Source organism: Leguminivora glycinivorella, chromosome 16 (assembly GCF_023078275.1).
Source record: "Leguminivora glycinivorella isolate SPB_JAAS2020 chromosome 16, LegGlyc_1.1, whole genome shotgun sequence".
NCBI lineage: Eukaryota > Metazoa > Arthropoda > Insecta > Lepidoptera > Tortricidae > Leguminivora > Leguminivora glycinivorella.
In genome coordinates, this window is record NC_062986.1 from 10,498,208 (window position 1) to 10,642,386 (window position 144,179).

Sequence of the window (144,179 nt, forward strand, 5' to 3'; positions counted from 1 at the left end):
TACTATGAACGCGTCTGTGCGTTGAAGGCACGGTGAAAGTAACGAAAACGCGTATATACATTGGTAGCAGTGAATGCGTTAAAACGGACAGAGGTACTCACTAAACCTTATTAGAGTTCCGTGCTAAAAAGGTAGAAGAAGAACCTCTGTCACAAATGCAATTATCTTTGTCACAAATAGTTTGTCATATACTGTAAATAGTGCTACTGCACCAAGTTATCCACTAGAAATAAGTTGAAATAAGTAAGAGGGCTTAATGCTTATTCGTGCATTGGTTTGACATTCCAGAAAATGTACTTTCCTGTGACCGCTTTCGTTTAGTAAATGGGTACGAGTATATTCAGCAAGCCCCAAAATTACATGGCCCATGGACACAATGTGAAACAACTCATTCATAAAGAGGCAGCGTTATATTGTAGTGTCTGTATGTGCATGGGCAAATCTTAAAAAGAAGCATTTACGTGATGGTAGATTAAATACCTAACCAATGTGAATCGTTACAGCAAAGATTCGGTACAATTACTTTACCGGTTTGGGCACGGCAACTTGCCACAATACTAACCGCCAAATTGTAACTATAACTTCGTTAATTATTTAAAAAAACTGTTTAATTGTCCAACTGCAGTAATAAAGCAACACTTCGCTTAATCCAATGTGCAGTCGGCATGTTAGAAGGCAAGAAAAATGGTAACACAAAATTTGACGAATGCCCAGTAGTCGCTAACACGCCTTTTCTTTCTAATGTTTTATAAAGAGGACATTTGTATCTCGTGCCTTCAATAAATTCTGATTTTATTGTGGGATATAGCCAAATTGCGGGCATGTTGTCATTCAATATTTTTGGGAACTGTTCAGCTATTGCAAATTCCTTTCTGTCCCATCGGCCACCATCCATAAAAAGACCTTCTACGTACACTCCGTACTCAGCAGCTTCGTTTTCGTAATCTACGCGACGAACTTCAAAATCAAAAGTAAGTAAATCTATGGGGATTTTTCTAGACCTAGCATAGTTTTGGACCGATCCAGTAAGAAAAGCTTGAGTAAAAAAAAACCCTGAGAGCCAAAACGTAGTCGGTTTGCCTTGTTCGTACCACTTTTGTAACATATTCAGTCTTTCAATAAAATCTGTAACATAACTAGGTAAGGGCTTTAGGCTAGGATAAGAGACTTTGCTCCAGTTACCAGGTATTTTACCCAGTAGCATCGCGTTGGCTTGAAGATCTAAAGCAGGAGACATTACAATTAGACCTTTAACAGCTTTTTGTAAATCTAGCAAAGAACTCCTTATTTCAGCAAGTAGTTTATTGAACCTTTGCATTTCTTGTACTAGTACTGTATTCATAGACTCATTATAATCTACGGGATATTTTTTTTGAGCTATTTCAACATCAAACGTTGAAGGAAGTTTGGACAAGATTTCCCCTGCCATGTGCACTAGTACTACTTCTGTATTTCCACCTTCGCCTCCACTATCTGTTCCCTCTACGAGTACTAACGCTCCAGTCAGAGCCATCGATATAGCGTAATCACGAGTTATTCCTGCATTCATATGCAGACCATAAACTTCTGGAGGCGGATTTACAGGAACAGACTCTATGTGCTTTAGATAGTCTTGGTATTCGCATCTGCGAGGTAAGCCGTACTGCGGTCCGATATCACAGAACGTATGGTTAGGGTCGTTTACAACTCCTGGATTGACGTAGTTGTCCAATATTGTAGTAATAAGTCGTCTATCCCAATCATCGGTGACACGACCCCCATAGTTGCATTCACCTGTCAAATATTTTATGGCTACATACTGAATTTCCTCATACTGGTTTAAGAACAATTGCAACTGCAGAACAGATATTTGAAAGTCGGAATCGTTAAAACCGTATTGAATATTCCAACCTAGCGGGCCAAATTTTTTTCGTTCTTGCACCACTGCATGGAAGAAACTTATACCATACAACAGTTTGCTGAAAGGTTTATCCTTTCCCGGACAGCCTTCATAAAATTCTGGTTCTTTTAATGGTTCCGAATTATAAGACCGGTTTAAATTATGCTGAAGCCCGGTTGGGGGTTCGTTGGTCATCTTTACACCCACTTGTAAAACAGATTGAGGAAATCTATCCGAAGGATAGCTTGTCAACCACAGCCTAAAACTAAGATCAGTGTTAGTTAAATCGAAGCCTTCTATAATTTTTTCGAGCACTGGTAGCCAAGACACAGCTAAATGGCAATTCTGTAAACAAACCCAACCTGATTCTAATTGAGCTCTTTCTATCATTGCTTTAGCTATCGGCCCCTGTCCTTGCCCTAAAGATATCGAGCTGAACCTATTCGAGTAACCCATTTTTTCACAATATTTTATAAGTGCACCCATGGGATCTGAGCCCGGTGAAAGGATGAATATTAACGGGGCTAGACAGTTGGAGTCTGCAAAAGATTTTCCAATATCGAAGGGCGGCGGTGTAATATAATTACGACCCAATTGCTTTTCGACAAATTCAGAAACTGCAATTGTTAATTTATCAGGTCTTAAAACTCTTACAACTAGGAGCTTTTGAAAAGGACTTAATTTATCCCATTTGCCAGGCAAAGGCTTATTATGTGGGTTTAAATCGTCATAAATTTCTTTCCATGTATCTAGCTTAGTTACAAAATCTTTTTTTACTCCACTGAAAGCTGGCAAGTCATCAAGTCTACATATTTCATCCCAAGCTTTATCTGGTATCCAGTCCTTCGGTTTTACTAAAGGATTCTCGACAGCAATTCCTCCAGTTATCAAAAAAATCAATTCATCGTACTGCATTTCCTCTGCAGCCAGCATCATCTTAGAGCACATAATAAAAGAAAACATAAGTTTATCTTTATCGAACAATGACCTACATACGTTGCTATATAAATTGTACGTAAACGTGTCTTTCAGAAATTTTAATCTCTTATCCAAATCTTTCGATTTATTGGCGTTCTCAATCGATATAATGTAAAGACTTATAAACCACGTCAATGAATATTGATACATGGGATCTACATTCGGCAGCTCTGTGACGCAATAGTATAATATTGCTGAATGTGAAGCTATTGGTCTATATCCAAGTCGAAACTTCTCTATAACCAATTCAGTTTCCAAGCTAGCCTCTTGTTTTTTCATAATATCAATAGCCAGTATTTTAGATGAATCTAAAACTTCTATAGCAGATTCATCCTCTAAAATATCGCCTTTAGATTCTTGTAAGGTGCGCAAAATATCATCTTCTACACCTTTAAGGGCGGCTTTATTAGCTGCGCCTTGAACAATGAGCTTTTCACGTTTTTCTTGCAAGTCAGGTCGCTCTTTAGCTACTACGATTCCAAGTAGCTGATCTTCTAAGCCGTCCTTAGTTAGAGCAAAATTAATTAAGGTTACTTTATTGAAGACTTCAGGAAGATAATGAGGGTTTCGTAATTTTGTAGTCATGTACAGTCTAAAATTGGGATGATATTCAATGACATTTTCACCAAGTGCAATGTATTCTTTACCTCCTTGCATATAGGTATTTTTCAATAACACTGGATCTAATGGCGCCTCTACGTCTTCTAATATACAATCGATTAAAGCAGGTTTACCATACTCTAGACAAGTTTCAATGACTTTCATATAATTACCATCAGTAAACTTAAGAACTTGAAGATCATTAGATTTTTCCATTGTTTTGATCCATTTATTTGCTTGTCCTTGTGGGTCTACCAGTAATGACCACCTCATAGAATTATCTTGTATAATGCCGTTGTCAATAGAGAAAGCATCTCTAGGTAATCCAGCAATGCACCAATTCTGTATTTTGATATCCGAACCTAAAACGTCTTTAAGTACGTATGTTTCAGAATGTGGCATATCAAGTTTGATTACTAATTGGCGCCACTGCTCCGTAATAGCAGTTCTCACGGGTAACGTGTAAGGGGCTAAATAAGCAATTATTCCACATGAAACTAACATGTCTCCAGCTAAATTATCATATAACAATTGCAAATTCTCAGCAGCAGCGGTCCAGCGTACTTTCTCTCCTCCTAAACCACCAATTAATTTTTCTGCTCTCCATAATTTATCTATACATAGTTGTACTTCATCTTCTAGAGCTTTCTTTTGAATATTTGCTTCTGCTAATGACTCATTCAATTCTGCTAGTTTAGCTTCTAAACGAGCAACCATTGCCTTTTTTTCTTCCAATAAGGCCATAGTTTCTGCAAACTCTCTTTCCGCGGCGTTTAACTTCGCCTTCTTTGGAGCTACTACTTTGGCAACTGCATCGTACATATCCATAGCGATGATCCATTTACATAATCCTTCAGCGGCAGCAGATGCTTTGGCAATTATATGGGGCTTAAAATCTTTATTGGGCAAATATTCTTTCCTAATTTTTTTCATTGTTTCGACAGGGATATTATCCTTATCATAATTTTTCAAAGATTCTAAGAAACTCATGTCGCCTAATATTCTTTTACTAGGCCCCCAATAGTCAAATATTTTTTTTCCAGGATTGTCTGGATCTGGAATTTTATCTGGAGGTATACCTTTCATAACACAAACTGCAGCCATGACCATCTTCACCGTAGCAGGTGGATTTTTCATTGATTTAACAATAGTTATATCTGCTGGTTTTAACGTGTTCAAAGCTGCCACAGCATCTTCTAAGATAGGTAACGCGAGAGCTAAATCCGCTTCACAATCTTTTTTCAACTCTGTTGCAGCTGCTGCTTGTACGTTGGCAACTTTTTGGTCCTCTCTAACCTGTGCTGCTGCTTTGTCGGCAATCTCTGTTTCTTTTTCTATATTCTGCATCATTTTTACAGATTTCTCAGCCATAACAATGAGTTTGGGTTTCAGCTCATTTAAATCATGCTGCATAATCGCCACAGCTTCAGCTGCTTGACCTAGTTTGTCTAACCCATTCATATACCTAAGTTTTGCTGCTCTTAGCTCCCTCTGCTTTTTGTTAGTTAACGATGTGAATGACTTAATCAGATCTAAATAAGAAGCAGACGTTATGTATGTTTTTCTGCGAAATTGGCTATAGAAATCCGCAGATACTTTGCGAGCGTCCACGTGAAATTGTTTACATGCTACGACAGCAGCCGATTTTACTTTATCAGGTACGTTAACTTTCACCATATAATGATGAGCGACCATTGTTAACGCATCTTCTGGCCAGCTGTCGTACCAATCTATGGTACAACAATTAACCAATGCTGGATAAAGCCTCAATCTTATTCGGAAGGCACCACCGATCGGACTGAAGCACAATACGCAATGTAATTTTGCCTTACATCTTGCAATGAAGAAAGCCAAAATTTGAAGGGGACCTATATCCAAATTTCTGTTACCGCCTTGTGCTGCCAATCGAACCAACTCAAGAATTTCTTGTTTCTCGTCTAAGCCATATAAATTAGGAACTTCCCCTGAATTTAGTAAGCTGTCTAAGTTTTGAATAAAAACTTCTTCTTTTATTTGACTTTCAGTAAACAAAAACGTAGTATCTTTATTAAGACCACCTGATTCTCGAAGAACTAATTTCACATCATCCTGCCAATCTTTAACGCTATACGCTTTAGTAATTTCAGGTTGAAAAACATTTTGACCTAATACTGTACATGCCAGTCGTGTCAGTGACTGACGACCCGAACCACCTACACCGACGAGTAAAGCATTCCCTGAAGGCATAGACAGCAGACGGCATATTTTTGACAAATGTTCTAATGCATAATCAAACAATACAATGTTCATTTTTGCTTTGTGCATAGTATTATATTCAATCAACATGGCTATAGCAATGTTTAGAAACACTTCCTTAGAAGGCAACTCGTCGTAACGCCTTTCGCCTTCACTACTGTCCAAATCCAAGTAACAACCGAACATCATAGCCTTGATGGTCTCCTGCGTCACGTCACCTTTCTCATTGGCATACGTATCCAATGCAGATTCAAACGTATCCTTCATGAAGTCGCGGGTACATTTTCTTAAAAGCTCATAAAACCAAGTTCGGTCATCTTCGTCTACAAGTCTATCATAAAAAACACGCATGATTTCATGTACCCAAACCCGAATAAAAGTTTTTTTGCTTTCAGCCGATTCTTTTCTTAACAATGTACAACCCTGAATGACTCTTGAAAAGTCCCTTAAATTGAATATATAATGTGACTTAGCAGGCGTTGGTCGTAACCCCTGACCAGCCTGCTCGTATATTTCCATTGTAGCTGCAATTATGTTTACTATTGTTGGTTGAGTATCTTGACCAAAACCGTTTCTCTTCCAACCAAGTTGTAAAAGAGTCGTAAATATTTTCGTCATGCTTTCCTTGGAAAACTCATTTATTGAATAAATATTGAAATGACGCAACATCCTTGGATAAATCAACTGCCGGCTGCCACCGACGGGGCCGATGGCTCCATAAAAGAATGTGTCTAGTAGATACAATTTATCAGTAGTCTTTAAATCATACCAATGTTTTTGGTCAAAATACAGTCTTAGTAATTCAATAGCTGGTTGTGCACCATACTGCTCTTTAGCGGGCATGTTCATATCATCTATAAAAATAATGGCTAGCTTTCCCTTTGGAGGACCGTAAATATTTTTTCTTCGTTTGTTTAATTTAGAGATCACTAATTCTTGGGTTTGGTTTGCAGAGGTAGTGGTTGTAAATGTTATAAAACCTGGTGTGTATTTTTCCATGTCTATTCTAGTCATTAAAAAATTTTGAACATAAAAGCTTTTCCCAGTACCGGTGGGTCCGATCAACATTATAGGTCGGTTAAATTTTGTATGTAGTTTTAATAAATACATAAATTTCTCTGTCTCTAATGTCGGTATTACAGTTTGTAAAAGATTTATTTCTTCTTTAAATACAACTGCTTTGACAAAATCGGGCCATGGCTTCCAACAGCCTTTGCTCTTATACATGTAATAATGGTCAATGATCATACCCTCAGAAGGAATAGAGACATCTAAACGTTCTATATTCTGTGGTATTCCTTTTTCCCCCCTAAAATACTCTTTAACGAGATCGTCAAATCTTTCACGGGAATCCGTATTTAATATTCCACCCACACCCCACACCAAGGCAGTCATCATCGAGGCTAGAAACCAACAACGTGTATATTTTGAATCTTCTTCTCCTTCCATAGCGTTATCCATAAGCATTTCAATGAGACGCAAAGTGCTTATTACCAAATTAACCTCTCCAGCGGTTACTAACTGAGTACAACTTCTTCGAACGTAATACACAAGTGGATCCAGCAGCCATTCACACATATCGTAAACGTATTGTTCGTTTTCATCAGTCCAGATGGGACTTAATGTTTTTAACCAAGATGTATAAAATGGAGCAAATCCCAGCGAAGAAGATTCCATGTAGATCATACCGCATCTAGATACTGTAGCCGGAGAAGCCTGTGAAAGATCCATAACTTCAAATATCATTGACATTACATTTGACATGGCCATTACTTCGCCAGAAGTTAAACACAGTTTTTTATTATCATCTAAAACAGTATTCATATTTTCAATCCATACAGCGTCCACGGGACCATCAAACACAATCCATTTCCTTTCTGGAGTGTCTTCAGAAGCAAAGTTTCTGAACATTGTGGCTACAATACCATCTGTCCATTCGTATGAAACGGGGTCAAAGGCGCCGTACAGTTGTCCCATTGTTACAGCTTTAGGATTAAGGACTTTGTAGGTGGATGCACAGCCACCCGGTTTATTTCTTTCTTCCATTAATGTCAGTGACTCCGACAAAATTTTTAACGTCATAGATTTGCCAGAAAAAGGATCTCCAACTAACATGAACCCATGTCTGACTATCATCATTTCATAAGTCTGAATTATTTTTAACAAAAAGCAATCCTCTGGTTGTAGATTATTAAGTTCGCATGTATGGTGACACGCATCTAAGAAATCGTCATAATCTGGTTTTGGTAGTGTTATACCTGGGAAGAGATCCGAAATAATGCCTTCAAACAAAGGTACGTCAAACGATAAAAATTTAGGTAAATTTACATCTGTTATTGATCTCAGGAGTAATATACTTTCATTTTCATGTGGAAAACTTCTTTTTAAATTGCCGGCAGCAGATAATACGGTTTTAACAGCCCTCATTCCGTAATCGTAATGATTTTGAGAAGACAGTTGTTCAGAACAAAGTTTGTATGTGGTAACTATTTTTACCGATAAATTTCGAGCGTCTAGAAATCCAAACGAGTACAGAGATATTTCTCCAATCATTGCATAATCCGGAACCATCATAGCTACTGTACGAAATAATACTTTAAGGTTATCTGGTAGTTCTGATCTTCCTGCATAGCCAGGATTCATTGTAATGCACACATAACAAGCTGGATTTAAAGTCAGTATAGTACCTTCAAAGTCAAATGTCTCTACCTTTCCCCTAACTGCTCGAACAATACATAAAATTTGCTGAGCTATTACAGATAAAACTTCTACTTCTATTCGATTAAATTCATCAAAGCACACCCATGCACCACAGGACGCTAACCCTTTAAAGAATTTTCCCATAGCTTTATAATCTAAGCCGTCAGAACAATTGAACACTACACATTGAACAGCCAGAGCTTTGGCCAAATCTTTTGTAGTTTCTGTTTTTCCGGTACCTGCGGGTCCTTCGGGAGCTCCGTTTAAGTGTAAGTAGTATGCACCAATAAGGGTACGATAGCACCTGTCGGTCAAAGGAGTTATCACTAACCTATCGGAGTTCCCTAAATATTCATAAGCATAATTTACAGTAGCATTAATTATTTTAACATATACCCTTTCCTCTTCCCAGTAATAACGCAGTTGTGCCAGCCACTGAAAATCGGTGACCTCTGTAACATTTTTACCGACAAGTTCAAATATGACATCTTTTGCGTGCACATCTATTACAATAAGTGCTTTTACAGTAATACTGCTTAGCTTTGTCAAGTCAGTGCGTCTAATTACAGCGACAGTTTCATTCAGTTGCTTACTCAAATGTTTATAAAAAGCCTCAAGTTCTTGTAGTTTGTGCGTAGCTAATGCTTCATGAACATCGACTGCCCAATAGATTTGAGATACTGCGAGCACCACCATTCCCTCCCATGACAATATCCATTCGACGCGCCCTAAAGTTGGATATTCATAATAGGACAACTCTGTTTCCATTTTAACAGCTTTAAGCATCTGTTCTTCTACTTGCACAAGCCACTTTTCCACAGAACCTCGAGCCGCTTCTACACTTATGATTTCAAGAAACTCTACTTGTTCCCCTTCCATTGATATCATAGCTGATATATTAAATACTGGATCAAAAACCAATCTATTAATACCTTCAAAACATTTTTTCAAATGAGGCTGTACCTTGAGTGGATTTTTGGTTTCAGATAATATTTCCAACATTTCATCATTAGATAAAAAGAAAAATCGCGGAAAATAAAGTCGTTTCTTTTCCAAATAATTGTTAACGCCGTCATTAATCTTTTCTAACATCGCGGACGCGATTTTGAATGATTCCAAGACGCCCATTCCTCCTGCAATTTCTAAAGCATGAGGATCCTTTGCGACACTCCCCATGTATCTTCGATATATGTTATTCACTTCAACGAACATAACACCTTCTTCAGGCATTTGAGCTACAATATCTTTTGAAGAAAATATGGGTAACAAGTATAGCCATTGACTTTGAACCTTTCCCCATTCATCAACTGTTGCATTAACTCTTACAATTTTTTCATACCACGCGCGAACTTGGGTTTCAAATGGTTTTACAAATGCAGAACCTCTCATGCCTATAGTTTTAAGTATATGATCGTCTAAAACACTTTGAACGTCATCAAGCCCAGATAATATAAAAATACCAGTATCTTTATAAGGGCTAGTTTTAAAACATATATCAGTCCATTCAGCTATCATCTTGTTTAGATTCGTTATCAGCGCCAGCTCTTTTGTTGCCGCTACACTAATGATATCATATTGGTCAATTTCACTCCAAAGATTAAAATTGATTATTTTTCGTAAAGTGGTGCCAGCGGTAGGGGTTAGATCGAATCCTGCTATAGATGACATTTCATCCCAATGTCTTTGCACTAAAGCTCGATTACACATTATATGTGCCATTTGTACATTCGGACGCCAATCTTTGAGTTCAGCAACCGCCTGAGCGCACAGTTTCATAGGAGCCGGAACATTGTTCACATCTGTATCATCAGGTGCTCCTTGAAATCGCCTTTCATTGCCCTCGGCGATCTGTTGTTTAATTTTTGTACGGTATACCTTAGAAAGCTTCAAAAATTCTTTGTAGTAAAAGTCATGATCTTGTTCAATTTGTTCATGTTCTAAATATTCAAATACTCCATCCATCCAAGTATAATAACTACGTTTCCACTTATGAGCAAGATGAACAAGATTGTAGAATGGTAATATGTAGTCTTTTAGCTCTTCTAAGTCAGTAAAATTTGTAATTGGGTATTTAAATGTTTTTTCTTCGTGATTTATCCATTCAACTATTTTATCACAGTCAGCCATACGATAGGCAAATTTACGTAAATACTCAAGATATTCCAGAGTGTGATCGATATCATCCATATTGTCAAGTTGCTCTAAGTAAGGAAGCATTTCCGCTACTTCTTTATTTACGTGCGCTACTTGACGGCGTAAATTATCTTCCATTTCTCCTTTAAATTCTTCGTATGCTGCAGCGTTTCTGTCGAATATGGGTTTAATGTCTTTTATCCAATTAACTGTTCGTGTATTTGAGGCTACATGTTCAGGCGAGAGAGAAGTCATTTCCAGAAGATTGGAAATAATATTTATTTGTCTTGATATCCTATCTTTCAACTGTTCAACTAATACAGTTTTAGCATGTAAAATATAAACACCTTGTTCTATTAATTCAGCCGCTGACTTAGGTTCAGTAAGAGCTTTAACTTTAATGATTTCAAATTCATTACAAATGCTTTCATTTTCAGCCATATGTGTTTTCACTATTCCAGCTATGATATCATTAATGAATTCTAACGCCTTCCTTTTCAATCCTGCTACCATTCTTAGTTGACATACCACGGAAGGATTAAAGTACGCATTTTCTAACACTGCAGTGATATCTGAATCTATAGCCTGAAAGTACAAAATCTTATTGCGTGACTCTTCGAAGGTTGTTGCATGTTCAATAAATGTCAAGAGTGCTGTTTTCGCTGGAGCTCCATACAGCATGTCATATTGTAAACGAAGTTCATCTAAATACTTAACAAGTGGATCAAATACGACATATAATTGTTTTTGCAGTCTGTCGTGACCATCATAGCGCAACCAATGATTATATTGAACCGGTAAAGCATCGAAATCGTAAGGTAAACGAAGATACTGTTCGATTGGCATTAATCGCTGAGATATATTTGATATCGCGTCCACTATATCATGAAAAGTTTGATATACAGTTTCTAGAGTCTCGTCATAAATAAATTCACCGTCAAAATCTAGCGCCAAGTTTAAAATGGGCACGGAATCTGGATCCTTTAATGCGTTAATAATTGCGTCTATAGATCTGCGCATTAGTTCTTGTATTTGCATTGAAATCATTTTTGTAGCACAACGTACAAATTGTGGAATCCGCTTAGGCCGCATACCTCGTAAACATCTCGGATTTTTTAACCAATTTACAAGTATTGAGTACCAAGTGCTCGAGACCAAATAATCTGCCCGCTTGATTTCTTCCATAATTTTTGCTCGAAACTCGTTCAAATCCAATGGTCCCATAGCTCTATATTTTTTCAAACATATTATGTAAGGCGGAAACGTCTTCTCTGATGACTCAACAACAAGTCTTATAAAAGGATGTAAAATTAGAGAGCCAGCTTGAAGTTTTGTGCGAAACTTGAGCATTTTCTCGTAATTAGGGGTGACCCCTGCAAATTTAAACAATGGTTCTTCATACCTTTTGCGCGAGACCCCGGGCACATCACGAATAACAGTTTTCACAGCGTTGTCGTGAAGGTATCGATTCCACTCGGACTTGCTTTCATTTATTAAATCTTCAGTGAAGGAGGGGAATGGATTACGTAGTTTGGCCGGTACGAGGCTGATAATCTTTTTTTCCCATGACATGAGCATGGGAGGTGGTTCTATTTTATCAGCGCACTCCTTGAGCGAGGCGATGTATCGCTCTTGCACCAGCTCGAGTCGGTCGCGTTCGCGGCGTGGCAGAGGGCCGCGAGCGATTTTAACCTTCCTCTCCGACGCTTTCTCTTCTAAGACTTGTCGGAATAATTTTTGTTTCTCCTATTAAAAACAAAAAAAAAATCAATGTTCGAAGTATCATTATGATACCTCCTTTTCATGATGTCATCGTTACAGGCAGATCAATGGCCATTTTAAGCCTGTTGAGAACCCTATTCAATTAAATCAAAGTGTGAAAAGTATATTTCTTCAATAACCACGCTAGGAAAAGTACGTTTTCACGTACATCAGTCATCGCAGCATCACCTATTCGGAAAGGGTACTGTTCTTTCCCATGGGCATTATTGGCAAGGGCACTTTTCTGCTCAAGCATTATGTTGCCAGTATAAAATTTAAACGCAACGAATAGAGTTTTGCACATAATATAATCTATAAAAAATTGTGTCCCACCACCCACCCACATTTGAATCCCTCACTATGCTCAGTATACAATTTTAGAATCCCTCACTACGCTCAGGATTCAATTATAGAATCCCTAGTTTCATTCAGGATGAAATTTACGCATTCGCTGTAAATATGTAATGTGCTCCCTTGAAACACAATCTACCTACTATTTATTGTTACCACCTATTTCAATTTGGCTAAAGAATCTCATTTATAAGTAAGCATACAGCTTGATGGCAAAAAAGAGTAAAAAATGGAACCTTTTTAGGGTTCCGTACCAAAAAGGTACAAACGGAACCCTTATGGTGTTCTGTCCGTCTGTCGGTTTATCACATTATTAAATATCTCGAGGCTACTTATGCTATCGCTTTCAAAGAGAAGAAGAATAGTTAAAATCGGTTCACGCAATAAATAATTATCCATAAAAATCATCTTCCATACCAGCCAAAGAGGATCGAGTATTATATATGTATAGAGTTACAGACTTACTGTCAAAGTAAAATGTGTAATCACAGTGCATAGACTGCCCTCTCTTGACACAGACTTGAAACTTTTGAACCTCAGTTTTGACAATTTGGCCCATATTCTTAGCCTGATATGTGTTAAAATGTCAAATATTAATATTAGCGCCATCGCCATCTACCCGAGAGTTCCCCAAAGTTGTAACGCCATCTAGGCCACCGTACCTTTTTCTGTATGGTATTGAGGTACGTTTTTTTCTTAGACTTTATCTGTCTATACGGAGTTATATATGTCTTTGATACCAGCTCGCGCACATTAGTTTACTTATGCCGATAGATGTCTCTGTACGTTGAACGCTCATTTCTTACATCTCGTTTAATTTCTCTAATATAATGAGGTCGATTTAGGAGCGTCCTTATGACATGTCGTAAACTATTAAAGTCGAATAGTCTTCATTTTCTTTGGACGTTGTCTAACAATAAAATTAAATACTTATTAATATATTACTTGTTATATGGGAAAAATCTTGAACGATTTAGTCAAGTCTGTAGAGTTACATGAATAACATTTGATAATTCAACTATTGAACGTTTGTACGGAACCTTCGGTGGGCGAGTGGGACTCGCACTTGGCCGGTTTTTTAATCATAGCAACACAACACTGTTCTACAGAAGTCAAAATAGTTGCCACATGCAAAGCGGTTTACATAGACTGTGGCGCCCCTATTATTTTCTACTCTTTTTTGCCACCGAGAGAATCATGCATAAAGGCAATTCAAAACATAATAAAATTCTAGTATGTACTACATATTTACAGCTTGCCAAAAAAAGTAGAAATGTAACTAAATGTTGTATGATAGCAACACAACGCTGTTCTCATACAAAAGTTACTCAATAGTAGTCACAATGCAAAACGGTTTACATAGACGGTGACACCCCTATTATTTTCTACTATTTTCTTTTTTGCAAGGCTGTATATGATTTCGCAATGCTCCCTATTCCTGAAAAGTTTTCATTTCGGGCTTATGAAGATACCTAACGAACCTAATTTTGTAATTTACCTACCAAGTTATGTACCTATACAGAGTGCCCGGTAATTAATGGACAACCTTTTAACCACCAAGAGTTTTCGGTTTTCGAGATTTTCACACTTTTTAAAAGTTTAATACTACCTAAAATTTTAAAAAGTGTGAAAATCTCGAAAACCAGGCGACTTTTACTAAACCTTAATGTCGATTTTCTGGACCAGTATAAGGTGCCCTCTTGGTGGTTAAAAGGTTGTCCATTAATTACCGGGCACCGGGTATATGTATTTGCAATAAAAATTCCCGACTTCCTGTTAATGCTTTTAGGGTCCCCCCACATCTAGCGTCTCGCGAGCGTCGCGTCGGGCCAACTGTATGAAAAAAGACGCCGCGTCGACGCGGCGTCAGGCTTTGCCCATACAGTTGGCCCGACGCGACGCTCGCGAGACGCTAGATGTGGGGGGACCGTTAGGGAAAGAGTTTTTTAAAAAAGCATATTTATTTTAGCGAAATCTGTACCTACGATAACATATTCCAAAAATTAAAAATATTATAATAATAATTAAAAATATAAGTAGGTATCTATCGAAAAATTGTTCTAAGTCCCTTTAGTACAGCCCAAACCTTCTAATATGGTACCCATCACAAACCTTGAAAACTTTATCAAAATTGTATTAGACTGTTTTACTAAGTGTATAAATACCTTGATCCGGTTGTAGGGTGGCAGCGGAGTAAACGGCAAGTTGTCCATAAGGTGGACATCTGGCACGGGCCGCATCTTCGGGATTCGACATCCGTTCTTCGTTTCTAACAGTTTTCTCAGTTCGTACTCCTCCATATTGACGTGCCGTTTCAAATTTGTTTTCCCAAAAGGTTACGTAAATATTCCATAATACCTAACAAAACAATATTAACTATTCCTTTATATAAATGTGTTTTCCAAGTATTTTCTAAGAAATGGTGTCAAAGTATATTTTGATAGAAGAATGTCACAATTGTTTTGTAAATATTTAAGTTGCATAGCAACAGGTTTTAGAGTTCTAAACAGGTAGATAAGTAGAAAAGAAGGACTTTATGCCATGGGCTCGTCTTCTTAGGGCCACTTGCACCAACGAAAATGGAGGGTTATCTCGAGGGATAACCCACCATTTTATATGGAATTTGACAGTTGACAGCCCACTAACCCAGAGTTAAGTGGTTGGTGCAAGTGGGCTTTATAATATTAATTTTAAACGAGCAATTCTTCTATATATTAATATATCTATCTCTAGTATCTCTCTCGGGATCTCAGAAACGGCGCTAACAATTTTGCTGAAATTTGTTACTATGGGGGTTTTGAGGGTTGTAAAATCAACTTAGGTGTAGGTAGCTTATTAGGTCTTAGGGTCGCCCCACATCTAGCGTCTCACGAGCGTAGCATCGGGCCAACTGTATGGCAAAGCCTGACGCCGCGTCGGCGCGACGTCGACGCAACGTCGACGCGGCGTCTTTTTCTATACAGCTGACCCAACGCTACGCTCGCGAGACGCTAGATGTGGGGGGACCCTTATCCCTGAGGAGAGCATTTCAAGTTCGTAGGTATCCGTATAGGTGTTTCCCGGTTATTGGTAGGTATACTTATTTTATACTTAATCTGTGCAGAAAGAGAAAAGTTACAGAATTAAATAGAGAATATAGAGACCCATACATTTTCAAGCAAACTCTACAATCTACATGGTACTCTTCACAGGCACCTACGTTTCAATTCCAAAGAACTCAAATACGTAGTTATATTGAATATTATTTTTCCCCTCACTAGCTCGGAAACACGTGTTTTGACCTTTAATACCAGCGGGTAAAAACGCATTTTATCCACTAGTGGGTAAAGTAATTTGACCTTGAATAAAGTCAAATTAACTGCTTTAAAATTGATAAAAGTAGGTGAATCTAGTAATAAAGATGATTTACCACCCGTGGAACTACTGGAAGCAGTGATGAACGCATTTTTTGCGTTGTAGTTTCCTCGCTACAGTGAGGGGAAAAGTTTTGTGTTACACTCGGGTGCAAGTGTATTTTACTTCTCGTGTGTTAAAAAACTCGCAAGTTCAGGATTCTATTCTCGAACCACTCGCTTCGCTCGTGGTTCAACTATAGAATCCTATCACTTGCTCGTTTTTCAATTCCACACTCGGCGTTAAAATACAACTTTGCCCCCTTGTATAACAAATAACTATTATTCTAACTACGGGGTTCAAAATAAAACATACGAAAACACTTACTATGTGAATTATATTCCCAAACAATAAACAGATGCACATTTTTACACAGTTCTATTTTTAATTAGGTGTAGGTACATTTCGGTTTCCTTATAAAAATTATTTAATTCTTATTTTTCTATTTACAGCCATGACTGGAATATTTTAATCTTAATGGTAAAGAAAGGAGTCAGTAACTGAAATTACCTTTCTTAAGGTTTTCGACAACACTCCTCGCTAACGAATTATAACTTAATGTTTTGGAACATAAATATATATATATATATATATATATATATATATATATATTTTTTTTAAATGAATTCGATCGATAAAGAAGACATTGGACTGTTACTGATTCAGTCTTAATTCGATGTTTTGTATATTATTTTATTATGTATGTCGAAATACATGGCACTAACATGAGAATCTAAGTACAAAATACCTTTTTTTAGGTAGGAACGATATAAGTAAATCGTTTACATTGTAAAAATGAAATGTACTTACAAAAATATCTATTTTTATAGCTTTATATAAAAGCAAATCACTCAGTATTTGTACATCATAGCAAAATTGTAATACCTACAACGAACATCGTCACGTCGTGTAATTATTAGATCGATCATGTAATTAGATGCTATAGACCTGCACAATCCGTAGATTTTCAAATTAACGACTAATATATAGCCCCTTAGTCAATAGTTCGGTATAGTACATTACTAAAAAACCTTGGAAATATAGGAACTTGTCCGCGAATTTGATATTAATGAACTATATGGAACATAGGTATAAGACCTAAAGACCTGGATATTAAAATTTCGTGCCAAAAACAGTGTTAAAGATTGTGTTGCTGTTGCCTCCTACAGTACTGTATTAATGAGCACTATATTAGTCATTGAATTCGACCTGAAAACGCCTCTCAATACTAAGAACATCATGACCCAACTGACTCAAATAGAGGCAGGTTTTCAAAGCCTATGTTTTGTTATACTTATGGTAGCTTCATTCTAGTTCCATACACATTCAATATTATTATTTCATTACCATAGAAGGACGTTTACAAACCCTATAGTATAATTTACAATGTGACCACACTGACCACTCCTAAATTAAAAATGCTATTTAGGGAAAAAAATACACGTCATGTCGCTTGGAATAATGAATGAGCAGGAATTTAAATTCACACAAAATAATATCATATTATTGCTATCCATCAGTTACTTATTACTTTAATCAATATTGTGATTGAGAGACGTATAGTTTTTATAATTTAGCATTTACTTTCATTTAGGTACAGTCACGGACTTTAATTGTGGATCCATTTCTAGCTCATTTTATACTGGATACGACACAGCTTAACTATGAAATAACAAAGTTATAATGGCCTCTAAATGGCTCAACAATTAAAGTCCGTGAGTATACTAGCAGAGTTCCTGCTACTGCAACTATATAAAATACGTAGGTGAGTAATACTTACTTTAGCGACATCAAAATCAAATCTGGTTTTACAAATAACATAATAATTAACATATTGCTATTTATACAATAATGAGCTGTGTAGTTTTACTACATTACATCACAATACAAAACGTTAACAATAGAGGGAACAGCAAGATTGTATTGTATTTTGAGTTTCAAGCTGAGAATAACAGATAACTAAAGCATATAAACCGGGCTATAATGCATCAACCTTCAGCAAACAAGGCCCAGCAACCTAGAAATGGTTTCGATATTTTTATATTTTTATTAAAGCGTTATTCATAATCGCTTTATAAATCCTGTGTGAAAAGGCTAAAACACATTTTAACTTATAAGCACCTTTTTTTAACCGACTTCAAAAAAAGGAGGAGGTTCTCAATTCGACTGAATGTTTTTTTTTTTCATTTTTTTGTATGTATGTTACTCGATATCTCCGAGAATTGTGAACCGATTTTCAAAATTTTTTTTGTGATTGAATGGGTATAACCCCGAGATGGTCCCATTGGCACCAAGTCGGGGTCTGATGATGGGATCTTGGAGAAATCGAGGGAACTCTTCAAATGTTATAGGCACATGTAATGTTTTTAGTGAATTTTTCAAAGGTACACCAGTATTTACGCCTAATGGTAATAATTTTATGTGGCTGAGCTGATGATGGAAGGTCAACTCCTCAATGGTTAGGAGTTAAAGGATAATTCTTTCACTACTGTACATATATTCGGACTGCTACATATAATATCAATAGGAACCACTAAAAATCAACAAATAAATAAACTTTTTAACAAAAAATAAAACCGCCTTCAAAAATAAGCGCGTTACAAAACACGGAGAAACTAAAAAGCAAAAAATAATAAACCTTTGAATTCAGATTTCTTATCGTATTGCAATAATCTAAACATCCAAATTATAAACAAATCAATTACTATATTTTTGGAGTCGGGGCCAGCCTGGGTATGGTTGGGTGGGGCCAAACAGGCAATAGCAAGGCGACGAACAGGTCTGGCACCGACTACAAAAATATAATAATTGATTTGTTTATAATTTAATTTGGATGGGAAGCGACCAATTTATATGATGATGTAGTCGTCCGCGCGGACCCGTCCATGCCACTCTAAACCGCTCCCTGAAGTTAACACATAAATCCAGTGCGGATCGCTCCGCGCGCTGTAGGTACGAGTATAACGACGTTAGTGCGTTTTCACATTATCCGATCCGATATCGGATGTATTGGACCGCTATTCCATACATTACTGGCGATCTTGGATTTTTTCCATTAAAATCCTTCCGACATCCGATATTCGGATCGGATAATGTGAAAACGGCCTTACGTGTGCACCCTGGCAGGCATTAAGTATGGTCGAGCGATGAACGATGTTGATGTTTTATCATTTATCGCGCGACCATACTTGCCTCCCTGATACGTAGCGGCGTGTGCATCAGTGGGTTCGGGCCAAGCCACGGACATACCACATAATATTATATCGTCACTACTTTTAGAAAAACTTGTATCTTATTATTATTATTATTATTTGTCTGTCTTTTCCATATCTCGGGACATATTATTATTATTATTTCGTTTTAGACAGGCAGCTGATGCTGGTACGTCTAAATCATAGTTCACTTTGCACGATTTCACTACTTAGATAGTTTGTCTAGTCTATTTTTAAATTGATTAACACTGGTAGAGTTCACAACTTCAGAGGGTAATTTGTTCCAAGCTTGCACTATTCTGTTTGTAATGAAGTTTTTACCGATATTTGTTTTGTGCTTTGTTGTTACAAATACAAGCGTAAATTTTTCCATTTTTTCCTTTAATATAAAAATGTTTAGAATCGTTAGCAGACGTTTCTGCTTAATAAAAATTAATTTAGTATGGGTTAGCACATTGTTACTGGTGAATTCTCAATATAACTTGAGACTCCAGTGCCGTTACAAGATGTAATAGTCTGTCGGTAGATGGCGCTAGACGTCACCCCAAGACGTGTGTACAAAAGGAAAGGCATGGAAAGATTTGCGAAGTCCGGCGTGGCTTCCGTAGCTCAATTGGTAAGAGCATTGCACGGATTGCAAAAATGGTGCGGATTCAAGTCCCGCCAGAAGCGTAAATTTTTCCATTTTGACGTGATAACGTCTAATAACTCGTTACTACGGGCAGCATGCACGAAAAAGATGACGTCATTGTCCCGTTTCGCAATATAGTTTTTGCGCCATCTATTGGCGCGCGTTGGAACTAAGCGGCTGATCGATGCGCTCGGTATGGTTATAGCGTGTGGCCTGAGTAAAGCACCACAGCTGGGACAGATGGCGCGCCCGTGTGTTGTTCTCGTTAAGCTGAGTTTAGACCAGCAAGTTATTGCTGCAAGTTTTGAGACGCAACTATAGGTAAGAGTGAGTGGCAAATATCTGCATCTCTTTCTAGCATATACTTCTGTCTCAAAACTTGCAGCAGCGCCGCAGAGATGGGCAAATCGTAATCGATTCCGGATTACACGATTACTTGATTTTACTTTGTAATCCACTACTGGGTGTCAGATTACTTGTAATGTAATCAAGTGAAGCTAGGAACACACTACGCGGACGTCCGTCGTGAATCGACCGCGGACGGGAATCTGGACAATGACATTACACATAACCGTGCAAACTATCGGTCGACGGACGCGGACGTGGCCTTGAGCGCACGGACGTCCGATCGAAATCTGGCTCTCTGGATGTTTTGTTCCGTGCACACTGGTAGGTCGCGGTCGCGGTCGTTTTACGACGGACGTCCGCGTAGTATGTTCCTAGCTTGAAACGGTAAATTACCATTACATATAAAGGAATCACTAATCATCTATACAATAATTACTATTACCAATAATTCGGAATCATAGTCGATTCAAAATAACTGAAATTATTGACTTGATTACTTTCAGTTTACAAATATGTAGTACCTCAGATTGCTGACTGTCACTTTGACACAAAAGTCATCATGGGTGTCGTAAAATAGGTTTTAGGGGTGCTGATTCCAAAATTAATGACCAATTTGGAATCTGACATTGCTGACTGTCACTTTGACACAAAAGTCGTCATGGGTGTCGTAAAATAGGTTTTAGGGGTGCTGATTCCAAAATGAATGACCAATGTGGAATCTGACATTGCTGACTGTCACTTTGACACAAAAGTCGTCATGGGTGTCGTAAAATAGGTTTTAGGGAGTGCTGATTCCAAAATTAATGAACAATGTGGAATCTGACATTGCTGACTGTCACTTTGACACAAAAGTCGTCATGGGTGTCGTAAAATAGGTTTTAGGGGGTGCTGATTCCAAAATTAATGAACAATGTGGAATCTGACATTGCTGACTGTCACTTTGACACAAAAGTCGTCATGGGTGTCGTAAAATAGGTTTTAGGGGGTGCTGATTCCAAAATTAATGACCAATTTGGAATCTGACATTGCTGACTGTCACTTTGACACAAAAGTCGTCATGGGTATCGTAAAATAGGTTTTAGGGGGTGCTGATTCCAAAATGAATGACCAATGTGGAATCTGACATTGCTGACTGTCACTTTGACACAAAAGTCGTCATGGGTGTCGTAAAATAGGTTTTAGGGAGTGCTGATTCCAAAATTAATGAACAATGTGGAATCTGACATTGCTGACTGTCACTTTGACACAAAAGTCGTCATGGGTGTCGTAAAATAGGTTTTAGGGGTGCTGATTCCAAAATTAATGAACAATGTAGAATCTGACATTGCTGACTGTCACTTTGACACAAAAGTCGTCATGTGTGTCGTAAAATAGGTTTTAGGGGGTGCTGATTCCAAAATTAATAACCAATTTGGAATCTGACATTGCTGACTGTCACTTTGACACAAAAGTCGTCACGGGTGTCGTAAAATGGGTTTCAGAGGGTGCTGATTCCAAAATTAATGAACAATGTGGAATCTGACATTGCTGACTGTCACTTTGACACAAAAGTCATCATGGGTTTGTTATATAAACTTTTTCTTCTCCATTAATATTTACTGAGATATTAGGGTTCTAAGATTAGTAAATGGCACTAGCACTTTAATAAAATTAACGCGTGTCTCGCAAACGGTCTAGGATACAAAATGACGACTTTTATATAGGTATAAGTTAGGTTCGTTAGGTATCTTCAAACGGCCGAAGGCTCCTATTCTGTGCAGTTTCTGTAATAAGCGGGGCTCCGTCGATATCGCTTTCTGTCTCTGGCGCCTTAGTAATGCTACGGGAAAATTTTGCAACTTTGCACCACTCTAACTCCTAAATTAGTAGGTTTTAAAAAAACTTTAATTTATAAAAGATGCTTATTTTAATGCATTCTTTCTAATAAGAACAAAACACTATGCTAGAAAGAGTGCAGAGGAAGTTCTGTAGGCACATTTACAAACGACTGTACGGATATTACCCATATATGTATCCATCTCTATTCGTAACAGGAATGGTTGGTCTTCAAACTCTAGAAACCAGACGGAAACTGCTGCATATTATGCATTACCGCCAACTGTTTCACCATAGAGTAGATGACGCATCCGTGCTTGAGAGAATGGGGCTGCAAGTGCCAAGAGCGAATGTGGTGGTTGGCATGCCGGGCGCGGTGCCGGCGCGGCGGCGGCGGCGCCTGTTCGCGGCGGCCGGCGCACCGCTCGAGCCCGAGCTGCTCTTAACCGCATCATGTTGGAGACAGACGATATTGACATATTTGCTGATAGTGTTGGTGTGTTTTACAGAAAACTCTTAAGGTTCATAGACTCTACACTCCTTAGGTGATTAATGTAATAACCATAGTTTAACTTTTAAGTGTGTTTGCTTTTATTTATGTCAATTTAACATGTACATAATTATATTACCACATAAGTGCTTTGGTGAAATACTGTTAACTTTTGTGTATTTTTAATAAATAAATAAATAAATAAATAAAACGTGAAAAAAGTCCCAGAATCGGGCCCCTTTTGCTATACTCTGACCGCCCCTGTCTATACTACTGTAATGTTTGACGTTATCACGTTAAACTACCGTCCGTAAACCGACTTTACAGACAAACAATTTTTTTTTTTCCTTTAATATAAAGATGTTTAGATTATTGCAATACGATAAGAAATCTGAATTCAAAGGTTTATTATTTTTTGCTTTTTAGTTTCTCCGTGTTTTGTAACGCGCTTATTTTCGAAGGCGGTTTTATTTTTTGTTAAAAAGTTTATTTTTTATGAGTAAGGAGGTAAGTGTGTAGAGGCCGTAACTCTCTAAATCTGCACTGGAAGCATGGTCGCTCGATAGACGATAAAATATCAGGCCGTCCCTATCGCACTTACAAATAGTGCATGCATGCATCTAGGTTGTCGAATATAATTATCTTTTATTTTCAAAATGAACTCTATTTCTATGCTGTTAGGGTTGTTGTGATTTTGTGTCACAGGGATAGGGATATCTGATCCCACAAGTCATATTAGCGGCCACTTCACAGCATATTCGAATTTTATAAATACCTACTTAGAATATAGCACATTTAAGTGAGTGTGAATATACATTGTACATGATTACATAACTATTATATCCCTTGATACATGATTATATTTTACACCACATTATATTTAGTCTATTAAATCTATATCAGTATCAAAACTATTTTATATTCTACGATATTAAAGAGATCTCCTTATAGAGATGATAAACATTACTTGAGACTCTCTTTGCAGTAAATTGTGTACAGTCGACTACAAAGAGATGTATCCACTTTTTCACTTTATTGCATTGTAATAAGGTGTATATGTGGATACATCTCTTTGTAGTCGACTGTACCTACTTATGACAGTTATGTTATGTTATGACACTAAGGCCGTTTTCACATTATCCGATCCGATATCGGGTGTCGGACCGACATCCTACACCCGATAAACGCTTCCGATAATGTCGGATATCGGTCCGATAAAACGCATTGTTCCAAATCAATGAAGTATGATTTTGTATCAAAAAATATTAAAAAAAAAAATTATATTTAATAATTATAAGCACTATATTTCAAATATTTTATTGTAAAATTAAAATAACGAGCATAAAAATACTCAAGTGTGTGCAGGTAAAATAAATAATTTTACATTTAACTATATCTACTAAAACATGAAAAAATTAGTATCCGCAATTCGGACCGATGAATTACAATCTTTTTTTTTTCAACAGAAATTCATCATTAACAGCTGTTTAATAGACGCCATTTTTGTCACGCACACTACTACAAACGTATAACTACATTATATACGCACACATACAAATATTATCGGCCGACAGCTGACGGGGGGTCCGGCATGCCAAAAATGTCGGAAGCGTCCTGCCGATATCGGCAGTTCGATGGTGCCTCGGACAAAAACTGTTGTAGGAAAGTGCCATCTGCATTAAATCCGCAATTTTTGCGTTTTATATCGTTTTTTAGTAATAATGATCTATCAAATACATAAATAAAGACCTGGAAGCGCATACATCTTACATTTTACATCCTTCCTACACCCGATATCGGATCGGATAATGTGAAAACGGCCTAACTCCATAACCGCATATACTTTTAAGTTTCCCATTGAGCAAATTTTCAACTTAAATTTTTGTCTTTCGTATAACCCTTTAATGCCTTTCGAGTTTCGTGTATTCTATTCTTTCCCTTTCTTAATCTTTGGAAGTAGCTGCCAAAGTTTAGGACCACTGAAGCAGAAAGTTACATTATTTTGATACTGACAAAGACAAGTCCTAAAGTTGTCCCACGCTCAACGAGAAAATTCCATGGGAAGCTACCTATTAACTACCTCTATAGTAAAATATAATCCAATTCCATCCATAGTCTGATTCTATTTAGGTTTACTCGTACACTAATTTTAGTGACAAGTATGCTTAGACGTTATTTTCAATAAGTAACCTGTACAGTATAAGGGGGCGGGTAATCCTGATTGGCGGATAATTCCATTTCAACAACTTAGGGCCAGTTGCATCAACCACATTTGACAGGCACATCATCGTCACGCAGCAGACGTCTATGGAACTTCCCATACAATAAAATTTAACGAACGCTTTAACGGTGACAGACGGTTTGATGCAACCGGCCCTTAATCTGGTTTTTACTAAAGGATATTATACATTTTCTTCTGTAAAAACTGGAGTGACATATGTGGCCAGTAGAAAACATGGAAAATGCATCGATTAAGGGTCGGTTGCACCAAACCGTCAGTCATCGTTAAAGCGTTCGTTAAATTTTATTTGGTAGGGATGTTCCATAGAAGTGGTTGATGCAACTGGCCCTAAGTAGTTGAAATTATCTCCAGTCGCGGGATTGCCCCTTGTAGAAATTTAAACGTAATGAGAATGGGACGCACTTAAAAACTACTGCCCTTATTCATAAACGCCGATCAACCTATTTTAATTAAATAATTTGTCCTTGAAATAACAACATTATGGAAATTACACATAGTTCGAATTTCAAGAACCAGTTTGCTCATTTTATCGGGTTTCACCAATAAACCCTCGATTTATTTTTTTTACAAGGGGGCAAAGTTGTTTAACCGCACGTGTCAATATTGATACCCGAGCAAGCGAAAGATTCCAATATTGAACCGCGAGCGTAGCGAGTGGTTCAAAATGTGGAATCTTGAGCGTTGCGAGGGTTTCAAGGCACGAAGGTTAAACAAACTTTGCCACCGAGATAAACACAAAAGTTTTCACCACACCAACACAAACAAAATACTAACTGTAAAACGTCAAACTAAAACAAATCAATTAATCTATTCAATACTTGTGATTCAAAATCAGCATTAATATAGATATTAGATAAATTCTACCAGCCAGCTTAAGACATCAAGTTAAAATGCAATTTTGATGCTATCCGTTTTCGAATAGCAAAGGAAGCCTTTACCAGTTGGTGTGGTGAAAATTATATTTTTATTTGAAATTGAATGAGAAATATTCAGTGATTAGTAGACCTAGGTATGATAAGTTTTATGAATAAGGGGTGAGAGATTGCGTTATGCCCGCAGCACTCGGGGCTTGGGGTAGGGTCATACGCTGGCGCCCAGCAGCCGCTCGTCGGCCGAGTGCTCTTCTTCCTCAGAAGCTGACTTTTCCTTCTTGATCGACTGGTATCTCACCTGGAGAGTTTCATCCGTTCGTAAGTGCTAAAGGAAACCCTTGCTCAGTATATAGAATTTTGCCTGATGATGATGATGTGTCAACTTTACACTCACTTTATTTTTATAGTGAAATACGTAAAAGGAGCGTGCGCGTAGTAGCAGAAAAGGTTTTACAAATATGGAACTAATCGAATTATTGCTCCATTCCATATAAATGAAATGATAAGAAAAACGTAATATGAAACCATGCAAAATATAAAAGCAATAATTTAACAAAACAGACGTAAAACGAATAACGAAATATGCAATAGGGTATTGACGGTGCGTAATTTTGGAATAACTCAGTGTTAGGTATTAGGTATATCGCATAAAATACCTACTACGAGTACCAAAGGTACACGAACCACGACCGTCAGGCGTTCAAACCAAATTTTAATAAAAATAACAAGTTTTTCCGTTTAATAAATTCAAATGAAGCATAGGTACTTACCTACTATGAAATACCATTCAACATAATAACAATTTTTAGCACGTATCGTTATACCATTTATACCTACATATGTATTATTCTACTTTATAGGTATTTAAATTAACAACTAAACAATTAAAATAAACATTAGCATTCGTGTACAAGTTTATACACTATCTCATGTCGTGATCGTGACACTATTGGAGAACTGTTGTTATCTTTACTCCAATCGGAACGTATAAAAGAATCACAAAATTCGTATACACCTTCAAATAAACTATTCTGTCCGTTTTCACATTATCCGATCCGATATCGGATCTCGGAAGGATTTTAATAGAATAAATCCAAGATGGCGCCTGTAATGTATGGGATATTGGGCCGACATCCGATATCGGATCGGATAATGTGAAAACGCATTAAGAATCTTATTACCTACTCCTTCTGTTTTATCTTGATATTCAAGTTATATAAGAAATTAGGACGTGATCTTTTAAGCTAGGAACATACTACGCGGACGTCCGCCGTCGCGCGACCGCGGACGCGGAATATACACTTATAACCGTGCAAACTATCGGTCGTCGGTCGTGGACGTGGCCTTGAGCGCACGGACGTCCGATCGAAATCTGGCTCGCTGGATGTTTTGGTCAGCCGAGGCCACGTCCCGAAGACCGTGCACACTGATCGATCGCGGTCGCGCGACCGCGGATGTCCGCGTAGTATGTTCCTAATAGCTTTATACGTCAGCCATCAGTACCCAACAACGTATTGTCTGGGACATTGTTTATTGTCTCGTGACGGTTAATATATGGTGCTGTTATTCATTTGAACAGTGTGCTGTGTACTGAGTGTGAAACGTACACATGCCACTCCATTATCAGTTTAAGCCCTCACCACACCAATGCGAATTGTCGATACGACACATCCCGCAGCCGGATACTCATTTAAACTACTCAAATCCAATTAAGCATCCATACTAATATTATAAATGGGAAAGTGTGTGTGTCTGTTTGTTTGTCCGTCTTACACGGCAAAACGGAGCGACGAATCAACGTGATTTTTTAGGCGAAAATACTTGAAGGGATGGAAAGTGACATAGGCTACTTTGTCTCTTTCTAACGCGAGCGAAGCCGCGGGCAAAAGCTAGTAATAAAAAACCAAATGTACAAGTATATAGAAGAATCGGCAACATAATATAGTGTATTAATAAATTAGGCGACAAATTGTCCCGTTGGAACTGGCTTTTACCTGTGCACAACCAACGCAGGTCATAATACTCATAATATTTATCGACAAAGTAACTCTCTATCCCTTATCACTCTTCAGTATCAGCGTGACAGAGAGACAATAGCGTTTCTTTCGCTACTACGGAGACTTTGTCCCATATACACGTTAGACAATTTGAACCTCAATAAGTAGAACATGAATAACATAATAACTACTTGAACTTAATGACCAGTAAATAACCAGTAGCTAATTTTTGACAGAAGGGCCTTCGAGAGTTAGTCCGTTTTCACATTATCCGATCCGATATCGGATGTCGGAAGGATTTCAATAGAATAAATCCAAGATGGCGCCTGTAATGTATGGGATATTGGGCCGACATCCGATATCGGATCGGATAATGTGAAAACGCACTTAGGCGCAACGGGTGGTGCCCACATCACGCTTAGGTACACCGTACATTATGTTACGGTGTGGTGAAGCCTTAAATTATTACATGAACGGAGCTAAAAATAGGATGTCTTACCTTCGATTTTAATTTCGAACTAACTCCTCTCGGATGATACATTAGGAAGTTGTCTGTCACCCAGAAAATTAAAATCTGAAACAGAGAAAATATGCTATTAAACTATGTCTATTCAAAAGAGACAGGAATAATGTTAAGTAGGTACAGTCGAGTTCATAAATATGTGTACATTTCTTCACCTTAACTCATTACAATTAGGTAAAAACCGGCCAAGAGCGTGTCGGGCCACGCTCAGTGTAGGGTTCCGTAGTTTTCCGTATTTTTCTCAAAAACTACTGAACCTATCAAGTTCCAAACAATTTTCCTAGAAAGTCTTTATATAGTTCTACTTTTGTGATTTTTTTCATATGTTTTAAACATATGGTTCAAAAGTTAGAGGGGGGGGACGCACTTTTTTTTCCTTTAGGAGCGATTATTTCCAAAAATATTAATACTATCAAAAAACGATTTCAGTAAACCCTTATTCATTTTTAAATACCTATCCAACAATATATCACACGTTGGGGTTGGAATGAAAAAAAATATCAGCCCCCACTTTACATGTAGGGGGGGGGTACCCTAATAAAACATTTTCCATTTTTTATTTTTGCACTTTGTTGGCGTGATTGATATACATATTGGTAGCAAATTTCAGCTTTCTAGTGCTTACGGTTACTGAGATTATCCGCGGACGGACGGACGGACAGACAGACGGCGAAACTATAAGGGTTCCTAGTTGACTACGGAACCCTAAAAAATGTACACATATTTATGAACTCGCCTGTACCTACTGGTCTATACTTTTTAGTAGAAGAAGACTATTGTCATAACATAACATGAAAAATTACAACATATAGGTACTTATTTCACGTCGACTTTATCTGTGTACTTGACAAATATTTGTACAAGTGAATAAATACGTCTCATACGACTATACAACGAAAACGAAATGAGTAATCAACTTAGCTTTTTATTAGGTATCTAAAATAATCAATATATTTTATGAACTTAATAATAACGCGCAAGTATATGAATAACTGTTTTTAAATGCGTAACAAAACAATAACCCTTGACTACGACCTTGCGATATATGTTATCATAGCCATTACACGGACTTAGAGCACTAGAAGAAAACACAATGCCGTCTTATAGTAAAATTATAAGTATCGTTTACTAATGCACAAACCTGCAATAGGATTACATAGTTATGTCGCGCCTACATAGATTTTGTACCTATTACCTATCGCTATGTTATCGTCAAGTAAGTAGGCAATCGTGACGTATTCTGCTCGGCAGTGCGACGAACTCGGACTTTGAATACGGCGGTAATAAATACCTCGTTTTTTTTTTTTTTTTTATACTACGTCGGTGGCAAACAAGCATACGGCCCGCCTGATGTAAAGCGGTCACCGTAACCTATGGACGTTAAACTTGTACTAACAAATAAAGGTATAATGAGTATGACGATACCGTCGATAGTCAGCTTCTTTTTGGGGCCAGACTGGCGGCTGCGACGAGTGGTGAGACTGGCGTGCGCAGACGTAAATGATGCGTTGGTAATAATTATATGCCTCACTTAACCAGGGTCCAGTGGCAACAGCAGTAACGTGGTAATTGTAGTGTGTAGACAGACCTGATTTACATCAGCAAATACTTACATTAACAAAGAAAGGTATGATGAGCATAACTACGGCCAGCTCCAACTTGGGATCGGAGACAGGCGACAGCGGCAAGGTCGCCAGGGCGCGCGCCACACGCGGCAGCCGCAGTATTAACGCTAGCGCCGATTTGGCGAATGTCGCCAGCGCCGCGTACAGCACGCATTGGCAGAGCCAAGCTGAACACATTGGGGGTTTGCCTGAGGGAAAGAAACACAAAAAAAAATAGATTTACACAAACACAAAATATTTTTAGAGGATATCAGCACTACTACATAATATATGCAATTAAATATTCAAAATGCTGTTAAAAATTATCCTGGGGCAAAGGTTAAACATCTCCAGTTATGCTAGAAAAAGATTAGTTAGCTTTGCAAAGTGCAAACTCAAAGATAGGACATCTTGTCATTAAATTAGACTTAAATACACATCAGTATGTACATATTGTGAAGAGGTTAAATATTTATGCAACTTACCATATTCCCCAAAGTTGATGAGTGGGATGTCATAATGTCTAGCGCAGTACTGAGCAAGCCGTATACCCGCCCATATGATGAGTAGCCCTAGTGTAGAGTCCACCATGAAGTTAACTATATACCTGTTTAAAAAGATACGTGTTACAGGAAATTCTCTGGTTACAGTCGTGACTACACGCTTTTATTTAACTTGTCAAATGTTTTAACATGGTTTATAATATGTATACTTCATTATAACTGATATACAATGCAATAAAAATAAATCTAACATGGAGATCCATGTTAGATTTATTTTTATTTGAGTAGATACTCATTGCAAGAACACAACCACATGAGTATGAGTATAAATTTAATGTAAATAGATAATGGAATTAGAGTCTGTCACAAAATTAATTAGGCTGTATCTATTTTTTTATTTCATGATGTGTTGCTGTTTTATGGACTATACCTACTTAATATTTTATTTTTGCATTGCAATAAAAAAGAATGGCTACAAAAAACTATCAAATTCATGAGTTTACTTACCAAGTACAAGTGTTTCCTTCAAAGTGTGGAGAGATCCAAATATTAGCTGCATGTATGATGAGAGCACCCAGACCTTGTTTTGAGGTGTCATAGAACCAAATAAGCCATGGTCTCCTGGCATAGCGAGGCTCGCAAAATCTTTTACCTAAAACAAATAAAGTACAAGTTTATATATGGATTTATTGAGTAATACATATTTCTTAGGTTTTTAATTCTATAATATTCTCTTTATTTATTTTAAGACTTAGGCTAGGCTATTTTATAATATGATTATAAAAGTAATTCTATAATATCGGGTCGAGTGGAGAAAGCGAGGGGCGGCCTTTGCCCAGCAGTGGGACACAAAAGAGGCAGGCAAGAACACTTTCCCATTTATAATATTAGTGTGCATTTATCAACTGAATGTATAGTATGTACACATGTTACACTATTTGTAAATAAGTAAATAAATAAATATTACAGGACATTCTTACACAGATTGTCCGAGCCCCATGTTAAGCTCAAGCAGGCTTGTGTTGTGGGTAGCCAGACAGTGATATATACAAATACTTATATACATAGAAAACATCCATGACTCAGGAACAACTATCTGTACTCATCATACAAACTTACCGGGATTCAAACCCGCGACCGCGGCGTAGCAGGCAGGGTCACTATGCGCTAAGCCAGACCGGTCATCAAGTAGAAAACAGAGGCAGTAAGCATAAGTCTCAAAACAAGATTTGAATTGGTAAATAACATTGTTACTGGATGCCTGTTGTTTAACATATCTATTCCGGTTAGATATAATTCTAGGCTCTTAATTATTAAAATTAACATGTACTTATTCAAATGTCTCCTTATTATCAGTATTATGCTTTTTATTATCATAATCATCATAAGAATCAGTATTCTGTAAACCGTTGGCATCTTTGGCATCTTCACAAATTGCATTAATGTCATCTCATTGCAATACGCAATAAGATTCGTAAACCTTGACCTGTTGACTCTTCGAGAAAGTAGGAGGTATCCTTACCGATCAAGCATGTAAACGCCAAAACCGCAAGCAGAAACTGCATAAACCAGCCATAAGTATCTGTAAGTGCATCTTTTGAGCAGTGGAACTCACTAAAATATGTACTATTATTCATTGCACTATTTTTATAATCCAATAAACACGTTCACTTGACTAATAATATTATGAACATGTTTAGGAAAAACTTAACCACATTTTATAACTTTTATATCAACTTAATTTGTTGGTTTGAAAATGCCGAATAGTTGTAAAGTTGAATATCAAAATTAATATAAAATATACACAATAAACATTATTCCGACTTTTTTCGTATTGGACAGGAAAACGATGGGTTGACGTTGACGTATATACGGAGATGACAACAGATGACAGTGACAGTTGGGAAATGACGGTTTAAACGTCATTTAATTGATTGATGAAGTATGTTCAAGACACCTTTATTTATGCTTTTATTGTTCATTTGCCGTACTTGCGTCATTAAGGCCCCGCGCACACGGAGGCAACAGTTGCTCAGCGACTTTCGTATTTGTATGAAAAGTTGCGTCGCCTCGTGTGCGCACCTTCATACTAGCCCATAGACCGAGCGACGGAGACAAAACAGTTTCGTCTCCCGTCTGAGGGGACCCTAAAATAGCCAACACATTGCCGGACCGTTCCAAAAGAAAAATAACTCTTCTCATACGTAGTATCTTCTTAGGCCCCGCACACACGGAGGCAACAGTTGCTCGGCAACTTTCGTAAGGTAATGGCGCCTATTAACGTGGTACTTAAGGAAGATTTCAAAAGATACCAAAAATTAAGGGTATCAAAGCTCATTAACGACCACAAATATTTTTTTTATGGAAGAGTATTTATTGAACTATTAGTTTTGAAGAGTTTTAGGATCATTTTAGTTTATTATATGTCATAAAATGATTATTGAAGCCAACATACCTAAATTTTCTATTACCGTGGTAATGAACAGGCTGCAGTTCTATTAACGCGAATTGAGATTTCATTACCGAGGGTATGAATGACAGTGTTTTTCTGCCATCGGTAAATAGAAACCCATCTCAAAATTCGGAGCTTAATACCGACGGTTGAATATACAAATTATGACAAATACATATACCTATACTATCCTCCTTTATGAATACCCACAGAAGACTCAGTTTCACCTAAGAAATCTGTACTTACGGTACACTAAATGTCATATTTTGATGCAAGACTAATATGTCGCTCGGTAATAGATACTTCTATAGGAACCCATTACCGACCCAAACAAATATTGCATGGATCGGTAATAAATTCTTATATATTCTATTACCGAGGGTTATCTGATCGTACCATCGGTAATAGGCATAAATTGGAGTATTATAAAATCTAATTCCGACCCATAAAAACAAAGTCATACAGATGTATTTTCATTACAAATCAAAATAAAATATTGCAACCTTATATTAAAACCAAGTTTACATAACTGGTAAGTAAGCATCAGACTTTATGTCAATGTTTAAAAAAAATGACAAATTAACGGCTTTCATAGAAACTACGAAATAAGTTGAAGTGAAGTTTTTGCTAAAATTTAAGGTTTTGTTGAATAATTTTCATACCGCGTAAATAGTTCTTTGATAGCGTGAATAGATCAAGATTGAAACAACTGTAAGACATTATATAACTGATCACATATACTTAAAATAAAGCAAAAAGAACTAATATCACTACTTTAACTATTACTGTGGTATACCACAGTAATAGAATCTACTCACGAAATGGCGCCTTTCACCGCTGTCTTTTAATTTCCACTTTAAACACATTTCCAGGCTAAACAATACGTAAAAAGTACTCAGAAGTCATGTAGAAAACTATAAACAATAATTTGAAATGCATAACTTTCACCTGTTTGCCATAATTATTACGTAAACTACTATATGAGATTGGAGTTCACTTAGGTTTAGCGTCACACGTCAGTATGACACAACCTCTTCTCGCGGCCCCGTGGCAAAAACTGTCAAATAGCGAGCGTCTTCTTTCATTCACACTCTCTATCGCCTATATGTGCGTTAGTCAACTAAACAGGCTTCCTATGTGTGAGTAACTTTTTTTAAGAAATTGGTCGGTTTGCCTATAAAATGCGTATTTGCAAATGCGGCGGTAATGGACGTCGATTTCGATACCCGCGTTGATAGCCGCCGTTACCTTATTTGTATGAAAAGTTGCGTCGCCTCGTGTGCGCACTTTCATACTAAGCCATGGTCGCGACAAAAAAGTCGCCGGCAACAGCTGCCCGTGTGCGCGGGCCCTTAGTAGTTTGTGATCAGTAGACACTTTTATGCCGCAGCTGCCACATATAAATTACAGCATTATTCCTTTTAATTTTTAGGTGTGGTAACAATGACTAAAACTACCAACTATGGAGATTAGAAGTAAGGAGCGAAAGCTTTAAGTATCAGAAGTGCACATATAAAATAAAACACAGGTGGCGCTGCATTCGCTGGTACACAAGGGTTTGACAATCTCTTAGCCTTCTCGGTAGTGACCCCGCCTACGGAGCAAGAGGTCCCGGGTTCAAATCCTGATGAGAGCTTTTTTATTTTTTTTCTACTAATATTTTTTCCGAATTATTTTATTTTTTTAATATCCAAAAATATTTTGTTTTTTACAACTTTTCGAAATTTCATTCGCAAGACTTACAATTTACAATATTAAAATGGGGCAAACAATGTAAAAGGGCTTAAGTTGACATATTTGTATAAATAAAACAATAACTAAACACAATTAAAATATACAAAAGAAAATTAAAATAAAAAAAAATCAAAAACAAAAAAGTTCCCTCTGTCAGGATCGAACCTGAGAACATCTGCATACGAAGCCAGAGCACTACCACTGGACTACGTCTTGACTTGCTCAGTTCGACAAAATCAGGCTAGAAATTAAAATTTTGAAAAAACCCCCGACCGCGACCTAGTGGACCGATTTTCATGAAACATGGCTAAGAACACTCCCGACTAACTCAGCTTTCAGACAAAAAAAAACTAAATCAAAATCGGTTCATCCGTTCGAGAGCTACGATGCCACAGACAGACACACACACAGACAGACAGACAAACAGACAGACAGACAGACAGACAGACAAAAAGAAGAAGAAGTGTCAAGAAGTGTCAACGTCAATTTTTTTCTCCCCTGAAAATATTTTATTTATTTTGTGATTAATTATATTTCTTATACTCCTTTTACTGTAAATCAATGTCGCCTAACAATAAAAACATGTTACCCTGTGGAAAATGCGGTTGCAAAATTTTGCCTCGCAGATTTTTAATGTGCTATACATGTAACGAAAAATATTGTATGGAATGCTTGGAAGAAATGAGTGTAAGTTATAAACGTTTTGCGCTTATGACCATTGAACACAAAAATAATTGGAAGTGCCGTTACTGTATCGATAAATCTACGAAGGCCACGTCTAACCGAGGTATAACCCACTCTAACTCGCCGACTCTCGAAAACCAACCACCCGTAGAGTCACACCACAACGAACCCAAAGAACAAGAGAAGAGTATCACTCACCAAATGAACATATCCGATGTATCGCTTTTAAACCTCCAAAATGAGTCTTTCGAAATGAATAATGGACCAATATCTGATGGAACCAGCCCACCGGGCAATGTAGGCAAAACAGCTTCGCCTGCGATGAGTGGTGCCGATCTTACCAGCCTAATCGGTGAGTTTCAGCTGTTCAGATCTGAATTTACAGCCATGCGCCTAGAGCTTTCTAATTTCAACGCCCATTTAAAAAACTCTCTATAGTCGTCAATACGCTCAATGATCGGATCGGCAGCCTGGAACAAAGAGTTGAACTTTTGGAGGAACGCTCTCACCGGCCGGCCAGTGAATCGATCGAAATTAAAGATTTGACAGAGACAGTTGAACGCCTGAAGCTTGAACTCAATGATAGAGACCAGGAATTGCTCTCTACCGATGTTGAAATAAGTGGTATCACTGAGTTAAACAACGAGAACCCCATTCACATTGCAGTTTTGGTGTCTAAAAAACTTGGCATAGAGATCGAGTCGCAAGACATCGTGAGCGCTGAGCGGTTAGGACTACGTCGCGTGGCAGGTGAAGGCGCTGGAGGCGGCGACAGTCGACCGCGTGCATTGGCTGTTCGACTGACACGACGTGCTTTGCGGGACCAACTACTGCGCGCGGCGCGCCGCACACGTGGTGCAGATACCACAGGCTTTGATCTGCCCGGTCCACCCAGGAAGTTCTATGTTAACGAACGGCTTACACGCGCCAATCGACAGCTGTTTTATAAAGCGCGTCAAGAAGGTACACGCTCTAATTGGCGGTATATTTGGACCCGTGACGGTAGAATCTACGCCAGGCGCCTACCCAATACCCAAGCTCAAAGGATCCGCAATGATGAAGATATCACAAAGGTTTTTGGCGTTCCTCCTGTTTGTACCGGCCTAACATTAATGTACAATACAACAACTTAGATATATATACTGACATCAAAAACTGTACTACGGCCACTCCATGTTACTTGCGCCTACTAATACTACATTCTTACTGGTATACACTTACTCAACTCTATACAATTACTATACAAATATGTATATATTACGTCGTATTTTTAAATTCAGCTATCCTCTCTCTCAGAGCCTGCTCCGGTATCGTCCAGTTTATATATTAAACCAAACACCGCAGTTTTACATACTATTTATACATGGCTAAGAAAATAAATTTAAAATTAGGTTTTCTCAATGCAGGCTCTCTAGGGACTAATCATAACGAATTTATAGTTGCAGTGCAAGAACGTAATGTAGACTTAATGGCTATAAATGAATCCTGGCTACGGGAGGGAGAGGAGGGGCGGGCGCCCGTCGTGCCAAACTACACCCTGCGCCACGTCCCGCGCCCGCGCTATATATATATATGCGCGCGGCGGCGGCGTCGGCTTCTACATCAAACGCGGCATCACTGCGCGGCGCTGTGCTCATCCCTCCGACTCCGCCACCGAGCAAATGTGGCTCAAATTATCTATTAAAGGTGTAGTCTTACTTATAGGAACGGCTTACCGACCACCATGGTTTAATATTGATATTTTTTTAGACTCACTAACTGATACTATCTCCTCGTTTTCCAATTACGATTACATTATACTAATGGGTGATTTTAATATAAATTTATTAAATAACGACGGAAATCGCATTAAACTCACCCAGTTTTTAACTTATTTCAACTTAACACAACATGTAAAGGAGCCTACTCACTTTACAAGCCATAGCAGTACACTGATAGATTTGATTAGTAGCAACATTACCGTTTTAAATACTCAAGTAGATTATATACCTACCCTTAGTCACCACGCATTTTTATCTTGTGAAGTAAATATTAAGAAAAGTAAACTTATACCACAAATAATAACGTTAAGACCTCTAAACGATATTGACTCACTAATATTTAATCAAACACTTGAACGTCTCCCATGGGGTTGCATTACTTCGCTACCAACTGTAAATGAAATGGTACATTCTTTTAATAGCATGATTATATCACTATTTGACTTACACGCTCCTCAAAAACAGATTATTATCAGAGATAAAAGCTATCCCTGGATAACATACACAATTAGGGAAATGATGCGGTTGCGAGATCAGGCTCATAAGAGGTTTAAAGCATCTGGACTAAATGAACATAAAAAATATTACTCTGATTTAAAAAGCTGCATCAATAAAGCTATTTTTAATGAAACACGAGCATATTTCAATCAACATATAAATCGTAATGCTAGTAATTCTCGATCTTTATGGAATAATCTGAAACGTACCGTGAAAATAACTGAAAAACTTCAAAACTGCGATATTCCTTTGCATTTACAAAACCCAGACCTTATTAACTCACATTTTCTCGATATTCCAGGTAACCCTGTAGCTTCGCAGTCATATCAGACCTACTTTGAATCCAATCGCTATCACACCTCTTCTTTTAAATTGGAAACAGTAGATGAGAGCTTTGTACTAAAAACAATTAAATCACTGAAATCCTCTGCTCTGGGCGATGACGGTATTTCATTAGATATGCTGCTTTTAACTCTTCCTCATTCACTGGGTACAATCACTGCAATAATAAATAAATCCATAATAACATCAGTCTTCCCTGATGCCTGGAGAGTAGCGTTAGTAACACCCCTTCCTAAAAAAAGTACCGTCAGTACTTTAAAAGATCTCAGACCTATAAGCATTCTTCCTTGCATCTCTAAAATAATCGAACGGCTTGTATATGCGCAGCTATCCGATTTTCTTGAAAAACATCAAATCCTCCCTATTTTGCAATCTGGGTTTCGTAAATCGCGTAGTACGGCAACAGCACTTCTTGACGTAGTAGACAATATATTATCTGCAGAAGATATGGGCAGAGGAACCATAATGTCACTTCTCGATTTCTCCCGTGCCTTTGATGCAATTAATACAAAGTTATTGTTATCTAAAATGAAATATTATGGCTTTGAACCAGACACAATTCAATGGTTTTCAAGTTACCTTAATGACCGAATGCAAATTGTTAAACTTCAAGATAGTAGTGGTACAGTTTTGAAGTCTAAACCATCTATTTTATCTAGAGGAGTGCCGCAAGGATCGATCCTAGGCCCGCTATTATTCATTTTATACACAGCAGATGTTTGTAACGTAATAAAACATAGTAACTTCCACATATATGCTGATGATATACAAATATACGTCCCGTGTGATCTAAATAATATTTCTCAAGCAGTTGCGAAAATCAATGAAGATCTGAACAATATAGCAAATTGGTCATCTTCTAATTCCTTAGTGCTAAACCCCAGCAAATCCAAAGTTATGTTGTTTGGTTCTAAAAACCAAATTAAAGTAATAGATAACCATAAACCAATAATCTCTATCTCGGGTGAAGAAATAGATCGTGTCTCTGAATCGCGCAACTTAGGTCTCATAATGGATGAGTCTCTTCGTTTTGAAAGTCACATAGCAGATATTGCCAGAAACTCGTTTTATAGACTAAAAGTCCTGTATAGAATTCGTGATTTTCTTAGCGTTGATCTTCGTATCAAACTTTGTGATACTCTTATACTTTCAAGATTTGATTACGCGGATGTAGTATATGGTCCACGGTTATTAGCAAGAACAGATCGCATTATACAAAGAGTCCAAAATGCATGTGCACGTTACTGTTTTAAAGTTCCCCCACGAGCGCATATCACCCCTTATTTAAATTCATCAGGTATTCTCAAAATGGCATACAGACGAGAACTGCACCTATCTTCCTTGTTGTTCAACGTATTAAAGTCTTCTAAACCTGAGTACCTTTTTGAAAAACTCATTTGGCGCTCAAACACTTTAAAAAATTTTGGTCTCAGATCAATTAGCAACAAATTAGCAGCTTCACATCACTCCACGACCGCTTTTCGAGGTAGTTTTAAATATCAGGCATCTAAGTGCTGGAATAATATTCCTCCTCCATTACAGACTTTGAACCATCTTAATACTTTTAAAATTAGACTAAAAAGACACCTTTTTCAAATTCAAATTAACCTACCTCTTGGCATTAGAGTAATACCTTCCTATCTCTGATAATAGCCCAGCCAAAGTATATAGCATAATTAAATAAATAAATAAAATAAATAAATAAATATTGGGGACACCCTACACAAATCAACTTAGCCCCAAACTAAGCAAAGCTTGTACTATGGGTGCTAAGCGACGATATACATACTTAAATAGATAAATACATACATAGATAAATACATACATACATAGAAAACACCCATGACTCAGGAACAAATATCTGTGCTCATCACACAAATAAATGCCCTTACCGGGATTCGAACCCAGGACCGCGGCTTAGCAGGCAGGGTCACTATCGACTGAGCCAGACCGGCCGTCTTAATATTAATATTGTACGCATACAACAGTTGCCTTTTGTTTATAAACGTTGAATATGTATAATGTATACTTGTATACACATATAGGCTACTTGCTTCTTAGTGAAATCGGCTTCTTTGTAAGAACTGTCAAGGCGAATTTGAACAACTTGCTAATATGGAGTTTGTATGATGTCGAATTGGGTGACGTCACGGTCAACTCACTTTATATATTTCTACGTGACTTATTAAATAGAAATTGGATTTAAAAATAACTTCTGTCCATGTTTTTCTTATAATTATCTGATGCTTTATTTTGTGCATGGTATAAAATATTTTGTTTTGACTACAGTTCCCTATTATAGCGCTTTTATACGCGCAATCATACGCAATAGGTTCACACGCGCGCCCACACAAACACACACGCACACACACACGCACACACACACACACACACACACACACACACACACACACACACACACACACACACACACACACACACACACACACACACACACACACACACACACAAAACTAGTTTAGGTTAATTAGTTTAGGTTTAGTGAAGTACTTAGGGTCCGACTGAAAACCAGCGTTGCAGTAAAAAAATACTGCAACATTATGCTGAGTCGCCCCCCTTTTTAATATCCATGTTTGACCTAATTATTTTAATTTTAACATTGTGACATTGTGAAATTTGTGATATTAAATAAAACCATTCTATGTCTATGTCTATGTCTACATACACACAGACAGACACGTCAAACTTATAACACCCCTTCGTTTTTGCGTCGGGGGTTAAAAAGAACGTCTAATGTCATGTCACGTCGGTGATCATTGAGCGAGACATGCGCTCCAAGCGGAGAGTTTTGTAACTGTAATTGAAGGGCCTCAGCTGGTCATTTTTGCTACTTTTCTACTTCGACAGATTTTCCTCCTTACCTCTATTCTCCCTGCTACCAACCACCAACACCAAACATCTGCCATTGCCGCCATTTTTACTTTTTTTGTGGATAGAAATTTCATTTTCATAATTAATTAATGGTGGGTGTTTTGAGATTATAATAAGTTCAATCGTTGCTTTTTAGTGCTCAACGTATAACGACACTGCATTGGTAAGTAAACTAGTAAATATTCCCTTATATTACGCGCACGGGTTCTACGCGTTTGTGAATCAAACATGTATTGATCGATTATTTTCCAACCGGTATCTTTTTAATTTTTAAGCAAGCATACCTTGTTCCTTTGTCTTAGTTTACCTGGAGTATGTGTGTCTCATTAATATACATAAATTACATAATAAGCAGGTTTTAAGAGTTCCGAGAATTGCTTGTATTATTTTATAATCATCAAAACTATACCTATTAAAAAACAACCGCTTTTGTCAATCAATTCTAGACTAACATTATTATTTTGGGCATTTAATTAAAAGATTACTTAAATTATTTAGTAACTGTGTAATTTTCGTTTGTGGATCAGTACAGGTCTGATTCATGTAAGTGTTCATCAGAGTATGAAAAATGCTTCTGCTGTCTATTTCTCTTTCATACTCAAACTTATATTTGTACTAGCTCCATTCCGCGACTTTAATTGCATGGAATGATTTGTGACCTGAGATTAATTTATGTTAATGGTTTACTCAATAGGTAACAAACCCGCAAGAGCTATGCTACATTCAGAAAATCCATAACCTTAACCATGCCTCGCTGCTGGTGACAATCTAGATTAGGTGTTTTATAATTTGTTTGAGTGATTTGATGAAAGTTGGGTAACTTTGTGTTTCAGACATTTTAACAGTTTATTTTTAAACACAATTATTGTATATATTCTATTGTAAGTGTCAGTCCCTATATAGCTACTACAGGAAATTTAAAAACTCGCAGTACTCGGGCCAAAACTGTTAATGGTGTAACATACTCTAAACTTAATTATGGTGCTCCCACACTGGACTGTTATAAATGTTATATAATATGCTGTGACAGGGACAGTGTACCATTGAACCATTGCGCTGTCCCTGTCACGCCATGATATAACATTTATAATAGCCAGTGTGGGAGGGCCATTAGTCCAAAAGGTCTGGGACCCCATGGTCCTAAGATATGGCAAAGACAAACAAATAATAATAAAGTGTAGAATATTTATCCAATATGACCACAACTGTGTTCACATACATTATTTACATTACCTTTGTTCATATACTGTACCATTTATATGTATATAAATTCCATTTATCTTTTTACATTTCTTCTCAGAGATCAAAACTAATTAAACTAGGATAAGTCCTATGCTGGGACCCAAAAATATATCCTTATATTCTATAGTAAGTTTCATCTAAATTAGTTTAGCAGTTGAAGTGTAAACTGTGTGAATGATGATATTTATTATATAATGAATGATGATATTTATTATATAATAGTCCTTCCACACTGGCTCTTATATAACGTTACATAACAGTCAGTGTGGGAGCACCATAAAGTATGGATGACAAACAATAAGAAATAATAAAAACTAAATTAAATTGAAAGGCTTCCTACATAGGGCATGCAGAACCGGAGCGGTTCCGAGAATTTCATTTCCCGGTTCGACTCCTGGTTCCAGTCCCGGTTCTTAGTATTTTTAAAGTTCCATACCAAAAAGTGACCCTTATAGTGAAAAAAGGAACTCTTATGGCGCGACTCTGTCCGTCTGTCTGTGTGTTTTGAGAGAATAAGAACATTGGATTGGACATAATTAACAAATTCTTTCCCTAAACAATTCATTACTGTGGTTTGTTTACGTTATTATAAGGAAGTACAACAGTGCCATGGTTACAAGAAATGTTGCAAACTGCACTACTTGCAATAAATATCGTGATTATGTTGTCAGATTCAACTTTACTAATTATTTACATACATACATACATACAATCACGCCTGTGTCCCATGAAGGGGTAAGCAGAGCACATGAAACTACTCAGGTTTCAGTGCCACTCTTGGCAAATAAGGGGTTGAAAGAAAACGAAACTGTGACATTGCAGTGACAGGTTGCCAGCCTCTCGCCTACGTCACAATATAACCCATATCCCACAGTCGCCTTCTACGACACCCACGGGAAGAAAGGGGGTGGTGAAATTCTTAACCCGTCACCACACGGGCTAACTAATTATTTACAAATACTAAAAATGCCATCGCACACATACAAATTCAGATGCAATTTAAAAAATTAATAAATCATGTTTTTGGAAAAGAACCGGGAGCACCGGTTCCTAAATTTTAGTCCCGGTTCTTTCGCCACCATAAAATTACCGGGATTTCCTGGGAAATACCGGGAGCATTCCTACAATAAGTCAGTTTATCATAGTCTAAATATACCAACAGTATTCTGACGAATTGTGTATATGTCGCAGGGAAATGGCCAAAACAGAGATTTCATCAAATCGCCAAGGGATCTGATCAAATCACGCAGGATGTCAAAAAATGGCGAATCCATTTTATCATTTCTCTAGAAAATTTCAGTCATTTGACTAAATCCCTGACTCTATTTAGTGAAATCACAAAATCGACCAATAGACACGCCACGTTTTGTCATTTCACTAGATTTGTTTAGGGATTTGATAAAATCCCTGAACCACGTCAGTAAGTTGACAAAACGAGCTTATAAAGTCAACTAGTTTTATCATTTCGCTAAACAAGTTCAGTGAAAAGACAAAATGTTTTAATATATATGAAAATAATTTAAAATGAAACCTTTTTAGCTTTGTTTCTTCACTTATTCAATTTTTTTATTTATTTATAGAAAACCAAAAACTCTTAAAAACGGATTCAATTTTACCATTGCACTAATCTAGTTAAGGATTCAATCAAATCAAGTGACAAGATCAATATTTATATATTTATTTATTTAGAGCCTAATGTGTCCCACTGCTGGGCAAAGGCCTCCCCCCTCTTTTTCCACTCATCCCTGTTTGGAGCAACATCTGGCCAATCTTTCAAAAAGGAGTCCAAGTTATCCCGCCATCGCCGACGTGGTCTGCCGGTTCCCCGGTTTGACTCGTGGGGCTCCCATTCCGTGGTTATCTTGGCCCACAAGTCGTCCGGCATTCGGCAGACGTGGCCAGCCCAGTCCCATTTTAGCTTAGCCGCTTTTTGAGCTACGTCTATTATTTGAGTCTTAGAGCGCAGCGTGGTGTTTCGGACCCGGTCCCTTAACTTTACACCTAATATGCTGCGCTCCATAGCTCTTCATAGCTTCATAGCTTCAAGATCAAGATTCTAATAAATCTAATTGGATATATTAGATTCTTGGCTTTGTCATTTCACGAAACCAGTTCAGACATTTGATCAAATCACCAGTTGAGACTTTATCATTTCCCTAAATTTGTTTAGGGAAATGTTAAAACTAGTTGACTTTTTGAGTTCGTTTCGTCAACTCACTGTCGCGGTTCAGGGATTTTTTCAAATCCCTAAACAAATCTAGTGAATTGACAAAACGTGGCGTGCCTATTGGCCGATTTTGTGATCTCACTAAACAGAGTCAGGGATTTAGTCAAATAACTGAAATTTTCTAGAGATGTGATGAAATGGATTCGCCATTTTGACATCCTGCGTGATTTGATCAAATCTCTGTTTTGGCCATTTCCCTGCGACATATACACCGGCTATGTTTTGATATTATAAACAGAGATCGGACATTTGGGCGTCATCGTCATTTGGTTGACGATTTCGGAATTATCAACCTAATGTTGTGAGAAATGACGTCAAGAGTCCCAGTGGTTAATATTAATGTCACATCATATTTGTCAACATGTCAATTGTGTACCTAAAATATGACTTGCAACAAAGAAATACCCAAGAAATTATGATTATATTATGTCTGATGATGTTGCAATTTTCTTGATCCTACTTTCTTCTGTTGCAATAAATAAGTATAAGTTAAGAAGGGTTTCTTGCCGGTTTCTTTTTAGTTAAGGCAAACATCGCGTTTTGTGAGGAAGCCAGTCAAATACCAGTCACGTTGCAAAAACCAGTGCCTATGGCAATTCTTGGGATTCATTGTCAAATGGACTTCAGGTTCCATTGAGTTCAGATCCCCATAAGTCCCAAAACACAAATCCGGGATAATGCAAGTCGGCTTTATACCTATTTAGTGTCCCACTACCTCATAAAGGCCTCTCCTTGAATCCTACACTCGACTGACTCGACTCTGTTTATATTTTATAGATAGATAGATCAATGATTTATTGTCACAACATGGTCGTCACAATCTGTATCTTAAAGTTATTACCGATTTGGGTAGAATGCGATCACTTCGTCTCCCTGACATGCACCATCTTTGGTGTTCTGTGGGTCTACAAAGTAGCCAATCAATAACTAATTTGCACAAAACTTTTTGGGCACTATAAACGTCGTCCATCCCAGTTCTACTTTATTGACACCTTTTTAATCCCCGACGCAAAATCGCCGGGGTGTTATAAGTTTGACGTGTCTGTCTGTCTGTGGCATCGTAGCTCCCGAACGGATGAACCGATTTAGATTTAGTTTTTTTTTGTTTGAAAGCTGAATTAGTCGGGAGTGTTCATAGCCATGTTTCATGAAATCAGTCAGATGTCAGTCTGTCTGTGCCCGATTATTGCAGTTCGTTCGTCCTGCAAAAATTGCGTGTAACAATTCGGTTACCATACAATTGAGCCTTATTCTCACTCTTCCATGAAGGGAAGGTATTTCTTTACATAAGTATGCTAATAATAGTAATTATGCTATACAGGTGCCCGGTAATTAATGGACAACCTTTTAACCACTAAGAGGGCACCTTATACTGGTCCAGAAAATCGACTTTAAGGTTTAGTAAAAATCGCCTGGTTTTCGAGATTTTCACTTTTTAAAATTTTAATGGATATTAATGGACAACCTTTTAACCACCAAGAGGGCACCTTAATATATACTGGTCCAGAAAATCGAGTTTAAGGTTAAGTGAAAGTCGCCTGGTTTTTGAGATTTTCACATTTTTTTAAATTTTAGGTACTATTAAAATTATAAAAACCGGCCAAGAGCGTGTCGGGCCACGCTCAGTGTAGGGTTCCGTAGTTTTCCGTATTTTTCTCAAAAACTACTAAACCTATCAAGTTCAAAACAATTTTCCTAGAAAGTCTTTATAAAGTTCTATTTTTGTGATTTTTTTCATATTTTTTAAACATATGGTTCAAAAGTTAGAGGGGGGGGGACGCACTTTTTTTTCCTTTAGGAGCGATTATTTCCGAAAATATTAATATTATCAGAAAACGATCTTAGTAAACCCTTATTTATTTTTAAATACCTATCCAACAATATATCACACGTTGGGGTTGGAATGAAAAAAAAAATCCGCCCCCACTTTACATGTAGGGGGGGTACCCTAATAAAACATTTTTTCCATTTTTTATTTTTGCACTTTGTTGGCGTGATTGATATACATATTGGTACCAAATTTCAGCTTTCTAGTGCTAACGGTTACTGAGATTATCCGCGGACGGACGTACAGACAGACATGGCGAAACTATAAGGGTTCCTAGTTGACTACGGAACCCTAAAAAGTGTGAAAATCTCGAAAACCAGCCGACTTTCACTAAACCTTAAAGTCGATTTTCTGGACCAGTATAAGGTGCCCTCTTGGTGGTTAAAAGGTTGTCCATTAATTACCGGGCACCCGGTATATCAGACACTTTAATATCCTACCTTTTTAATTAGGTATCGGGGTATTATGTTTAAATGAGAACCGGTATTTGTTTTTATAAATCTAGCTTAGGCCAGATAAGCCGAATAAAAACCTAGTGTAGCGGTAAGAGCGTGCGACTTACGATCCGGAGGTCGCGGGTTCGAACTCCTGCTCGTACCAATGAGTTTTTCGAAACTTATGTGCGAAATGTCATTTGATATTTGCCAGTCGCTTTTCGGTGAAGGAAAACATCGCGAGGAAACCGGACTAATTCCAATAAGGCCTAGTTAAGTAGTTACCCTTCGAGTTGGAAGGTCAGATCAGATGGCAGTCGCTTTCGTAAAAACTGGTGCCTAAGCCAAATCTTGGGATTGGGCTCCCATGAGCCGTGGCTAATGCTGGGATAACGCAAGGAGGATGATGATGAAGCCGAATAAATGGATAAGCCAAGGTCAGCCAATGTGTACCTAAATAAGGAAGTATATTACTCAACCCTTTCCTCTATAAAAATCGCCTGCATAACATTTTTCGTATTGAGCTCTTAATTAATGACTCTTTCCCTCGCCTTTAATGTAGCCGGGAGCCGGGTTTAGATCGGCAATCCATCACGAAGGCAAACAGCTATGAAATCTCCGCTGATCTATCATCCGGAATAAAACAGTATGATTCTGAACTTCAGAAGCCAGATAGATTTTACGATTAAATAAATCTGCAGTCATATTGCATTAGAAGACAAAACGAAACGATACTTAAGTCGAAAATTATAACAAAACATATTATATAAATTTTATCAACTCGAATAATATTTTCCATCCATCAGTAATACAATTTCGAGAAATTAGGTTGACCCAGTACGAACTGTTGAAAGGTCCTAAAGATATATAAGGGACCATCGTCTACAAATCGATCGGAATATATGGGTTCGGAGTATCTTTTCTTAGAATTTATTTTATTTTAATCCATACTAATATTATAAATGGGAAAGTGTGTGTGTCTGCTTGTTTGTCCGTCTTTCACGGCAAAACGGAGCGACGAATTGACGTGATTTTTTAGGTGGAAATAGTTAAAGGGATGGAGAGTGACATAGGCTACTTTTGTCTCTTTCTAACCCTAAACTTCCCTAAAACACGGGGTGAAAGTTTGTATGGAGCATTCCGCAATTTTAGAATTTAACGCGAGCGAAGCCACGGGCAAAAGCTAGTTCCTTTATAATCCACCTCTTTTCTGTCGGCACTGCACAGACTAAATGTATTATATAATCCAATGTACGCTAATCAGTTAGCAATTTAGTATTCAATAACTCATCAGCCTATGGGGACATTAAATAGAGGCATGTTATTTATTCTTTCGCGTGCGTGCGTTAGACTTATGGCCGCTTTTACGGTGTCGCCATTTAATTTGAGCGTACATGCGATATACTACATGGTCATTACATGTCGGCTATTGGAGAAAACAGGGAATGTAATTGTTGCCTCATCCCTCAGTGCCACCACACTGGTAAGGCGGGGCGGGGCCGATAGCCACCGGAATCGAAAGTAGAACGTAATAATTATCGGTGGTGGGTTGCAGGGGGCTGGCCGGTGGTGGCCGTTCCCGCGGCTCGACCGTCAACAAACCGTCGCGCGGCAACTGCTCATGACATATGCATGAGAGCGGCACGGACGATGCTACCGCTTAAATATACAAGGACCGACGGGGAAATTACCAGAGAGGCAAATACATACAAGATGTCTCCCGCCCTGCTTCGCTGTTGTAGCGTGCCGCACGCCCGCGGGCTCTCCAATTACACTCACGAAACGTCCGAAGCCTTTCTACTATTCTCGACTATTTTTACCGCCTAACCACCGCGGTCTCTTCATAAGTCATGAAGACAACCCCATTATAAAGTTAAATGCATCATTGTAAATTCCTTTTGCCTTCATGTGCTATCACGCAAATCTTTAACGCTGAATATCGATTTCAGATAAATAAAGACAACATTTCTTTTGACAAAAGACATTAATTGTTTAATAATCATACACCGTTGTCTATTTGATTTTTACATATTTGATAAGATATACGTCAGAAACCAGGCAGTTACCTCGTCAGGGAAATGGTAGACAATGTTTGTCTATTTCTTCGTTAAGTCCAGCATCCATTTTGCTAGGATTCCTAAAGTGCTTCACTCACCAAGAAATGGTGTTAAAAGCATCAAAATCGGCTATTTTGGTTCTGAAACCTGTAGTGTAAATACGTAATATGAAATAATGGTTTATGCGACTGTGCATAATGAAGGGCGAACCTAAGGCGAGTTTCATAATAGCATCACACGAGTGTCGTAATGCCTAATTATCAAAGAGGATGCAGTATTATAGAGAGTTACCGTCGAAGTAAAATGTGTAATCACAGTGCATAGACTGCCATCTCTTGACACAGGCTTAAAACTTTTGAACCTCAGTTTTGACAATTTGGTCCATATTCTTAGCTCGATATGTGTTAAAATATCAAATATTAATATGAACGCCATCTAGCTGAGCGTACCCCAAAGGTGTAATACCATCTAGGTCACCGTGCCTTTTTCAGTATGGTTACTGAGGTACGTTTTTTTCTTAGACTTTATCTGTCTATACGGAGTTATATATGTCTTTGGCAAAGACTCAATTATGTATAGTTGCATACACTACTTTATCTTCCTAAATATCATAAGGGCTCTATGATGGGTTCAGGAACGATAGGAAAATGACAATGGCGGCGTTTCCAATATTTGACAAACGAACAGTTCCTATTCTTGTGTCACTCGAGATCAAAATGTCGTGCGATTTATAGTAAAAACATACTAAATTGGGGTTTCGTATCGATATCTGTTTTAATGTCTATAGATACTAGAATAGCACACTCACTTGAATTTGACAGCTGTTCCAAATTTAAACTCATAACCCACTGTTTTCAGTAGGTAATGTTCGTTTATTTCTGCTGATTGGTAATGCTGGTCATTGCCTATGGTTTTTAATCAATTTCAAAATATACCAAGTTGTGCTCCTTCAGAAGTTCAGATACAATACTAAGAATCTTTTGGTAAACTTTCGATGATGCAGGGCGATGAGCTGATGAGCCAATGATAAATGCATTTAAAAAAAATAATAATTGTTTTTTTATTTTAATAAAAAGTATTTTATATATAAACAGTATGTCAAATAAAGAAAATTTACGTTTTAAAAATTATAATCAAGATATCGACCATGGCGGTTGCGGAACTCTTCCAGCCTTGCTTGTTGCAGTTGCAACCCCGCCTCGATTTTCATGCAAAACTGCCAGGAGTTTTGAAAGTTAGTTATAAGTCTAATGAAAACTGTCAGGGTCACGTTACTTGTATTGTATGGCAGGTGGGCTCGTCTTGCTGAAACCATGTGTTGATGTGATTCGTGATGTTTCGGTGCCAGGAAATCCATGAACACAGATGTAACGGTCTGAATTAAATAACGGTCACCGTTTGGTTTCTTCGATCTTCAAAGAAATACGGCCCGATGTGTCCCCATTTCGCAATGTCAGCTCGCTGTTCTCCAGTGTAAGACACCGTTTTGAATAAAAAAAATCTTTTTTTTCTTCTTTTAAATGACAACATTCTTATAATACACTTAGCGTCAAAAAAATCGCACCTCTCAATCGGTTTCGTTCAAGCAGTTATAACTTATAACCCTTATTATAATATATAAAGAAAAGTATGACTATGTGGCCTTATTTGAAAGGTAATCTAACGCTCTATTGGGAAATGTCATAAGGGATCATCCACATATTACGTCACACCAAATTTCAGGTTTTTGGACCCCTCCCCGTCCTATGTCACGCTTTTTTGTATCCCTTTAACAGGGATTGTCACATTAGTATACCCTCCCCCCCTACACTGTGACGTAATATATGGATGACGCCTAAAATACATGACATTTTTCCCAAAAAATGAAAATTTTCAGTAAAAAGGAATCAACGTGCATTCAGGTTAAAATTTTAAAAGAAATCAAACAATAAAATCAACAAATATCGAAAAAAATTACTTAAAACTAAACTTAAAACCTAGTGTTTCCTCCCTCTGGCTGGCCCTTCGTGTAGCTTCCAGATCCGTTATTGAAGAATGTTGTCCCACTCCTCAATAACTGCGGCTTCCAGCTCGTCGAGGGTGGCTGGAGCAGACCAAACAAGCCGTTTTAACTCATCCCAGAGATGCTCGATGGGGTTCAGGTCGGGGCTCGTTGCTGGCCACTCCATTACGGTGCATTCCGACCTCATGCAGGGATTCCCGCACTGTCAAGGCCGTATGGCAACGGGCGTTGACGTGCATACATTGGAAGTCAGGTCCAACAAACTCAGCGTATACGGGACCACATGTTCTTCCAAGATTGGAGATCTTGTATAATGTAACCACAGCCAGTGCAGGAAATGCAGACGAGATTCGTTTTGACGTCGATGGAAATACCGCCCCAGAACACATGCACGAGCCGCTCCCGTAACAGACTGTTTCTTCGGTGCAGACTGGTGTAAACTGCTCTCCTTGACTCCTGTGCACCCTCTTGCGTCTGTCGCTTGCGTAAATGAACCCCCTCGTCTCATCGGGGAACAGAACTTCCTCCATTGCTGCAACGTCCAATCCTCGTGCACTCGGGAAAATTGCCTTCTGGCAATTCGATGCTCTGGCTTCAATTGGGGGCCCCTGTCAGCTCTTCGGGGTAACATTTTCTTCTCCAGCAATCTTTTTCTGATCGTGGAGACACTCACTGCAGTTCTTCAAGCTGTCCTAAGCAGTATCTGCAGCTCAGCAGCAGTTAGAAAGCGGTTCCGCAAAGAGGCCGATACGATGTACCGGTGGTCTCTAGCGGTGGTGCAGCGTCTTCTCCCGGATCCAGGCCTCCTGATGTAGCCACTGATCTCCAGGAACCGCAGCAAGACTCGTTGCACCCGGAAACGGCTTATGCTTGCGTTCAGCTACCACTTGAGCTGTTTTTTCTGGTGTTGTAACCGTATTCTGAAGGCTTTTTAGGGTTCCGTAGCCAAAATGGCAAAAACGGAACCCTTATAGTTTCGTCATGTCCGTCTGTCCGTCTGTCCGTCTGTCCGTCTGTCACAGCCGATTTACTCGGAAACTATAAGTACTACAGTGATGAAATTTGATGGGAATATGTGTTGTATGAACCGCTACAAAATTATGACACTAAATAGTAAAAAAAAGAATTGGGGGTGGGGCCCCCCATACATGTAACTGAGGGATGAAAATTTTTTTTTTCGATGTACATACCCGTGTGGGGTATCAATGGAAAGGTCTTTTAAAATGATATAAAGTTTTCTAAAAAACATTTTTCTTAAAGTGAACGGTTTTTGAGATATCAGCTCTCAAAGTCGTAAAAAGTATGTCCCCCCCCCTCTATTTTTATAACTACGGGGTATAAAATTCTAAAAAAAATAGAGGTGATGCATGCTAATTAACTCTTTCAACGATTTTTGGTTTGATCAAAGTATCTCTTATAGTTTTTGAGATAGGTTGATTTAACTGTAATTTTGGCAGGTGTATAAATTGACATAATAAGTTTATTATATTTGCTGCTACGGAACCCTTTGTGCGCGAGCCCGACTCGCACTTGGCCGGTTTTTTCTTTCTGCATGTGTTCAGTAGTGTCTTCGGTGAACTTTGGAGTGCAAATGATCCATATGACACCTTTACACCTCCTTTTAAACCCGTCTAGGGTAGCACACCTAGAGACCCATTAAAATCGCATCAATATCCTTTTTTTTTACCACCGTAGATTGGCGATTATTGATTAAGAAAGTGGTACACCTTTTTTCTTAAAGGGCTTTAATTGTACTTTAAAATGATACCAATATTGATAGGTTAACAGTCAATAAGATTAGAGCTGTATTGGCTTGAAACGAATTTTGCGCGAGGTGCGGTTTTTTTGACGCTGAGTGTATATGTTATGTAATGTCATGTAATTTTAACATAGGAGTTTGAGACAAAAGTGAATTTTTCACTGGCCCACCCTGCGTGCGTAGCCGAATGCACAAACGGTCACGAAACGAAACGCTCGTAGATATCTATCTTGCGTATTGGCGCGACAGAGCCAGACTACCTTTCGCGGCGTTTAGTTTTCGTTTCGCGTCGTAGAAATGCCATTCGGCTACGGGGCCTGTACTGTACCTAATAATATTATCTAAAGGAGTTTTTATACTAGGCCCCCTGGTAAACTCAAAAACCAATGAACGGATTTTATGTGGTTTGCATCTATCAATAGAGTGAATCTCAAGTAGGGTTTAGTTGTAGGTATTTTGTAGAATCCGGGGCGCGTCTCTAATTATATTATTATAGTGAAGATGTAGGGGTATAAAAAGTGTTTGAAAGACTCTTGCAATATGAACAGATTTAGACCAACTTAGATAAATCGCCCTGAAATGACAGACTACGTATGGGTGGCTACCACCCTCCTACCGTCGCGGCCCGCACCCGCACGCCGCAAAGAAGTTATGATCGATAGGAGCATCAAATATTAACGCACTCCGCCTGCCCACGAGGAAACGGAATGGATAACCGTTGTCTGAAAGGCCACAAGGGGCGAACTCCAGTCAACTTCCCCTCTTTGCCTAATTGCATAACCACTTTCTTCAAATACAAAAGTACTCACAAGTTCAAATTTCAGAGTTAAATTGATCAATTATTTAGTAACATTTTCTTACCTTTCTTGATTAATGGGATACTTACCCAAATTATAAGTATGTTCATTAGGTAAATTATCTCGCGGCCCGGTAACGACGAGATTCAATCAAATCATATATTATTATTAGTACAAGCCTATACTGTGTCCCACTGCTGAGTAGTGGGTAAAGGCCTCCTTAGATTTCCAATCGTGTCGGTTATCAGCGATCTCCGGGCAGTCGCTGAGACACACGTCCAGGTCATCCCATCGCCTGGGCCTACCAGCTGCTCGCCCATCCTGCGGCACCCTTATCGTAATCAAATCATAATATGTCTTGTTAACATACCTAAGTATTTCATCCACTTAGCAGTTATATCCTGTATCATAATAGGGCACCCTTACCGTAATCAAATCATGTCTTGTTAACATACCTAAGTATTTCATCTACTTAGCAGTTATATCCTGCATCATAATAGTCATTTTACTTGCATAACTGTATTCAGAATTTAACAGTCTACAATCATCAATTAATTATGTTTCCAATTAGGTAATTAAAATAAACTTTTAACTCTTATCTCGAAAGAAAATGAAGTACCTAAATAAACCGATGCCCCTTATATCAGCAAGATTAGCATAGTGTTAGACATAAGCGTAGCTAAGATTAGTCGTTTAGCGTCTGTAAGTAAGGTTGTAATGCTCTCACGGCTCGTTGGCTCGCGGGGCGGACGAGTGTGTGCTCTGGCGCGTGAAATGCCTACCTACTTGTGATTGCGTTGTTTAAATCAAGTGGCGATCACGTGTCCAGATGACTCTTGATAATCTCTTGCGTATATCATTAATTCATTATCGTATTATTCACTACTCGATCGGATTGTACAAGTGTACACCCATTATTTATCTAGCTCTAGCAATGCTCGGGCCAACCAGTGTAACTGTCACTACATTATGACCTGACCTGTGTGATACCAATGCCTATATGAAAGTGGCGGCTGGTCAATAGTGGGTACAAGATGAAACGAGATCACATTCGAGAGAAATAATATTTTGATGTTAATCATTGGGACTTGAGGAGAGTTCCTCATTTAATTTATTAACGTTGACAGTAGCAAGTATATAAATTATATGATGGTGATGATAAATTGTATAATTATTATTTTATTTAGGTATTTTAGGTGAATAAATTAGGTACTAAAATAAAATATTGTCATAAAATATGATTCAGTTTCTACCTGGAATTCAGTCTCATGTCAGCAGACCATTAAACAAATAAATTTATTTCGGTTTGGCAAAAGCTCCTATCAATAAAAGATTAGACCCTTACCGACCTTTGGGAAGACCTCGTTTAGAGTCCTCAAATTTATCGTGTTAGAATCGTTTAGAGAAATATACGAGACAGGCGTGTTCGTCGACGTCGTACCTCGTACCGTACCTGCCTCTCGGGCTCCATTACGCAGGATAACCGCATATTTATCCCATGAATTATACCTCGGGCTCTGAAAGATGACGTGAATGTGCCAGCCGTGAGGCATGAGCTCCTCGTTTATTTTAATATGAAATATCAGAGCAAATATTATTGTACAAACGAAATTTGGCTCTAGATATCGTTTGCTTTGAGACTCCAACGCCATCCACCCACAATGAAAAATAAATATTTGGAAGTGGTACTGCCACTGCGTGCGACATATGACATATGTCACATTTTGTCGAAATTATCGAAATTAATACCACTTATTTTCATAGCGACAGGTAGTCAATAAACAATCGACTATCTTGGTTTTGTAAACATAGTTCGTAAAGCCTAAAGGAGATTTTAGTAGATAGTTACTCAAGCGCGTAAGATTAATGTACTCGTATGAGTGATATCTTGCTGCTCCTTGGAGGTCTAACTTAACCACCGTCTCCACACCGTCAACACACACGTTGGTTAATGATAATGGTATCGTATTATGCCTACACATGTACCCTAGTACATGGTGATAGTCAGCGTTAAAAAATCTTATTCCTTTAAACATCGTAGTCATTAATTGACGTGACATTGGAGACACCTGTGCTTTTTCACTGGAAAGGAGCCACCAAGTCTGGTGGCGTTCTTGGCCCTGCGATTACCTATGAGGGTGGTGCACGCTGTCCGTATTCCCACCTGAATATTTCAGCGATTCCGTGAAGTAAATAACTGACTTCATTTTCAGCCTCGCGGCTTCTACAATTACACATTTAAAATAATGTTAAAGTGGACCTTCGGGAGCCGACACGACAGCTTGAAGACACCTGTGTTTTCTCATAACTTCACGCTGCAGTATTGCACCTGATAAGTCACATCACACGGTACAATGTTTCAATGTTCTTTTCTGAATATTTAGAATGAAAATAGGCACGTTTCTCTACTAGTATCATACGTACATACACACACTCCCTCCTGTATCCAAGAAGGGGGTGGGCAGAGCACACGAAACTACTCGGGAGTTTCAGTGCCACTCTTGGCAAGTAAGGGGTTAAAAGAAAACAAAATTGTGACATTGCAATGACAAGTCGCCACAGCCTCTCGCGTCTCACCTACGCCACAATTTCATAGTGCTCCCTCATAAATGTTAAGAGTTATGTTATGGGTACACCATATCTACAGTCGACTTCTACGACACTCACGGGAAGTATTAAGGGGGTGCTGAAATTCTTTACCGTCAGCAAACGGGGGATGAATAGTATCATATTTTGACTAATTGTAATTGCAGCGGTAAATTATTTTACAATTAGAAAAATAAATTCGTATCGATTTAGATATATGCACATATTCGTAACTAATTCTCCTGCTTTGTCATTCGATCATATTGCAAGGAAAGGCGGTAGGGTAGCAACTTGGAAAGCTTTGTAGTCACAAATAATCTCTCAGTTTTTAGGGTTCCTTACCAAAAAGGTACAAAAGGAACCCTTATGGTGCCGCTCAGTCCGTCTCACAGTGTTTTTTTTTTTTGGCCCAAAAATCGGACATCCTTTTAATCAACCAGGGGATAGCTTGTTCTACCACAAATGCATGACTAAAACTCCCGCGTGGATATCATACATAGTTTTTGTTTAAAGTGATTTCGAAAATTTTATCCCGTGAAACGCTGAAAACAATTAAATATATAACTTCGAAGGCTTAAGACGATACGGTAGGGGTCAATTCTCCATACAAACGCTCTCGACTATTTCCTCCCTGGTTTATGAAGATAGAGCAATGATTTTTTCAACACAGATTGTTATTATTTTTAATCTGTGTCGGACCGTTTTGATTATTTTGATATTCTGCTTTTTAAAGACTCTAGAGCCAATCAAAAATTTCCAAAAACGGCCTCTTTTATTGTGGCGCAAAAAAAGGTTTGATACAATACAATACAATATTGAGTATTCATTATATTCTTGTGGACATCTTTTATTGGCTTACTGTATTGTATTCTAAAATTTTAAGCATTTGTTTTTCTTGTATTGCTGTTGATGCCCCAAATAAAATAAAAAAAAAATACTCAATATTGGTAACAATTAACCAAAAAAACTAAACGGCCCGACATAGATTATTTCATTGTTATTCAGGTTCTCAAATTTCGTTCCGATTGATTAAGTTTTGAAGGAGGAAGTCGAGAGCGGAACCTCGATTTTAAAGATTTTTTTTTAAATATCTTTTGACTGATTTGTTCTTAATGGACCATTTTGTTTTCGATAAATCTAGTTAATAACACTTGTATATTTAACTAAAATTCCCAAGTTGAAAGGGGGGCTCCTTTCCATTTTAGCATTTTCGCTACCGTATCCTCTTAAGCTGAGCCTTTACAAGCGCTACTTGGATGCTCTACGAGTGATGAGTAAATGTCCATCTAGTGATTTTGGTTATTATTTTTTTCCGGCTCTGTCTTTTGATTGGGGAATTGCCAATCAGCACGGATCAATAGGTTGCTTGTATACGCTTATATTAAAAAAGAAACGAAGTTCCTGTACCGTGGCCACAGGGAGAAAAATGACATTGAAGAAATCCCGGAATTCGGGGATTTCTTAGACTACTTTTTACAAAAAGTATTCAAAAAGGTTTCTTTCATTGCTAACAATACATTTGTACTCGTTTTGAGAATGGATACTCTTCGCTACCATCATCGTCATTATCGTCTTCGTCGTCTGTTTGTGCAGGATCGAATGGCTTAAGTAAATTTATTACTTCGGTGGTAAAAGGTATCCTCTTCCTATTATTTGACGCAATTGAAGTCCAGGTAGGGAAACTACGGGGTTGGACGACTCCAGTGCCCTATGGAACAAATCCATTATTGTGTGGCTATCTTTCCGGCTGTGGGTGCTCTCGGTCATACCTGTAGAATTTATTTCTGTTTCTGAGAGCATCCCTATAGGGAGAGTTGAAATGTAAATGATATAATGGGGTCGACGTCCTCACGACGTCGTAAACTATTGAAGTCGAATTGACTTGTTTTCTTTGGCCGATGTGTAATAATAAAATTGTATATTAAGTACATTACTTGTTATGTGGAAAAATGAGTTTTGAAGGATTTAGTTAGGTAGTAGTCTGTAGAGTTATATGAATGACATTTTTTTGATGATTCAAGTATTGAAAGTTTGTACGGAACCCTCGGTGGGCGAGTCCGACTCGCACTTTGCCGGTATTTTTTATCTTTCAATCTTAATCGAAACTCCATTTCCAAACGGGATAAAAAAATATAAGCAATATAAAAAGTAGGTATGCATTATTGTTGGTATCTAGTTGCCTAGGAAACAATTGTCTTCAATGTTCGCCGCTCGGCCGGACTATCTATTAAATATTGACATTTGAATAGCTACAATATTAACCTACATTAATATTATGAAACATACTCGTAGGTGTCTATATACAGTACTGGACAAAATTCTTCATACACCGACATAAAAAAATAAACTTTCTATCATAATTTCTCTACCCTTAAACTTAACATCACAGTTGTGTTGAAAACTTTTGGCTAATTTCATGGCGTACAACATACAGACAACAATATATCAATAATTGTACAATTATTGTTTTACATGGGTATAAATATAAATATTAGTACTTTTGGCTCTGGACAAATTTGATCATACAGTAATTAAAATACGAATGAAATGCAATGTATCAGTGTGTATGGCTTTCATCTGCTTTAGATATGGCTGCTTGTCTCGGAGGAACATTTTCAGGTACAAACTGAAGGTATTTATCTAACCCAAGCTTTTTCCTGTGTGCCTACTAAAGTAGGCAAAGTGGGTATAATTCAGAATAACATTTGATATTTTTTTGTTTTTCCAAAAACTTCCTTAAATTTTGGCTAGGATTGATAACATGAGACTATGTCAGCCATTGAAGCTACTTAATCCTATGAATCACAACGAACGCATGAAATAGACATACTAGTATTTTCTTTCAGTCATCTTTTCATATATATTCAGACGGGCGATGGCTGAAAGATAATACCAGTATGTATATCTCATGCGTTTGTTATGATTAATAGGAATGAATAGCTTGAATGGCTAACATAGTCTCATGTAATCAATCCAAGCCAAAATTTAAGGAAGTTTTTGGAAAAATAAAGAAAATATCAAATGTCATTCTGAATTATACCCACTTTGCCTACTTCAGTAGACACACAGGAAAAAGCTTGGGTTAGATAAATACTTTCAGTTTCTAACATAAAATGTTCCTCCGAGACAATCAGCGATATCTAAAGCAGATGACAGACATACACACTACTACATTGCATTTCATTCGTATTTTAATTACTGTATGATCAAATTTGTCCAGAGCCAAAAGTACTGATATTTATATTTATACTCATGTAAAAAAATAATTGTACGATCATTGATATGTTATTGTCTGTATGTTGTACGCCATGAAATTAGTTAAAAGTTTTCCAATACAACTGTGATGTTAAGTTTAAGGGTAAAGAAATTATGATAGAAAGATTATTTTATATGTCGGTGTATGAGAAGAATTTTGTCCAGTACTGTAGGGTAGGACGCACCAGTATCGTAATGTGTGGTTATGTGTTTAATTATTTATTTAAAATCTCTTGATTTTTACATCAATTTGAAATGAGACTTAAGTTTTAAGTCTGGCCTCTGACGTATCGACGACGGCGTTATTTCTCTGAGACGGGAAAAGAGATTTCTCAGCGACCGTACGCGTGATTCGTAGTTAAGTCCCGTTTCGGTTTAAATTTTAAGTGTGTTATGTAATGATTTTGCATATTTAGAAATTCTCGAACTTACGCTTCATGCTTTTTTAAATCCAATTAATACATATGTTAAAACTGATAAATTTCAAGAAAATAATGTAGAGTCATAAACGGGCCACTCATGGACTTGTTCTTATTATTCTGTAGGTAATTAGGTATTATTTAGTAGATATTAGGAAGGGTTGATATAACCACTGCTTGGTCTTATATATAGCAATAAAAAACAACAATCATTTAGCCGCTTTGTGGGCAATTTGTTAAGTGAACTCAGAGGCGAGCATTAACGCCGCCATTGACAGCTAACGACTCGGTCGCATGCAACTTATATTGGACTGGTCTAATATTTGTTCGTAACGTCAAATATTTTGTGACGTAGATATTTTCTAGAGTAGGTAAACTCATCTATTTACCGTGGGAAGATAATGATAGGGAAATCTAAATTGTTCCTAAAAAAAGTTCTGTAGGTTAGGTAACAGCAAGAAATAAAAACATCCATTGGTCAAAGTTATTCAAATCCGCTAGAGGACAAGAGCACTCGAAAGGTCTTTAACTCTTACTAAGAAGCTTCTTAGACTCAAAACCTTCAAAAACTGGCTCATTTCTGAGTTCTTCTGTATTTTTATATCTATAGTGTTAAAATTATTTCTGCGGTATCCGCCACGTGTTGGATTCATGATTGGATTAAAAACTCTTTAAAGTAAGTAGGTGTCACCGTCAAGTCTGAAAGTTTTATTATACAGCTAGATTTGCAGTTGGAATCACACCGCAAGTTTAGATGATCAAATAGAACGAAAGCACAATAAATAGGTAAACCGAAGGATAAAGAGGTCCAAAGCCAAACAATCATCCCTCGAAACCTCATCAATATTGTGGTGTCACAGGCTGTGCTAAGCTCGTCGTGTAGTTATCTTGGAAATGGAACATTGAGGGTGTCTTGCGGAGTGAGTCGTTAAGTCGTCGTTTCCGGGGCACAATGAGAGGCGGGGGTTATCGACGAGGCTGCTGGTGCGCATGTGCCCCGCCGGCGCCCCGGAGTCTCGCCGGTGCCTACTAACGCCCGCGCGGCCTCTGGTCGTCGCCAGTTCCCTCGCGCGAGCCTGCCCGTTAGGACGCCCTATTCAGGTGCATATTGCCCCACGCGACACCCAATTACGACATGCGCTTTTCAACAATGTACGGCTATTATTCTGCTATATTTGTTACATCTACAGACAAAAACCTTACAAATTATCGGCCGTCTATAAGCCGTTTCTATGTTTTCTGATGATAATTAGAATCTCTTAATTTTGACAACCACTATGTCAGTGGCACATTTGACCTGAAACCGACACACGTTTCACTGAAATTGCTTAGGGCATAAAATTAATTGATGCACTGTTCGTTGTTCTAGGTCTGATCAGCCAACCATTGCGATCATCTTATTAAAATATAGGTAAGTTTTTAAGTACCCGTGTTGATCAATTATTTAACTTTCTTTGTTTATTTTTTTCGTACATATTTCTACTTTGACTTGAGTTTTTGGGGATCCTAGTCATTAAGAAGATAGAATTCGGAACTCTTACATAAATCGCTTCCAGAGAAACATCTTAAATTTTCCAGAAGTTACTCGTAACTTGTACTTGTATTTATAGTACCCACTGCACAAGTTCATGATTTGGAGCGCTCACTACTATACTATTGTGTCACATTTTTAGTGAGTGTTCTACTTCTATAATGCCATCATTCGAGTATAGCTCTTTGGTGCACTTACCCAATGATTTTGGTAAACTTACGGTGCAACTCACTTATTTCTCATTTCTGACCTAATAACTGGCTTTAACTAAGTCTACTCAAGTCTATTGTCACCTGACTTAATTTCACATATGTCATATTTAACTTCAGAGCGGAAATTATTATTGTTAAGCCTCCACGCCCCTCGCGCTTTCAGCTCTGATAGTACAAAGCTTCCTCTCAAAAATGATCTCAAGTATCTCAACCAATTACAACCAGTATTTAAAATAACAATAAGCTGACTCTGAACAGTTGAAACTAATGACACCTACTTCCAGGTAAAACTATTGCAGACCTGCATATAAAACTTTTATCACCTTACACTCACACACCTCACACACCCTCTTAGGCTCTTACGCACGCAAATTACAATTTAATTTAGATGACATTATTTTGGCGTGATCAATTTAATCAATCAAATACATTTCAATTGCTCGACATCGGCAACTAAACCATCTTTGCTATGGACTTTATTAATTACACATAGAGAATACAGAAACGGGGAAAACAGGCTAACGTTGGGTTCAATTAAGCTTGTCGACTTGCCGAAAGGGGGTAGCTGAAATGCTAATTTCATTTCCGTTCGCCAGACTTTGGCATACCGATAACTCCTTTTGTAATTGTAGAACTTGTATATTCTCAACAAATGAACTATTTTGAAAAGTCATAGTTTTCTTTTCTGTCATGGCAACTAAATTCTTTGTCCTCTATACGTTCCACCTACTGCAGAGCAAGAGGCAGGGGCGAATTGTGGCGTAGCAAAAAATGTTTGCGACAGCTGGTAGAGAGACATTTTGATCAAGGCTGATCGAGTTTTTTTACACGTTTTTTGGAGGTTCGTCTTTGTGCAGGAACACCTGCCGGCGGCACGGCCGCTGCGCAGGCTCGGCGATCTCCAACACGCTTTTAATCGTCTCTACCTGATTCCTATATAGGGTTGCTATTAGGTATGTCGAGTGGATCACATAAATGCAGAATGCAGATGCTTTATTAGCTTATAATTTTAGATACCTACAAGTATCTATCCCTCAATTTTTTTCTTGTCGAAAACACGTTTTAGTTTTAAAACAATATAAAATACAAATACATAGACGACATATTATATAAATTTTATCTATCTACCATACCAATATTAGAAATTCTATTCTAATTTAGAATACATATTGCCGAAAATCTACCAATATAATAGAAATCGTGACGGCAGAGGGGTTTTAGTGGGTAAACCATGGGTTGCTATAGGTCTCATTAGCCTAGGGAGTCCCACATAACCATCCCAGGCCCGTCCCCGCGTCTGGGTGGTATGCGTAATGCATTTCCCCTCTGAAAAAATGTTTTCGAATATACAGCGTTTTGTATTTGGTTATATCATGCTCGATCTTGAATAGAATACTGTAGTAGGGATACTACAAAAAAAAAACATCTCATGGCGAATAAAACGTAACTAGCTCTGTCGCACTAATAGGCCAGCCAGAACGATAGAAAGATATTTACGATATAGAGCGTGGAGGATTGTCACTTAGCAGCTCCACCTTGATACACAACGAGAGTTGACACTGTTGAAGAAAATTTGATAGTTGCACTCGTTGCTGTAGTAGAGTACTCGACCTTTCAAGTTTTCAACTCATCAGATGAACCTAATAGACCTCAAGTCTACCCAAGTGACTGACAGTGATAGCTGAAACTTTCAGATTTTGTAGTAACCCTTTGGTGCGGTCGCGAATTGCGAGCGGCACCTGCGAAGGGTCAGTGACCCCCGGCACCTGCTGCCGGCAGACGCCCTATTACCATACGTTGGCACTGAAATTGCTTGTTTTTACGAGGACTTACAATTTTGACGCCATGTGTTATGTTCGGTGCAAGAGAACGTGCTTGTTTTGCTAATTGATATATTTCCGTAAAACTGACTGCAGCACAAACTACGTTTTCACCGAAAATTCAGTGCCCAAAAGTTATCAATCAGCGCTTTCTGATTTTTTGAATTTATTTAGTTTAGTGGAATAATTACATTCATTCGTTTCTTCTCATCTCGTTCGTTTTTCGTCACGTTCCTAAATTTGTCTGATTCTGCTTTCGTCAGCCATTCTTGCTGCTAAAATACGAGTATGTGACCCGCTCTCGTGGTTTTAACGTACTTAAGAAATAACGAAAATCTAATAAATTTTTGTATAGGTGTGCCTCGAATTGCATTAAATTGAAAAACGTGTTTGAAAAATAAAAAATAAAATATGCCGTCACCTGCACAGGAGAATAGTGAGGGATTGCGGCATACTGCAGTCGTGTTGGCAGCTCAACACGCTAGCTGGAAACTGCTAGCTACGTACTTTAATGATATCGGTAAATGCGGCTTTTTATCGATTTCACAAATGTCCTGCTGTCTGTGGGTTGATTTTGATCGTTGGATGTTGTGCTGCCCATTGATTTGGTCTCTACTTTATAAAACCCCCCAAATTCGTATCTTAAAATCATCTCAATACTGTGCAACATATACTTTAATGTACAAAAGAAATTTGCTAATTATAAAGCAAAAGTTGCCACGTTGTGCGGTTGTTAGACGATGTCTAATTACACTTTCCTGTAGCTCTTATTATTGTTAACCGGTAAATTAATATCTTCGGCTTTCAAACAACACATAATGTAGGTTAGTAATCAATCCGTAATTAATGTAGCGGGATCGATAGCAGCCGGGCGCCGCCGGGCCGCCGGCGCGTCCTGCATCCTGTCATTCCTGTCCCTTGTTTCTAGCTCTCGTCAACCGGTTGCAAGGACTAGCCCTATCCACGATAATAATTAAAGGTTTATGTTACTTTGTAGCCATTTTTGTAGTAGACAAAGTATTAAAAAAAGTCTTATATGTGAATGAGTAGGACATTTTGTAATAAGATCAGTGTCGGGAAGACCGTCTACTGAATATAACTTTTGTATTTATATATCTACCGCTTCTTATACCTCCGAAGGTATACTAGTTTTTCATCCTTAATCCATTGGTCTCCAATACTCGTATATATCCCTAGGACGAGCACTAGTTAACAATAAACTTGATTCGTATTTCGAACTCGAACGTAGAGTTCAACACCTTTAGTACTGTTTCGTAACTAAAAATTGGTAACCAGCTTCGAAACGGGAAAAAAATCCCAATTCGTAACTAGCTTCGAATTGGGACTTTCTCATTACCGATTTGTAACCAAGTTTGGTAACCGGCTTCGAAACGGGAAAAATAATCCCGTGTTGTAACTGGTTACAAAATGAGACTAAATCATTACCGATTCGTAGCCATGGTTGGTAACCAGCTTCCAAACGGGAAAAAATATAGCGTATTGTAACTGTAATTTTTAAGGGTTTCGTTGCAAACTAGGTTGACTAGGAACCCTTAAAAGTTTCGCTCTGTCCGTATGTACACCGTCCTAGCTTCCATTTGGTAGAAACTCCGATCAGTAACTCGGGCCCGATACGTAACCAGCTACAAACAGGGAATTTTGTATTCCCGTTCTGTAGCTAGTTACAAAACTTAGTTACCAAACGGTACCACGCTGGCCCAATACGTAACCGGCTACAAACCGGGAATCTTGATTCTCATTTTGTAGCCAGTTACAAAACTTAGTTACCAAACGGTACTACTCTGGCCCAATACGTAACTGGTTACAAAATGGGAATCAAGATTCCCGGTACTATACAAGGTTAGGTAGATTGTTTTTGTTGTTTGTCTAAAATAATGAGAAATAAGAGATTTGTATCACATAAGTTTACTTTAATTCACCAAAGTATTATAACAGCTTTGTCTCTGTCTCTTTCTCTGTCCCTGGTCCCAGCTCGCTAATAGGGGTCGGGCCTCCTTATGGCTCGGCGCGGCGCCAAGACGCTCTGTCCCGAGTTGTCGTGGTTGGTGAAGTTGCTTGAGGTCTCTGGACATTGGACCACCACGTGGCGGGCGGTCTTTCTCTTCCTTTGGGTGGATTGGGGATATCGAGCACCTTGCGGACAGTGTGGGTGTCTTCTCGTCGCATGACGTGGCCAAACCATCGCAATCTGCCCTCCTTCAGCTTGTCGGTAATAGAAGCGGTCTTAAATGTGCCCCGTATGTAGTCGTTCTGGACCTATATAACAGCTTTGTTAAATATAATATTTGTTAGCCCATGGGACCATGCGGATTACTCCAGACTACTTTAATTGCCGAGTTTTATCCAATCAAACTTTATTTCAAATAAAGTATGCCGGTCTTGCCCGCACTGACCAATGTCAGTAGTGCCAATAGGCACGTAATAAAGCAAACCGCAAAAAACTAACGAAATATCCGACTACGTCAACCACGACCATCAGGCCGGTCGGCATAGCGAAATTAAATAATTAATTATATAGTTTTCCATAATAAACTTGTTCCGTCTGTACCCTAAGGTTAGCTTGATGTGTTAAAATGTCAAATATTAAATATTAGCGCCATCTAGCCGAACGTTCCCCAAAGGTGTAACGCCATCTAGGTCACCGTACCTTTATCTCTATGGCTTTGAGGTACGTTTTTTTCTTAGACTTTATCCGTCAATACGGAGTTACATTTGTCCATGGGAAATGGGAAAGTGTGTGTGTCTGTTTTTTTGTCCGTCTTTCACGGCAAAACGGATCGACGAATTGACATGATTTTTTAATTAGAGATAGTCGAAGGGATGGAGAGTAACATAGGCTACTTATTATCTCTTTCTAAGTGACCGGCCACACCAGAGCGTCGCGTGTCTCGGGGCGCGCAACGGGCGTCCGCGCCACGCCGCTTCAGTGTAATTCAAAAAACGCCTCCTCAGTACATTTTGTATAGGAAAGACGTAAGACGCGCCCCAGGTGGCGTGGCGGCGGCGGGGCGCGCGCCGCGCCGCTTGGCGGCGCGCCTTACGTCCTTCCTATACAAAATGTACTGAGGAGACGCTTTTTGAATTACACTCAGGTGGCGTGGCGCGGACGCCCTTTGCGCGCCCCGAGACACGCGACGCATAAGTGGGAACGCTGCCTAACTCCCTAATTCCCTAACATGGGGGGTGGAAGTTTGTATATGGAGAGCATTCCGCAATTTTCGAGTTTAGTATTAATAATAGAGATAAGTTTGTTTTGAGTTTAGACTTTTAGGTTGTTTTGGACTTGGGTATTTCGGTGTTAGGCTATTTTGAATTTATGTTTATATAAGAATATGTGTTTTTGACTTTATGTTGTACTATGCAATAAATTTGAGTTTAGGTTCAAGTGAACCGGAAACCATCGAAAAGTAAACAAAATGTTCACTGTAAATTTAGGTGAAAACCATGTTCCTTGGGCTACATAGCGCTACCTCTTGTTATAATAAGGTACTTGTACGCGAATACGCTGAACAGCTCGCGACAGGCCCTCGACTCGAGTACTACCAGTCCAGTGCTGATATAGAAGCCACCGCACGCTGTTAATGGCTCTATTTCTATCCCCGTAAACGAATTCCACGTGGTACGCCATAGCCATTTCAATATTTACGATAATTGTGCACTTACGCTTCGTTCTTGTTTCTGATCTGGGATACATGCTAAGTATCTTACATTCTTTCAATTTAATTGCATTCAATTTAAATTTTATTCGAATAATATAGCAGAAATGGTTGTTGAATGCACTCGTAGCTTTCTGTTTTGGGTGTATCTACTCGTCATATCAATGTTAGTTGTGTTTTTTCATTTACTGTGTAATTATTTTCTAAATAATTTGTAATAATCTTCTTTTTTAGGGTTCCGTACCTCAAAAAGGAAAAACGGAACCCTTATAGGATCACTCGTGTGTCTGTCTGTCCGTTGTCACAGCCAATTTTTTCCGAAAGTAACAAACAGATTAACTTGAAATTTGGCACACATGTAAACCTGTGACCCAAAGATGGACATGTAATTTAAATTAAGAAAATTCAATTATAGGGGCCACTTTTGGGGGGTAAAAGTGAAAATTAAAAATCAAAGTTTCTAGAACTATATTGTGTTACATATCAAATGAAAGAGCTTTTTATAAGTATTTCAAAAATATATTTTTAATAATTTTTAGTTAGTAATTTAAGAAAATAGGTAAAAAATGACCCCCCCCCCCCTTCTCCGAAACTACTAAGCGTAAAATTTTCAAAAAAATACACGAGATAGTTTTCAATCTATAGATTACAGGAAAACCTATTAGAAATCTACAGTAAAGCGTAAGTCGGACTTAAAAGAAAAAACTCAAATTACAAATTTCGCTCACTGCCGCTGCAAGGAGTTACCAAATCTATAATAAACTCATTTCTGTTTCGTTTTGTTCAAAATATCGATTATTCGCAAAAATGACTTAAGTTCCTACTAAAAAGGAGGCGCTAAAGCCCTTCTTGTAGTGTACGGAACCCTTGCAACGCGAGTACCTTTCGCACTTGGGCGGTTTTTTGTGTAATTATTTTCTAAATAATTTGTAATAATCTTCTTAGTAAGTTTAAAGCCCAATGGATTTATTGTACTGTGTAATCATTCTGTGCTGCAGTTTTTCTTAGAACAATAATAGTGCAAGATAAAATGCTCTCTGCCGATGCCGTTCGTTTTTTGTAAAAAAAAAAGTAAAGCGCTTATATGGTTTAATTTGTTTGTCCAGATACGATCGCGATGAAGAGAGACGCGTACGGCGACGACGGGCCTGCCATGAAGCGGCACCGCCAGCCCGACGACGAAGTTACCTTCCTTATACCTAGCAAGGTAAGAATACTCATAATCATCACAGACTAAGAAAGGGATAACCGGCGCCGCCGGTAGAGAGGACTTCAGCAGAGGAACCTTCTGACTATGTTACCTATCCATTTCGAATACCCTAGCTAGGTCAAATTTAAAGCAAACAATCAACCAAGTTTTCAATTTCGTCACGTCCCTCTGTCCGTCAATTTACCTTTATGCCACAGCCTTCTCTTTTTTTATAAAAAATAAGGTGCTTACCTTCTGTATACATTTTTCGTATCGTTTGAAGTACGGAACCCGCCATTAAGCCTGGCACTACATGCACTTGACCTGACCCTTGGCTTGAATTTACGACCTACTAATGAAGGTAGTATGGTAACGAAAAAAGTGCCAATAATATGTACAACACGACCTTATATTAGGTATACCTATACAATAAGATCGTGAATGGATTACACATTCGTATCGAAGTTGAATATCTTGACTGTGACTTGAAATTAAATAATGTACAACACTGTACATAAGTTAAATAGAACAGATACAAATCCTTAGTACAGTATTTGAATCTACCTACTTGTCCATGCTGATGCAGTTGTAAGTTTGTAACAATGTGAAACTCGCAGCCAGAGACAGACGGTATAACTCCATTAAAATGCAATAATTCCACATGCTAAATAGTTCGATGTAGTTTCGACAGAGATGAGCTAACAGCTTATATGAATGAGCTTAGCTTTGCCGTGCACCTATTTAGCTAATAAAGTTTTGTGCATTATTACTATTATAGTAACCAATTAATTAATTAACTAGTTAATTGCTCAATCAATATTGATAAATACTTGAGCTCACAGCCTCTCCTTTACGACTCCTATTTACTGTTAGTGTTCCTAGTAATACATTTTATTAGAATAAGAAAGACAGTTAAACAATTTATTACAAATTTTCGAATTTAAGGGCATAAGTCATAACATCACTCGATAGTTTCTCACTTGGAGCTAAAAATATCATTACAATTTAAGGATTCTTGGCATTCGGGTGTTACGGAGATATAATATTAGTGGCTATTACTGGCTAATGGATTTACATTAAGTATTTTTTAATGAATTTGACTATTAGATATATTTGGTACCCGATAGCGTATACATACATAGTTTCTATTTTATTATATCACACCGTAAGATAAAAAAGAAGCTCCTATAAATTAAAAAAAAAAACAAAACTTTATTTCTAGCCGGGATTCGAAACCCAGGCCAGGTGTCAACCTGTTACGTGTCTGCGAATATTAGCCCGACCCTGTTACGACGGAGCTACGCGCCACCGATGCGCGAACGACGAAATTAGCGACCATATTTTGAGTTTACTAACGCGAAAGAAAAACGCATGAAAACTCGAAAATTCGCGTTTTCCGGGACCTAAGGCTAAGCTAGATCGATTTTTCACCCCCGAAAACCCCCACTTAACAAATTTCACCGAAATCGTTAGAGCGGTTTTCGAGATCGTCGGTATATATAAGTAAATATACAAGAATTGCTCGTTTGCGGTAGGTATAAGATAATTGGGCAGTGATTGTTTACCCTGTAATTAAATTACAATGTTATGACAGGTAGCTGGATCTATCATCGGCAAAGGAGGCACAAACATATCAAGATTGAGAAGCCAGGTCAGTATTTAGCATTAATCCAAGGAATCACAAAGTGTAATAATAGTGTCAGAAATTACTACGTAAATATCGCCTAAATTAGTGTGCACTTGTAACTTCTACATAAGTATAGAGATTTAATAGTTTCTATATTTTAATCAACCATCATTTATTTATTTTATGATTAGTCTAATTTATTTTGACTGTGCAAACAGGTAGTAGATAATACGGTATGAACAATTATTGTAATTTTATTTTCATCAATTTCCGTACACTATAGGTTATACATTGTAAGTAAGATGTATTAATACACCACTAACCTTTTTTTACTACAGGTCGGTTAACAGTTAACACAAACCTTACGACAGTAAAACATATGACTATTGAGTTAAGAATAATCTAGTGGAAACACACAACAAGAAAACAGACCCATGTCTCCTGATCTATTCGGTGATGTTCGCATTTTGACCTCTCTAAATTCGCCTCGAATGCTAACATCACCCGTCTCGAGTAGAGCGTAACACCTGAGATTAATAAAACAAGCGCGAGCCGGTGGTCCTCACGGCCACCGGACACCGCGCCAGCGGCTCGTCCGTAGGCTGTTGACAGAATAACCCCCCGGCAGCCAGTTGCAGGTTTTAGCGCCCCCGTCACGCCTCCTTGGCGTGTTGGCGGCGCACCGGCCGGCTCTCGGCGCCCGACGCGACCTCGCTGGCCCTGCCAGTGGGCGCGCGGCGGGCGCCCCGAGACGGCCGGTGCGCCGCTACAGCGAGTCTTGGTTGCCGGTCCCGCCCCGCCGGACGCCGCTGCCCCGCACCCGCCGCCCCGCCACGCAGTACAAAGCCTCTATAACAGTCCCAGATTGCCCCGGCCCCGAACGGTAAACTATAACGTCAACATCTACTCTCAACAAAGTTCATAAAGCCCGAGAAGAGCGGCGCTTGCGCTCGCTCGTCAACAGTCAGGTGTCGGATCGTGTTTTGGCCGCTATCACCCGGCGCTAGGTGCTTCATCCCGTCTCGACCACCCGTCCCTATCATTACACTCCGCAGGACGATGCACTCTCACACAGAACGACCCCGTCTCTGTCGAGCGACGTTCTCCCGCAACACTAGTTGTTCTACAAGCGTTCCCTAGGACTTTATCCCATCACTCGGTATTTCTCTCCGCACAGGACCACTCCGATCGTTCTGATTCCTGCGCGTTGTTCGCCATCAATATTTCATCGCCATCATACTTCCCGTGCATATCCCACCCGGCAAACAGACCTCCCTGACCGTTGATTTGATACGTTGTTTGATATTGTATTGTGTTGTGATGTATACTCAACTGCGGCAAAATTTTAACCACGGCGTTTTTTCAGGGTACTCTCCATAGCAGCACCGGAAGTGGATACCATTTTGGATATCGTGAAAGATATTCTTCCCAATTTGGCTGATGTAAGTTTCACTTGCGGTGTTTTCTTAGGTAAACAAGTACATAATTATATACCATGCATTGAAACTGACCATCATTACTATGTTATAACAGGCTGGTGGTCCGCATAAGGGAGGAAACAGCGATGAAGATCTCGACGTCCGTCTACTCATCCACCAGAGTCGAGCGGGTTGCGTGATCGGCAAAGCAGGCGCCAAGATAAAGGAATTGCGAGAGGTAAGACGGTATTTAACCTTTTCAAAGCAGTCATAATTGATAGGAGCGCGCTTAGCGAGCAGATGCAGAGGCTTATAATAATGTGCTAAGGAGTTGGGTACAGTTATTTCGGAATATTTTTTAGTATGTCGATATTTGTACCACGTGGTGCTCGGGATGGAGCAGATGCGAGTGCAGCTGCCTTGGTTGATCTCTAGCTTTTATCTATTTATCGGGCGGATGTTTTAAAAGATACTGCTCATGTTAAGATGTTATTTTACTTATACTTGACGTCAATACCATTTTAGGGAGAACATTTAGGGACGTGATAATTATGATGTATTTTCAGAGTCCTAATTAACACAAGTCAAATTATAATCTATTGAAAATATTTCAACGTGCTATCTTAAAGTAGCCACACCACTATATACCTATATAAATTAAAACCGAAATAAATCATAATTATGAGAGATAATTTCGATCTCAGCAACTGTGACCTGGGTGGCCGAGCGGATAAACAGGCATCTGCCGCGATTGCAGAGTACGCTGGTTCGATTCCACCCTCAGGCACTAGAGGCCTTTGTCACTTTTTCTTTCATATGTGTAATTTATTTCGGTATTTTCAGAGTTATTGCGGATATAAGGAAAAGGATAAAACGTGCGATAGCTATAACTCTATAACTTCCATCACAAAATAGATACAATGCGGCGCACATATCGCTTTAGTACCTACTCGTAGTAGATATAAATGTCTTTGGTATATACAGTACTGGACAAAATTCTTCATACACCGACATAAAAAAATAAACTTTCTATCATAATTTCTCTACCCTTAAACTTAACATCACAGTTGTGTTGAAAACTTTTGGCTAATTTCATGGCGTACAACATACAGACAACAATATATCAATGATTGTACAATTATTGTTTTACATGGGTATAAATATAAATATTAGTACTTTTGGCTCTGGACAAATTTGATCATACAGTAATTAAAATACGAATGAAATGCAATGTATTAGTGTGTATGGCTTTCATCTGCTTTAGATATGGCTGCTTGTCTCGGAGGAACATTTTCAGGTACAAACTGAAGGTATTTATCTAACCCAAGCTTTTTCCTGTGTGCCTACAAAAGTAGGCAAAGTGGGTATAATTCAGAATAACATTTGATATTTTCTTTGTTTTTCCAAAAACTTCCTTAAATTTTGGCTAGGATTGATAACATGAGACTATGTCAGCCATTGAAGCTACTTAATCCTATGAATCACAACGAACGCATGAAATAGACATACTAGTATTTTCTTTCAGTCATCTTTTCATATATATTCAGACGGGCGATGGCTGAAAGATGTATATCTCATGCGTTTGTTATGATTAATAGGAATGAATAGCTTGAATGGCTAACATAGTCTCATGTAATCAATCCAAGCCAAAATTTAAGGAAGTTTTTGGAAAAATAAAGAAAATATCAAATGTCATTCTGAATTATACCCACTTTGCCTACTTCAGTAGACACACAGGAAAAAGCTTGGGTTAGATAAATACTTTCAGTTTCTAACATAAAATGTTCCTCAGAGACAATCAGGGATATCTAAAGCAGATGACAGCCATACACACTACTACATTGCATTTCATTCGTATTTTAATTACTGTATGATCAAATTCGTCCAGAGCCAAAAGTACTGATATTTATATTTATACTCATGTAAAAAAATAATTGTACGATCATTGATATGTTATTGTCTGTATGTTGTACGCCATGAAATTAGTTAAAAGTTTTCCAATACAACTGTGATGTTAAGTTTAAGGGTAAAGAAATTATGATAGAAAGTTTATTTTATATGTCGGTGTATGAAGAATTTTGTCCAGTACTGTAGTTTGACTATAAGACGTTTTACTAGTGTTGGTTTATAATGTTTCTTCAGAAGCGATCTTCTTTACCTGAACGAAATAACAAAAAATCTCGACGGGAAGTAGGCAGTGAGTTTTATTTTGATGTCTTTTTGTTGCTATCAGCTGTTCTCATGGCTTTGTTATACTTATATCCTTTGTTAGAAAGCAAAATTATATAAATCGTGCAACAGGCTTACTTGTACCTACTCGTACGCTTTGACACACTACATACTTGAAAATTGTATTCAAAGATTAACAAGACAAATTTGTAACTATAGAAAGCTGTCGTAAGCTTACAGCGTATCCACCGCAAGACAGATAGCCTTTAAAATAGGAAATAAAACTAGGTCTCAACTTATTGTTCTCGCTAAAATAGTCCTAATTCAATGACTGTGAAACATACCACAAGCAAAACGCAAGAACTTTGTTTTAGGTATGGCTCAATTTCATTGGCTGATGAAATTTAGCCTAGACAGATAAAGAGGCAGCATGTTTTTCGAAGCAACGACAATAGTTATTTGTTATACAAGGGGGTAAAGGTGTATTTTAACTTCGCGTGTGGAATTGAAAAACGAGAAAGTGAAAGGATTCTATAGTTGAACCACGAGCGAAGCGAGTGGTTCGAGAATAGAATCCTGAACTTGCGAGTTTTTTAACACACGAGAAGTAAAATACATTTGCACCCGAGTGTAACACAAAACTTTTCCCCTCACTATAGCGAGGAAACTACAACGCAAAAAATGCGTTTATCACTGCTTCCAGTAGTTCCACAGGTGGTAAATCATCTTTATTACTAGATTAACCAACTTATCAATTTTAAAGCAGTTAATTTGACTTTATTCAAGGTCAAATTACTTTACCCACTAGTGGATAAAATGCGTTTTTACCCGCTGGCAGGGGCAGCTCACTCCGCGATTCTATCGCCGCGCTAAAAGTACATGCTGGCGGCCGCGAGTTCGCGGCCTAATCAGGGGTTCGCACTTTCTGTTACATTACGTAGCGAGTTTTTTTCAAGGTTCATATACGATGTCCACATGTGGAATGGCTAATAATGCTTAGTTAAATAGACATCATGAATAAAATAGGACAATATTACACTGGTCTTATTGATTAAGTCCAACGGAAAAGTTCAATAAGGCTTGTGATGCTGAAGGCTGTAACAAAAATATATGAATACGGTATATATACCTAGAAAGTACCCAAGACTTGAATATATAGTATAACTATTTATCTGAGAATTAATGCGTTTTAAACCATAGGCAACCCTATCCTCCGACGCTGCGCACGTGCGGCTCGTTTCTTTGTTAGAATTTTGTAGGCATTTAAAAAGGCGGCATTTCGTGAACATCAAAACAGTGGGCCTTCTGTACTTGTACTATTATATATTCTGTGCCGCTGGTATTAAAGGACAAAACACGTGTTTCCGAGCTAGTGAGGGGAAAATAATATTAAGCACTATTGATTGGCAACGAATTACAATAGCTCTCGTCTAGAGGAGGTTTTCGTACGATGGGCTAGTTGTCGGCGGCGCGGGCGCGTGCTGGCGACGGCAGCTGCGCCGGCAGGTGCGCGCGCAGCCGCCGGAAGGCCGCACAAAAACGCGCGCACCTGGGGCCCATGCTCTACCCATACCCACGCCTTGCACAAAGCGCGACGTCGTACACGACATATGCTGCCCCTAGCGCGATTACCCGCCCAGGTACACGCGCAGGTGACCCACAGATGCTATCCTTCAAGTAACATTTTAAAACAATTAGATTAACCTTTAGCACATCAGCTAAGTTTCCGTTCCAATTCAAATCTTATTAACAACAGGTATGCAGGTATGGTGTTATTTCAAATGAACGGCGACGTTTCAGACGGGTCTAATACGTTGTACCTATCTGTGTATTAGGTAGGTACCTTTTGTGCCGACGCAAGCTAAATCTCTACAAAGAGTTAACCTAACTCAGAAGACCAATTTTAATATATCTGACCTTTTCTTTGAACGTTTTATGGCAATCCATTCAAACCGCCCGAAATTAATCTCAGTATAGATTTCAAACAAAAGATTCCCGACTTACAAACAAGATTTGGCAAAAGGGCAGGTACACCGTATCATTAATCCTTGCCATCGAGAAACGTGAGTCGGGAGTGCTTCTCGGTCGATTAACGTGCTCGAGAGCACTTACAAAAGTTAACTTTAATTTGAGCAACCGTCTAGTACCCACAGTACGCTCGAAACTTTCCACAGGAAAGTTAGAACAGTTTCCGCAGCTTTAGCGGGCTGGCAGAATATGCGGGCTTTGGATGTGGTTCTAGTTTATAACACTTAACAAAATATTATCACGAGTAGGCGGAATAAATAATTACAGCTTATATGATGCACTTTTATTATACGGCGCTATTTGTGTCATTGTTTTTCGCCTATCCAAATAGTCGACGAAAAGCTAGCGAAGTAATTCCGAATTTTTCGACTTCGCTACTACTATTGAATTTCCATTTACAATAGAGCAGCGGCCTAACGATGTTTTGTAAGTTTTTTTTTTAATAAATAATGAATATCACTTGTGTGTATCTAGAGGCTACTGTATTCCCATTATCTTCTTGCGAGTCCAGTACACAATCCATTTAAACTTTACCTCGCGGTCCAAACTGTCTATATCGGAATACGGTCACGTTTATACTGGTCCGTTTCCAACGTCCGGTGCCATGCTTGGCATGGATTGTCACCCGAGGTTCGATCGTTTCCCTTTGAATCGGAAGCACGCGGCTGCGTTCGCGCCGGCTCGGGTTACGCCGGGAAATGGTTTTTTGTGACCCCCACATCCTCCCCTATAGGGAAATAGGTGGAGCAAAAAATACTGTACTCGGTAAAAAATACTAGCTGACAATACGCATAGAAAATTATTTGAACTATATTTCAAAGATGAATTGAAAAAGTGCGTCAATTTTGAAATACGCGATGAAACGTAATTACTAGACGAAGTTAAAAGTTCAAAACACAATTAGAAATGCGTTTACGTTATGGTACCTACAGTCGTGCAATAAATCCATACATACGAAAATACAAGTTACCAGAACTATCATGCATATTTCTTCACTGCTGTTTTTAAATCAGCAGCTGATTGTGACAAAATATTGTAAACGGATTTTACCGTTACCGTTACCGTTAAGTGACTACACCAGCCAGCAGTTCTGCAGCAAGGACTCGGAGGCGATTTTAGTGACTTATTCAGAATTTAAATTAAAAAGCACTTAACCCTTAAATGCATGAATTTTTCCTTTAACGAGATATTAATATATGTGATAGACAATGGTTTTCTGACTCTGGAAAAAAAAAGAACGATTTTTATACTAAATCAGTGTTAAGAGTTAAATAGGCAAAATCTTATTTATATAAATATATCGTAATTGGTAAGTTTTATTTAAAAAAAAATACTACTATTAAAAAGGTACACTATTTGTGAAACCTTTATGATAAAATGTTTAAACATAAACTAATTACTAACTCCGAAAAAATCTGCCTAAATCACATACTAAAAATCGCCATCGTCCTGTTTTTTCACACTTTTCCGCCATTTTATCTTAATCCTTAAATGATAAATTGTAAATCATTATATTATTTAATTTATTTAATTCTATATTAAATAATAATAAATAATAATTAAGCAATAAATGTGATTTTGGATAGCTACATATCGAGCCACGGGCCATCAAATATATGATGCATATATACATCACCATGCATTTAACGGTTAATAATGTACTATACACAGGTAAAATAAAACGTAATATTATAAACATAGTTAGAAGCCACCGCGTATTTCATTTAGGTATGTACCTAGCTGGTAATTACTAACCCTCATTACCGGGCCGCGGTGACACCGGCAATTACGCGCACGCGAGCCCCTTCCGGCTCCGATCGGTAAGGCTTCCATCCGATACATTATTGACAGACCGCCTTGCTTACACTCCGCATGCCATTACATTATACGATTCATAGTCACCGTCCGGCGTGGTGCGTCGCACAGTTGTACACCATGCCTTTCCGATTTGCTCGTGATTTGAACATGATTCATCCATATCTACTGATATTTTTTTAATTTACTCGCACATTGAATATCGTCACTACTTTTAAAAAATCTCGTATCTCATGCTTCTCCTCAAAGTTAAAACGCAGTAAGTCTATATGCATTCCATACATACTTACTACAATTTTCTTTTCATTGACAGACGAAGATACAAGTTTTTTTAAAAGTAGTGAAGATATGCACATTGCAAACGCATAAATGCACGGATGCACTTTCCATCCCATGTTAAAAATGTGTGCGTCAACAGTTCAACACTATCGTTCGGTATAAAACAAATCACGAGACTACGAGTATGACATGTGCTCCGTCTAATGGGTAAATGATCTATGTTTATCGATCAACGATGCCTTGCCTACGTGATTCCGTCATATTTGAGGTCACAAACTTTTATTTGGCCTCTTTATGAACAAATATGTATCTTATTTAATTTCTTGACCCCGTATTTACAAAGTTCTGTTACATACCTCTTTATCCGTAAACAAGTCGAAGATCAGTCTTATATACTTTCGCTAAGGGCGACAGTTCGCCTGCGGTTGATGCTGTGAGAACAACAGCCTTTGCAGCATGTAGTTTTATTAAGCAAAGGAGAACAGTTTCTGTTTGAAATTATGCTTATTTTTGATTTGACATTATTCTGTACGCTTATTAGGCCCCGTGTGACAAAAAAGTAACGAAACCGCGCTGTTACCGATATAATTGTATTAGTAGTTTGTTTTGCGAGTAAATCGTAAGTTTATGACAAATGGCAAAGTTCTTTGTGGTTACGTGGCGTAGGCGTGGCGCGTGCCGGAGTCCCGGAGCCCCACAAGTGCAGCGCAGCGAGGGGACACTGCTCCCGCGGGGGAGGGGGACAGGTGTTGCACGGCGGGCCCGGCGCCGCCGCCGCCGCCCGGCTCACTCACTGTGCCACCACCCGCCGGGAAGGGTCGTTCGCTCACCACTCAACCCCGTGCAGTTTTAAATTCGTGTATCTCTCGTGCCGCGATTTCTATTTTATTTAAATGCACCTCTCTAATTTAAAACCCGAATTTAAGTGTTACTTTTATTTCTTGGATTACTGTGTGACATCTAACAATTCTAAGACAATGAAAACTCGAACTACATATTCGGGATATGTGTCAAATTGTGCACCTAAAATCAGTGATTGCAAATATGAGATTATGTGGTCGGTGTACGGGTGTTGTTTGTGCGTGCGGGGCACGTGCGCGGGTCGATGGCGCGGCGCCTGCGCGCGCCCGCTGTCAGGCGGCGGTCACCACCGGCCGCCCTGACGGGGACGGCACCACCAGCGGTCAACTCGGTACGCATCCGCTCTCCAGGGAAGGTGGCGTGAGAACACCTCATAAATGGAAATATGACTGTTATGTAATTTGTTTGGGGGGCTGCGTCCTAATTAGGTTTATGGATCATTTTTTTTATTTCTATAGGTGATGAGAAAATACCTTCCTATTACCTACTTACTTTAATCAACTTTGTTATTTAAAGTTATTAATATAATATGGAGCTTTAGAATAGAAAAGTTTCATTGTAGTTTTTTTTATACAAGTAACAAAGGAAGCAACTTTTTTTATTTATCCTTTACATTTTCTCATGATATCCATCAATGGACCATTGTGTTCGGTCTTCGACCCTGCATTTCATTTGAATTAGATATAGACTACCTGCACTATCCCTCACAAGATACGGCGAATACCGTACAATGGAATTCCATGTGAATGAATGCGATTTTTTAACCCCGCGGTATACCTTACATTCAATTTATTATCTCGCAAATAAGCCCAGTGTCCTTTGTCATCGTACTTAACAAAAGCATCCGGAACGGGACGATCATTGTCTGAATGAAGAAATGTCGTTTGCAGAAAACTGGTGCCCGCCTGAAAATATTCTCGAACCCGGCGCCGCAGAGCACGGAGCGCGTGGTGCAGCTGGTCGGCGGGCCCGAGGCCGTCGCCGCCGCCGTGCGCGAGGTGCTCGACCTCGTGCGAGAGGTAACCTCATTTGCCGTATATACTCCGTTTCGTGTCGCGACACCGTCGACGTTCTCGGATCCCATTCTACATCGCATTCTTTCACAGGTGCCCATCAAGGGGGGCATCCAAAATTACGACCCCCACAACTACGACGACTACTACGCCGACGAGTACGGCGGCTTCGGCAACGGACAGGGCGGAGGCCCGCGCGGCGGCCCCGGGCGAGGCGGGCCGCCGCCGCTGGGCCCCGGGCACGGGCACGGCGGCCGCGGCCCGCCGCCGCGCGCCGGCCCGCCGCTGGGCCGCAGCGGCCCGCCCGGCCCGCGCGGCGGCTACAACGACTTCTCCGGCCCCGCGGGGCCCGCTCCCCCGGGCCCCAGAGGCAACTTCAGCGGCCCCCCTCGCGGCGGCAACTTTGCCGGCGGAAGCTTCGGGGGCGGCGGCGGCGGCAACTTTGGTGGTCGCGGCGGTGGCGGGGGCGGCGGAGGTGGGGCCGGTGGCGGTTTCGGTGGCGATAGCGACCAGCAGGAGACCACCACTCAAGTCACCATTCCCAAAGACGTGAGTATACGCAAAATTATACCGATTGTATAACGTGAGATCCTTTTGAGTGATAGGTCCTTGTGCAGTTTAAGAATGCCGATTTGTGTCGTTCGCAGTTGGCCGGTGCGATAATCGGCAAGGCGGGGTCGCGCATCCGCAAGATCCGCGCGGACTCTGGCGCCGGCATCGAGATCGCGGAGCCGCTGCCCGGCTCCAACGACCGCATCATCACCATCACGGGCACGCCGGCGCGCATCCAGACCGCGCAGTATCTGCTGCAGCAGAGGTAACACTCGCCCCTCTACCTGAATACGCTAATTTTGTACCTACTGCGCATAAAATGTATAGGCACTCTTTGATAGGTTCTACTTTTGACTGTCATATTGATTAGATTATCCGCTGCACTAATTTCCTAAATCTGTAAGCCATGTCATTACTAACACAGCATTGTTTTGGTACTAGAATGTTTGAAGAGTTCCCTGAGTTGGCACCAAACAAGTCTAAGATAAAGTAACCTTTCCTAATCGGCCTCGACTGAGACGTCGTTGTCGTTGCAATACAGGTAAAAAAGTCGCTACATATTCGTAGGAGTAGTGTTCCATATGTATTTCGAAGGGATCTTGACAATAAAATTATTCTATTTTAGTATATTTCTATTTATGTCATTTATATTTTATATGGGAGCACATGTCATGTGATCATATGACACGTATAGTACATGGTTAGGTTAGGAGTCCTTGTATCACACTCGGGTATATTTCTCGTAAATCCTTTTATATCACTAGTTTGTAGATAATAGTAATAATTCATTACCGTCGTATCATTATTAAACTTGTCATCCTCACTATAACCAACTGAACAACCCCCTACACTTGTGCTAACACGAATGTGGTAATAACACTGTTTTAGGTGTGTCAACTAACGGGAGTCGTCTGCCGTGCGTTGTATGGAAGACTAGTGATTTTGTTGTTTGATTCAGTAACAAAAAATCACCAGTCTGCCTACAAAGTACCGGTGCTATCTTCGGACCAAGAGCTTCTTCATGCTGTCACTTGCCTTAATTCTACTAACGTGTGTAATACTCTGTTTTTCATTCACTTGTGTATCTAACTTATTCTAGTAACCATTTTAACCGCCCCGTAACTTAAAGTTCATCACTTCATCAGCAATCAAACTTAACGTGGATTTTGTCACTAAAATTACTCACTACGTGCTTAGCGCAAAAGTTCAACGCGAGCAAAGCGTTTGCTATGGTACAAGTAAGAACATTTCTAGAAGCGTTATGTACCTTGCCATTTTAGAACCCAGTGCTGAGAGAACTACCAAACCAAACGATTATTAAAGGCGCCAAGCTTTAATTGTTAAAAAGTTTTAAGTATGTCATACTCAATTACTCATACATTCATCTACTATGCCTCTTGTATCTAACAAAGCGGTAAAGAGGGTTAACTATTGTTTGTGTAATAGTTATGCTATTGTATGCCGGGTTTGTTAACATCCTGTTTTCTGTTAACAGTGTTCACGAAAGCAACCCGAGCCTGGGCGGCGGCCGAGGCAACTTCTGATTGCAGTCGTCTCCGTAAGAAGACCATCTATTGAAGCTTTACTGATCCACCTCAACACCAATAATGTACAATTTAAGGCCGTGAGGCTCGCGTGACACTTGTCAGTTATGTATTTAACTATTTACAGAGTGAATTACAATATAATGACTAATGTAAGAGGAATGCATTTATCGTAATTTATATATATTACAAATTTTACTAAGATCGTGTCAATAATTTGATGGGAATTTGTTACATCGATTGTATTTTTAAGTAAATAGAACTAGAATAATAAAGTTTATTTTGCAATTGTTTTGTTTTAACTGTCACAATTCTGCAACATACCTGCATGATGAGAGTGAACTCTGCTCCAACCATAACCCACGTAGTAATATGAGTGAAAAGGAATTGATTATTTCCAAATAAGGTAAATTACATGCTACTGTAATAAAACTAGAGTAGGATCATTGGGTACGTCCATGTACAAAATAACAAATACTAAGAGGTTCATGAGCAGAATTAGTATACACCGTGGGTTTTTTTTGTTTTCCGTTAAATTCGACACGTTGCTAGGTTCATTATCAGGAACCAGCCTGTATATCACTTTTAGTTAAATTCGCAAAAAAAAATTTCATCATTTTCATACGTAATAAATGAATTTATTAGTGTGAGAGACCCTTAAGAATAACATTCAAGTTAGTGTCAAGTGATTGACGGCACATGTCAAAACAAATAACATTAGGAATTTGGTGAAGGCTGTCACACACGTGTTCAGTAATCATCAATATTTTTTAATAACTCTATAACCGTAAGAGTTAAGACGCTAGTTTCTTAGAGAAATTAATTGTATTTGATCCAAATTTGATCTAAAGAACCTTCTCTTAAAGTTAACGGAATTCAATAAAAACAGGGTGTATATTCTAACAGTCGATACAATTAAATACAGATAACCTAAGAATGTTATTAAAAAACAATAAACCTTACTGCATCTTTTAGATACAAGGTGTATTTAGCGCTATCTATGGAACGGTAGGCGAATTATTTTTCCCAGAGGTCTACCTGCATAGATTCTAGAACAAAGTAGATGGCACTTCATGGCACTTAACTCTTTAGACAAAGAAAAATATCTCTACTCCCGTCCTTACAACAGATGGCGCTGCGAACGCCCAAACCCCGAGTTGGATGGAACCAAAGAGTATTGAATCACTACGTGATGGAACTTTTAAGACTTTGTCTGCGTTAGTGACGCCATCTAGCAGTAGCTTGAATATTGGAAGTATGTACAGCTTTTTTGTGTAAACAAAACAAGAGAGCACCTACTCCCACCAGGCCGGCAATGCAATTACAACCCGTCTGGCATTTCAGGGGTCGCTCGTTTTCAGCCGGTGATCGCTTACCATCAAGTGTCATCATCATCATCGATTACCATCTTTTTCCTCTTCCAACATATAATATAAAAATTTTACCTTCCAATAAAATTATTATTATTTTGCCTGGTATATCCGAGGTCTTTATAGAGAGAGTACGTCGTAGACGTCGCATCGGACCGATAGATGGCGCCATCCTTCGTTGTAAGTCGCTCCGGCGTCACACCGCCGCGATGTTGGTAGTCCCGTTTTCCCCACCTGCAACATAAGGCTCCTCGCGCCCCGACCCGCCACCAGCCACCCTCATTGTTGAGGAGAAGTGCCGATGGTATATTAAGCCTACCAGGAAGGCATCACTCAGACCTCGGATATACCAGGCAAAATAATAATAATTTTATTGGAAGGTAAAATTTTTATATTATTTGTGCCGTTTGTATATCCGAGGTCTTTATAGAGACCTGTTTATTATCTCCTGGTGGCGAGTCAGCTGGCGCGCGAGCCTTTGGTAGCCCTATTGGCATAGCATAGAAGAAGAAGTGAATCAGTTGTTGAACCGATTTGACAGGTGTATCAGTCGAAATCGCCTTCGATCCGCGAATATCTCGGTGCCAGAAACGCCTAAAGAGATTTTCGTGATGACGTTTAGCTTTAGTCAGCGAATAGTTAGAGAAATGACATTATACATCGCAGATCAAAACCAAAAAAGATGTAGGCGAGGCTGACTTGAACAAGATACAAAAACTTTAGATACACTATTATTATTAACAGAGACGTTATTTTATCAGGTTATAAACCCAATTTCAGACACAAAGTGTGGAAATTAACTGTAAAAGTAGTGTAACTATCTGTACTGTAGCAGGGTAACGTAATTGATACTGCTTTTGTCAACCCTTCGTAAAAATTATCAAAATTTCAATATTAGCTTTGATATGACTATTTAAAGTCCAACGTCTTACGTCCATATCAAACACAGAAAAAGGTCATCACTCACGCGCCCAAGGGCTATTTGTTACAATATTGGTATTTTCGATCAGACTATTTCGCGTCAAGCGAGCGCGGTTGCAAGCGAGACTCCTGAACTCTGAACTCTTTTTAGTGAGGGCATTTGAGGATACTGATCGCTCGGTAAAACTAGCCTAGAAGATGAAAGTTACGAGCGCTGTCGATTGCTACTACACTGGACGAAGGTATCAGTCGATTTCTTCAAGTCAGTCATTGACACTTAGGGTAATCCATTACCTAATCCAAAACCCGATGCGACGGATTTCTACTTCGTGCAATGAAGGTCGACAGCGTAGACTGAGAGGTGACGTCCGTGTCGCATCGCTGGTGGTTGCTGAACACGTCGTGGTAGCAGGTCAAGGGGTGAATTAAAACACCGCCACACATGCGCGCTTTGAGAGCGTAGGCGGAGCGCAATAATGGCGGTGCACCGCACAAACGCTGGCGTTGCGCCCAGTGGGCGCTAGCGGGAACTAACGAGCGCGGATTGCGAGCGCAACGCGCGCGGGAAGCGAGCGTAGCGTTAGCGAAGCGGAATGCGCTTTATGTGTGGCGGAGGCTTAATACGTACCGTTGTACGGCGTAATGCAGGGCTCTCGCAGACGAAGAGGTACGATGACGGGCGAAGCAGAAGAAGGCGAGGTCATCGAAGATCACTTGGCTCCCAGGGGGTGCATACTGACCTCGTACGACAGTCTGTTGGAGTCAGCAGTTACTGTCGTAGTTACTCGTAACAGAAGAGATGTAGTCCTGCCATCGTACAGCATAACATAACATACAACCGAACTGTGCATAGCATATAGTGCTATGCGAACCTTAATCCGGCTGCATGTCACTTCAGTCGCCAGCGCCACCGCCTGTTGAAGATTTTTTTCCATCAGAAGAGCTTTACTTCGTACAATGTTACGATTATCGAAGGTCTTATCGGGCTGCAGATGCAAGCAAAACAGGAGCGATTGGCCTACAGCTATCGGCAGCTGTACGAGGTAATGCTGGAAACTGCAGCGGTGCAACCTTCCTCTGTAGACTACGAAAGTTGTGAAATTGATGAAATCAGGGTCTACGATCGAATCAAGCACTATTAATTCAGTATAGTCGAGCCAGATGATAACTACTGAACTCCTCCTGAGTTCCTGGCCCCATTCGCTTTGAGCTGGAATCTCAAGTTCACTAAGGCGAAGCGGGTTTATTTTTCCCAATTTGTTTATTAGAGGCTCGGCGAATAAGCTCATCTCGAATGGACAGGGGGCGCCACAAGCCTCCGGGAAATCCTCGTGTACTTGGAACCCCCGCAGCCAGATTACCGATCGGTTTTGGTGTCCGCCCGGTAAACAGACGCACGCCCAGGACGCAGGACGCTGGCTCGAATTCAGATCTGAACATTCTGAAAGAGATCTTTTTTTTAATTCCGCAAACCTTTACGATGTCTTTGACCTACACAATGAGCGATGTACAGGAATCACAGGGTCGTCTCGCGAGGCGCCTCTCCGATTAGATAGCTCGCGAACATCGTCAGGACACCCTCGCAGCAGTGCGGCTCCTCGTCCGGTTATTGACGTCTTACCTCGTTCAACTATGGGTGGCCAAGCCACGTTAGGACGTAGCATCTTTAGAATTTATCTGCATCTTGGTTTAGTGGAATTTATCTGTTGATAGCGGCGCCCAGCGTCACATTGGAGGGTAGTATCACTTGTCTGCAACGATACCGTAGCAGACGGGGCCTGGATAGTCGTGGTCGTGGCACCATTGTAGCGGAAGGCAGTGTGCGCGGTGAGCGTGACATCTTAGGCGCGACGGCAGCCGCCGACGTCGGCGTGGCGGCCAGCGACACCAAGGGAGCACATCAGCAATCTTACCAGCTTGTTACTGCAGCAGACGGTGTTACGTTCGGCGGTGAGATTGAGACGACCGTCATCAGCTCGAAAGGCGTCTTCGATGACCCTGTCGCGTCACGCAGTATCGTGCTCGGTGGCCCTCTCGAGGTCGCCGCCGTCAGCGCGGGAGGCACCGGCGCCAGCGTGGCAGTCAGCTACATCGGTGAACAGCATCGACAGAGTTCGCGGCGTCGTCACGGCAAACGCGGCAGGAAAATTAGCGACGCCTTCGCGGCAGCCGCAGTATTGCGCTCGGTGGCGCGATGAAGGTCGCCGCGTCTGCAATCTTACCTCGTGCGATCGAGGCGACATCAAGGCGCCAGCATCAGCGTGGCGGCCGACGATACCGGTGGAAAACTTCAAGTAGCTTGCGGCGTTGTCACGGCAGACGCAGCAGAAGGATTGCGACGCCTGTGCAGCGGTTAACAGTATTACGCTCCGCATCAACACTGAGGCGCCAGCATAAGCGTGGCGGCCAGCAATACTGGTGGACAGCTTCGGCAGGCTCGCGGCGTTGTCACGGCAGATGAACGCTCTACATCACCATCGAGGCGCCAGAATAAGCGTGGCGGCCAGCGATACTGGTGGACAGCTACAGCAGGATCGCGGCGTTGTCACGGCAGATGAGCTCGCTGCATCACCATCGAGGCGCCAGCATAAGCGTGGCGGCCAGCGATACTGGTGGACAGCTACAACAGGATCGCGGCGTTGTCAGGGCAGACGCACGTTCTGCATTACCATCGAGGCGCCAGCATAAGCGTGGCAGCCAGCTTCGGCGGGATCGCGGCGTTGTCACGGCAGACGAACGCTCTGCATCACCATCGAGGCGCCAGCATAAGCGTGGCGGCCAGCGATACTGGTGGACAGCTTCAGCAGGATCGCGGCGTTGTCACGGCAGACGCACGCTCTGCATCACCATCGAGGCGCCAGCATAAGCGTGGCGGCCAGCGATACTGCTGGACAGCTTCAGCAGGATCGCGGCGTTGTCACGGCAGACGAACGCTCTGCATCACCATCGAGGCGCCAGCGTAAGCGTGGCGGCCAGCGATTTTGGTGGACAGCTTCAGCAGGCTCGCGGCGTAGGTGGCCGCGCTGGTAGCCTGCGTATTGACGACTGATCACTAACGGCGCAGCGCTCGCGTCGGGGCAGCAGCAGACATACTTACAGCGTCGCACGCGACGCCTATGCGGCGGTCACAACGTTGTTCAGCGGCACCGCAGAGGTCGTTAACGAGGAAGCAACTTCTACGCAACTTCGGCGGCGCCGACGTGGCGGACAACACTGCCGCGGTCAGTGGCGCTATCGCAGCGCTACAGTAAGTTTCGGCGCCGACACGTGTCCGCCGTCCTCCGCACCGAATCGGAAACCGAACATGTTCTTTCTAAAATAATATGAAGCTGCTCACCCATTCGTCGGAGAAATTCAAACCTCCTTGGAGCGCGGTATTCCTTCACCGCGCCCTCCGCCGCCGCAGCCCGCAGGTCGCGCAGCACGCCGTCGCGAAGCACGTGGTCTCCGGAGCACGTGGTCCCCGGCGGAGCAACTTACCTACGTTACCGCTTATATTCTCGCGCGAAACTTTTAATACGCGGATAACACTTCCTACTTTAGTCTCGGAAATGCGAATTTTAAAAATAAAACTGATTAACGGTAACGATTTTTGCAGCATGGAACTTTCTTACAAAAAAAGTGGGTAGAATCATAAAGCACCGCTCGTTCATTTCTATCGTGAGAACCCCGAAAGACGAATAATGATCGCTAGCGAGGCATAATATATCTCATTATTCAAGACGAACGAGCGTAAATTAAAAGGGAAGAAAGAATTGACGGATGAAATTGAAAAATTTCATAATTCCGAAATGTTATAAGCCACTTTTTAAATAAAAACACGAATAACTCTGGTTTGACCAGAAGTAACAAGGAAATAGAAACTAAAAGATTAATTTCGAGACACCATGCTGTAAAAATGTTCGAACGGAATACGCGACAACCGGTCACTTCGGCATTCGACGAAACAATGTGGGTGGCTGGTGGCGGGTCGGGGCGCGAGGAGCCTTATGTTGCAGGTGGGGAAAACGGGACTACCAACATCGCGGCGGTGTGACGCCGGAGCGACTTACAACGAACGATGGCGCCATCTATCGGTCCGATGCGACGTCTACGACGTACTCTCTCTATAAAGACCTCGGATATACAAACGGCACAAATAATTATATATAACCCACACGGTACTATGTCAGCTTTCTGGTTCTTTCCGTTCCACTTGTCACCCCCCTCTATCAAACTAACAATTGTATTAAAACTTGTATGAATGATGATATTTCCGTCCATTGATGATGAAGATGATGACTCGTAGATAAAGTATTGTATACAATAGTGATATAATTAAGCTTTTCACTCTCGTACCGTACTATTAGGCCACTCAGCAAGCTTCGTGGCCTAAACATGGTACTCGACTGAAAAGCTTTGTATTATATCACGATTGTATAAAATACTATTTTATTATTTCTTTTTTGTTACCAAGATTCATTTCCTGAATTGAGATTTTAGTAACTTTTATTTGGTCATTAAGGTTCTCTAGTATCTATATTTTCTTAGTTATAACAATTATCCTGTATAACTTACGAAAGTCGACTAAATGTTGGTAACAAAATAGGATCAATTAAAATTTGCTGACGTGGCTATGTACAGTCAGCCAAAAAAGTGGTTTACCACTTTTCGACCTTATGTGTTTCAAATAGAGTCGAAAAGTGGTAAACCACTTTCTTGGCTGACCGTACAAACTTTTCGAGAACTGCTGACGTAGCAAATGGTTCATACAGCGAATCATTGGTGGCACAAATTCAGACGGCAAATGTGTCGCTTAACTTTCAAAGTGGGTAAATCCATTCTGCATCATATTATAATTTTTATATAATCAACCTTATAGCAGAATGGATTTACCCACTTTTAAAGTTAAGCGACACAAATATCAGTCAAGTTGTTCAAGTCAGAGTCACAGGCAAAAAACAAATTTGAACTCTTGACAATCTTGAGCATGGTGAATATTATTATGTAGATTAGAGATCAGATTATATTGAACCAATATTTATAACAAGCTTATTATTTGACTTCGGCATTTGCAGACATAATCAGATAATCACAAATATCATACATATATACATATAATTATACACATCTACTTAGCATGGCATGCCCGAACTCTCATTTGTTGAAGTCGGAAATCATGATAAATGCCTCATAACATGATATTTAATTGCAACAGCACAAAAATTATAAACACTTGACGGCATGGGACATATTTCTTATCACAGGTTACAATGTTAGTACAAAATGAGACACTCTCTCTATACAAATAGATTATGTTTTAAAATAAATTTACAATAGTTCTGTAGTTGTGTTTCATTTCAAACAATAGATTAAATACATAATGGTTGATAAACTCCTTTATATTTTTCTACTCACTGTATTAAAACAAGATTAGAATAGAAAATGATGTTTATTTCAAGAATCACATGAATTCAGTTTTGTCTTAAAATACGGCAATGTTATAAAATTGCTAAAATACCACCAAAACTTAAAGCTTTTGATCATATCAAGTATACAAAACATGATGGTCATTGACTATGTCCAGGTGGCAGGTCATCATCACTTGTGTTTGTTAGCACAGCTTTTGTACTTGATTCCACAATTTCCACAATTTCATGCTTATCTAAATAAAATAATACATATACTAATGGTATCACAACTCCTAATATCAGCACACAGCAAAGTAGGTGATACCATTTCAAACCAAAATCTGCACCATGTGATGTCAGTTCTTTCACAACCACTGTTTCTACCGTTTCACGCAGTTTATTTGGCAACAATTGGGTGTCCTCTGTGATGGGTTCAGTGGGCTCTGCATCTGTATAAGGGATGACTGCTGGAGCTAGAGTACTATTCATTACTATGGCATTGCAATCTATAGCAAAATCTGTGTTACCATTTATTTCTTTATCTATATTTTGACTACCAGGCGGAAGAAGCTCATTGTGATTATTTATTACTGACTGTGCTCCTGGCATAGCTTTAGATGTGGAAGGTACAGCATCCAAAGGTGGTGACATAATTTCTGTGAGTACTGAATAGGGCGTAACTGGAACCTTAACCGTCCTTCTTGCAAATATCTCATTATCTTTATGAATGTGGTTGATTCTCTTCAATTCTGCGATCTACAAAAGATAATAAACATTTATACTGACGAAAAAACATCTGTGTGTAAAGATAATGTTTAAATGCAGATAAAATATCACTGATAAAAGTTTTATTTAATGTATGCACGTTAAAAACACGCTAATGACAACATGAAGATAATTACGGTGGCAAAATAACAAAGTCATAAAGTGTTTCAACAAATAATAAACGCTACAGATGGTGTCTACTTACAGAACAATGGAATCGTAACGCAATAGCTTGTAACGTGTCACCATCTTGAACCTGTGCCTCAATAAAATGATCTTGCGACTTCATCTTGTGTAGGGGAATCTCAGAATTATCTTGCCCGTCGTCCTTCTTCACACTCATGTTATATCCGGTAAACTCATCTCCGTGCATGAGGCGCGTCCTGGTAAACAACTTTTGTGAATAACACGTAAACACCAAACAGGTTCCATTAACTATTTCGACACTACTACACTTACCGTTGTTTCATTTTTAACTACTCTACCACTAACAACTAACATGACCTAGATAAACGTAAAACTACCTTAAATTCTCAATTATTTTAGGAACCCAAGACTATAATGAAACAAAACAGCTGTTAACTCTTTGTTGATCCAACAAGAAACTCAGTAGGGTTTTTTGACAATTTGGAATTTTTATTTGACATCTTTGTAGTCCATAAACACTACAACTCTATACTATACCTCGTTAAGGGTGCGCGAACACGGGCGAAAAAGTTGCTCGGTGACTTTCGTATTTGTATGAAAAGTTGCGTCGCCTCGTGTGCGCACCTTCATACTAGTCCATAGACCGAGCGACGGAGACAAAACAGTTTTGTCTCCCGTCTGTGGGAGTCCTGTACAAAGAATGTCCTGTATTTGGTTCTGTACAAGTTACAACTATACAAGGATTGTGTACTTTTGCGGATTAAAAAAATAATAAACAACAAGAAACTCATAAATAAATTAAATCAGCAAATAATAATAATTTTATTATGGCCGAGATAAATACATCTATAAAGTCCTTTTGAGTTTTGCGTAAAGGTATCTACAGACGTATACATTTCTGACTGTGACTATCTACTGCAAAGAGTAGTATAATATATATGGACTACTGAGGAATGAGGAATCAGAATTATTCGATAGATGAGCCAAGTGGGAAATGTATCAAATATTATTACATTTTGACATTGGTGGGGAGTGTAGAGCCCTTTTTAGGGATAAATATTGTCGATGAATTGTCGATTACATTGATTTTGACAGTTAGTGCTTTATGCCTTCCAAAATTTTGCGACTCCTTGCGACAAATATTTTGTATTTAATATTTATGTCGAAATAACAGAATATACTACATATGTAACTATGGACGCAAGCATTTTATAACTTGATTTTGAACTTGTTTAAGTTGAGTTTATAATTCGTCTTCATGTTGATTCTATGCCACAATTATTTTCGCGTCACCCAAAATAATAAAAATGATAACGAGGACATTCAGCATTTCAGTAGGAAGAAGTTTGTGTTTGGATTGTTCATCCTGTTGTTGGTTGATGTATTGTGGGTGGTGTCATCCGAGCTGACAAAGGTAAACCTAGCACATTTTCTAGTTAAATTTTTTCAAAAGGAAGGAAATAGATCTGCTAAGTTTTCTATGAGATAATCAGAATAATCTAATGTGATTCCTCCTTTATTATTTGAAATTTTGTATATTGCAATAAGAACTGTTAACAATTTTTTTAAGGTGGCTCGCCTAGGTTACCCGAAGCTCAGGCTGCGTTAGATGGCGTTAATCTGCAAATTACCAGTCTTATTTTTTTTGTGGAGTCGTACAGGCATTTATATACTTTCAATTATGCTTCGCGAACATTTAATATTAAAATTGACGTATTACAACAAACATTCAACTTCTCATTGTAACGTTAATCCCATCAATGTAAATAAATTTACTATTTTACACTATTTTTAAGTACCACTCACACATACAAACAGTGTTTTTGTATCCCTTCTAGTCGATAATTTCACGCGGCGACAGCTTGTTTAAATAGCCTTGCGGTAAATACGTGCCATCGCATGATTTGCATGGAAGTACTGGGTTCGAATCCAGGACTTTTTCTCTTTTTTTTTAACCGCCTTCCAAATCTCAAAGGAAGGGTTTTCAATTCGTCTGTATTTTTTATTTTTTTATTTTTTTTAATGTTTGTTCCTCGATATCTCCGTCGTTACTGGACCGATTTAGAAAAAATTTTTTTTTTGATTGAATGTATATGCATACAGATTGGTCCCATTTTTCTCAGAACCCAGTTCTGATGATGGGATCCTGGAGAAATCGAGGGAACTCCTCAAATCTGAAAGGCATAAATATGGTGATTTTTGTGTTTTTAAAGGAACAGCATGCATTTACGTACGGAACAGTGACATTTGGTGCAGTGGAACTCCTGATGATGGTCAGAATGGAACTCCTCAAATCTGAACGGCACACTTATAGTGACTTTGGTATTTTTATAAGAACAGCATGCACTTACGTCCAGAACAGTGACATTTGGTGCAGTGGAACTGCTGATGAAGAGTGAGCCGCCTCTGGTTAGAGTTCCGTTCTGATAATCATTCTCATCTGTAAGTACTTCAGAATCATCCAGATTTCAAAATTGGTTCAGAAATGACGGAGATATCGAATAACAAACATTAAAAAATATACAGACGAATTGATAACATAATCCAACATTTGAAAGTATTTATCACCAGAACCCCAAAGGAAGGCGGTTTTTTTTTCTTAAAAATTATTTAATACTACGTCGGTGGCAAACAAGCATACGGTCCGCCTGATGGAAAGCGGTCACCGTAACCTATGGACGCCTGCAACTCAAAGAGTGTCGCATGCGCGTTGCCGCCCCATTAGAAACTTGTACACTCCCCTTTGCTGTGTGTGCACAGCAAAAAGGAGTGTACAAGTTCAAAGGAGGGTTTGGGTTGCCGACGACTCAAAGGACAATAGACGGAACAAATTAGTTCCGTAAGTCCTCCCGTCGTCAGCACCCCGCACCCTCGTTGAGCTCTGGCAGCCTTACTCACCGGCAGGAACACAACACTATGAGGCACTATTTTTTGTTTTATTATTTATACATAAATGTATATGTACTGAGCGTTTTCCACAAAAAAGATTAAAAACCTATTCTCTTACATGGTAATAATTTTTGGGTTCGTCGAACTCAGAATTTCTAACATAATTATCCTAATCTGATATTTTAAAAAATTCCAAAAAGTATAGATCAATTTTAGTTTCTAAACTACGATTCGAATGATTTTTTTTCTAATTGTTTATTTTCGATGGAGCAAGGGTATTCAAATCGCTTTTGAAATCTTAAATTAGTAAATGAAAATGCAATAGTTAACTGAGTAACGTAATGCTTTAAAAACTCAAGTGGACTTTTTTATCTAAGGAGAAATTTCAAGAAAATATTATATTTAGCGAGGGTATTAAAAGTTGTGTTTTATATCTCAACTTAATAAATAGAAAATGAAAATGACAATAAAAAAATCAATATGTTCTCTAAGATAAAATTGATACCTTCGGCTCTCTATTCTTGCTCGGTCAATAAAAAATACGAAACTTATATCCAAAAAAATACAAAAAGTTTATAGAATCCTGAGATTCGAACGCAGTTTCACGGCGTGACAGGCGACTGTTCACCAACGACGCCATTACATAACACGCTGTTACCGACGAAATTAGGCTATACATATATAATTATTTAAATATAAATAATAATGTCAAATCCATACTAATATTACAAATGGGAAAGGGTATGTGTCTGTTTGTTTGTCCGTCTTTCACGGCAAAACTGGAGCGACGAATTGACGTGATTATTTAAGGGGATTTAGTTGAAGGGATGGAGAGTGACATAGGCTACTTTTGTCTCTTTCTAACGCAAGCGAAGCCGCGGGCAAAAGCTAGTACAGATCGGGTAGCATGGTCGCGCGATAGACGATAAAATATCAGGCCGTCCCTGTCGCACTATTAGTAAGTGCGATTATAGGGACGGCCAGATGTTTTATCATTTATCGCGCGAATATATTAATTGCCTGCCTGGTATAGATTATGTTGATGATAATTATTATTTGTAACCATTTAGTTAATATTGTCTTCAGTTACCGCGATAGTTACTCATGAAATAAAAACTATGAAAACAGATTAAATCGCGTATAATGAGTTTAAAATTCATCCCGACGTTTCGAACACTTTACAGCGTTCGTAGCTGCAGTGCCACTCTTGTAAAATAAGGGTCAACGGGTAACTGAGGAAAAATTACAATGTGCAAAAGCTAAACATATTCTTGTATATAACCATTTAGTTGTTGAAGAAAAACATTCACACAACAACAACATAGGTCAACCAGCTCAGTAAATGCAAGGAGTACAGCACATTACTAATACTATGCCCACACTATGACCTATGTATAATGTATTATATACCAGACGTGTAATATTTTATTTTATCAACAAAGGCATAATAAAGGATTGTATTGTATTTTTGTATGAAAATAAAAAATAGGAAAGCAATATAGTAATAGTCAAATATTCTATTAAAAAAATACTTAATAAATCCATAAAAGTTCAAATGATTAAAAGAAATTTCGGACTCGAACCCACGATCTTCTGCATCATAGTCGGTCGTTTGACCGAGACGCCATTTCGATTTACATTAGCAGTGTCGAAATACACGATATGTATCTTTGTTGACAAAATGCGTCATTATTTCTGAGTCTGCTTGAGTTAACTCACGGAAGTATAACTAAATGAGTTAACTAAACCAATACCTATCTTTAAATAATTACTTGTCAAGAGCCAAATGTCACTGATGACAATGTCAACTAAAAATGCGCGAAATATGACGGCTCTGTGTCTGTACACAAAATTTGGCACGCACATTTACGTAAAATTAATAAAAAATTCACATGAATTTGTCCATGATTTCTGTATCAAACAATGTATTTCATTCACTACCGCGACGACGGATAATGTATAGTAGATGTATGCGCATATTTTTATTTAGTTGTAGTGTGCGGTGACTAAATAAATGGTAGATGTTTTTTGTATGGAAAGCGAGCCACCTTAACATCTGAATTTGGAAATTTATAAAATTACTTAAATATCATTTCAGAAATAAATTTCCATATTGTAGTATAATTTTATAATATTTTATACCTATTAGGGCCACTTGCACCAACGAAAATGGAAGGTTAACCCGAGGGTTAACCCACCATTTTATATGGAATTTGACAGATGACAGCCCACTAACTCTGAGTTAAGTTGTTGGTACAAGTGGGCCTTAACTAACTTGGAACAATTTAACTTATTAAAAATTATTTATTTCTTTCAGCAATTGTTAGAACCCAATGCTGAGGCAGATGAGGATAACTTTTTTAATGAATCAAACAATAGTTTGGTAAGTTATTTAACAGAAGTGTATGGTTGTGTGCAGAGTATGCTTAATGCCACTGAAAGTTTTTTTTTTTTAATATTGGGGACACCTTACGCAGATCGACTTAGCCCCAAACTAAGCAAAGCTTGTACTGTGGGTGCTAAGCGATGATATACATACTTAAATAGATAAATACAATACTTATATACATAGAAAACATCCGTGACTCAGGAACAAATATCTGTGCTCAAGATCTAGATGTACATCATTTACATCAAGTATATAACTGTGGCATCTTTAACCACTATAACTTTGCAACCCAGAGAAGAAACAAGTCTCAGTCCGGTTTACTTACAATGGTTTCCTTCAACTGACTAGTCAATACTATGAAATGTATTGTCCATAGGTTTCAAGTAATTCATTGAATAAAGGCATTCAAACCTATAATTTTATTAATAATAGGTACACTACCTACAAATGAGTTTTATTAGATGCATAATATGCATATGAAATATGTTTGTATTGTGAATATATCAATTAGAGATGGGCCGAATATTCGGTAAATATTCGGTATTCGGCAAGATTTTCAATGTTCGTATTCGGCCGAATAATTCGGTAGCATTGCTGAATATTTACTGAATAAACAAAGTAAATAACTAATGAAGATCTTACGTATTCCATTGGATAATAAGCTCCTATTTCAGTAGCTTTCTAAGGAACTACTAAAAAGAGTTAATTAATACATCAAAATATGTAAAAAAAAAAACCGTAGCTTAAGAGTTGAGAAGAGTTCAGAGTTGTTTTAACTAAGTTTTAGTTATCCACTAAATCATAAGAACATAGTTGTAGTAACACAGCGGTTCTCAAACTTATTTTCTCATGGAACCCTTTTGGAAAGCAAAATATCTGATGGAACCCTTAAATTAAATAAATAAAAAAAAATAGTTTATAGCAAGGTTTTATTTTATAGAACAGAGTTGAAATTGCGTGAGCGTCAGAATGGCGGGTGTACATCAAGCAATCCTGATGTGGTATACGTCGGGAGTTAGTGCTAGCAATGTGCCAAATGTGCGCCAAAATTCGAGCAATGTGCTCTTTGAACTCCAGAGATATTTAAGAAATTAATGACACCCGCCATTCTGACGTCAGGTTGGCGGGTGCACTTCCAGTTCTAGCTAATGGCTGCCTACCCAAGGGTGAAAGTACTGCCTAAAGTTAGTGCTCGCAATGTGCATCCACATGTATGAAACACAAACTAATTTAGAGAGCCGTTGAAGAGTAATATGGGATTGAATAAATATATCTATAAGTATCACTTTTTTGTGAAAAGCGCCTGCATGTTAATGCTGCATTGCAGGCAATGAACATTGCTATTTTATTTCAGCAGGCGTTATAGATATATTTATTCAATCCCATATTACTCTTCAACGGCTCTCTAAATTAGTTTGTGTTTCATACATGTGGAAGCACATTGCGAGCACTAACCTTAGGCAGTACTTTCACCCTTGAGTAAGCAGCCATTAGCTAGAACTGGAAGTGCACCCGCCAACCTGACGTCAGAATGGCGGGTGTCATTAATTTCTTAAATATCTCTGGAGTTCAAAGAGCACATTGCTCGAATTTTGGCGCACATTTGGCACATTGCTAGCACTAACTCCTGACAGTCCTGACGTATACCACACCAGGATTGCTTGATGTACACCCGCCATTCTGACGCTCACGAAATTGCATATCAGTCAGCCAAAATTCACACGGAGCCCCCAGAGAGGTTTTGCGGAGCCCTAGGGCTCCGCGGAGCACACTTTGAGAATGGCTGTAGTAACATATGTAACCATTATCATTTATCAATCATTTAATAGTTTTAATGAACATCCGCTTTAAAAATATGGCGTAACCGAATGTTCGGTTCGGTAAGAGCTGAACCGAATGTTCGGCGGAATATTCGTATTCGGCAAAGTCCATATTTCGCCCATCTCTAATATCAATCAAGGTAACATGTGCCTTATGAACAGGGAGACTCAACATTTGTGCCTGTCCGTGCTGGAGAGACAACAGACAGTGACGATGCTACTCCTCGCGCAGTGCGCTTCAACAAAGTGGCTGAGGTAACTTACAAATGTATTAAACATTATTTGTTTTTCAATGATTTCATCTTAAATTTATTTACCTAATACCACAAAATAAGACATTTTAGGTTTACCAAAGTAACATAATTTGATTCGCTTAGGAGAGATTCACTAGTTTTGACTTACTCATATGTTATAAAGTCAAGACAAATCATGGGATGGATCAAATAATTCTAGTATAGTAGTATTTTTTCATCTTCTAATAAATTAAGGCACTATTATTTGCTGGACAAAGGAAAGATTACTGAAACAAACAATTGATCCGCCAATGATCACTGAAGTAGCATTGTTGTTGTGTTGGCATAGAACTGCTTTTCGCCTCCCCGGGACTATCAATGTGTCAATTAATGGTTCCTGATTAGCGTTAGACGCCTACACGTATGCGCGACCAGCGGTCTCATCATGGTCGTGTGATATGCCTATCATCGCAATGCCTATCACACTAGTGATCAGATTTTGCACTGTACGTTTAGGAATTTAAAAGAACGTAAACAAATAATTTGTACATGTTCGGGTAGTTACAATATCGGTAAACCAACCAAATACAAAAACCCAGCTTGTCTGTCACTGAGCGACTTGTCTTTAACCTTCTTATTTGGTCAAATCCGCGTAACGATCTTGTCCTTGTCGGGCACCTCAAACCTCAACTCAAACCCACCACTTAAGGCACAGTATAATAAAGAGTACTATCGTACAGTATGGCCACTCCCGCTCCCCGCAGAAAGTGCCGCTCACCCCCTCTCGGTTACCTCACAGTTACCGCCTGTCAAAAACGCGAACAGTCGACCTGTCACTTTTTTTTTCACTCTTACGAGTATAGTACGCGTTCACCTACACGAGCTTAGAATGTGTGCTAGGAACACGCCTCTTTCATATATTTGATCGCCCTTGAGGTGTGCCTAAGGTATGCCACACGTTTATTAGATTTATTGGAATACTTAAAATAAAAAAATACTCACTATTTATTGGCCAATATAGATCAAGAAGGAACACTGATACAAATTCTAATAAATGTCTAATTAGAATTACGCGAGTGCAGATTGAATGAGCTACAAACGGTGTTTGATTATGATTACACCATGACTGCTTCCGTGCTACTCGTATGAATGTGTCACTAACGAGCCAATTTAAACATTAGTTACTGTCCGCGCCGCGGCCTACAACGTCATCAGACGAACGCGGGGGTGAGGAACGCCACCAGCAGGCGCCGGCGCTTCCGACACTCATCCTATTTGCCTCAGGTCGCCGGACCGAACACACGCGGCCGCGATCTATTTTTCATACAATTTTCTCATACCTATTGTAATACCTAGCCATTAAAGGCTAAGTTGTATATAAAATCTTCGTTTCATTTATTTAACCTTATGTGCGCTCGCACATAATTTAGCGCCCCCGGGTGGGCTCCGCGCCGCGAAAACGCCGTGATACGCCGTGATACGCCACGATACGCCACGTGTCGCCGACCCGGCTACAGACTTCCAGCCAAGAACCTGCCTTCCCAACTACACCCAGAAGCTCGTCTATCGTGCCAAGGACTACAGCGATCAAGAATACGACGGGAACCTGGGCGAGTTAGCTACCACGAGAAGAAATTCAAGGTTCAAGGTCGACCGGCCCGTGGACACTGCGCAGCACGCTTGGATCCTCCTTACAAGGAGAGTGCCGTGAGCTTACCCATCTTTTCCTTCTTCTTTCCCCCTCAGTTTGAGCATTTAAGGGCGATAGCATCTCATCATAACGTGTGTGCGCTTAGCATATACCTAGTACCTACAACTTAATAGGTATATCCTTCTTACATCATTTGTGACCATCCTAATTGATTATTACATCTTATTTCATTGTAAACGTACATTTCCAATTGTTTTTTTATGCATTTAACGCTACTTTGCTTCTTAAGCTGTTTGCACCGCACATGTGCTTAATGGCAGCTCTTCTTTGAAAAGTAGCTACATCGTGTTTAATCTGCACTTTCTTACAGCATCCCTCAATTTAAATAGCAATTAATTGCACCGTACGTAAACATCTGCTTGGCCACCTATTTATTTTTGCGCAAATATTTTCCTTATAATACTTCTTATCTAAGATACCTATTTTCTGCCTGCCAATTCTACGCCGTCTTTCTAGCACACTTTCCTCTTATTTTAATTTTAAATTCATAAAATACCTAAAGTCTTGCATTTACCTATTTACAGTATTTACTTCATTTCAATTGCACAAATCCCTCTTTCGCATTTCGCCACTTGCTTACGCTCGCATTCCAATATTTTCTTCATACGCATTTCAGCAAATTACTGCCCCGGGAACGAACCCACTTCGAAGATACCTACCGAGTGTATCTCATCACCGCGCGCGCAACCGGTGCAGCGCTCTGCCGCCAGCTGGCCGGCCGCATTCCACAGCGAGATAACGATAAGGAGCGTAAGCCGTTTTTTGCAATTTTAGTAATCATAACATCTGGCAATAATTTATTCAACTTGTTTACTTATTTCATTGCGGTTACAAGTTAATTCATTGATTACACACTTGTTGTTGTTTATTGTTTATAATTGCATTTAAATATGACTAAAGATACCGTACCGGTACCGGCCTCGCCACTGTCCCTTACGATACCTCAACTAGCCACTGAGACCCTCGATGTTCTCAAGGTCAAAAGGAGTTCAGTAAAGGGACAGATAACCAAATTCTCTAGGTATTTGGATAATTTTGATAGGGATGCGGAATTAACTTCTATTCAAATCAATGAATTGACTTTAAAGTTGAATAAATTCTTGGAACTTAGTAACAGATTTGAGGTCATGCAAACTCGCATAGAGGTCCTGAATGAGGGCAATCTCGCTGATGAGCTTGCCGAGAGGGACAGTATTGAGGAAAGTCTTCATCTGGCCATCGCCACAGCTCAATCCATTATTGAGGTAAGTAAACCTAAGGACAATTTTCATGACGCCGACCAAGATTCATCTTCAAATTCAAATTCCAACTCACACAGGTGTCATGATCATGACTCTTTAGGTTTTAAATTACCGTTAATTCAAATTCATAAATTTGATGGAACCTTCTTTAAATGGCTTGAATTCCGAGATACCTACGAGTCACTCATTCATAAAAATGACCGAATCAAACCGATACATAAATTTCATTATTTAGCATCATACCTTGAAGGTGAAGCGGCACGCGTCATTTCCAATCTAGAAGTGTCAGCTGACAACTATAATGAAGCATGGCACCTTCTGTGCGATCGATATAATAATAATCGTCAATTGATAACGAATCATCTCAATTCTTTATTTAGCATTGAACCTTTGCAACGCGAATCAGACAAGGCACTTAGGTATCTTGGTGATCACGTGACCAAAAACTTGCGGGCGTTGAAGACGCTCGGCCAGCCTACCGATCAGTGGGATACTATCATCATTCATATGGTTACAACTAAATTGGACCAAGCTACACGTACAAAATGGGAAGAACATCGTAACAATTTAGTCGAATTGCCCTCATTAGACGAATTTAAAAAATTCTTGAAATCTCGAGCTGACATTTTAGAATCTTTGTATAGATCTAAAAGGGATAAACAAATTAAGCCTCAAATTAAATCAGACATGCCTCAAACGAAATCCTTTGCCATTTCAGCTAGCGAAAAGAAAACGAGGCCGTGCGTCGTTTGCCAGGGGCAGCATCGCATCTTTGACTGCAAGGTCTTCAGCAGCCTGTCTACCGACGAGAAGTGGGCCCAGGCTGCAAAGCTCAAGCTCTGCTTGAACTGCTTGCGCCCGGATCACGACACGGCGCGCTGCCGCCTGGGAGGATGTCGCGTATGTAAGAGGCGCCATAACACAGCACTACACAAACACAACATTAACACACTCGCATCACCAGCCTCTGTAGGCCCTTCTGGCAGCCCCTCTGGCGACAACAATAGTGGTGCTGAGGCATCTTCTTCTTCTTCGATCATCATGGCAGCAATAACCTCGTCCGCAGTTTTGCTAAGTACTGCCATAATAGACATTGTTAACCCGAAGACAAATAAAGTAGAGACAGTGAGGGCACTAATTGACAATTGTAGTATGACCAGTATAATGACTGATGACTTAAGGCAACGTCTTCAGCTGACTTCTTATCGTTCTGACGAAAACATTACCGTCGTTATGGACACTCCTATTAACGTCATTCCGGAGCGCTGCTCTGCTCTTATAAAATCAAAGCAGAGTACATTCGCTTGCGATGTCGATTTTGTCGTACTTCCTCGTATAACTCAGCGTCTTCCCGAGGACTTCATTTCTGTGAGACATCTTAACATACCATCATCAATTAAATTAGCAGACCCAAATTTCAATCAGCCTTTGCAAATTGACGTTCTATTAGGCGCTGAGGTCTTTTGGGACATCATCGGTACTGAGAAACACCGTCTAGGGCGTAAACTTCCAATTCTTTGCAACTCTGAATTTGGTTGGCTGATAGGAGGCCGTATGCCGACCAAGGGCAAGGCTGTAAATAAAACACTCTCATGCAATTTCATGGCCACCCAGAGTGAAAATGACATAGACTCACAACTTAAAAGATTCTGGGAGTACGAAGATTTTCCCAAGCACCACCAGCCAAAACCCATACTAACTGAAAGTGAAACGCACTTTATTGAAAATACAACTCGGTTAGAAAACGGTAAATTTTGCGTAAGATTGCCCCTTATTGACACTCCCGACTGTCTGGGCGACTCCTACTTCTTTGCAAAAAAGCGCTTTCTTAGCTTAGAAAAACGTCTTAAGCAAACCCCGGAGCTACAAAAAATGTACTCTGAATTCTTGCAAGAATATCGCGACCTTGGGCACCTCTCTGATGCCATCGTGGAAAGGCCTCAAACCTCATACTTTGTGCCTCATCATTGTGTGTTAAAGACCTCAAGCGAATCTACCAAACTTCGTGTTGTTTACGACGCGTCAATGCGCACAAGGTCAGGGTATTCTATAAATTGTGGCGCGAAAACGAATCTCTTCCTATTAAAACGCTTAGACTAAATACTGTGACATACGGTTTCTCTAGTGCCAGTTTCTTAGCGGCCAGATGCTTGTGGCAGCTCGGTGAGGAGTCAGCTGATTCATGTACTAAGATGATCATTCAAAACGACTTCTATTGTGATGATTTGCTCACTGGAGCTGATGAAGAGTCTGACCTACTTAATATTAAACAAGCCGTGTCCAGCTCACTGTCTCAAGGTTGTTTTAACTTACGAAAATACAGATCAAATTCTCAATTATTGATTGACTCAGAATTAGGTAACGTACAAAATGATAGTCTTGTACTGAGCCAATCACTTCATACGTTAGGATTACTGTGGAATCCTACACAAGATACACTTCTATTTAATATTGATGACAGTAGTACTTCATCTGACGTTGTGACTAAACGATCTATCTTGTCTACGACATTCAAAATATTTGACCCTTTGGGCCTTTTGACTCTATGCACTGTCAAACCCAAAATTCTCTTACAGAAACTTTGGTCCCTTAACTTGGACTGGGACACACCAGTGCCCCCTGAAATTAAACGCGCCTGGGGTCACTTCATAGATAACGTGAAATACCTAAAGCTTCTTACTGTACCCAGGAACATATTTGACAACAATGAGCCACCTTCATTCATTGAACTTCACTCCTTCTCTGATGCTTCGCAAGTTGCCTATGGCGCTTGTATCTATATTAAAGCCACATTTCCCTCGGGCAAACAAACTATAAATTTGCTTTGCTCTAAGTCCCGCGTGGCCCCGACCCGGTCTGCGACTATTCCAAGATTAGAACTTGCTGCGGCGCTTCTTGCCAGTCGCCTTGCTTCGACGGTAAGCAAAGCGCTTCGCAAGCCCATAGCACGCTGTATTTACTGGTCCGATTCCAGTGTAGTATTAGCATGGATAAATACATGTCCCTCAAAATTAAAAACGTACGTCGCAAACCGTGTCGCAGCTATACAAGAGCTCACCGAGAGCTCGGCGTGGCGCCATGTTCCCACAGCTCAGAATCCTGCCGACCTTGCATCTCGTGGGGTCGACCCTCAACATGTACAGTCTCAGCAGTTGTGGTGGCATGGTCCAACCTTTCTTTTGGAGCCCGAGGAAAACTGGCCTGTTCTTAACAATAATCACATGTCTCACAACTTACCAGAACTTAAAACCACAGTCACATCATTTTTGACTAACGTACAGCCCAATACACAAACAGAAGACGCTTTCATAGACTTCCAAAAATACTCACAATTGAGCAAACTTAAAAGGATTGTTGCATATATATTACGCTTCATCAATATTATATGTAAAAAACAATGTACGAAGGGCCCGCTAAGCGCAATTGAGCTTGAAAATGCTTTAAATGTTTTAGTGAAGCTGTCACAACAACAATCCTTCCCTGTAGATTTACCTATACTTCTAAATAACAAAAAACTAAGCCCTAAATCACGCCTCATCTCGTTAGCTCCATTTGTTGACTCTCAGGGCATGCTGAGAGTAGGGGCAGGTTAGGTAAATCTACATATGACTTTTCAGTAAAACATCCCATACTTCTTTGTTCCAAACACACACTCACAAAACTAATTTTCACCTACGAACACAAACGCCTCTTGCATGCGGGACCTCAGCTCATGTTGGCATCCGTGCGTGAGCAGTTCTGGCCCATTGGGGGTAGGGACTTGGCACGACGCACGGCCCACAAATGTGTAACTTGCATTCGGCAATATGGCCGAACCATGTCTAATATAATGGGAAATTTGCCATCACAACGTGTCACGCCCGGCTTCCCCTTTTCTACTGTAGCTGTCGATTTTGCAGGTCCATTTTTGATCACTGATCGGCGAGGCCGTGGCTGTAAGATAACAAAATGCTATCTTTGTCTTTTCATATGCCTTAGATTTAAGTGTGTACATTTGGAGGCAGTTAGTGAACTTTCTAAAGACGCCTTTATATTGTCCCTGCGCCGCTTCATTTCACGTAGGGGTAAGCCAAAAGAAATATACTGTGACAACGGCAAAAACTTTGTTGCCGCTGCCAAAGAGATCAGTATTTTTTTTAAGCAGAATTCAGGCCCTATATTAGAGTTTGCAGGTGATCATAATATTGAATTTAAATTTTCCCCGGCTTACGCTCCTAATTTTAACGGATATGTAGAGGCGGGCATTAAATCCGCAAAATTCCATATCAAGCGCATTTTAGGGAACACGCACCTCACTTTTGAGGAACTATCGAGTTTATTTGCTCAAATTGAGGCTGTCCTCAACAGCCGTCCTCTCTGCCCCCTTTCCTCCTCTCCCAAAGACTATGCAGCGCTCACACCCGGGCACTTTCTCCTTGGCAGGCCACTGACGTCGCTTCCGGCCCCGGACCTGACAGAAGCTAACACCCGAAACCTGGACCGCTACAATCGTCTGGAGCAGATAAGGCAGCATTTTTGGAAACGCTGGCAGTCCGAGTACGTCATGGAGCTGCAGAGTTACTTACATTAGAAAATGATGCAGCCTGGAAAACCATGCTTATCGATATCATACTTATATTAATGATTATTAGTTAATAGTGTGGTCTTGCAGTCTAGTAGGTTAGTACTATAATAGGTAAACTGAGATGAAATGCATTTCTATATAATAAAATCAATGTGAAATCCGAAGCGAATTACTATTTTTCACTTAAAGGAGTTACCAGATCTCTTGAAATTGTGCGAGCGCGTTTGAATATTAGATATAAATTAATTTCTTTCCGTTTTTTGTAGAAAGTGTTCAAAATATCGATTATTCGCCAAAATGACTTAAATGCCAACAAAAAAGGAGGCGCTTAAGCCCTTCTTGTGCTGTACGGAACCCTTGCAACGCGAGTACAACTCGCACTTGGCCGGTTTTTTTTAAACCAGTTGTATACAGTGCTACTAGATGCTTCAAGGCCAAACGAAGTCTATTATAACTCTTTTGTTGACTTAAATGACATCGAAAGTCATACAAAATCATAGTGCGAAAATTTTCTCTCGTGAAATACTGAAGTGAAAGACACAATTTTGATTTTGCCGCCAAATCATAAAACTTCTATTTTTCTCTATTTTTAAGTTCTATTTTTAAAATGTAAACTTATTTTTCAATTATATTCTTTACAATTGGCCAGTGCTAAAAACTTTCAGTGTCGTCCTCGTACATATATTACAAATAGTGGGGATCTCTCCCACTCTGAAAATGAGTTCCTGAAATGAGAAGAGCTGAATGATCATGTTCATAATTCAACAGGTACGGGTGATGTCCGCGGCGATGGCGGGCGAGGCGTTGCTGGCGCGGCTGTCGTGGGCCGCGTCGCTCCGCGCCAGCGAGTTCGCGCAGCGCCGCGCCGCCGCCGCCGCCACGCGCCGCCACCTGCGCATGGCGCTCGTGTTCACAGTGCCGGTAGGTGTCCAGCCTGTATAGGGATGGTTGATGAGGCGTTGCTGGCGCGGCTGTCGTGGGCCGCGTCGCTCCGCGCCAGCGAGTTCGCGCAGCGCCGCGCCGCCGCCGCCGCCACGCGCCGCCACCTGCGCATGGCGCTCGTGTTCACAGTGCCGGTAGGTGTCCAGCCTGTATAGGGATGGTTGATGAGGCGTTGCTGGCGCGGCTGTCGTGGGCCGCGTCGCTCCGCGCCAGCGAGTTCGCGCAGCGCCGCGCCGCCGCCGCCGCCACGCGCCGCCACCTGCGCATGGCGCTCGTGTTCACAGTGCCGGTACGTGTCCAGCCTGTATAGGGATGGTTGATGAGGCGTTGCTGGCGCGGCTGTCGTGGGCCGCGTCGCTCCGCGCCAGCGAGTTCGCGCAGCGCCGCGCCGCCGCCGCCGCCACGCGCCGCCACCTGCGCATGGCGCTCGTGTTCACAGTGCCGGTACGTGTCCAGCCTGTATAGGGATGGTTGATGAGGCGTTGCTGGCGCGGCTGTCGTGGGCCGCGTCGCTCCGCGCTAGCGAGTTCGCGCAGCGCCGCGCCGCCGCCGCCGCCACGCGCCGCCAAATGGTAATTGGTTTAATCAGTTAATGAAACAATAAACCTAACGATCTTTCAAATAGTTTAAAGTAGCTTAAGTACTTTATTATAAATTTTAGTTACTTAAACAAACTAATTACCTACCTTGTTTTATAACTTTCACATATTCTATACCTATTGGACAGGTCGGCGAGATTATTTCTCATCTACCAGTCAGCCTAATTTGGACTATGTGCATGCCATTTAGGTACATAAAATCTACACGGCTCAGGCGCTAGGCTAGGTTTTTTGGTTGGAAATATTTACTTGGAAGATCTTTTGCTTCAATAAATTGGCTATTGGTTCTACAAAGTATCATCTCTCTATGTCTCTTTTACTGCCACTCACTTCATGAGCTGTCAAATATACTTCGAGGCAATGCGACTACCTTTTGACCTCTCAAGTTAAAGGTAAAAGATGCCTCATTAATCGCTCGATAGGTAATCTTCAAATGATCGTATCGTACATACATATCGTTGAACGAACCTTGGCTTGAGCTAATGATAACGAACCGTATATATTTTTTTTGTAGTGGTTCATCTCCAACTACCTGTATCGACTGAGCCTGCGCAGCGCGCGCACGGGCTCGGCGACGCTGCTGGCGTCGGCGGCGGGCGCCCTGGCGCTCGCGCTGGGCGCGCTGCTGCGGCCCGCGCCCGCCGACCGCTTCACGCTGTCGCGGCTGGCCGGTGTGCTGCTCACGGCGGCCGGACTGGTGAGTGTACTATAGGGATCTGATAACTCGACTGGACTCTTAACATGATATACATGAGTGAGGTGACATACCAGGTGTAACAGACCTTTCACCACGTTAGGCAACTCACCGCTGCCTGTGAAATGCACCTGCGCATCGCTATTGTAAGAGTAATTGTTTATTAATGCCTTATATTTTGATTTATCTTACTGTTATTTATGATGAAAGTATTAAAGAATATCAATTGACTCATACTAGTCACTGGTTCCCGCCATCTTGGATTGTTATAAAAACCGGCCAAGAGCGTGTCGGGCCACGCTCAGTGTAGGGTTCCGTAGTTTTCCGTATTTTTCTCAAAAACTACTGAACCTATCAAGTTCAAAACAATTTTCCTAGAAAGTCTTTATAAAGTTCTACTTTTGTGATTTTTTTCATATTTTTTAAACATGGCTCAAAAGTTAGAGGGGGGACGCACCTTTTTTTTCCTTTAGGAGCGATTATTTCCGAAACAATTAAGATTATCTAAAAACGATTTTAGTAAACCCTTATTCATTTTTAAAAACCTATCCAACAATATATCATACGTTGGGGTTGGAATGAAAAAAAATATCAGCCCCCACTTTACATGTAGGGGGGGTACCCTAATAAAACATTTTTTTCCATTTTTATTTTTGCACTTTGTTGGCGTGATTGATATACATATTAGTACCAAATTTCAGCTTTCTAGTGCTTACGGTTACTGAGATTATTCGCGGACGGACGGACGGACGGACGGACAGACAGACATGGCGAATCTATAAGGGTTCCTAGTTGACTACGGAACCCTAAAAACAGCGGGAATGTGGTGACCTGGTGACGTTTGGCCAGTTCGAGTACAGACGAGTTGTAGTGAAGAAGTCTTGAAATACTTATTGTAAATTGGTTGTTATTATGTTTGTAATAAACGAATAAAGTAAAAGTGTTACAAGTAATAGTTTTCATCATCAACCTGGTAATATCCCCAACACTATTGTTCCTCAGGATGATCTGTAGCTGCTGGGTTGATTCGTCCCAAAATTAGGTTAAGGATACCATAATTGTTTCTATGCTATTTTAGGTACTACTAACCATATTTGCAATTAGGATTCCTTACGAAGTAACATGCACGTTGCACGCTAACACAGTTTGGTGCGACGAAGCATCAGAATACAACTTTTAACATGGTTCGACAGGTGGTGGTCGGCGTTTGGGAGCAGGCGGACTGGGCGGGCGTGCTGGCGGCCCTGGGGGCCGCTCTAACGTACGCAGTACATCTTCTGCTGTTCCGGCTTGAGATGCGCAAAGGAGACGGCATCAACTCGCCTCTGCTCGTGGGTGAGTGCGAGCAGGATGGATGTAGTTGTGGGAGGGAGTCAGGCGTGTGGCGGCTCGGGGCTCCGCTCTAACTAATGCCGTGCATCAACAGCTGTTCCGGATGGAGATTCACAAGGAAGGGAAGATGGCATCAACTCTCCGTTACTCGTGGCTGAGTGCGAGCAGGATGGTTGTAACCTCGACCGGTGGTGGGAGGGAGATACCAGGCGAGCTGGTGGTTCTGGGCGCCGTTTAGACGTACGCGTTAGTTGAGGCGGCATCAACTGTCGAGTGCGAGCAGGCAGGCCGTAACTTTCTGCACGTGCACGGAAGTGGTAGCAACTAGGCGCTGGCGCTGCCTTATGTGGTGGATTTACTGTACTTATTAAAGGTGAAAGTGGAGATTACACACTTTATTGTACAAAAAAACACATAAAACAGGAAAAAAAATACCACACAACAACATTTGTCCGCCTGTTGTTACCTAGTTTTAATCGTTTTATTAATGTAATCTCCTTTTAATAAGTGGTGCACAATAAAGTATATATTATTATTATTATTATTTGTACAAAGGCGAACGTATCCCATTTAGGGATTTCTTCCAGTTAACCTTAGTTTTTAGTTTAATAATTGATACCCATATAACCATAATCGGTCGCCGTTCCTACGCAAAACCTCCTATTTTGTGTACACACAGGTCTTCGGGTCTCAATGCTTAGTCGCAGTACGGTCGACGTTTAGTCGCGGCGACCCAAATGGGGACGATTGGTAACAGGCACAAATGGTCACAGAAGTGACAGAAGTGTGCACTACGCGTGCACACATTGTTACCGTTTGGCGACTACTTTCCCAAAATCATTCGTTCATTTCATTCTTTTCAAATGGCGACTGTCAGAGACGTCAAAGTAAAAAAGAAATAAAATCATTTGACATTAAAATGTAATGGCGTAAGAATTTGTTAAAGATAAATATTGTTTGCATTTGTAATATAATGTGGGCTAATTACCATGGCCAATTAAATTGCTCGAGTGATTTCATAAAATAAGTCTAAATTTATCAACGCGCCATCAATTTACCTCAGTTTAACCAGTAATAATATTATTGACTACTCGGTGTTTGCGTGTTATGTATATTGATTGGTGAAGTTTTAGTGCTCCGGTGCATATACTATACTGAAATAATAAAAATAATGCCTAGAAAACCAATAAAGTTGTTAAAATATGGATTAAGACGGTAATATTCCATGTAAAAAACAGTCGCCAATCGGCCACCAAACGGTCGACAAACGGTCGCAAAATGGTCGCAGCGTACACGCGTGACCAGTGAATACGCAACGCGTGGCAGGGAATATTTATTATATTTTCAAAATGGCTTCTTGTATTAATTTTTTCCAGGTATCCTCAAACTTTATAAACAATTAAATATGCCGTCGTACTCAGTTGCCCTCACTAAAGAAGATTAAAAAAAAATTGTAACGTGCTGCTGGGTTGTAAAGGATCGGGGATCATATTATTATGGTCTTCTATAGAGCAACTAGTATTTTGCGGCATTTCACAATTGACACTTGTTGAAGTAGTCTTCATTAATATTACTATCAACATTCATTTCAGCGATCTGTACTTCTTTTGTCAAGATTTTTGTATAGATAAGTGTCTACAAATTTGTAATGTTAAAGAGACATAAATAAAACGTAGTAGAGTAAATAATGTGTTTTTTTTGTAACTCAAACAAAATACTTGTAGATACGAGTGCGGAAAAGAGGAAAATCGATACGAGTAGCGATAAATTAATACACGAACGAAGGGAGTGTTTTAAATCGACACGAGTTGTGAATGTCCTTTTCGCACGTGTATCGTACGACGATTTTCAGTACCTAAATCTAAGCTAAGAGTTTCGACCAGACAAGAAATGAATCATTGCTTGATTTGCTCGCACTACTGCGTTAAAAAAAGCAGCATCTGTACTGAAAAAAACTATCATTGCGCAACAGAAATTCTATTAATATCACAGTAAATACTCTATTTCATTTGATTCCTACTTTTATTGTGTAAAGCAACACTACACTTCATTTTTATCAATAAGAATTAAAAATTATATATTTAATACATTAAGTAACTATAAAGTGCTTATCTATTTGTATTATCATTCTGCACTTTTCTTAACTTTCCCACATTTCTATAAAATGTCGAAGAGTGCTTAAATGATCGTCGTCGTTTATTATTATTTAATTCGCTCATATTTAAATGATTCAAAGCAACCAGTCCACAACTTCACAAGACAGTTTGAGAAACCTTCGTATTTCAGATTGTCATTTGCGGATACAGTGGTTTAGGAGCAGTTCGGTAATCAGACCTACACATGTGTGTACAAATTCTGTCAATGTCACTGTCAGAAACCGTTCTGACAGTGACAATGACAGCCACAAATTCGTCCACATGTTGTTACCGTTATGTGTGCAAACGTCGACTAATAAAGTGTCGTTAAAAGTCATTCTGACAGTGACATTGACAGCCACAAATTCGTACACATTTTGTTACCGTAACGAGTGCACACGACGACTACATTTTGCTATTGTATCAATACGGTCGCATTGTTTGCACGACGTTACCACGCGTTAGTTCACATTTGACAGTTAGTTACTGATTTGAAGATTTTGCGACTGAAATGGTTGTATGGGTAATTATTTGGTAATTTGCTAGGTCTGGTGGGCTGCGCGTGCGGACTCGGCGGCTGGGCGCTGGGCGGCGCGCTGGCGGCGAGCGGCGCGGAGCGGCTCGCGCTGCCCGCCGCGCCCGCCGCGTCGTGGCTGCTGCTCGACGCGCTGCTCGGCCCGCTGCTGCTCGAGTCGCTGTGGCTCTGGTGAGACACACGTCTTCTATCTCCCTGTCCTGTCCCACTGCTAGGCTAAAGGCTCTCACTACTCATCTTCATTCGTAAGCTTCTATTGAGAAGGATTGCCGAGGCTCGGACTCCGAGCTGATATAGACGTAGTGTACTCGTCGGTTAGTGTGAAGGCGAACTACTTTTGGAAACCGCGGTATACGACCAAAAAATTATTGCAGAGCAGAAGATGACATAAAACAATTCGAGATCACGTTAGATGTCTCTACGCATTTTTGGTACGATCCATTTCCGAAGCTGGAATTTGTTATTTGAACGGGTGATCGACTTCAGTTACGGTAGTGACGTGTAAATATCTTACGCAGGGGCCGGTCGCTGACGTCGTCGCACGTGGCGACGATGGCGCTGTCGCTGACGCTGCCGCTGGGCGCGGGCTGGGACGCGCTGCGCGCGGGCGGCGCGTGGCGCGCGGCGGCCGGGCTGCTGGCGGGCGCGGGCTGGCTGCTGGCCGCCGCCGACCCCGACGTCGGAGCCGAGCCCGCCTCCGTCTGGCTGCGCGAGAGACTGCGGACGGACGGCTTCGAGTGAGTTCTGTTGCCTCCTACTATCCGATCTTGAAGTAGGATGTGAAGGACGCGCTGTCAAAAGGCGGCGCTTAGCGCCCCGCGGCCGGTGCTGGGTGATTGTTAGCCGCCGCTGACCCGGCGTCGGTATGGTTGAGGTCAAAACTGCGGACTGACGGCTTCGGATGATTTAATTATACGCTACCGGGGACTTTGCGTTCAAAAGAGTGCAGAACCACGCGCCGGAGCGACGCCTGACCTCCCGCGGCCGAGCCGCTTGCCTGGGAACTGCCGCTGACGCTTCTACTGACCGACTGAGCCGGACACGTCATACGTCATGATCATTTGGAGTCAGTTCGGAAAAAGTTGTGAAATATTTCTTTCCGAACAGACTCTAGCTGTCATTGTTATTCTAAAACACTCTAGAGAAAAAGGAAAATCGTACATAAAATATTGGTTTCTCAAACAGTCAGTACGACACTGAAACCGATCGATCTAAAAACGAGCTTAATAAGATAATATATCGTAGGTGCAATTGATTACTTTCATTCTACCCCTAGTTAAGAGGGCATTCAACGAAAACGTCGTAATAATGTAAAATTGATAGTTTTAGTCGGCAAAATGCTACACTTTCCGTCATCTAAAAGACTTATTAAGTTCAGGATTCGATTAGGACATCTTCTTAACTTACATGTTGTGAGACTGGATTTTTAAAAACTAACTCACTTAATTAATTATGATTTTTTTTCTGGTGCATGTTTAGGAAAACCCGCGAAAAGTGCTGACTTAGTCCGTCTAATTTGTAAAATTTGGATAGTTTTGAATGCTTCAAGTGGTAAACTTGTATTATGTATATCCTGTACTACAATCTTCTGAGACTACTTAGAGTAAATGAGGATATGATGAATCCAATTTGTTTCAGAAATCACCTCAGAATAAGTGTCAATTTCTTCGAAAACTTACGTGTTTTTGAAGTAGTTTTAATATAAAAATAATCTGCAACGCTTACTCAAACAGATTTTATGCAAAAGTTTTCTATTAATTGCAATTTAATATTTTTGACGATTTTTTAAAAATGCCTCCTTATTACCGGTTACGCGCGCTTGCGATGTCAGTACCGCGGCAGAGCTTGTAGAGGCAGGACGTATGTTAGTCCGCTCCGCACGCGGCTCGACGATCGCGAAGTTATTTTGTCATTGTGTGCGGCACCCGCCGTGTCCAAAACCGCACTTGTGTGCGTGTTTGGCTGTACTGTTGCATGTATACTGCGACCGAAAACTTTGATCCTTGGGTTGACGACTTTGGTATCTAACTAATTAACTTGACTAATATTTTTAGTAAGTATTATTTATTATTGAATCTCATTTTAGGTTACTGACTCGTCTCAACAAAATCTTTGACAATAGATGGTACTCAGGATCTGATGATGAAGTCAGATGGTAGTCATGAGTTCTCATCAACCAGGTCTTGAAACCATTTCGTGTTTGGGCTCGTTTGATTCGCCTCAACAAGATCTTTGACAAGAGGTGATGGTACCCAGGATCTGATGATGAAGCCGGAAGGTAGTCATGAGTTCTCATCAACCAGGTCTTGAAACCATTTCGTGTTTGGGCACGTTTGATTTGCCTCAACAAGATCTTTGACAAGAGGTGATGGTACCCAGGATCTGATGATGAAGCCGGAAGGTAGTCATGAGTTCTCATCAACCAGGTCTTGAAACCATTTCGTGTTTGGGCTCGTTTAGTTCGTCTCAACAAGATCTTTGACAAGAGATGGTACCCAGGATCTGATGATGAAGCTGGAAGGTAGTCAAGAGAATTCATCAACCAGGTCTTGAAACCACTCCGTGTTTGGGCTCGTTTGGTTCGTCTCAACAAGATCTTTGACAAGAGATGGTACCCAGGATCTGATGGTGAAGCCGGAAGGTAGTCAAGAGTATTCAACAACCAGGTCTTGAAACTCTTCTGTGTTTGGGCTCGTTTGATTCGTCTCAACAAGATCTTTGACAAGAGATGGTACCCAGGATCTGATGATGAAGCTGGAAGGTAGTCAAGAGTATTCCACGACCAGGTCTTGAAACCACTTCGTGTTTGGGTTCGTTTGATTCGTCTCAACAAGATTTTTGACAAGAGATGGTAATCACTCTTTTATACTCTGGCGCATCCACTGTCTCATTGTGTCAACAGTCAACTAAAGCAGGTAGGCGTAGCGTAGAGTTGTATTTCCTTACAAAAAAACTAATACATAGATGTGGACCTTCCTGTGCTCCATGCAATTAAAACAACATAATATTTAAAAACCGGCCGAGAGCGTGTCGGGTCACGCTCAGTGCCTACACTGAGCGTGGCCCGACACGCTCTCGGCCGGTTTTTAAAGCCGCGTTGGTAAATAGCCGCTCGGCTCTTCCGTAGTTTTCCATATTTTTCAAAAACTACAGAACCTATCAAGTTCAAAACAGTTTTCCTAGAAAGTTTATAAAGTTCTACTTTTGTGATTTTTAAATATTTTTTAAATATATGGTTAAAAAGTTAGAGGGGGGACACACTTTTTTTCCTTTAGGAGCGATTATTCCCGAAAATATTAATATTATCAAAAAACGATTTCAGTAATTCATTTTTAAATACCTATCCAACAATAAATCATACGTTAGGGTTGAAATGAAAAAAAAATCACTCCCTACTTTACGTGTAGGGGGGGTACCCTAATAAAACATTTTTTCCACTTTTTATTTTTGCACTTTGTCGGCGTGACTGATATACATACATATTGGTACCAAATTTCAGCTCTCTAGTTCTAACGGTCACTGAGATTATCCGCGGACGGACGGACGGACGGAGGGACAGACAGACAGACATGGCGAAACTATAAGGGTTCCTAGTTGACTACGAAACCCTAAAAACACATTTTAAATATTAAAAAAACTACTTAAAATTAAAGAAAACCGATCTTAGTTCCATTATATATATGTACCTAGAAAACATCATCATCTTCCTTGCGTTATCCCGGCATTTGCCACGGCTCATGGGAGCCTGCGGTCCACTTTGACAACTAATCCCAAGATTTGGCGTAGGCACTAGTTTTTACGAAAGCGACTGCCATCTGACCTTTCAACCCAAAGGGTAAACTAGACCTTATTGGATAAGTCCGGTTTCCTCACGATGTTTTCCTTCACCGAAAAGAACCTAGAAAACATATCATATACAAAATGAAATAAAACTAAGAAAACGGATTATATTCATTATACGCGATATAATCTGATTCCATAAATTTATTTCATGAGTAACTATTGCGGTGACAGAAGACAATATTATATACACAATTTATTATATTATAAAAGTTTTTTAATTTATTTCTTCCAAGGCTACACACGTTTTAATAAAAAAAACTGTGATAAGTTTAATAATTAAACTAAAAGGTCAAGTATTTATGCACGAAATCATGTATGCAAATATGTAATATATATGGTGGTGTTTTTACGCAAGTATCAATAATGGTTAGTCCGCAACGCTACTGACGGCGTGGCGGTACCGACCATGAATGCTATCCCTTTCGCTCTAGCCGCACGTAAGGTTGGTTTGAAGAGGATCGCACGCTATGTCTGTACCGCAGGCTACAATCGTTATGCTTCTGGTTATAGTGTGCGTCTGCACACAGGCGCACGCCAGCGCCGCCGGCGTCGAAATGCGAGCAAGCAGATTTTTTGAAAGCGCTCTTAACAAATGTAGTTCTCAAACGTAATTGTTAGACTATCTTTACAAAACGGAACATCAAATATGTACCCGTTTATTTCCAGGGTAATACGCAACATCCCGGACCTGGACGAGCAGTCCGAGGCGCTGATGGCGGCGGACGAGCCGACGTAGCGGCCCGGCGCCGACTCCTTGCTGCGTCTAGTCTGAGCCTCCGCACGCTGCACGCAGTGCACTCGCATCGCTGGTACCGTACTCGCGTACAGCCTGGCAAAAAAACAGTACAAAATAATAGGGGCGCCACCGTCTATGTAAATCGTCTTGCATTTGGCAACTATTTCGACAGATTTTGACACTTTTCAATGAGAATAGTTAAGTGTTGCTATGATAAAAAAAATTGTTCCATTTCTTCTCTTTTTTGCCAAGCTGTACCTTCATATACTGGTTACTGTTCCGATGACGTTTAAATCAAATAGTCCACAATAAGGATTTTAAGAATGAAGGATACCGTACATTGTGACTCTACCTTTATTATAACACGCGATATTAATTTAAGTATTTATGGACTTTATGGTTCCCCCAATCGTTATGACGGTCAATGACACTGTGTGAGCGGGTGAGCAATATAATTATCGTTGTGTGGTAGAAATAGGTAAAGGCAAATATACGAAATTGTTCATGCTTAGAAGTCTTATTCTAGTGTTAGTCCAAACAATGAAACTATCAAATCATTTAACTAAAAAAATAGTCGATAATGATCTATGAATGTCTTTGTGACAAAATAAGGTCACATCACAAAATATCTGTACATTTTAATATGCAATCAATTACTTGTCTACAATTAGAGTTATATTATAATTATTTTATACCCTTCGTGTTTATAGTGAGTAACATTCCATTTTATTCATGGTAACTCGAAAAAGCATAACTGACTATTTTCAAAAGGGCTTAGTTTATATGGTTTTCATAGACAAATCCCTTTTGAAAAGACACCTGTAACTATAATATCAGCCACGCTCAGGAAACTGTGAGAGAGCCAATGCAAAGCGCGGAACACGGCCACGCAGCGATTCTCACTACTACCACTACTAGTACCACTATTCACAACTCAGCATTTATACATAGACTTAGACATTTCGAATGCATGTTAACCATAGCTTAAACATTCCACATAGTTGTTGTTATTTATTACTTTAGATATACCACTATGACCGAGTGAAATAATTCTGTATAGTTGACTTAAGTATATTTAACTTAAGAATGTTTTATAGTGTCTTCTGTATTCGTCGACGTTTTTGTATCACGTGTGTGATTTTATGTTAGCACTAGCGTCATTGCTTTAACTCTTAAATTAAGCCGCATTTAAACAGTGAGATTCAATATTTGGTATACTGCTCCCTGCAGAGTGCTATAAATTAATAGATCGACCAAATGCCGCAATATAGCGAAAAACGCATGCAAGCAAGAACCGTTTAAATGCAGCTTTGTATGTCTTATTGGGTTTTCGATAAAGATAATGTAAATAATGTATTTATAGTTTGTGCACGTGACGTTATGAAATGTGATACCATAATGGACTTAAGCTTAACTTCCTTCACGAGTGACAATATTCTCTTATATTATCTCTGTGCCTTTATTTGTATTTAATCTAGGCTCGTTTCTAGGGCAGTCAACAGGCAATACACTCTTTTATTTGATCTGAGATCTCAATAATTTTTAACTTCAATACCTTTTGGATCAGATCATTTTGGGTATTTTTCTTTTAACACTAAGCGGTCACGATTACAAATTCTTTATAGATGTATTTAGTCGCGCAATATTTCAATGTGATTTTAATTACTTTTGTATAATTAATTAATTAACCAATCATTTGACGCTTTTAAACGAAACGCTTTTGTTGTTTGGTCGTTTTTTTATGAAATTAAGTATTTTTCATATAGTCTGTAGTTTATATACAGGGTGATTCATGAGTCGTGAGCAGGAGTGAACAGGGTACTGGGGAGGGTCACACTGAGCAACTTTCATAATGGGGTAACACTAAATTGTGATTTTTTCTTCTTAACTATGACTTAATTGATAGCTAATTATCAATTACGATCTAATTATGACTTAATGATAATTATCTATCAATTAAGTCATAGTTAAGAAGAAAAAATCACAATTTAGTGTTGCCCCATTATGAAAGTTGTTCAGTGTGACCCTCCCCAGTACCCTGTTCACTCCTGCTCACGACTCATGAATCACCCTGTTTATGCAAGCACTGGGGGATTGTGACACTTTGTGTATTTACATCGAGGAATCTTATACATACTTCAATTTTATTATAATTTGAGTACCTAATTTGCATATTGCCTTTTTTTGTTTACAAAATTTTACCAATTAACATACCAACTTTTGTTGAAATATTAACTTAATAACATATCTTATAGTTTCTGAGTAAACTAGCTGTGACATACAGACATCAAGAAACAAGATTTCGGCCAATGACCAACCATCAACCTACAAGTAAAAAGTTAGCCTCGAGAAAGTCATTGCAATTAAAAATATCTTTTATACCTACACCAAATATGTACTCACTAAGTATGTAGTACTAAATACACGTGGATTTGCCAAACTTTAACACTATGTTTTATGTATAAGATTTTTTGATTCATCGCGTATTTATAAGTCTGCTATTTTATTTTAGATAAGTTTGTATACATGTGTAAATATAGATATATCAGCAAAGCATGTACTTATACGTTTCCACATAATTCAGAATTTCTATGATTCCTCTTAAAGGCGTAACAGACTATCGCACTGCACCAGGTCGCGGTGCGGTAATCTCACACAGTTACGGTTATACTTGTAAAAACCTATCTCATCTAATGACTTCGGTAGCTTCTGATAAATTTAAAGTTCCTCGACATATTACATTACAATAAGAAAATGCTAATCCAGACTATAATATCCAGTTTTATTAATGTTTTTCAAGCCAGTCCTTAATTATTGTTATCATTAAATTTAAGGCAAGAAACTGCATGTTATCATAATTAACATCGTATAACGTGTAAGACTGGTAATAGTAAATACATTTATGATGGCGCGTTAAGCTAGGAACATACTACGCGGACGTCTGCGATCGCGGTCGCAACGGACCGACCAGTGTGCACGGTCTTCGGGACGTGGCTTCGGCTGACCAAAACATCCAGCGAGCCAGATTTCGATCGGACGTCCGTGCGCTCAAGGCCACGTCCACGACCGACAACCGATAGTTTGCACGGTTAAGTGTATTTTCATTGTCTAGATCTGCGTCCGCGGTCGCGCGACGGCGGACGTCCGCGTAATATGTTCCTAAGCTTTATACGAGTATAAAGCGCCCTCCACACTAGCGCGCGTATCGAGGCGCGACGCCGCGAACGCGAGTGTGGAACTTTCTGCGTATCGAATCCACACTCGCGTTCGCGGCATTCGCGCGCGAATGTGAAGGGCGCTTGACAAGCGTGACATTTAATTTAAGGGGTTGTTGCTATGTTGTTGCTCTTTTTTCCCCGTTACTGTATAAAGCAAGTACCAAGCTTGAAAGCTATAGTTTGTCAAACCATTTTTGTCGATAGAAAGAGAGCTGTAAATTTAAAAAGGCCTTTTATATATTAAAAAAATAGCATTATTACAATTCAAGTAGGTGAATCTAGTAATAAAGATGATTTACCACCTGTGGAACTACTGGAAGCAGTGATAAATGCATTTTTTGCGTTGTAGTTTCCTCGCTATAGTGAGGGGAAAAGTTTTGTGTTACACTCGGGTGCAAATGTATTTTACTTCTCGTGTGTTAAAAAACTCGCAAGTTCAGGATTCTATTCTCGAACCACTCGCTTCGCTCGTGGTTCAACTATAGATTCCTTTCACTTGCTCGTTTTTCAATTCCACACTCGGCGTTAAAATACAACTTTGCCCCCTTGTATAACATATAACAAATAAAAATAAATAACTATTTCTTCGCAAGTGTATGTACACCGTTTTCATCATCATCATCATATCAGCCCTTTATCGCCCACTGCTGAGCCTATGCTCAGAGGCCTATGCCTCTCTTCTAGTACGCCACTTCTGACAGTACACCGTTTACAGTACATTATGTCCCTCATGGTTAAGTAAATTTATACTTTCCGTACAAGGACGTTAAAGTAGTGCCATATGTTCTGTAAAATTGTTCAGTACATATGGTGTTTTTTTTCGCACTAGTTCGCAAAGTCCGACACTAGTACCTTGCGAACAAGAAATATCATGTTGTAAGACAAGAAATGTTTTGTCAGGTCTCAACTTCAAAGGGCCATATGTACTGAAAAACGCCGTACGATACACTTGCAAAGAGGGAATTCGAAACGAGTGGCGATAAAATAAAACACAACCGAAGGGAATGTTTAAATCGACACGAGTTACTAATCGTTTCCGCTTGTATCGAATATACTAAGTATTGCTTATAATCTAATCTAAATTCCCCGTGACTATTATCACTTAGAAGATTCACTTTTCTACATGCTCTCAGGCACCAATTCCTGTGTTAAATAAAATACCTAATCATAGCAATAACAGTATTAAATGGATTATATATGTTACAAGAGTTGTGGCAATATATTTTATTATTACCTTGACTAGTTGTTATTCATAATCCTGTTCCTCTTTGACTTTTCCTCTCCTTATTTTTCAGTTTTCCGTGATCAAACAGTTATTCATACTTATTAATCTTATGGTATTGTATCAATCAATCAATATCATTTATTGCAAACCATGGTATTACATTACAGATGTTACAGTATGAAGGAGGTCGCATGGCACCCCGGTAGGGCATGGCAATATTGGCTATTTCTTATACATTACATTAGTTATTTACTAAATTATATCTAGTTTATTCCTAGATTTGCTATAGCTACACTGGCTACACACATTATTATATTATAACATTCTAAGTTTAGAAATTGTATTTAATTTCGTTGTAGATCATCCTGCATGAATTCTTAGATTGTATAGTATGCTTTTTCTAATAACACGGATTTGAGTTTATTGGCGAAGATATTATTTTTCTGTATTGACTTTATTTCATTAGGTAGGTAACTTATTGTATATATTTATAGCACGGTAATATGGTCCTTTTTTATATATTTCTAGTTTTGGTTCAGGAAGGATGAGATTATTTTTACGGCGCGCACTTTTGTTGAATTCAAACAAGTGTAAATTGTTTTTGACAAACGAGGCTGTTTCTAGGATGTATAAGGAGGGGAGCGTTAATATATGGAGGTCCAGGAAGTGTGTTTTGCAACTGTCTGATTGTGGAATGTTTGCTATTATACGGATACATTTATTTTGCTTTATGAAGAGGTCATGTGCGTCGCTACTATGGCCCCATAACAGCAGACCATAACTAAGCCACGACTGGGCCCGTATGCGTAATAAGCAGATATTGTAAGATGTTAATATCTGTGGGATTTAAAACAGGCACATAGTTTGAGTAACCGAATCATGATATGTACCCGCCAACTTGAGTGAAGGTTGGACTCAATTAAAGCTAAGCTAAGCCTTCGCCACACATAAAGCGTTTCGATAGCGTAGCGCTGGCGTTCCGCACGCAATCCGTGCTCGTTAGTTCCCGCCGACGTCCGCTGGGCGTAACGCCCGCGTTCGTCCGGCGCACCGCTATCGCTGCGCTCCGCTAAGGCTCCGCGCACACGGGCGACAAAGTTGCTCGGCGACTTTCGTATTTGTATGAAAAGTTGCGTCGCCTCGTGTGCGCACCTTCATACTAGCCCATAGACCGAGCGACGGAGACAAAACAGTTTTGTCTCCCGTCTGTGGGGGCCTAAAACTGGAGTTTTGGGTGAATAGAAGAACGCGGTTGATCACTCTGCGTTATCCCATACATTGCAGGCGCCATCTTGGATTTTATCCATTGAATCAAGAATTTTATATATATCTCTGGATAGTGCGTGCCGACCAATGAGTTGAAGCCAGGTTCATTCACATATCTCATTCCAACACTGTGATGTATTGCCAGATAAGTTAATAAAAAAAACGTATAAAACATTCTTCAATCAAATTGACTTACTTTTCTTTGTATTATACAAAAAAAAACTCAATCAAAAACCTTAATTACGCTCAGATAGATGGCGCTAATATTAATATTTGACATTTTAACACATATCAATATCATATCAAGCTGAGAATATTGTCAAAACGGAGGTTCAAAGGTTTTAAGCCTGTGTCGAGAGATGTAATACGTCAAATTCCGCGGGATATCCCTAATGTATGCTTAATCATGGACACCCTAAAGAAAGAGATGCAAGACCGGCGTGACGTAATTCAAGGTCAAATTTTCTGGCTTCAAAGTAATGTTCGGCGTGCAACATCCATGTATATAAGATTCTTGAATATGAATATTGGATCGGATAATGTGACAACGGACTAAGGGTGCGCGCTCACGGGCGACAAAGTTGCTCGGCGACTTACGTATTTGAATGAAAAGTTGCGTAGCTTCGTGAGCGCACTTTCATACTAGCCCATGGTCGCGACAAAAAAGTCGCTTCGAAAAGTCGCCCGTTGGCGCACCCTCTAAATCAGAGGAGGAAACGCCCATAACCAGTGAGTGAGTGGCCCCGCAGCCGAATGGCATTTCTAGATTTCTACGACGCGAAACGAAAACGAAACGCCGCGAAAGGTAGTCTAGCTCTGTCGCGGCCAATACGCAAGAGCAATAGAGATAGATATCTACGAGCGTTTGTGCATAGGCTACGCACGCTGTTACGAAATTTAAATAAAAGAAACGGCAATTCATATTCGTTTTGTTTTTCCTATTAGTAAAGGTCGTAACAGAAGGACGTACCGGATAGCGACCTTCGTCCAGTTAGAAGCACATCGAATCGCCTAGAAAATGGTCCTCCATACGTCCGACTCCGGCGCAACTAAAATTTTATTGAGAGCGAGAAGAAGGCAAACTGATCGCGATTCTTTAAATCACGGTCCGTCAAGCGCCCTCGCTATAGGCTCGTCTATTTACCCTGCTTAAGTGTAAATGGAGCTTAATTCATATTTTTGTATTAAAACAAAACCGATAAAACCGGAATTTCGTTCTCTAACCAAAACTGTCAGCTACAACACTAACCTAACCTACAAAAATTCCTGAAAAGATAGAATTTGTGAATATTATTATAAATAAATACTAAAAATGTCGCGTATCATTAATTACGGCATCAAACATTTATGTGCTGCTACTAAGGGAATTCATCTTCACAATCGAGGTCCACTCGTGCACAATGTGAGCCGAAGTAGCAGCAATACTCCTCCAAGTACTGAATCTATTATAAATAATATGACCGACTGGGAAACTTTAAGTAAAAAGAAAAAGATAAGTAAAGCTATGAAATCTTATTTAGAGAGAGCTCAGGCACATGACGAGTTCATGAAAAGGCAGGAATTTGAGTATAAAATAGGCAAAAGACACCTTGCTAACATGATGGGTGAAGATCCCGAAACTTTTACTCAAAAAGATGTGGACAGAGCCATTGAGTATTTGTTCCCTAGTGGCATCTACGACAGAGCCGCTCGACCTTTGATGAAGCCTCCAGAAGAAGTGTTTCCAGCACGGAAGGCTGCAGAGTTTGATGAAGCCGGCAGGCCACACCACTTTTTGTTTTATACTGGCAAGCCAAATTATTACAAGCTCCTGTATGATGCAGTTGAGGGTATACAAGACCTGTATAAGTTTGAGGATAGAGTTGTCAGGAAACAAGCTACACCTGACCCTAATGGTTCCATGAACCTTGTCAGCAGTGTGTGGGTGAACAAGGAGCAATTGGAGCAGATGCTGGTTGAAGGACTCTCAGACCTCGAATATGACAATTTTCTGCTAGCTATGGAGAGGCTTGTTTCTTTACCAAACTCATACAGACATAAAGATTTTATTGAAAAGTACCGCAAGCCATTAGTGTCTCAAAAATTCGCCTTAGAGATCCCTAAACCTGCCTATGACGCAGAAGGTAGGGCCTTTGTCACTACATATGAATGTTTAAGAAAAAAAGCAAGAGGAGATGTCACAATAAGGTCTCCCGGAACTGGCAAAATTACAATAAATGGGAAAGATTTAACTTATTTTGAGGATATACAGCCTAGGGAACAAGTGTTGTTTCCTTTAGTATTCACAGGACTCCAGGACCGAGTGGATGTGGAATGTAATGTCGAGGGTGGTGGTCCTTCAGGCCAGTCGGGAGCTATCAGGTGGGGCATTGCATGGGGGCTCCGCAGCTTTGTGGATAAAGACATGTTGGAGAAGATGCAGGTGGCAGGCCTTCTGACGCGCGACCATCGCCGCCGCGAACGCAAGAAGCCTGGGCAGCCCGGAGCCAGGAAAAAGCCCACTTGGAAGAGGCGTTAATTTGTTTTAGATTAAAATAGTATGAGTAAATAAAGGTTTATTAAAAACATCTGGTTTTTATCTATTGGTTATTTAACTTCTACTTCATTTTTTGCGTTCCATACGCATACCCCAAAAAAATAAAACTGAACCCAGATCACTTTGTTGCCCTTTTATCTGTCTGTCAAGACCATTTTTAATTGAGGACTCGTGGAGATATAAAGCACAGTCCACAGTCATTTGTAGTCCTGGAGGAGTATTAACCCTTAAATGCATGTCCTTGGCAAAATTTATTCAAATTTGAATTTTGACATGCTGTCAATAATCAAAAAAAAACCGGCCAAGAGCGTGTCGGGCCACGCTCAGTGTAGGGTTCCGTAGTTTTCCGTATTTTTCTCAAAAACTACTAAACCTACCAAGTTAAAAACAATTTTCCTAGAAAGTCTTTATAAAGTTCTACTTTTGTGATTTTTAGGGTTCCGTAGTCAACTAGGAACCCTTATAGTTTCGCCATGTCTGTCTGTCCGTCCGTCCGTCCGTCCGCGGATAATCTCAGTAACCGTAAGCACTAGAAAGCTGAAATTTGGTACCAATATGTATATCAATCACGCCAACAAAGTGCAAAAATAAAAAATGGAAAAATAGTTATTTGTTATACAAGGGGGCAAAGTTGTATTTTAACGCCGAGTGTGGAATTGAAAAACGAGCAAGTGAAAGGATTCTATAGTTGAACCACGAGCGAAGCGAGTGGTTCGAGAATAGAATCCTGAACTTGCGAGTTTTTTAACACACGAGAAGTAAAATACATTTGCACCCGAGTGTAACACAAAACTTTTCCCCTCACTATAGCGAGGAAACTACAACGCAAAAATTGCGTTTATCACTGCTTACAGTAGTTCCACAGGTGGTAAATCATCTTTATTATTAGATTCACCTACTTTTATAAATTTTAAAGCAGTTAATTTGACTTTATTCAAGGTCAAATTACTTTACCCACTAGTGGATAAAATGCGTTTTTACCCGCTGGTATTAAAGGACAAAACACGTGTTTCCGAGCTAGTGAGGGGAAAAATGTTTTATTAGGGTACCCCCCCTACATGTAAAGTGGGAGCGGATATTTTTTTTCATTCCAACCCCAACGTGTGATATATTATTGGATAGGTATTAAAAAATGAAGAAGGGTTTACTAAGATCGTTTTTTGATAATATTAATATTTTCGGAAATAATCGCTTCTAAAGGAAAAAAAAGTGCGTCCCCCCCCCCTCTAACTTTTGAACCCTATGTTCAAAAAATATGAAAAAAATCACAATAGTAGATCTTTATATAAACTTTCTAGGAAAATTGTTTTGAACTTGATAGGTTCAGTAGTTTTTGAGAAAAATACGGAAAACTACGGAACCCTACACTGAGAGTGGCCCGAGTCCCGACACGCTCTTGGCCGGTTTATTTTCATATTTTTTAAACATATGGTTCAAAAGTTAGAGGGGGGGGGACGCACTTTTTTTTCCTTTAGGAGCGATTATTTCCGAAAATATTAATATTATCAAAAAACGATCTTAGTAAACCCTTATTTATTTATAAATACCTATCCAACAATATATCACACGTTGGGGTTGGAATAAAAAAAAATATCAGCCCCCACTTTACATGTAGGGGGGGTACCCTAATAAAACATTTTTTTCCATTTTTTATTTTTGCACTTTGTTGGCGTGATTGATATACATATTGGTACCAAATTTCAGCTTTCTAGTGCTAACGGTTACAGAGATTATCCGCGGACGGACGGACGGACAGACAGACATGGCGAAACTATAAGGGTTCCTAGTTGACTACGGAACCCTAAAAATCATCATGCATATACATCACTATGCATTTAAAGGTTAACATGGGAGCAAATTACATTATGGCGAGTGCGTATATTGAAGCCTTAGCGTAGCGAGCGGTTCTAAAACATAATCTTCAATACCTAGTGAATATACGGCCTCCAATCTCTTAGTTACACCGGTAGTAAGGAAAGTAGATTGCGTCACTAGGGGGCAAAATGATTTAGTTAGGTACTTATTTTGTTATCATATGTGGGGATATGATTAGGTATAATCTAAAATATGATTATTGATTAAGGTACCTAAACCTGTGCCGACACCGCCTGGCGGGATTCACGCGTCTTGTATACGCGGAGGCGTCCTTGAACAGAAAAAATACTTTACTCCTAGCATGGAGGGAGGAACTTTTTGAGCCCTCTTAGCGAGAAAGGATTAGCTTAAACGCTCCTTTTGATAGCAAGGTTAAATATAGGAACACCTGCAAGGCGGAGTACTTAAATAACCGGCAAACTCAACCGCCGCCCGGGCCGGCGCCGGCGGTTGAGTTTGCTGATTCGCTTCCTTGCCGTTTTTAATAAGTTAAGGGTGAAAATAATCAAGTACAAACTGATATATAGAAATTTTATGTAACAGTTTTATGACTTTTATGGCATATTTTTATAATTCAGCTTTTCTTTTTGTAACTCTTTTTCATAGATTTCTTTCTGCCACCAATCTTTTTCTTGAACATCTCGTTCTTTCGTGCTGTGTTGTACATGCGTTTCTTCATGACTGATTTAAGTTCTCTTCGTTCCTTTGATGCTTCCTGTGAGCCAACGTTGTTAAAGAATGCCAGCCCATCTGTAAAATACAACGAAAAAGTGTACACATTCGAAGAGAATAAAGCTAGGAACATACTACGCGGACGCCCGTGTGACCGATCAGTGTGCACGGTCTTCGGGACGTGGCTTCGGCTGATCAAAACATCCAGCGAGCCAGACTTCGATCGGACGTCCATGCGCTCAAGGCCACGTCCACGACCGACGACCGATAGTTTGCACGGTAAAGTGTATATTCATTGTCTAGATCCGCGTCCGCGGACGTCCGCGTAATATGTTCCTAGCTTAAATAACTTAGCTTTGAGTCGTCGGCAACCCAAACCCTCCTTTGAACTTGACACTCCTTTTTGCTGTGTTAAGTACACAACAAGGGGAGTGTACAAGTTTCTAATGGGGTGGCAACGCGCATGTGACACTCTTTGAGTTACAGGCGTCCGTAGGTTACGGTCACCGCTTTCCATCAGGCGGACCGTATGCTTGTTTGCCACCGACGTAGTATTAAAAAAAAAAATAAGTAGGTAGGTACAGCAATCTAGGAAGGTCAGGTCAGGTCGTCGGCAGACCTCCATACGAAAGCTAAAATGTTTGGCATCAATAACATGTCCTTCTGCTTTTTCCAATTAGAACACCTTATGTGCGTTTTCACATTATCTGATGATTCGAAAATGAAAATGAAATATTTATTTTTCAAGTAGGCATATTACAATGCGCATATGAACGTCAAATAAAGCTACGCCGGCTCTAACCCTACGCCTCAGCCTCGAGAAGATTTCAGTCCCCCCTCAGTTGGGAGGGGGGTATCCACTATGGGACCGGCAAGAAACTCGGCGGGCAACTTCTTTTCAAAACATTACATCTTATAACTAACATGCATTAAATAACAAGATACAATTTAACATGCAAAAGTATTCATCAAAGAATATGAACAGACTAGGTACTCTATGGAAATTAATTTCAATAAATTATATTATTGCTTAATAATACGTCGTTCTTCTTCAGAGAAAACATATCAAATTGTCACAGAAGAAAAAGATAATATGAATCTCAATATCATTAAATATGTAATTTACCTACACAGCATAAAATATAAAATATTTGATGTGCTTTCTTATCTGAACTGTGTCCTCTATACATAATACAATTATTTTAATTGCTATTCGTTTTTTGTAGTTTCTGGTTCGGGCCATGCATGTTTGTCTGTCAAATAGTCCTCGACTCTGTAATAAGCCTTTAACATCAATGATTTTTTTAAGTAGTTCTTAAGAGCTGGGAGGGGTAATCTCAAAGCAGTGTCAGGTAACTTATTATAAAAATGAATGCATTGCCCAACAAATGACTTCTGTACTTTACGGACACGAAACTTCTTTATGGCAAGCTTATTTTTGTTTCTAGTGTTATAATTATGGATATCAGAATTCTTAGTGAAACAGTCTAAATTCTTAACAACATAAATTATACTATCATAAATGTATTGGGAAGCTACAGTTAAGATATTAATTTCTTTGAAGAGTTCTCTTACTGATTCACGTGTTCCTAAGTTGTAAATAGAACGAATGGCTCTCTTTTGTAATACAAAGATAGTCTGTATGTCAGCTGCTTTGCCCCAAACCAGAATACCGTATGACATTACACTGTGAAAATAACTATGATACACTAGGCGAGCTGTCTCAACATTAGTCAGTTGCCTGATTCTCCTAACGGCGTATGCGGCTGAACTTAATTTGCTTGCTAGTTTCCTTATATGAGGACTCCATTGTAGATTTTTGTCCAATGTTAAGCCAAGGAACAGTGTTGTATCTACCATCTCTAAGCATTCATCATTCAAAAGTATTTTTGTATCGATTGGTTTAACATTCGGCAGAGAGAATCGAATACATTTGGTTTTCTTAGAATTAAGAAGTAAATTGTTGACAGTAAACCACTGCAGTACATCAGCTAACGTGCTATTAATTACATTGTAATCCGTAGATTTTCGGTCAACATTAAAAAGCAGTGATGTATCATCAGCAAAAAGTACTATTTCACAAAAGTTTTTTACTATACATGGCAAATCATTTATATAAACCAAAAACAGGAATGGACCTAAAATTGAGCCTTGTGGCACTCCTAATTGGACAACAGTCCCGCTAGAGCGAGTTTTGTTAACAACTACTGTTTGTGTTCTATTGCTAAGGTAAGAAGACATAAAGTTTAGGGCATTTATAGACAAACCATAGTGTTCTAATTTCAAAATGAGCGTTCCATGATCCACACAATCAAAGGCTTTTGAAAGATCACAAAATATGCCAATTGCATCACAAGAATTTTCCCAAATATTATATATATGTTTAATGAGTACCGAAGCAGCATCGGTCGTGGAACGGCCCCTTGTGAAACCGAACTGTTTGCTTGTAAGTAATCTATGTCTGTTGAAGTGTCCCAGTAGATCATTTAACATTAGCTTCTCAAAGACTTTACTTAGAACAGGAAGTATTGATATGGGTCGGAAATTGGTTATATCACTCGAATCACCCGATTTAAAAAGCGGTATGACTTTGCTACATTTCATAAGATCTGGAAAGGTGCCTTGTGAAATTGAAATATTATATATTACGGCCAAGTAAGGTGCTATTATATCTATGACATGACTAATTACTTTAACTAATGTTCCCCATAAGTCTTCCGTTTTCTTTAAATTGAGTGACTTGAATGTTTTAACAATATTTACAGAGTCTACTTGACTAAATTCAAATGAATTATTACATTTCTTAACATTAGCACAAAGTAATGAATGGGCTTGAGCCGCAGAAGAATGTAAACATTTTGTGGTGTTAACGGCTATGTTTGAGAAATAATCTTCGAATGCCGAGGCAACATCGCTGTTCGACACTATTTGTTGATTATCTGATACAATGTTGACTTGACAATCGCGTGATTTACATTTACCAGCTTCTTTATTTATAATACTCCAAGTTGTTTTCACTTTGTTGTCCAACACTTTCAATTTAGAACTAATAAAGTTTTTCTTGGCAGTTAAACACACTTTCTTGAAGATTCTTGAGTAGTTTCTTACATAGTCCAGGAATTCTGTATTCTTGTTCAGCTCTCTCTCACCATAAAGTTCATAAAGTCTTTTTCTACTTTTGTGAATACCTACAGTAGCCCATTCACTAAACTTTGTTTTAACTTTTGACCCACTAATAGATTTCACTTTGAAATTGTTATTAAATTGATTAAGAATTACATTGAAAACTTCTTGATACAAATGATTACAGTCATAATGCGAAAATGGTATTATAGACAAACTATGTTGAATTTCATTTTTGAATGATTCCAAGCGAGATCCAGTAATGGGTCTATATGTTATTGTTTGTGGAGTATCATGAATAACGTTTAAGAAAGCTGCCCTTTGGCCGCTGTGATCGGAATGAAAACAGTTAAATAATTTCTTATCTATACATTCACAGTTACAAAAAATATTATCTAGGCATGTTGCACTAGTCACACCTACCCGGGTAGGTTCAAGAAATAAATTAAATAAATTAAATGATTTAAACAAACAGAGCATTTTAACAGTATTACTAGATGACTCGAGCAAGTTAACATTAAAATCTCCACATACAATAACATGTTTTTGGCCCTTGCACACTAACTTCAGAACATTTTCCATTGTAGATTCAAATATGCTGAAGTCAGCTGATGGTGGTCTATAAACACATACAATAATATATCTGTCTAATTCAACACATGAAATTTCTATAGTTCTTTCTATGGAATATTTTACAACATCTTTGCGCTCTTTACACTTCATACAATTTTTAACAATAATAAGGGAGCCACCATGAACAGCAGATTTTCTGGCAAAAAAACTAGCTAATTTAAAATTAACATAATCAAATATCAACTGTTCTTGTTTCAACCAATGTTCAGTAATACACATAACTTCAACATTATTACTATCTAAAAATAATCCTACTTCTAATTCTTTGCTGGAAAAACCCTGAATATTCTGGTGAACAACGTTCATACTCAGGTGTTTTTCCGCTGTCTTACAACCTAGTTTAAATGAGGCATGGGGTCCTTGGCTTTGTCAGCTGACTGAGACTTATATATAACACTATTACATCTATTTGGCTCAATATTGAAGGCCAATAACTCCACTAAATATACAAAAAATTTCTTTGGCAAAAATACCTTCCGTGGAGCTAGCATGAAGCGCTCAATGAATTTATTTAAGTCAAAGAAATGGTACTTTTTATTAACAGCTATGGCATGGTACATTAAAGAATTGTAGTAAGCATCTTACAATTATAGTCATATGATACATTTTCTGCATAAGGTAGTGCACATAATATAATTTTCCCCACACCAGATTTTTCAATAACATTTAGAGTGGACATCAATTTATCTATGCTAAGCTTATCTACATTAAGACTATTTCCTAATAAAATTACTAATGTAGTACTGCTATCATAACATCCCTTTGAAATAAGGTCACATAAATGAGACAAAGTAATGTTTTGATAACAGTAATTTGTCACTTGTTGCTCTAACTGGTAGCTTAATAATGGGCCCATTCCTAACCCAATCTGATCTGAAAAAACAACAGTCTTACTGACTGCTCTAGGGGGCTGTTTAACTACTGCCGCATGCCTAGTTGTGTCGTGGGCCACATCGGCTTGAATAATCTTTGCTGGTGGCATTTGGCCACAATTACAATGTTTTCCATTTAATAATGCCTTACACCGCTCCTCCAAATCTCTATTTTCTAGCAGCAATTTATTAAAAGCCTGTATGTGCTCCTCAACTTGTTTTTTAGTGGTCTCATACATGGTGGATATCTCATCTTTCAGCTCATCTTTCAGCCTGTTAATGTCGGCATTTAATTTCAGAAAATTTGATTCCTTGACTTCCAGCTCTGAATGACAGTCTTGAACCCTGTTTTTCATAACTGTTAACGTGTGTTTTAATTTACTATATTTCTTAATACATGCCTGGCCTTTGATCAGCTTTTGGGTTCTCCTAATATACCTATTAATCTTAATGTACTTTTTTAACTTATTACTACTATTAAAGAATACTATGTGTTTGGAGGATTCGATGTCGCATGTTGGAAGGATTTTAAAGGCAAAAATCAAAGATGGCGGCTTAAAATGGGATAATATGGGTCCTACATCCGATATCGGATCGGAATGTGAAAACGCACTAAGTGACGAATATAATATTTTATAAAGTAGAAGTACATATAAACATGTCAGTGATGATGCAAAATTGACTACTGACCCTATCACTGATTTACACACAATTAGAGTTCAAAATTAGGTGGGAGTGAGAAATATGTTCCCTATGGCTTAAACTGACTCCACCTGAAAAAATAACACCTACCTTTTAGACGAATGTCGTCTTTCGAAAAAACCGACCAAGAGCGTGTCGGGCCACGCTCAGTGTAGGGTTCCGTAGTTTTCCGTATTTTTCTCAAAAACTACTAAATCTATCAAGTTCAAAACAATTTTCCTAGAAAGTCTTTGTAAAGTTCTACTTTTGTGATTTTTTTCATATTTTTAGGGTTCCGTAGCCAAAATGGCAAAAACGGAACCCTTATAGTTTCGTCATGTCCGTCTGTCCGTCTGTCCGTCTGTCCGTCTGTCCGTCTGTCACAGCCGATTTACTCGGAAACTATAAGTACTACAGTGATGAAATTTGATGGGAATATGTGTTGTATGAACCGCTACAAAATTATGACAGGGTGGGGCCCCCCATACATGTAACTGAGGGATGAAAATTTTTTTTTCGATGTACATACCCGTGTGGGGTATCAATGGAAAGGTCTTTTAAAATGATATAAAGTTTTCTAAAAAACATTTTTCTTAAAGTGAACGGTTTTTGAGATATCAGCTCTCAAAGTCGTAAAAAGTATATCCCCCCCCCCTCTATTTTTATAACTACGGGGTATAAAATTCTAAAAAAAATAGAGGTGATGCATGCTAATTAACTCTTTCAACGATTTTTGGTTTGATCAAAGTATCTCTTATAGTTTTTGAGATAGGTTGATTTAACTGTAATTTTGGCAGGTGTATAAATTGACATAATAAGTTTATTATATTTGCTGCTACGGAACCCTTTGTGCGCGAGCCCGACTCGCACTTGGCCGGTTTTTAAACATATGGTTCAAAAGTTAGAGGGGGGGGACGCACTTTTTTTCCTTTAGGAGCGATTATTTTATTAATATTATCAAAAAATGATCTTAGTAAACCCTTATTCATTTTTAAATACCTATCCAACAATATATCACACGTTGGGGTTGGAATGAAAAAAAATATCAGCCCCCACTTTACATGTAGGGGGGGTACCCTAATAAAACATTTTTTTCAATTTTTTATTTTTGCACTTTGTTGGCGTGATTGGTATACATATTGGTACCAAATTTCAGCTTTCTAGTGCTAACGGTTACTGAGATTATCCGCGGACGGACGGACGGACGGACAGACGGACGGACGGACGGACGGACGGACAGACAGACATGGCGAAACTATAAGGGTTCCTAGTTGACTATGGAACCCTAAAAATAAGTTCTGAAAAAATAACACCTACCTTTTAGACGAATGTCGTCTTTCGAAAAAAATAAGTTCTCTTTCCAGACTGCCTTGACTTCCGTGACTAGTGGAACATCCTTTTCTGTTGCTTTATTATGTTCGGCGCCTTCATCCTCCGCCTCGGATTCAGACGAGTCATAGACAAACGGGTTTCTTTCACCAGGATCCAGTGGATTTTTCACTTTTTGTTTCTTAGGAGGTTGTGCTGGTGTGTAGGCATCTTGTACTTTTTTATCTAAAAAAAACGTCATGTAAGCACTTGGTATATCTACATATGTACCTATTATACAAGCTGAACCTGTTGTGTGGCCCTTTCATTACTACAATAATACCATAATATAGTATTTATTTATTTGTATTGTAAAATAGTATTTAGCTATTTTAAGGACACATCTTAATCGTTTTTACGTGGTGGAAGATACCATATAAAGTATTATTTTCAGACTTAAATAGACTGAAAAAGGGATAAGCTGTTTTTGATTTCTAAATCTTTGTCTAATGATACCGGGCAATGTACACGGCGGTTTACGTCGCCTTATGGATGCGCAAGAACACGGTAGTTTATAACTTATCTGAAGTATTCTGAGAATTAGTCTTCAATAGATGGACCAACCTTCAGAAACAGTATCATCCTCTCCTGCATCATCGTCCCTATTGAAAAGGCTTCTAAGGCTGAATCCTTCTGCAGGCTGCTCAAAAGCTTCCTTAGTTATTTCACTTTTGTAAAATTGCTCCTTGGAAACCTCAACTTTTGGAACCTCTGGCTGAACTGGGGCTGGTTCAGAAACTTCTTTCAATTTCTTTTTAGCTTTTTTGGAGTCCGGTTTCACCTCTTCCATGGGAACCACAAATTTTGAATGTTCTGGATTCATGGGATCAAATCTTATCATTCCCATACTGGGTCTGAAAAAAAATAGAAAATTCTTGGATGACTCTTATATTATGTAGATTGAGGATGTCAGAATAGAATTTTCAGGGTGGGCCTTTTTGATTTGTTCTCATAAGAATAAAATAGGGTTATAGCCTTATAAGAGTTGTAAGCCTATTTGAATAAAGAATATTTTGAATTGTACTTTTTTTTATTGTAAACGCTGTTGAACTTCTCAATAAAATAAAATAAAAACACTTCCCCCCCGCATAGAAGTTTATATGCATAGGTGCTAAGCAAATGTTCCTGTACAATGCAATCAGCTTCATACACATCTTCATACAATATATTTATCAAAACCAACTTATACTTACTTAGGTTTCTTGTCTTTGTCAGGTCTAGTTGCATGTGGTTTGATTGCTACACCAAGAACATCTTCCAATATCTTTATTTGCTTTGTCTTTTCATCACCTTGTGAGCCTTCAACAGGCTCACTTGGATCCCTCTCTCCGTCAAGATCCCCGGTTTCATCTTCGGTTTGGTCTTCTTCAATGAACCTTTCATCTAAGACAAAGCGTTTGTCAGATTTGTACCTCGATTGTAAATCTAAAACCTTTAAATACAATCTGTAAAACATTTTGCCTATGCTACAAAACAAGTTTAGTAGTTTTAAACAGTGATACTACCTTTTGACCTTTCTTGCCTTCATACTGTTTCTTTATTTCGAAGTTGACTTCTCCATCACTCTCATCATCATCAAAAAGTGTATTTTTTGTTACTTTCTTTTTCTGTTCGGGACGGTTGGCAAATTCATGGTGATCTTCCTCAGTGTCAGAAAATCTAAGTTTTTTATTGGGTTTCTTATCCTGTTGAGAGATAAATAATAAAATTAATTTGACAATGACTAGTGCAGCACAGAAGTAGCTTAATGGATTGGGTATTCGAAATTTAAAGTTGGAATATTACAAAACAGCAAATGTACACAAAGTTGCTGAAATACAAGCACTTACAATGTCTATCAATCCAGTTTTGATTATTTTTTGTTTACTTTTAAATTCTTGTCGTTTTTTCATCATGGACTCCATTCTCTTCTTGCTTGATTCTAGTTTTTTCTTGTCTTCTGCAGGTACTGCTGGTTGCTTATTAAATGGTCCATCACCATGAGGTTTATGAGTGATAATATTATGTTCATCTGTCTGATGTTCCTTGAAATTCCTATTTGGCTGGATTCCATTTTGGTTATTCTCAATTTTCCGTTTTCTTGGGTTAAGTCCTTCGCCTAATTTAATAACAGGATGCTTTTTGGACAGTTCCTTGTGGTTCTTGTGCTGGTATGATAAAATTCAATTTTAGATTAAATTTGCATGTTACTATGGAAGACAGTTTAATACAGATGTATCATAGAAACAACAGACACCTCAAGGTAATAGGAATAAGAGATGACGAATCCTGTCCACACTGTGGTATGGAGGAAACTAGCCTACACTTGTTAGCGGAATGTATTATGTATGCGGCACCGCGATATAATACATTTGGCAGAGATAGATTAGAAGTAGAAGAACTCAAGGATGTCGAACTAAAACATGTCCTTTCCTTCTGCAGGAAAACAAGAAGATTTGAAGAGGGAAGTGTGGGAATGCTGCCGGAACAGTAACCTGTAGCTCCAACTCCAGGGAATTGGGCTGAATGAACACAACAAGTGATCGACAGCCCGCCTGCTTCCGGCCGGGCGTCCCTACACTACATCTACATCTACATCATAGAAACAAAGAGACAAACTAAATTGTTTTAAATCATTTTACCTTCTCTGCCTGTTTCTGTTCATTTTCTTGTCTTTCTCTTTGTAATCTTTCAAGAAAACTCTCCCGAGCCCTGGTTACATAGAGCTTGCTCCCATTAAAATCTGTATGACTGAAGTGTTTGATACCTGTAAGTAAATTAATAAAATAAGAAACCTATAATCTATACAGAACTCGTTTGACAGTAAAAATTAATACTACTTACAAGCTTCAATATCATTATTGGCGCCGGATATTGTAACGAATGCAAATTTAGATCCTTCATTTTCTGCTGCTGGTTTAGATTTAATATCTAAGTTGGTTACTTGTGCAAATTTAGAGAAGACAGAATGCAGTTCGTTTTCTTTGAAATTATTGGGAAGATTTCCGACGAAAAGCCTTGTTTGGGACATTATGACTGTACCTATTGCGTTGTGTGTGCACTGCTCCATTATTACGGGAAAATTTTACGAATTGATTTCTGCCTTCTGGTAAAAGTTGTAGGTTATGTTTTGTAGTGTGTTTTTGACACTGACTGACCGAGTGACTCTCAACGGCATGCATGCCAGATTTTTAAATGGAGTTTGCACACGGCGCTTGAAATATTTAATGTCATCATTCGCTTCATCATTGTAAAATACTCTAAATTTAATAATTGTAAAATAATATAAATAAATCTTAGGTACATATGAATAATATTTAATGAATCCAAATGTGTAACTAAAAAACCGGTACATTTTTGTTTTGCACATCTCTAATCAACGCAAATGCCAAACACACACACTTCATTCAAAGCTTCAAACAGACAGAGTGAATTGCGTGAGATTGGCGGTTGAGTGTCGATAGCGGGTGGTTGATCGTTAAAAATAATTGTAGTTTTTTGTAGTTTTTGGAAGCGATTCTGATTAAATTGCATTAATTACTGTTGATAATCCATTTTGATAGTGTCTGGCGTAGCGGTAAGTGTTTTGTGTTTGTGATTAGAAGTAGTTTAGTAATCATAGTAATAAGAGGGTAGTTTCGGGTTACCAAATCAGCATCCTCATGGAGGAGGGTGCTGGTTTGGATGATCCTGACGATGAAAATTGTAGCTTAGTGAACTTTAGTAAATTCACTTTGTCCCAACACGAGGATTTTGAAAGGTCGCAGGCACATGCTACAGTTTTCTCTACAGTCATGGGCAGAAAAAAGAAACGTGATTTAGAGAAACGTAAGGAACGAGAACGGCAGGATAATCATAAAAAAAATAATGCATCCCGCTCGAGGTCTCCCAGTCCGTCTGGGAGCCGATCTGATCAGTCAAGCCATTTGAGTAATTCAGATACACAGATACCCCCAGGACAGCAATCGCAAGCCGAATCTCAGACTGCAACTCCGCCGGCACATTTGATAATCGACCCGCAGGAGAATGTGACGCAGACTCAGACGCAGACCCCTAGTACTCTTTTTACCCAAATAGGTCGTGACAAATATACAGATAGGGACCAGGGACCTTATGTAGTCCATGTTCAAAGAATTGAGTCAGCCCCGGACTCGGGAATTTCCTTGCACCCGGTAGCTTTTGGTCGTTTCGTTCAAGATAGGATAAGGGAGTTCCCAAATATAGTGGCGGGCTCCATTAAGAAAATCGGACGTAACCGTGCTTCTCTGAGTTTCCATTCAGCAGAGGATGCCAACCAATTCATAGAATCACCCACTTTAACTCAAAACAAGTACAAAGCGTTTGTTCCGACATTTAATGTTACGAGAATGGGGCTGGTACGTGGAGTCCCGGCTGACTGGACGCCTGAAGAGGTGTTGACGAACATTCAGGTGCCAGCCAATTCGGGGGGAGCCACTCCCATTAAAATTAGACGTCTAAATTATAAAAAGACCAAACCTGATGGTTCTTACGTATGGTTACCGTCTGAAACAGTGATAATAACTTTTGACGGGCAAACTTTGCCAAAAAGAGTATACTTGTGCTTAAATTCATTAATAGTAGAGCAGTATCAATACCCTACAATTCAGTGTTTCAAATGCTGTCGTTTTGGGCACACTAAGGAAAAATGTAGGTCGCTCCCCCGTTGTTTCCGTTGTGCAGGGTCCCACACTGGGGACACATGTGACGTTGAAGATGATTCTGGAGCTTTGTGCTGTAATTGCCCTCAGGGATTGGGGGCAGGACATAGGGCGAACAGCAAATCATGTCCCGAATATATTAGACAGTTAAATATCAAGAAAACCATGGCTGATGAAAATATTTCTTATAATGAGGCGTCTAACCAGCACTCCAAGGTCAGAAGTAAGTCGTACGCAAATGTGACGGCTTCATCCCCACAATCTCCAGTCACTCAATCATATGTAAAAACTGTATTTCGGCAGCCTCGCCCACCACCTCGGCTTGCTAAAGGGTACGACAGAAAGGCCCACGAGGCTTTGACTAGGGACCCCGTAGTTGAGTCTAGACCCGTCTATCCTGACCAACAACAACACAAAGAAAACAATTTAATTTCTGATATTATAACTTTGATCACTTCTTTTATTAAAATATTTTCTCCGGCCACCCCCGTAAACCCTTCTCTGCTGTCCCACGTTGCGCCTATTATTTCATCTCTGATTACATCACATTATGGATCAAACAGTTCTTCAATGGAATTGCCGTAGTATCTCTAATAAAAAACATGAATTACTCTTCTTGGTCAACAAATTCAACCCTATAATTTTAGCCATATCAGAAATATGGCTCAAAGACAACTCAACTTTTAAAATCCCAAGTTTCTGTTCTCTAATGGACTGTCGCGCAGATGGCCGAGCTGGATGCGCCTTGTTCATTAGAGACCATATTCCTTTCCAGAAAATTCCTTTACCTAATAATAGTCCTCTTTTTCATTCCACTTGTGCCCGCCTAGAAGGTATTACCTTTTTATCTTTATATATACCGGATCCTTCCCCTCATATTTTAAAGCTACTGAGAAAGCTAATAGAATCCCTTCCCCAGCCCGTTATGATTCTTGGAGACCTTAATATCCATCATACTTTGTGGGGATGCGATAAGAAAGACGACGGTCTAGGTGATACTTTTTTGTTAGATATCATGGACAAATGCAACTTATGCCTACTGAATACTGGTGCACCTACGCTACGTTCTCTCCCTAATCACGCAACTAGTGCAGTGGATTTATCTCTGTCATCTCCAATTCTCGCGTCTCGTATAACTTGGTCGGTCTTGGATAGTACACACGGAAGCGATCACTTCCCTATTTTATTAAGTCTTCCTCTAGGAACCACTAAAAAACCTACGGAAAATAGACCTCTATTAAAATATAATATCAACGGAGCGGATTGGGATTCGTACAAAAAAGCTCTAGAAGTTGAATCTAAGGACTTGCCTCATATCACTCTAAATTCCATAGATATTTGTTCAGATGCTCTAATCTTAGCTATAAAAACGTCTGCAGATAAGGTTTTCCCTCTTAAAAATGTAGCCAAAGGTAAATTGGCTTCCCCTCCCTGGTGGGACAAAGAGTGTACTATAGCTGTCAGGAGTAGAAAGGCAGCAGAACGGTCATATGCCTCAAATATGTCGACCGAGAATTTCAATGTTTTGACTAAGGCTATGGCAGACACAAAAACATTGCTCAGTAATAAGAAGGCTGAGGGATGGAAATCCTTTTGTTCGGCTTTAAGTCCTTCTACTCCTGATGCAATAGTATGGAACAATATACGAAAATTTAGAAAATCAGGTAACCCTAATAACTGTCCTTTTCCCACTTCTTTGCAATGGGCTGAATCTTTTCTAGATAGAATCGCTCCTCCTTATGTCCCTGGAGTCCTTGATTCTCCCATTGGACTGCTTAATAACCAATCGACTGATGCCTTGGATCAATTATTCACCATGTTGGAGCTAAAAAACGTTCTAAAAGCAGTCAAAGACTCCGCCCCGGGACTAGACGGAATTCCAAATTCATTTATAGCCAAAGCAGGAGATTCATTCCTTAAATATTTCCTCGATTTGATTAACTGCATTGTACTTTCCGGCCATCCTCCCACATCGTGGAAATCCCAACTGATCATGCCCATACTTAAACCCGGTAAAGATCCTAACGACCCTCGGTCGTATCGCCCCATAGCATTATCGTCAGTTCTAACAAAGATTCTAGAGCACTTGATTAAAAACAGGTTAGAGTGGTATGTGGAAAGTCGAGATATGTTAGGAAATTCGCAGTTCGGATTTAGAAAGGGAAAAAGTACAACGGACAGTCTGGCCATTTTCACATCCGACATTCGCCTCGCATTTTCAAAAGGAGCTTCGGTAGTCGCTGTTTTCCTAGATGTCGAGGATGCCTATAATTCATAATTCATAATTCATAATTCATTTATTGCTTTTATGGGTTTTACAAGATTTTATAACACATATTTAAGTTCCAGCATAAACCCCGTTAGGGCACAGCAATGTAAGTACTTACAGACTAGGTCTTAAAAACTAGCACACAGTAAAATATTAAAACGTATTAGTAAGATACTCCTTTATATTATAAAAAGAGTTTTCAATCAGAAACTTTTTGAGTTTCGAATAGAATATTGACTCTTTCTCTATCTGTTTGAGTTCTAAAGGAATGTTGTTGTACACTGTTACTGCCATATGATACGGTCCAGAATTTACTATTTTTAAGTTTGTAAAAGTACTTGCTAGTTTATTTCTTTTCCTTAGGTTTTGATTTCTGGGAAAATTGTCTCGTGTACGCTCAAATAATTGATTTTGTTTTTTAACAAACTTACATAATTCGAAAATATACAAAGAGGTAAGTGTTAAAATATTCATTTTTTTGAAATAAGGCAGGCAACTCTCTTCTTCATTTATATTTGCTAATATTCTTATGCACCTTTTTTGTAACAGGAATAGTGACTCTACATTTGTGCTATTCCCCCATAGGATAATTCCATATGATAACCAAGAATGGGCATAGGCATAGTAGGCGTTAGTTGCAGCTTTTAAGTTTGTACATTTCTTTAAATGGGATAGAGCATATGTAAATTTTGATATTTTCATCGATACTTTATCAACATGTGCCTTCCAATTTACACTAGAATCTATTTCCACTCCCAGTAGAGAACATGACTCAGCAACTTCCAGTGGTTCATTATTGTAGGATAGGTTCATATCAATTTGTGGCTTTTGCCAGGGTTTTATCTGCATGATTTTTGTTTTAGAGATGTTTAATTCGAGGTTATGATCTTTAAGCCAGTCTAATATTAGTTCCAATGATTTATACAGTTTATTCTTTAGTTCCTCACTATCGTTGCACGGGAAAATTAAGGATATGTCGTCGGCGTATAGAACGGCTTTGTTACCTAATATCTTTGGCAAATCATTGATATAAATTACGAACAGGAGACAGCCCAAAACACTGCCCTGTGGAATAGAATTTTGTACATACAATTTTTCAGACCTAATTTTAATCATACAATTATCTTTTAAGTCATGATGGTCAATTTCTACATATTGAACTCTACTTTTCAAATACGAGGCAAACCAATTTAGAGCTATCCCACGGACACCTATACCATTAAGCTTTTGTCTAAGAATATCATGTGACACTCTATCATATGCCTTGCTCATATCCAACATCATAGCCACAGCATATTTCCGATCATCTATTACTCTCAGAACTTCACTTATGAAGTCATAAAGAGCTGTTACTGTTGACCTTTTCTTTCTGAATCCATTCTGGCGGTTATCGTATATTTTAAATTTCTCACAAAATGAATTTAAACGTTGTGCCATTGCCTGTTCAAAAACTTTTGAAAAAGTAGATAATAACGCTATGGGTCGATACTGCTGAGGATGGTTTGCATTTTTCATTTTAGGTTTGGGTTTTATTATTGAGATTTTTAGTAACTCTGGAAAAATGCCCTCTCTAAATGACTGATTAATTAAATCTGAAAGGGGACCTGTTAGTTCACGTTTACAGTACTTTACTAGGGTCGGGGGTATCTCATCAAAACCAGATGTAATTTTGTTCTTAAGTTTTGTAATTATCTTGTCAATTTCCCGTTCATTTGTTGGATATAAATACATTGAGTTATTCAAAGGTTCAATCACCGGGCGCCCTTTTGGTATTTTATTTGGTTCTATTTTTCCCACGGATATAAAGAATTCATTAAACATGTTAGCTATTTCTTGGGGTTGGTTTATAGTTTTATCATTAATTTCAGTTAAAGCTTCAAACTCTGGCAGCTTATTTTTGATGCTTCTTATATTTTGGTATAAGATTGACAGGCCTTTGTTCGATGATGATGTTGATTCGTCGATTAGTTTTTGTTTTTGTTTTCCAGCCTTTGGTAGATTTTCACGAGGTTGATGTAGAGTCACGAAAGGACTGGTTATGGATTTCATAATCCTGGTTCACATTATTAGAGGTCGACGTTGTTTGATGTATGTTGTCCTGGCGGGCCGATGGTTGCTCATACACGACGTGCACTTGGCCTTTTTGTGTTTGTATGTTGTCCACCGAGCTTAATGTATTATTGTCATTTACTGGTTTTGGTATTTCTTCACAATTGGTCGGCGGAGGGATTTTTTCCTCGCCGTTTATAAATAACCGGTTGTTTTTGATAATAGCGTGCTTACCTTCGCGTCGTGCGTTTAACATGTATACTTTTAGTTGATGTCTTTTCATTAATTCTTCTTTACTCATAACGTCCGATACAGCATACCCGCTGTTTTTGAATTGGAAAGCATTTTCAATTAGGTATCTTTTCATTCGGCTGCTTATAAGTTCTATAATTATAGGGCGACGGCGTGACCCTGGTTTTCCGATCCTCTTCACCGATTCAATATAGCCATTTATATCGATATTTAAAATATCAACGAATAAATTGCTAATACGGAAACATACATCTGATTCATTTTCTCTGTAATGTTCATCTAGTCCGTGTAGAACTATTTTTCGCTGGTCATGGCATGAGGTATTAGCAGTCGAGTTCTCAACTAGATTCTGTAGCTCCTTCAATTCCGATTGGAGTTTTTCGTTTAGCTGTTGAAGAGTTGTTATTTTTTCCTTAGTGCTGTCCAGTTGTTGCGCCAAGTTTTTTTGCTGCATCTGCATAGTACTGTTAGTATGTGTGAATTCCAGTGTCACATTTTTAATTGCTTGATTGATTTCCGTTTGGATCATTATTTTAATTATTTTATTATGTTCCGACAGTTTTGAGTCCAAAATCCGATTGCTTTCCGCTAATTTTGAGTCTAAAATTTTGTTGTTTTGTGACAGTTTTGTATCCAGAAGCTTACTTATTTGCTCTAGAGTAGCGTTTGTACTATTTGCTTGGGGAGAGCCTTCCGAGTTCGTATTTCTTGGTGCTTGTTCCAGTTCTTCCATTGCTATGCCGTCCACTGACATGTCTGTGTCGTCCATGGTGGTCGTGTCTAAAGTTCTCCGTACTGGTGTGTGGTCGTATTTCCTTCTCGACGTAACATTTAGGCACGACTGGCAGCGCCATGAACTTTTAAGCTCATGTTGTTTTTCTCTAAAAGTAGCAGTCGTGATCAGTAGACATTGGTAGTGATATTTGTCTCTGCAGCCGACGCAGGATAACGTCTCGTTTTCTGCTAGAGGGTTTGGGCAAGCCACGCATCTCATTTTGTATTTTTTATGTTACGCAGTAATATATTTTAATATTTTTTTCTAGTAGCCCCTGCGGCCAATAGCGGAACTAATCAGCATGCGCTATGTATTACCGTAAACGAGCGGCAAGTAATGGTACTACAATTGTACGTATCTAGTAGCGACACCTGTTGGCATCAGACGAAGTTACTCTGACATAAGATATCGGTAAAGCAGATTACTGTAGTTGTTCTACTCTCCACTAGATGGCGCCACAAACAGCCGTTAATTTACAGTTTATAATCCTTTGTCTTGATAATAATTGCGTTTTTAAAGAAATTATATCCTTTAATTTCACGGCACAGTATTCAGTTCGTTAGCTATGACAGTGTGTCATAGAGTAATCGCACTTTCACTTTAAATAATAATGTTTTTTCCACAAAAGCGGCACTGATGTTATCTTGTTTTCTATATAGTTTTTCGCACTTGATACATATATTCCGTCGACACTTTTATTTTATACGTTGTATTGGCGTATAATGGTCCTTTTTGTTTAGTTTTTGTTTAGAAAATCGCGGACACACATTTTTAAACGTAAATTCAATACAGAGTCGATGTTAACCGTGACAGCTAGCGCCATCTCATATATTGCTGCTATATTTATTTTACCACAATTGTTGTCTGATGTCTTTTTAAATTAACACGCACAAAATAATACACAGATTTACCAAAGCGCGAATGAAAAAAAAAAATCTATGATAATGTCCAGCTCCCTATTCTCAGGGAAAAATTCCGCAAGCTGAGAATCCCGGTGAGGCTGGCCTGCCTTATAGGTAACCTCCTCTCTGAAAGACAAATCATCTTTCGGGGTAAAGATCCCCAAATTCACCCTTCACGACTGATCTGGCGCGGACTACCTCAGGGCTCTGTGTTGAGCCCCTTGTTATACAATATATACACACATGACTTAGAGGAGTGCGTCTCAGACTGCCAGGTGCTTCAGTATGCTGATGACTTGCTAGTTTATTCTTCAAATAAAGACATAAGTACAGCCTGTGCATTCATGAATAACTCCCTCATGTCTTTAAACAACTGGCTCTTCACACATGGTTTGTCTCTTTCTCCCGCCAAAAGTTGTGCAGTCATTTATAGTCGAAAATTAGTTCTGCCAAACATTAATTTAACAATCAATGAAGACAAAATCCCTGTCCGTTCTTCTCATAAATTTTTGGGGGTTATACTTGATTCAAAATTAAGTGGGTCTTTGCACTTTGAATTCCTAATTAAAAAGTGCGAAC

General features: G+C 39.2%; 9 protein-coding genes across 17 annotated transcripts in view; 5 read left to right on the forward strand and 4 right to left on the reverse strand.

Annotated features, from left to right (window-relative positions):
• Positions 1 to 283: 283 nt before the first annotated feature.
• LOC125235020 (dynein axonemal heavy chain 12) lies at positions 284 to 14,937 on the reverse strand. The gene is made up of 2 exons (XM_048141469.1): positions 14,803 to 14,937; positions 284 to 12,271 (listed from the first exon to the last, which is right to left on the reverse strand). Exons 1-2 carry the CDS (start codon positions 14,935 to 14,937, stop codon positions 608 to 610), a joined length of 11,799 nt encoding a protein of 3,932 aa, XP_047997426.1. The 3' UTR covers positions 284 to 607.
• A 10,490-nt stretch (positions 14,938 to 25,427) lies between these two features.
• LOC125234665 (store-operated calcium entry regulator STIMATE-like) lies at positions 25,428 to 32,113 on the reverse strand. 2 transcript variants are annotated; one of them, XM_048141005.1, is made up of 6 exons: positions 31,790 to 32,113; positions 30,775 to 30,919; positions 30,250 to 30,371; positions 29,774 to 29,973; positions 28,137 to 28,211; positions 25,428 to 25,938 (listed from the first exon to the last, which is right to left on the reverse strand). In XM_048141005.1, exons 1-6 carry the CDS (start codon positions 31,902 to 31,904, stop codon positions 25,849 to 25,851), a joined length of 747 nt encoding a protein of 248 aa, XP_047996962.1. In that variant the 5' UTR covers positions 31,905 to 32,113; the 3' UTR covers positions 25,428 to 25,848. The 2 variants fall into 2 exon arrangements, with proteins under 2 accessions (XP_047996962.1, XP_047996961.1); XM_048141004.1 differs by having other exon boundaries at positions 25,428 to 25,965.
• Positions 32,114 to 40,639: 8,526 nt separating this feature from the next.
• Positions 40,640 to 81,258, forward strand: LOC125234694 (heterogeneous nuclear ribonucleoprotein K). 4 transcript variants are annotated; one of them, XM_048141042.1, is made up of 12 exons: positions 40,640 to 40,792; positions 60,605 to 60,646; positions 67,582 to 67,682; positions 69,259 to 69,315; positions 70,131 to 70,174; positions 70,658 to 70,733; positions 70,825 to 70,947; positions 78,752 to 78,880; positions 78,968 to 79,423; positions 79,522 to 79,691; positions 79,868 to 79,967; positions 80,922 to 81,258. In XM_048141042.1, the coding sequence occupies exons 3-11, from the start codon at positions 67,593 to 67,595 to the stop codon at positions 79,917 to 79,919; spliced, it is 1,197 nt and encodes a 398-aa protein (XP_047996999.1). In that variant the 5' UTR covers positions 40,640 to 40,792; positions 60,605 to 60,646; positions 67,582 to 67,592; the 3' UTR covers positions 79,920 to 79,967; positions 80,922 to 81,258. The 4 variants fall into 4 exon arrangements, with proteins under 4 accessions (XP_047996999.1, XP_047997000.1, XP_047997002.1 ...); XM_048141044.1 differs by lacking the exon at positions 40,640 to 40,792 and adding an exon at positions 60,367 to 60,387; XM_048141043.1 differs by lacking the exon at positions 60,605 to 60,646 and having other exon boundaries at positions 40,641 to 40,792.
• A 7,415-nt stretch (positions 81,259 to 88,673) lies between these two features.
• Positions 88,674 to 90,048, reverse strand: LOC125234650 (lysM and putative peptidoglycan-binding domain-containing protein 3). Of its 2 annotated transcripts, XM_048140985.1 has the most exons (4): positions 89,876 to 90,048; positions 89,622 to 89,799; positions 89,268 to 89,407; positions 88,674 to 89,192 (listed from the first exon to the last, which is right to left on the reverse strand). In XM_048140985.1, the coding sequence occupies exons 1-4, from the start codon at positions 89,884 to 89,886 to the stop codon at positions 88,811 to 88,813; spliced, it is 711 nt and encodes a 236-aa protein (XP_047996942.1). In that variant the 5' UTR covers positions 89,887 to 90,048; the 3' UTR covers positions 88,674 to 88,810. The 2 variants fall into 2 exon arrangements, with proteins under 2 accessions (XP_047996942.1, XP_047996941.1); XM_048140984.1 differs by having other exon boundaries at positions 88,674 to 89,407; positions 89,876 to 90,046.
• A 702-nt stretch (positions 90,049 to 90,750) lies between these two features.
• On the forward strand, positions 90,751 to 117,081 carry LOC125234916 (solute carrier family 35 member F5). Its single transcript, XM_048141337.1, has 9 exons — positions 90,751 to 90,986; positions 94,770 to 94,835; positions 96,824 to 96,916; positions 105,179 to 105,331; positions 106,466 to 106,648; positions 107,839 to 107,980; positions 110,659 to 110,818; positions 111,166 to 111,384; positions 115,157 to 117,081. The coding sequence occupies exons 1-9, from the start codon at positions 90,822 to 90,824 to the stop codon at positions 115,224 to 115,226; spliced, it is 1,251 nt and encodes a 416-aa protein (XP_047997294.1). The 5' UTR covers positions 90,751 to 90,821; the 3' UTR covers positions 115,227 to 117,081.
• Positions 98,087 to 104,400, forward strand: LOC125234515. Of its 3 annotated transcripts, none has more exons than XM_048140781.1 (2): positions 98,087 to 100,750; positions 104,269 to 104,400. In XM_048140781.1, the coding sequence occupies exons 1-2, from the start codon at positions 99,496 to 99,498 to the stop codon at positions 104,274 to 104,276; spliced, it is 1,263 nt and encodes a 420-aa protein (XP_047996738.1). In that variant the 5' UTR covers positions 98,087 to 99,495; the 3' UTR covers positions 104,277 to 104,400. The 3 variants fall into 3 exon arrangements, with proteins under 3 accessions (XP_047996738.1, XP_047996737.1, XP_047996739.1); XM_048140780.1 differs by having other exon boundaries at positions 98,087 to 100,746; positions 104,269 to 104,395; XM_048140782.1 differs by having other exon boundaries at positions 98,087 to 99,849; positions 104,269 to 104,395.
• Positions 117,082 to 122,162: 5,081 nt separating the features above from the next.
• LOC125234624 (28S ribosomal protein S9, mitochondrial) lies at positions 122,163 to 123,502 on the forward strand. The gene has a single exon (XM_048140949.1). It carries the CDS (start codon positions 122,248 to 122,250, stop codon positions 123,451 to 123,453), a length of 1,206 nt encoding a protein of 401 aa, XP_047996906.1. The 5' UTR covers positions 122,163 to 122,247; the 3' UTR covers positions 123,454 to 123,502.
• Positions 123,503 to 125,863: 2,361 nt separating this feature from the next.
• LOC125234581 (probable RNA-binding protein CG14230) lies at positions 125,864 to 135,731 on the reverse strand. Its single transcript, XM_048140877.1, has 8 exons — positions 135,519 to 135,731; positions 135,317 to 135,441; positions 134,525 to 134,842; positions 134,201 to 134,380; positions 133,889 to 134,127; positions 133,260 to 133,549; positions 132,645 to 132,881; positions 125,864 to 126,096 (listed from the first exon to the last, which is right to left on the reverse strand). The coding sequence occupies exons 1-8, from the start codon at positions 135,703 to 135,705 to the stop codon at positions 125,921 to 125,923; spliced, it is 1,752 nt and encodes a 583-aa protein (XP_047996834.1). The 5' UTR covers positions 135,706 to 135,731; the 3' UTR covers positions 125,864 to 125,920.
• A 388-nt stretch (positions 135,732 to 136,119) lies between these two features.
• The window catches only part of LOC125234575, a 14,855-nt gene continuing 6,795 nt past the window's right edge, over positions 136,120 to 144,179 (forward strand). Inside the window, exon 1 of one of the 2 annotated variants that reach the window (XM_048140869.1) lies at positions 136,120 to 136,251. The gene's annotated coding sequence lies outside the window, so the exon portion shown is untranslated. The remainder of the gene's footprint in view (positions 136,252 to 144,179) is intronic. The other variant, XM_048140870.1, reaches the window with a different exon arrangement.

Excerpts from the sequence above, each read along its gene's own strand:
- LOC125235020 (XM_048141469.1), bottom strand. The coding sequence starts at position 14,937 with ATGGAGGAGTACGAACTGAGAAAACTGTTAGAAACGAAGAACGGATGT. Across the intron at positions 12,272-14,802 it reads CACCCTACAACCGGATCAAG|GAGAAACAAAAATTATTCCG; the intron begins GTATTTATACAC and ends TGTTTTTAATAG.
- LOC125234665 (XM_048141004.1), bottom strand. The coding sequence starts at position 31,904 with ATGAATAATAGTACATATTTTAGTGAGTTCCACTGCTCAAAAGATGCA. Across the intron at positions 28,212-29,773 it reads TCATACCTTTCTTTGTTAAT|ATTTTAATTTTCTGGGTGAC; the intron begins GTAAGTATTTGC and ends TCTCTGTTTCAG. Across the intron at positions 25,966-28,136 it reads GTTCGAAATTAAAATCGAAG|CACTTACGAACGGATGAAAC; the intron begins GTAAGACATCCT and ends GGTTTCCTTTAG.
- LOC125234694 (XM_048141042.1), top strand. The coding sequence starts at position 67,593 with ATGAAGAGAGACGCGTACGGCGACGACGGGCCTGCCATGAAGCGGCAC. Across the intron at positions 69,316-70,130 it reads TATCAAGATTGAGAAGCCAG|TACAAAGCCTCTATAACAGT; the intron begins GTCAGTATTTAG and ends CCCGCCACGCAG. Across the intron at positions 78,881-78,967 it reads TGCTCGACCTCGTGCGAGAG|GTGCCCATCAAGGGGGGCAT; the intron begins GTAACCTCATTT and ends ATTCTTTCACAG.
- LOC125234650 (XM_048140984.1), bottom strand. Across the intron at positions 89,408-89,621 it reads CGTTACGATTCCATTGTTCT|ATCGCAGAATTGAAGAGAAT; the intron begins GTAAGTAGACAC and ends TATCTTTTGTAG.
- LOC125234916 (XM_048141337.1), top strand. The coding sequence starts at position 90,822 with ATGTTGATTCTATGCCACAATTATTTTCGCGTCACCCAAAATAATAAA. Across the intron at positions 94,836-96,823 it reads ATGAATCAAACAATAGTTTG|GGAGACTCAACATTTGTGCC; the intron begins GTAAGTTATTTA and ends CCTTATGAACAG. Across the intron at positions 111,385-115,156 it reads CTGCGGACGGACGGCTTCGA|GGTAATACGCAACATCCCGG; the intron begins GTGAGTTCTGTT and ends GTTTATTTCCAG.
- LOC125234515 (XM_048140780.1), top strand. The coding sequence starts at position 99,496 with ATGACTAAAGATACCGTACCGGTACCGGCCTCGCCACTGTCCCTTACG. Across the intron at positions 100,747-104,268 it reads GCCGCCTGGGAGGATGTCGC|GCCACTGACGTCGCTTCCGG; the intron begins GTATGTAAGAGG and ends TCTCCTTGGCAG.
- LOC125234624 (XM_048140949.1), top strand. The coding sequence starts at position 122,248 with ATGTCGCGTATCATTAATTACGGCATCAAACATTTATGTGCTGCTACT.
- LOC125234581 (XM_048140877.1), bottom strand. The coding sequence starts at position 135,705 with ATGTCCCAAACAAGGCTTTTCGTCGGAAATCTTCCCAATAATTTCAAA. Across the intron at positions 134,381-134,524 it reads AAACTGGATTGATAGACATT|GATAAGAAACCCAATAAAAA; the intron begins GTAAGTGCTTGT and ends ATCTCTCAACAG. Across the intron at positions 133,550-133,888 it reads GACAAAGACAAGAAACCTAA|ACCCAGTATGGGAATGATAA; the intron begins GTAAGTATAAGT and ends ATTTTTTTTCAG.